Source organism: Mustela erminea, chromosome X, assembly GCF_009829155.1.
Source record: "Mustela erminea isolate mMusErm1 chromosome X, mMusErm1.Pri, whole genome shotgun sequence".
Classification (NCBI taxonomy): domain Eukaryota; kingdom Metazoa; phylum Chordata; class Mammalia; order Carnivora; family Mustelidae; genus Mustela; species Mustela erminea.
The window spans coordinates 42,541,324-42,649,476 of record NC_045635.1 but is presented as its reverse complement, the minus strand read 5'-3'; the positions used below and the strand labels follow the sequence as shown (position 1 = coordinate 42,649,476).

At 51.1% G+C, this 108,153-nt stretch overlaps 8 protein-coding genes across 26 annotated transcripts; 7 read left to right on the top strand and 1 right to left on the bottom strand.

Moving 5' to 3' along the window:
- Positions 1-7,470: 7,470 nt before the first annotated feature.
- Positions 7,471-30,768, top strand: GRIPAP1 (GRIP1 associated protein 1). Of its 2 annotated transcripts, XM_032330346.1 has the most exons (26): positions 7,471-7,576; positions 9,650-9,716; positions 9,835-9,896; positions 11,068-11,094; positions 11,870-11,977; positions 16,391-16,541; positions 17,368-17,552; positions 17,749-17,796; positions 18,483-18,514; positions 18,617-18,664; positions 18,809-18,908; positions 20,215-20,292; positions 20,496-20,588; positions 21,603-21,737; positions 22,518-22,613; positions 22,863-23,075; positions 23,206-23,319; positions 24,349-24,426; positions 24,526-24,621; positions 24,757-24,813; positions 24,901-25,000; positions 26,716-26,846; positions 28,406-28,528; positions 28,650-28,743; positions 29,477-29,631; positions 30,546-30,768. In XM_032330346.1, exons 1-26 carry the CDS (start codon positions 7,535-7,537, stop codon positions 30,636-30,638), a joined length of 2,526 nt encoding a protein of 841 aa, XP_032186237.1. In that variant the 5' UTR covers positions 7,471-7,534; the 3' UTR covers positions 30,639-30,768. The 2 variants fall into 2 exon arrangements, with proteins under 2 accessions (XP_032186237.1, XP_032186236.1); XM_032330345.1 differs by lacking the exons at positions 29,477-29,631; positions 30,546-30,768 and having other exon boundaries at positions 28,650-29,470.
- Positions 14,590-15,353, top strand: LOC116582684 (cytochrome c oxidase subunit 7A2, mitochondrial-like). Its single transcript, XM_032330351.1, has one exon. The coding sequence runs from the start codon at positions 14,963-14,965 to the stop codon at positions 15,212-15,214; it is 252 nt and encodes an 83-aa protein (XP_032186242.1). The 5' UTR covers positions 14,590-14,962; the 3' UTR covers positions 15,215-15,353.
- Positions 30,769-31,220: 452 nt separating the features above from the next.
- KCND1 (potassium voltage-gated channel subfamily D member 1) lies at positions 31,221-40,920 on the top strand. 4 transcript variants are annotated; one of them, XM_032330350.1, is made up of 8 exons: positions 32,688-32,903; positions 34,232-35,480; positions 37,182-37,344; positions 37,447-37,530; positions 37,620-37,718; positions 37,995-38,245; positions 39,387-39,608; positions 40,685-40,905. In XM_032330350.1, the coding sequence occupies exons 2-8, from the start codon at positions 34,360-34,362 to the stop codon at positions 40,707-40,709; spliced, it is 1,965 nt and encodes a 654-aa protein (XP_032186241.1). In that variant the 5' UTR covers positions 32,688-32,903; positions 34,232-34,359; the 3' UTR covers positions 40,710-40,905. The 4 variants fall into 4 exon arrangements, with proteins under 4 accessions (XP_032186238.1, XP_032186240.1, XP_032186239.1 ...); XM_032330347.1 differs by having other exon boundaries at positions 31,221-35,480; XM_032330349.1 differs by having other exon boundaries at positions 31,221-35,480; positions 39,387-39,615.
- Positions 40,921-43,705: 2,785 nt separating this feature from the next.
- OTUD5 (OTU deubiquitinase 5) lies at positions 43,706-72,256 on the top strand. 3 transcript variants are annotated; one of them, XM_032329419.1, is made up of 9 exons: positions 43,706-45,064; positions 54,770-54,860; positions 63,924-63,988; positions 64,075-64,231; positions 64,330-64,478; positions 68,793-68,996; positions 70,464-70,665; positions 70,757-70,870; positions 71,172-72,256. In XM_032329419.1, the coding sequence occupies exons 1-9, from the start codon at positions 44,471-44,473 to the stop codon at positions 71,294-71,296; spliced, it is 1,701 nt and encodes a 566-aa protein (XP_032185310.1). In that variant the 5' UTR covers positions 43,706-44,470; the 3' UTR covers positions 71,297-72,256. The 3 variants fall into 3 exon arrangements, with proteins under 3 accessions (XP_032185310.1, XP_032185309.1, XP_032185308.1); XM_032329418.1 differs by having other exon boundaries at positions 44,471-45,064; positions 54,767-54,860; positions 71,175-72,256; XM_032329417.1 differs by having other exon boundaries at positions 44,471-45,064; positions 54,767-54,860.
- A 2,915-nt stretch (positions 72,257-75,171) lies between these two features.
- On the top strand, positions 75,172-79,945 carry PIM2 (Pim-2 proto-oncogene, serine/threonine kinase). Of its 2 annotated transcripts, XM_032329425.1 has the most exons (6): positions 75,177-75,438; positions 75,572-75,681; positions 76,399-76,449; positions 78,559-78,931; positions 79,399-79,575; positions 79,671-79,945. In XM_032329425.1, exons 1-6 carry the CDS (start codon positions 75,378-75,380, stop codon positions 79,832-79,834), a joined length of 936 nt encoding a protein of 311 aa, XP_032185316.1. In that variant the 5' UTR covers positions 75,177-75,377; the 3' UTR covers positions 79,835-79,945. The 2 variants fall into 2 exon arrangements, with proteins under 2 accessions (XP_032185317.1, XP_032185316.1); XM_032329426.1 differs by lacking the exon at positions 79,399-79,575 and having other exon boundaries at positions 75,172-75,438.
- Positions 79,942-90,782, top strand: SLC35A2 (solute carrier family 35 member A2). Of its 5 annotated transcripts, none has more exons than XM_032329421.1 (5): positions 79,942-82,222; positions 83,792-83,944; positions 87,319-87,470; positions 88,387-89,117; positions 90,485-90,781. In XM_032329421.1, the coding sequence occupies exons 1-5, from the start codon at positions 82,132-82,134 to the stop codon at positions 90,510-90,512; spliced, it is 1,155 nt and encodes a 384-aa protein (XP_032185312.1). In that variant the 5' UTR covers positions 79,942-82,131; the 3' UTR covers positions 90,513-90,781. The 5 variants fall into 5 exon arrangements, with proteins under 5 accessions (XP_032185312.1, XP_032185315.1, XP_032185311.1 ...); XM_032329424.1 differs by having other exon boundaries at positions 83,762-83,944; positions 88,977-89,117; positions 90,485-90,780; XM_032329420.1 differs by having other exon boundaries at positions 83,762-83,944; positions 90,485-90,774.
- A 69-nt stretch (positions 90,783-90,851) lies between these two features.
- PQBP1 (polyglutamine binding protein 1) lies at positions 90,852-94,734 on the bottom strand. 3 transcript variants are annotated; one of them, XM_032329429.1, is made up of 7 exons: positions 94,576-94,734; positions 94,050-94,134; positions 92,411-92,522; positions 92,024-92,136; positions 91,560-91,823; positions 91,268-91,331; positions 90,852-91,081 (listed from the first exon to the last, which is right to left on the bottom strand). In XM_032329429.1, the coding sequence occupies exons 2-7, from the start codon at positions 94,114-94,116 to the stop codon at positions 90,925-90,927; spliced, it is 777 nt and encodes a 258-aa protein (XP_032185320.1). In that variant the 5' UTR covers positions 94,117-94,134; positions 94,576-94,734; the 3' UTR covers positions 90,852-90,924. The 3 variants fall into 3 exon arrangements, with proteins under 3 accessions (XP_032185320.1, XP_032185319.1, XP_032185318.1); XM_032329428.1 differs by having other exon boundaries at positions 94,587-94,734; XM_032329427.1 differs by lacking the exon at positions 94,576-94,734 and adding an exon at positions 94,283-94,551.
- Positions 94,735-94,817: 83 nt separating this feature from the next.
- Positions 94,818-98,592, top strand: TIMM17B (translocase of inner mitochondrial membrane 17B). 6 transcript variants are annotated; one of them, XM_032329431.1, is made up of 7 exons: positions 94,818-94,943; positions 95,806-95,905; positions 96,345-96,388; positions 96,924-96,987; positions 97,806-97,934; positions 98,023-98,133; positions 98,214-98,592. In XM_032329431.1, the coding sequence occupies exons 2-7, from the start codon at positions 95,809-95,811 to the stop codon at positions 98,300-98,302; spliced, it is 534 nt and encodes a 177-aa protein (XP_032185322.1). In that variant the 5' UTR covers positions 94,818-94,943; positions 95,806-95,808; the 3' UTR covers positions 98,303-98,592. The 6 variants fall into 6 exon arrangements, with proteins under 6 accessions (XP_032185322.1, XP_032185324.1, XP_032185321.1 ...); XM_032329430.1 differs by lacking the exon at positions 94,818-94,943 and adding an exon at positions 95,035-95,139; XM_032329432.1 differs by lacking the exon at positions 94,818-94,943 and adding an exon at positions 95,392-95,492.
- The last annotated feature ends 9,561 nt before the right edge of the window (positions 98,593-108,153 follow it).

The following is a 108,153-nucleotide window of genomic DNA, read 5'->3' as shown; positions in this document are numbered from 1 at the left end:
AAAGGCAGACGCTTAACCCACTGAACCACTCATATGCCCTGACATCCTTTACCGTAAAATAAAATCCTTTTTTTTTCCTGGTACAGGATTCAATGCAGAAATCACATGTAGCATTCAGTTGTCGTGTTCCTTTAATCTCTTTAAATCTGGATCACTTCCTCAGTTTTCCTTTGTTTTTCTTTTTATGACCTTGGTATTTATGAGGAGTACAAACTGTTATTTTGTAGAATGTCCCTCAATTGGCGTTTGCTTGATATTTTTTCATGATTAGATTCAGATTTGAATTTTTGGCAGAAACACCACAGAAGTGACGCATCTTTCTCAGTGCCTCACATCAGGAGGCAGGAAATACCAGTCTGTCCCCATATTCATGATGTTAATGTCCTCTTGGTGAAGGTAGTGTCCACCAGGTTTCTCCACAGTAAAGTTACCATTTTTCTAATTATAATTAAGAAGTAATTTGTTTAGGGGCACCTGGGTGGCTCAATTGGTTAAGGGTCTGCCTTCAGCTCATGTCATGATCCTAGGGTCCTGGGATCAAGTCTAGCATCGGGCTTCCTGCTCAATGTAGAGCCTGCTTTTCCCTCTGCCTGTGGCTCCCCGCGCTTGTGCTCTCGCTCTCTCTCTCTCGGACAAATAAATAAACAAAATCTTTCAAAATTTTTAAAAAAAACAAGTAATCTGGGATGCCTGGGTGGCTCAGTTGGTTGGACGACTGCCTTCGGCTCAGGTCATGATCCCGGAATCCCGGGATCAAGTCCCGCATCAGGCTCCCAGCTCCATGGAGAGTCTGCTTCTCCCTCTGACCTTCTCCTCGCTCATGCTCTCTCTCACTATCTCTCTCTCAAGTAAATAAATAAAATCTTTAAAAAAAAAACAAGTAATCTGTGGGGAGATCCTTTAATTCTATGTAAATATAGCATTCCTCATCATACTTTCACCCACTGGTTTTAGCACCCATTGATGATTTTTGCCTGAAACAATTACTACAGTGGTGTTTGCCATATAGTAATTTTTTAAATATTTTATTTATTTACTTGACAGAGATCACAAGAAGGCAGAGAGAGGAGGAAGCAGGCTCCCTGCCAAGCAAAGAGCCCCATATGGGGCTCGATCCCAGGACCCTGGGATCATGACCCAAGCCAAAGGCAGAGGCTTCAACCCACTGAGCCACCCAGGTGCCCCCACAGAGTAATTTTCTAATTTCATCATTTCTTCTACATTTAGTAGTTGACAACCCACTGTAAGGGAGTTTTCCCTTGTCCTCCATTCATTTATTTAAATTAGCTGGGACTTGTGGATTTTCTTTTAAGATTTTGTTTATTTATTTGAGAGAGAGAGAGAGAGGCAGAGATGGTGATGGAGATAGGGAGAGAGAGCGCAAGTGGGGAGGAGGGAGAAGCAGGCTCTCCACTGAGCAGGTAGCCCGAAGCAGAGCTCAATCCTATCCCAGGATCCTGGAATCATGATCTGAGCCGAAGGCAGATGCTTAACCTGACTCATAGATTCTTCTTAATTTTTAAAAGATTATTTATTTATTTATTCATTCATTCATTTATTTATTTATTGAGAGAGAGATGAGCAAGGGACAGAGGGAGAAGCAGGCTCCCCGCTGATCAGTGAGCCTGATGTGGGACTGGATCCCAGGACCCTGGGATCATGACCTCAGCCACCCAGGTGCCCCTCATGGATTCTTTATAAATTCAAATTCATTCAATGGATGGTCAAACAAGATGCTCCAGATTCACCTTGTACTTTCCTTGTCTCGGACCTGCAATCAACCATTTCAAAAAAGATCTCTGGTTCCTGTTAGTGGAAAATGATAATTAGACGAGAGAAATCAATTAGAGGTACACTGACTGGAGGAGAAGAAATAAAGATACCTTTATTTTCAGATGATATGGTTTTGTACCTGGCAAAACCTACAGAATTAATGATAAAACTGTAACAAAGTATTCAGCAAAGTGGAGGAAAGTAAAATTAACATAAAGAAGTCAATGGCCTTCATGGGGCACCTGAAGGGCTCCGCTGGTGGAACATATGACTCTTGATCTCAGGGTTGTGAGTTCGAGCCCCATGTTGGGTGTAGAGCTTTCTAAAAATACATGAACTTTCAAAAATAAATAAATAAAATAAAATCTTTTTAAAAAGACATCAATGGCCTTCATATATACAAATAATAACCAGTTAGAGGATATAATGATAGAGAAAACCCCACTTACAATAGCAGCAATGAAGATAATATACCTTAAGAGTGAATCTAACAAGAAATGCAACAAAAAAAAATCTATAGGAAGAAAACTTTAAACTGTGTTTGTCAAAACCCATAGATCTTTATAGCACACACAAAAATGAATCTTAATCTATGAAAATTAAAAAAAAAAATAAACCAGGAGGTCAGGGAATCCCAGGGTGGAATGCAGACTGTGACAACATTATCTAACTCTATTGCAAATAAAGGACATGACCTCACTGAAGGGGGCAGGAGAAGGCATGCTAACGTAAGTAACCTTGGAAAAGAGTCCTTTGACTGGAAACCCCAATGTTAAAGACAAAAGGAACCACAGAAAAATATTTAACTCAATTTTGTTAAAGTTATTTCCCACAGAGGTCCAAGTTAACAATTCTGATATTGCTAGACATGTTTATAGCAATTATATAATTACATAAATGGGTGGTGGATGGTTGGAGCCAGGTTTCTCATGTTTGGAGTGGGAACACATAAATAAGCAAGAAGAGATAGAATGAACTATGAGGTACTGGAATATCCGTATGAATTCATGTTTGTGTTAAAATACATACAGAGGGAGAGATACAGAAACCATTGTAGATATGTGTATGTGCATGAGTTAGTATACATACCTCTACTTACAGGTCAAAAGACAACTGACAGTCTGCGAGAAAATGCACGCAGTATCTTTAAACAGTAAAGCGTTCATATCCTCCATATACAAAGAAGTCTTGAAACTTGAGGGGGTAAGGTCAAAAAAGCCAATAAAAAAAGGGCAAAGGTTGTGAACAAACAATTCACACATTTAAAAAGTATATTGACATGGCCCTTCAATATGTAAAAAGTGTAATCTCACTCATAGTTGGAGAAACGCAAATTAAAACGACCCCAGGAGGATGGATTGACAGATTGTGAAATATCTATACTATGGGATTCTATTCATCAGTAAAAAGGGGAAAAGTACTGATATACACAGCAAGTTGGATGAATCTTTTTTTTTAAGATTTTATTTATTTATTTGACAGACAGAGATCACAAGTAAGCAGAGAGGCAGGCAGAGAGAGAGAGAAGGAAGCAGGGTCCCCGCTGAGCAGAGAGCCCGATGTGGGGCTCGATGCGGGGCTCGATTCCAGGACCCTGGGATCATCACCTGAGCAAAGGCAGAGGCTCAACCCACTGAGCCACCCAGGCACCCCAAGTTGGATGAATCTTAAAGGCATTATGATGAGTGAAAGGCACCAGATACATGAGTACATACTGTCTCATTCCATTTGTATAAAACTCTGAAAAAGACAAATATAATCTATAGTGACAAAAAGCAAATTAGTGGTTGCCTGAGGTATGGGGGCGATGTTGGGAAAGGGTGCGAAAGAACCTGTTGCGGGTGGTGAAAATGGTCTATATATTGATTGTGGTAGTCCTTACAACGTTATATACATTTGTCAAAACTCACTGAACTGTACCCTTAAGTATATATATTGTTAAACAAACAAACAACAGCTCCAAAATGGAGTTGCTTATGCACATCACCAAGCGAAGACTTAATTACAGTTTTGGCTCTCCCAGATATGAACTCTTACACCAGTCAATCAAGAATCACCCACTCATGGGGCACCTGGGTGGCTCAGTGGGTTAAGCCTCTGCCTTCAGCTCAGGTCATGATCTCAGGGTCCTGGGATCGAGGCCGCATCGGGCTCTCTGCTCAGCAGAGAGCCAGCTTCTCCTCTCCCTCTGCCTGCTTCTCTGCCTACTTGGGATCTCTCTCTCTCTCTCTGTCAAATAAATAAATAAAATCCTTAAAAAAAAAAAAAAAGGAAGCACCCACTCGGCACTAGTTTGGTGGTCTGACAAACTTCTGCCATCCCCTAAAGGAAAGTAACCTTGCAATAACCAACTTGGGCTTTCTGCTTGGAAAATTTCCTTATTCCTGCTCCCTTCTGGACATAAATGTCATTTTGTACAGCTTCTCAGGGCTCTTTTCCATCTGCTAGATTAGATACTGCCTAATTCAGATATGCTTTGCTCAAATAAACTCCTAAAATTTTTAATATGCCTACAGTTTATCTTTTAATTATATATATGGGGGGAGAGGGAGAGCATCTCAATAAATTCATGAAATTACAAATGGTAAAAAGCTCTGGCTGAAAATGCTTTCCCAAAGCAGGCAAATTATTTACCCCTATGAAAATGAGGACAAAAAAACCTTCAATAAGATATCATTTCTTACCTCTCAGATTGGAGAAAAAAATTTTTTAAAGGTTTTACTTATTTATTTGATGGAGAGAGAGAGAGAGAGAGAGAGAGAGAAGGAGCACACAAGCAGGGGGAGTAGGAGAGGGAGAAGCAGGCTCTCTACTGAGCAGGGAGCCCGATGTGGGGCTCGATCCCAGGACCTTGGGATCATTACCTGAGCTGAAGGCAGAGGCTTAGCCAACTGAGCCAGCCAGGTGCCCCTGGATCAGAGAAAATTTAAAAAAATGACTGCACAGTCTCTTGGAAAGGCTGTGGGAAGCAGGTTGTCAAATACATCACTAGTGGGCATGAAATGGGAACAGCCCTTTGGGGAAGAAATTTGGAGATACCCAACAAAACTACATCTGCACTTTTTGATGCAGCAATCCTATTTCTATGTATTGACCCTAAATATATGCCTCAGATAACAAAAAATTACATATACATACAAGGGCATTTTTTTGGCATTGTTTATAATTGCAAAGTATTGGAAACAACCTACGTGGGCAAACATAGGCGAGTGGTTAAATTACGATACATCTACAAAATGGGGTACCATGTAGCTGCAAGAGAGACAAGATATAGTGTCAAACGACAAATGCAAAGCACGCTACCCTTCATGCACGAAAAATAAGATAATATACATATATCTGTTCATTGAGCAAAAAGAAACACAGAATGGCTAAACAAGAAAGTAAGTAGACTGGTTACCTCCACAACGGTGGGGAGGGGCAAAATGGAATTCTAATAGAAACAAAGGAATCTGACGGTATTTCAAATGAATCACACAGCCTAATGGAAGGGGGCGAGGAGGAGGAGAACTAACCCAAGTAGTTCTTGAACACAGTATTTTGACTATCATCAGATTAAAGACAAAAGGAACTGCATCAAATAGTGAAGCTTCTTAAACCCAGTATTTTGACTATTAGACTGTTAGACTATTGGATTATTTGACTTTAGACTGCCATGAGCCTAAAGACGAGAGACTGTAAAACAACTATATTGACCTCTAGTTGGTAGGTTTGTTTTCTGCAGTCTAATGATTTAGCAATTCTGGTTACCTAATGGGTATTATATGATTGCACAAATAAGCAAATTTGTTGCGGATAATGAGAGTCCAGGTTTCTTTTCACTGAAGAAGGGATTTACAAATATGGAATGTGAGACAACTAGAATGAACCTTGTGTTGGTGGGTTGACATGTAAGGTATTAGTAATGAATTTATGTTTTCAAAATATAGGTACCTATAGCAAAATATGTAAATAGATATGTATGGCTAGATGGAGAACACATACATGTATTTCCTAGCTTTGTACACCGGGAGGGCCTAGAAACAATTACACCTCAATAGCAATACACACTTTGTCAACTGGCACTGAAAATAAGGTCAGACTGCACTCAGCCATCTAAAAAAAAAAAGAAATCTTACCAATTGCCACAACCTGGATGGAACTGGAGGGTATTATGTTAAGTGAAGTAAGTCAAAGAAAGACAATTATTATTTTATTTCACCCATACGTGGAATTTAAGAAACAAACCAGAGGACCACAGGGGAAGGGAGGGAAAAGTAAAATAAGGAAAAATCAGAGAGGTAGACAAACCATAAGAGATTCTTAACTCTAGGAAACAAGCTGAGGATTGCAGGAGGGGAGGTGGGTGGGGGGCTGGGGTAACTGGGGGATAGACATTAAGGAGGGCACTTGGTGTGATATGAACTGTTGAATCACTAAACTCTACCTCTGAAACTAATAATACACTACATGTTAATTAATTGAATTTAAATTTAAAAAAATAAGGTGAGTCTGGAGCATCTTATAATGCCAACAAGAAAGTGCAAAACAAAAACAAAAACAAAACGATGGGGGCATGCCAAGGGGACAGGGAAGTCAACTTGAAGGAGCTCCCGCTGGCCAAATCTGGGACAGTTTGAGCACCAAAGGAAATAATGATAGTGATTATAATTCATTGAACAAAGTAAGTCTGTACAGATATACATACATAAATGGGGGAGAAGAGAAAGCTCTTCCTTACTGTAGAATAGCAACTAATAAATACGAAAGGAATGTTGGTGTTAGAAAATCATCACTAAATACTGAAGCCAATGGTGCATAAATTTTGCATAGAAAGAATGATAAGGCAAAGGTGGTGAAACGTAAACAATGGACGAATCTGGGTAGGGGTACCTGGAATTTCCTTGTACCACTCTTGCTTTTGGGTACACTTAAAATGATATAAAAATTAAGTTACCGTCCCCCACCAAAGAAAGATAAAATAGAGTATGCTAGTATTGATAATGTCTCTAAACATGCTTTCTAATGTTGCTTCTTCCCAGATAAAAACTACCGCTTGGGTAGTGGGGTTTGTATAGGGAGCCAGAAAGCACAAGAGAGGCTTATAATGCATTTTACTACTTATTTGGATGTTCCTGGGGTTTCGCCATCCTGTTTTTGTTTTTGTTTTTGTTTTTTTTATACGAAGCTTTTTCTTTTGATTCACTGCGGTTCTTTCCTTTTGGGTATTTTACATTTATTTCTGGCTAAGCCCTTTACCTAACAGGATGCACGGCGTTTGTTAAGAAAATCAGCATCAAATCTTACCAAAAGAAAAAAAAAAAAAGCCAAGGGCTTCACCAGAGGCGGGATTTCCCTCTGGGGTCACTCGGAGGAGGGCGGGAACAATATTAGCGCGCAAAGCTTCCGCTTTCATTTCTGGGGTTATAAGTCAACCATTCTCATTAAAGGAGTACGGCGGAAGGGTGATTTTCTGTCGTCAAACCCTTCCCTAGCGACGAGTCCACCGATGACATAGGGATGCCACAGTGTCGCATCACAATGGGTGGTCTATGAGACCTCAAAAGCCAAATCAGACGACCTAGTTTGCGGTAAAACATTAAATTGCAGTTCACCTGACCTGTCAGTTTCACTCTCTTCTCTCCGTCTCCAAAATACTGAACTTCCGGGGTAGACTCCTCCCCCTCCATTCCTGGCCAGTGGTTTGATCCGATCGTAATACTGACAGGAGGGACGACCTGCATCTGCGCAGAAGGCTGTGGGGGGGGTGGGGGGGAGGAACATGGCGCAAGCTCTGTCTGAGGAGGAGTTTCAGCGGATGCAGGTGCCGCTCGCCGCGAAAAGACCACCGCGCTAGGCGACGGGGGGCGGGGTAGAGAGAGGTCGTGGCACCGGCTCTGAGAAGGGTTTGGTTATGGTGGACCTTGGGTCTAGGGGGTTGGTCTGGGGAAGGGAAACTGAGGCTCTGAGGGGCGAGACTGTTGGGTTCGGAGATACTGTTGGGTTCTGAGGGGTTGGCGTCTGTTAGCTTTGTGGGCGGAGGAGAGAGTCCTAGAGTGGGCGATACCTCACTCACACCTGGAGGGGACGAGACCTTTGGCCCGTGCGGGGGACACCATGGGTCGGTGATGATAACATTGGGTTTTGAGAGGAGATCCTGAGAGGGCGAAACCATTTTGTCTGGAGAGGAAGGAAACAGGCATTGGGTCATTTGCGTCATGGTGGGGGGAGCCCTTGAGAGGGCAGTACCATTCATTATCCTGTGGAAGGTGGAAATGTTTGTGGGAGATACCACTATGCCAGGGAATTGGGCAAAGACCCCACATGTTGTCATTGTTCTGGGGGTGGAGTTCCTGTGTGGGTGCTGGTAGTGGATCCTAAGAGGGGGCGCAACCTTTGGATCTAGGTTAGGGGTGATCCTATTAAGCCTGGGGTGAAGAGGACCCAGAATGGATAATACCATTAATTCCTATTGGAGAGAGGACCAAAAAAGGTTAAAGAGTGATAGCTTGGACCACACAGAGAGGAAATCACTGGACTTTGGAGAAGTACCCCAGTTGGGTACCCTGACCACTCGAATTCTTTTGTGGACAACTCTGAGTTGGGATGCAAGGCAAAAGTAGGCCCTTGTTGAGAGAGTTCCTTATTGGGGAAGACCATTGGATTTTGTGTTTGGGGAGACTCTGAAAGGGGGAAAGCCCTGAGTAGGATCCTGTGGGAGGAGAGGGGAACTCTGAGGGTAGGTGATCCATTGATACTTGAATGAGATAAACCAGTTGTTCCTGTGTGAGGGATGCCTAGGGTGAAAGGGTGAGATCCGGGAGGGTGAAAGGGGAAGTTACAACCTGTAACTGTGAGGGGAGATTCTAAGTGAGTAAGAGTAATCCAGTTGGCCTACCCAAGGTTTTGTGGAGGAGAAACCCTGAAGGATGTAGGGCCATTCCGTTGGATTGTGACTAGGGAGTTCTTGAGGGGTGTGGGGAACCCTTGAGTGAGGAAGATTGATTTAATTAGGCCATGAGTGAGGGGAAAACCATTTGGCTCTGACGGATAAGGCTTCTGTGTGGGTGCCAAGGGTGTACTAACTGGATCAAGACAGGGGAATACAGATCATTGGATCTGGTAGAGTAACAGGGGCAGGAAAGATTCTGTAGGGGCCAAGCCCTTTGACCTTAAGCAGACCACCAGGGGGTGAAGGCTGGTGCCATGGGAGGAGGGAAAGATCCTGGTGGCATAAGGGATAGTAAGTCTGGGAAGAACCGGCCTCACTGCCCTACAGGGCTGTTAGGAAGGGGTATGCTGTTTGGAGTGGCCCATACTTTATTTTCCCTTAATTCTTTAAAGGGGTTAATTCTAAAGAGCCTTGGGGGTGAGGACCCCAGGGAGCTCCCAACTTAGTGTAAGTTGGACAGGAGAATACCAGGCCCTCTTCCCTTGAAAAGAGGGAGGAGTACAGGCCCCTGCCCCCTATGCTCAGGGCCCTAGAAGTCTGGCCAGGCGGATAGGCAATACTCTCCTATGACAGAAAGATAGACCAGTGTTTAGTGTCTGATGAAGTCAGCCAGGATTAGTGGGGAGAACTTTATCCTGTGGGCATGGGGAGCCCTGGGATACGCATGAGCAAGAACTTGACTGCATCAGTGTTCTGTCTATGGCCTGAATGCAGAGGGATGGAAGAGTGAGGCTGGCTGTGGTTCTAAGTAGAGCTGGAGAAGGTGGGACAGGGGCTGAGGGGCTGGAGGCTCATTTAGGATGTAGCATGCATAGGTCTTAAGGAGTGACTAGAGAGGCATAGAGAGGGCAGTAAGGTCTGTGGGGCTTAGGGGATTAGCTCCCTCATGGTGAAATGAGGGGCACATTCCTAACCTAGTTGTTTCCTTTCTCTGCTTCCCCCAAGGCTCAGCTCCTGGAACTCCGGACAAATAATTACCAGCTTTCAGATGAATTACGCAAGAATGGCGTTGGTGAGCTAAGAGGGTCTCATTAGGTGGGGGTGGCTTTGAGGGACAGAGGCCTGACAGGAAGACCTTTCAACTTCCTGCCACTGACTGAGGCTGAGACTCCCTGCTTTCCCCACACCAGAGCTCACCAGTCTTCGACAGAAGGTCGCCTACCTGGATAAGGAGTTCAACAAAGCTCAGAAGGTACCTCCCTCCACCCACTCACCCACCCATGCTTCCCTGTAACCATCTGACTCATTCATCTATCCAGGGAGCACCTACAGGGAACCAAGCCGAACATCAGTCATTCAAAAAACTCTAATGGAAGTCTCTTTAGTTTGCTAATTTTGTCTAATCCTGCTTAGTTATTGATTAATATTAATTTGCTCTTTTTTGTAAAGATTTTATTTATTTATATATTTATTTGACTGAGACAGTGAGAGCAGGAACACAAGCACGGGGATAGGAGAGGGAGAAACAGGCTTCCCGCTGAGCAGGGAGCCTGATGTGGGGCTCGATCCCAGGACCCTGAGATCATGACCTGAGCCAAAGGCAGATGTTTAACCGACTGAGCCACCCAGGCGCCCCTTAATTTACTCTTAATGAATTTACGGTTTCAATTACTCAGTCTCATTCACTAACTTCTAACAAAATAGTCACATCCATAGGTGAATCTGCCTTGAATCTGCCTTCTGTCTTCCACTCACACTCCTGCCTTGTGCTCCCACTTTCCATCTGTGTCCTGGTCCTATTGGTAACGTAAGACTAGACCTACCTCTCAGATCATCTGAAGATGAAATAGTGTATAACCTGTTATGGCCCCTCAAGATATTCAAGGCCCTCTTTAGTCTTTTTCTTCCCTGCTCTTTCCCCACATGTAGCTCAATGTTATGTACTCCATAAATATTTGTTAGACGAAAGCATACGTAATGCAGAAAATCTGGCAATCAGGAAGCTGGGCTTCTCTTTGGTATGGTGCTGATTGCAGAACGTGGCAGTGCCCTCAGCTGCCCAACAAGGGAGCAGCAGTTTTCATGGTGCATGGGAGGGATCCACGTAGATATGTTTGGACCCATGTAGTAATGCAGCCACAATTTTTGAGCCTGGAAACCCAGCCCTTGAAGGGTTAAATACTAAGACTCATGAACACTCTCAAGAGCTAAGAGGAAGGCTTTTGAGCGGGGTGCCCTTCACTCACTCACTCCATCATTCCTGTGGACTACAAATTTCATGCAAGTTCTGTGATTGAAGATGCTCCCATCCCCCAACCCGTCATCATTATCTCCCCTTGACACTTGCCACAGTGTCTCCATAAACTAGTGAGGGAGTCCATCTCCATTCACCTTCTCTCTCTTCCTACCCCCCTTACCTTTAGGCACTGAGCAAGAGCAAGAAAGCTCAGGTAAGGGGACCCATGGTGAGTGAGTGTGTTTGGGAAACCGAGAGGTGATATTTCTGTATGCTGAGATCTCCTGGTATTGGCCTTTCTTTCTCTGTGTGTGCACTTGAATCTGTGACTGCCTCATTGTCATATGTTTGTATGTCTCTCTTTATTTTCCTGTGTTTGTCTCACTCTGGACCTCTCCATCATTCCTTCTCCCTCTCTGGCTGGCCTTGTCTCTGAGTCTCTCTCTTCCTGTCTTCCTGTTCCTCTCTGACTGTTGCTTCTCTCCCCAACCTTCCATTTTTCTCTCCCTTACCTGTGCCATCATTTCTCTTTTCTTCTTTCCCTTTCTCTCTCTATCTGACTCCTTGTTTCTTTCTCCCTCTCCTTTCCTTTGTCGCTTCCTCATTTCTTTCCCTGACCCCCTTTCTTGCTTCTGTTCTCCCTCCCATTGATCTCTCTGTGCCTATCTCTTTCTTCCTGCCTTTTCTTTTTTCTCTCTTCCTCTCCATCCCTCTCTCCTTCCCTATCTGTCTTCTTTTCCCCATCTCTCTACCTGTTCTCTCACCTATTCTATCTACCATTCTCTTTCCTCCCACTCTCTCCTCTCATCTCCCTCTCTCCCCTCCCCTGTCTGTCTCCTTCCCTGTATCTGATTTCACCTATGTCATTTTCTTTATCCTATGATTTCCCCCCACCTGCCCCTATCATTTTCTTCCTCTTTGTTTCTTTGCCGTACCTCTCTGTCCTTTTCTACCCTTGTTGGAGACCTGGCCCATATCTGCCACTGCAGGAAGTCGAAGGGCTACTGAGTGAAAATGAAATGCTGCAGGCAAAGCTGCACAGCCAGGAGGAGGACTTTCGTTTGCAGAACAGCACGCTTATGGCGGAGTTCAGCAAGGTACTGGTGCCGGGGACAGCTGAGCGGGATCCTATGGGTAGGGGCCTCCTGGACTGAAGCTGGAGGGCTGCTGAAGGTGGTTGGACAGAGGCTAGCCCTGGATCACTGTCCATGGTGCTGAAACAGATCCTGGATCTGAGCTGGGGGGCAGTGATTTGACAAATGGGGCCACTCCCTGTGCTGGGATTAAAAGTCTGCAAGCCCTGAGGACAGCTGGTTCCAGACCAAATCACTCCTTTTCTTAAAGCTTCCAGTCCCTTTGTATATATTTGGTAGCTGATGCTAGGGAGCTCCAGGTTACTAGAGGGTCTTAGTTTAAGTTCTTATGCTTAGCATGAAATAGAAAAATGTTTTAGCTGCATCCCTTTTCTCTTCCTTCCTCTTCATCTGACCTGATCCTGGAGTTCTACTTCTTCTAGATAATTCATCCCAGGTTGGATAATTCTATCTCCTCACAGATTTTAGTGTTCTGGCTGTTCCTAAACCTACTAGGGAGTTAGAGATATTAGCTTTTGTTTCCTTATCTATCTTCTGTGTCCATGGTCAGGAAGGCTCTAAGGGGGACACCTGGGTGGCTTACTTGGTTAAGCATCTGCTTTCAGCTCAGGTCATGATCCCAGGGTCCTGGGATCGGGTCCAACATCTGCCTCCTAGATCAGCAGGGAGCTTGCTCCTCCCCCTGCCTGCCGCTCCCCCTGCTTATGCTCTCTTTCTCTGGCAAATAAATAATCTTAAAAAAAAAAGAAGAGGTGTCTAAGGTTTTAGTGTGTTTTAAGGAACAAATTCTCATGGCAACAAAAATGATATTTCCAGGACTCCATGTGAGAATCTAGTTCTTAAGACCTTAAAAAACAAAATATGAAAACAATCTTTAAGCAGGTACAATGTCAGGAGAGATGATTTGGCAACTAATAGTTAAGAGCTGTAAGGCCTAGATTAAAATCTTAGCTCTACCTTTTGTTAACTGTAAACTTAAGCAAGTCACTTGACCTGTTTGCTTCTTGGTTCCCAGATGTTTAAATCAGAAATAATAATGACAGCACCTGTCTTGTAGGGATTTTTGTGAGGATTGAATGGACTTGTGTCTGTAAATGACTTATGACAGCCTTGTACATAGTATTGGTTATGTAGGTGTTAGCTACTTTTTAAAAAAAATTTATTTATTTATTTGAGAGAGAAAGAGGTAGAATGAGTGGGAGGAGGGGCAGAGGGAGAAGCAGACTCCCTGGAGAGCAGGGAGCCCAATATAGGACTTGATCCCAGGACCCCAGGATCATGACTGAGCCAAAAGCAGACACTTAACCGACTGAGCTACCCAAGTGCCCAAGGTGATGATGGCTAGTGATAATATCGTATTATTATTACTGACTGATTTTCCTGCTAAAATATTTTTTGACTATTTAAAAGTCTTAGAGCCATCCTGTGGCCTTGCTCTGCCTCAGCCCTTACTACCACTTACCTGCCCTATTCCCATAGCCTTTTTGCTTGTCTCTTCACTTCTAGTTTCTCCTACCAGCCCATGCCCTAGAGGTTCTCCTGACCTGCAGACGTTATCACATCACTCCTTTAAGTAGCAGCTCCGAGTGGGTCCTTGACCCTGACTGTTCAGAACCCCTGGTGCTCAAATAATAGCCAACCTCATTTCCTCACTTCTCACTGCTTCCTGCCTCCAGCCTCAGTGGTATCGTGGTCCCTTTAAGGTGAGGCAGGGGCAGGCATTCTTCCATCAATCCAACTTGTGTTTCTCAGCACCTGCCCTGGACCAGGTGTAGAATATCCTTCCCACTCCCCTCTCCCTCCCCCAGGAACTGGTAGTGCTCACAGACAGAGCTGGGTTTAAGGCCTGCCTCTCCCACTTACTTGCCAAGATACTTCAGCTCCATTTTTCCTCCAACAAATAGTTATTGAGCACCCCCAGCATGCTGTACATTCTGGAGATAGTTGGAAGCAGCACAACCTGGCCCCCACTCTTGGGTAGCCTACCTTCTGGATGTGGGATGGGGAGAAAGAGAATGTTTTCTTTTTTTTAAGATTTTATTTATTTATTTGACAGACAGAGATCACAAGTAGGCAGAGAGGCAGGCAGAGAGAGAAGGGTGGAAGCAGGTTCCCTGCTGAGCAGAGAACCAGATGTGGGGCTCGATCCCAGGACCCTGAGATTATGACCTGAGCCAAAGGCAGAGGCTTTAACCCACTGAGCCACTCAGGCGCCCCAGAAAGAGAATGTGTTTTTTAAAATGGTAATAGTGGCGCTTGGCTGGCTCAGTTGAAAGAGTGTGTGACTCTTTATCTCAGGGTTGTGAATTCAAACCCCGTGTTGGGTATAGAGTTTACTTAAAAATAAAATCTTAAATAAAATAAAAATTAAAAATAATACTAGTATAGGTAACTGACAGTTAGGTAGTGCTTACTGCATGTCCAGTCCTGTTCGATGTGCTTTATGTTATTCAGTCATTTATTCTTTTTTTTTTTTAAGATTTTATTTATTTTTCAGAGACACAGCAAGAGAGGGAACACAAGCAGGGGAGCAGCAGAGGGAGAGGGAGAAGCAGGCTCCCCGCTGAGCAGGGAGCCTGATGTGGGGCTCGATCCCAGGATCCTGGGAACATGACCTGAGCCAAAGGCAGACACTTAACAACTGAGCCACCGAGGCACCCCTCACTCATTTATTCTTAAAATGGGCCAATGATATATTATTAAGATCCCTACTAAGCAAATGAGGAAAACCAAGCCCCAGAGAGGTGAAGCCATTTGTCTCAAGGACACGTGGCTAAAAAATGGCAGAGTAGAAGTTCACATCCAAGCAGGCTAATTTCAGGATCTGTGCTTGTGACCCTGTGTTACGAAATAAAGTGTAATCATCAATCACAATTTAGAATCCAAACATCTGCCCAGTTTTAAGAAATTAAGAACATCCTAGGTCAGGTGGGGAGTTTTGTTCTTGGTGGTTGGTTGTCGAGGTGGGTGGGTATTAACTGAGCCAAGATGCTGTGGAATCTGCTGGCTCTTCATCAGACTGCCCAGAGGACCATAAGTACTGCTTCACACAGGCAGTTTGAAAATAAAGTTCCAGAGAAACAAAAGCTATTTCAGGAGGATAATGGAATTCCACTGCATCTAAAGGGTGGAGTAGCTGAAGCCCTCCTGTCTAGAGCTACTATGATGCTTACAGTTGGTGGAACAGCATATGCCATATATCAGCTAGCTATGGCTTCATTTCCCAAGAAGCAGGATTGACTTCAGTTTATCATCTCAGCAGGCAGTTGGTTCAGTTTCGTTCAGCTCTCTATGGACCAGTATCTGATAAATGAGTTCTTTGGGGATCAATATTTATTGACTTATACTAACTGCCACCAATAAAGCAGTCTTTACCATGGAAAAAAAAAGAACATACGAGGTCAATTTAATCACGATTAGTACTAGGTAAGAAAGAAATGAACAGCGCTGTGCTGGAGAGTTTCGGAATTTGTGTTGGGGGATACCACTTAAAGGGTGACATTTGAACAGAGCACTGAAGGTTGCAAAGGAGCCAGTCATGTGAAGAACTAGATGAAAGGAATAGTGTTCTAGGTAGAAAATATCCCAGGCAGGGGAATAAAAATTCTCTGTGAGCCTCAGTATTCTCATCTGAAAATGGGGACAAAGGATCTTTTTTTTTTAAAAAGATTTTATTTATTTATTTGACAGAGAAAGCACAAGCAGGGGAAGCAGCAGGCAAGGGGAGAGGGAGAAGCAGGCTCTCTCTGAGCAGGGAGTCCGATTCTGGGCTCTATCCCAGGACCCTGAGATCATGACCTGAGCCGAAGGCAGATGCTTGACTGACTGAACCACCCTGGTGCCCTGGGGACGAAGGATCTTGTCTGGACCCCTGTAGAACTCTTTTAGCCAGGAGTTGAGCAAGGGGCTGGCCTAGTTTTATTCGCTTTGCATGTTTCTCCAAGGACAAGGGCTGATGATGAGGAGCTGTGGCTAGTGCCGGCCTTGGACATGCCCGGGAAGCTGTCTGTGCCTAGGCTCCCAGACACAGACCCACCCTCACAGAAGGGGTCTGGCAGTCGGGCTATTTGTGATGCTGACAACCTGGACCAGCAGCTTCCAGATGGAGCCTGCCAGAGGTCTTGAATTATGACTGCAAGGTTGCGATTGGGCAAGCAGAAAATTGCCCTCAGTGGCCTCTGCCCTCTCTGACTTGGCCTCTTAACAGATGGGTGAATTCAAAGTCATTTGACATTTGTGCCTCCGTGTCCTTATCTGTGAAGTGGGGATAATGAGTTACGACGGCACCCTACCTAATGCAGGGGCATTATGGGAATTATGCCAACTGTAAAGTGCATCTGCCAAGCGCTAGGTATATTGCAGCCAATATTGTTCTGATTCTCTTCTTGTCTGCTCCCTCACTCCTCCCCTGTTCAGCTCTGCAGCCAGATGGAGCAGCTGGAACGGGAGAACCAGCAACTGAAGGATGGGGCTGCCAGGGCAGGCACTGCCCAGGCTGGGGGTCTTGTGGATGGCGAGCTGCTGAGACTGCAGGCGGAGAACACGGCCTTGCAGAAAAATGTGGCAGGTGCAAGCAGGCCCTCCTTGGGGATGTGGGGACCTTGGGGATTGAGTAGGGTGTTTTCCCGCTGGGGGAAGGGAAGAGGTTTCAGAATCAGGCTGGGCCTGGCTATGAACCAGCGTATAACTTTGGACAAGCCATTTCACCTCTGAGTCAAAGCTTCCTCATCTCCAGGGTGCTTGTGGGGATGTCCACCACGTGGGAGACAGAAGTAGAGCTAAGATGAGGTGGTATCTTTCTGGGTTGAGTTCAGTGCCTGGTACCTAGCGAATGTTACAGATTAGCAGATCGGACACCAGAAAGGAGCTCTTTGCTAAATGGAGAGAGTGAGTGAAGGAGCTTTCGGAAGACTCTGAGCCCAGATTGTCCGTGGTCTAGGAGGAAGGCTCAAAGGAAGCTTGGTAGAGTGTGGGAGGGTCCCAGTGTGGGGGTGTTTGGAGAGCAGCTGAGGCCTGCTGTGTGGTAGGTGCTGATTTGGTGATCAGGAGGGAGGCTTTGTAGCTTTGGTTGAGGATTAGTTGGTTACAGGATTCAGCTGTAAGTAGCAGGGGTGGAGGGTGGTGATCATCACCTTGGAGGGCTGTGGGTGGGTCCTGGGGGTTAGGGGGTAGAGGTTGGGGAAACTGGATGGGGTTTCAGTGGATGGGAGAGCTTAAAAGATTTGTGAGGAGTGTGGATGGACCTGAACCTTTGTTTTTGTAGGCACTTGGTCATTTGGGGCAGGGTCTCTTCTGCCTGAGGGATCCAAGGCCAACTCTTCCATCTGCTTGTGGCATGGCAGGGGTCTTCAGAGAATACTTCCTCCATCATCTGTTTCTGTTCTACCCCCCAGCCCTGCAGGAACGCTATGGGAAAGAGGCTGGGAGAGCCCAAGCTGCCAGTGAGGGCCAAGGGGACCCCCCAGGGGGCCCCGCCCCCACTGTCCCAGTCCCCATGCCACTGGCAGAAGTGGAGTTGAAATGGGAAATGGAGAAGGAAGAAAAGAGATTGCTCTGGGAGCAACTGCAAGGCTTGGAGGTGATTCTGTGTCTGTTGGGGCTGGGGTGCCAGGACACAGGCAGATGCCCTAGGTCTGCCTGCGGTCCCACGGAGATGTCTGTGATGTCACCAACTCGTGGGCGGACAGATTAGGGAGGCAGGAGGGCAGGGGAAGGCACAGGTCTAACCTCCCCCCTTGCTCATATTAACTCCCTCCCTCATCCTTCCCCTGCAGAGCTCAAAGCAGGCAGAAACATCCAGGCTGCAGGAGGAACTTGCTAAGGTGGGGCTGCTGAGCTTTCCCTGGACTTTGTCCCCCTACAACTCCCCACCTGCCATGCTTCTCCTGGCTGGGAAGAAGGACAAGAGTAACCCCCCCACCCCCGCAAAGCCTGAGTTTCCTCATCTGAAATGGAGAGACACACATTTATGTCTCACAGTTGCTTTCAGTATAGAATAGGGCTAATGGGGTTCCTCTGTCTCATGGATGGCCAGCCCCATCCCTCCCTTCTGAGTCCTCCCAGCTCTCCCTGTTCATCCGTCCATGCATACAAGCATTTATAGACTGCTGGCTTTTAACTTGGATACTGAAGATCAAGTGATGAAGCTGGCAGTCATGATCCTGCTTTCCAGGCCCTCTTGCTGTAGCCATTCTACGACACGGCTGTCAGTCCATATGTTGGGGGTGTAAATGCTGGCTTTTGGAGCCTAAGGGAACTGGGTGGAGATCCTGTTGTTGCTATTGACCACCCGGACAACCCAATTACTGAACCCTTCCGAGACTCCGTTTCCCCATTTATAAAACCAGTAATCCTCGCTTCTCAGGACTATTTCAAGGATTCCACAAGATAACATAAGTAACTTCCAGCTTCCGAAAAGGACTTAGTGAGAAGTGTCTATAAATACTAAATTTATTTTTGTCTTTACTAATATGTTATCAATTGTCTGCACCCCTGTCCCCCCAACCAGCTCTCTGAGAAACTGAAAAAGAAACAAGAAAGGTAAATTTTTTTTTCCTGAGGTGGGGGGAGGGGTTTGGGAGGACCAGCGGGTGTGGGGGACCAGCATGTGGAACTGACCCATGTATGTCTCTCTGGGTCCAGTTTCTGCCGTCTGCAGACAGAAAAGGAGACACTATTCAACGACAGCCGGTAACTAGCAGGGGTGGGCATATGGGCAGACAGTGGGGACAGTGCCCCCAGCAGGATTGCCTGAAGGCCACAGGGGCAGAGGTGGGAGATAGGGCCTCAGGCCATGGTCAACAGTCAGATCAGTGCCCCCCCATTACCCTCCAGGAATAAAATTGAGGAGTTACAGCAGAGGAAGGAAGCAGATCTCAAAGCCCAGTTGGCTCGCACTCAGAAGCTGCAGCAGGAACTCGAGGCTGCCAATCAGGTAAGCGGCTGGATTTGGGGGTGCTGGGGTAAAAGCCAGGGCTGGGGATCCAGGGAACCCTAAGGTCTGTGGAGACTAGTTGGGGAATCCAGTAGTTCCTGTGTTGGAAATATAGGGACTAGGAGCTAGGAAAATGGGAACTAGGGAGCCCCGAGAGCCTTAGGTGTTGGCCTATGAGTCTGCCTGAATCAGAGATCTCAGGGGGGCTAAGGACTTGGGGGGGTGTGCCAAAGTTCAGATGAATCAGAAACTCTGCGGGATTGGAGGCGGGAGTCTGGAGAAATCTGTGGTCACCAGGGACTGGGGCCAGGAGCTGGAATGAGCCAAAACTCCCTGGAGGTTGGGGACTTTGAGACCTGTAGGAGCTGGATAGATACAAGACTTTCAAAGGTAGACAGGTAGGCCTAGAGGCTGACTGTATTTGAGGCCCTCAGGGGCTGGGGGCTGGTTTGGAGGGCTGAGACAACAGGTAAGTGGGATTACTTGGGCTGAGTGGTCCTGAGACCTCTGGAAGCTGTGGATAAAAAAAGTTGGTAAGTCTAAGACATCCAGAGACTGAAACAAAATTTTTGGTGGGTCTCAGGGTCCCAAGGGTTAGGGGCTAGAGGACTTCTAAGCCTCCAGGCTTCCCCCTAGAACAGGTGAGTCTGAGATCCCACAGATTAAGGGACATGGTGGTTTGTGGTTCTAAGGTCCCTAAGAGCTGGGGACAGAAGTCTGGTTAAGGCTGGGTCTTTAGTTACCTGGGTCTGAAGATCCCTAGAAACTAGGACAGAAGTAGCTGGTTGGGGGGGAGTGGTCAGTCAGACCTCACCAGGAGGTGGAAACTAGGAGACTCTATGGGTTTGAGACCTCTAGTGTTTGGGGCTATGAGTTTGGGCAGACCCTGAGACTCTCAGGAGCTAGAGACACAGGGCTGGAGTGTGTCTAAAACCTCTGGGTGTTGGGGTCAGGAGTGATCTGGGTGAAGCTGTAGTTCCTGCGGGCTAAGTTTGTCCGAGAATCCTAGGGCATCTGAGCTAGAATCTGGGTGAGAGACCTCTTATGGAAGGGGGTGGGGTGAGATTGAACTCCCCCAAAGCCTAGATGTTCTTCTAAGATTCTTAGACCTGGGATATGGGATCTGAGGCCCCTGAGGGTAATTACTACAAATTTAGGTGAGCCTAAGTCTGATGGCTGGGTAGTCTGGGACCCTCACGTGCTGGGGATATGCTGTCAGGTGGCCAGAGAGGGGGGTCTGTGTGGTTATAAGCACATCAGGGGAGGCTGAGGTCTGGAATGGGCTCCCCTGACCTGGTCCCTACAGAGCTTGGCAGAACTGAGAGATCAGCGGCAGGGGGAGCGCCTGGAGCATGCAGCAGCTCTGCGAGCCCTACAGGATCAGGTACGTGCTACGGGGCAGCATCTGGGAGGTAGCGGGGGTGGGGCACCTCATGTTTTACACAAGCAGGGAAGGCCCCAGGGGTTCTGTTTCCCCCTGGTTCGTGGTACGTGTGCCCGTGGGTGTTTTCTTTCTTGGCCGTGGGTGGGTCCTGCCCCCCCACACCATTCTGGACCCACTCTCACCTGGTGTGGGGGTGGGGCCAGGTGTCCATCCAGAGTGCAGATGCACAGGAACAAGTGGAAGGACTTTTGGCTGAGAACAGCGCCTTGAGGACCAGCCTAGCTGCCCTGGAGCAGGTAGAGGATACCTGGGAGCCCTTGCTGGACCCTCTCCCGCTTCCTGTCTCCTCCTGCTTCTGATCCACATTAGGGCAGGGCCGTTTGGATCTCATGCCATTCTCCTGCCTCTGTTTCTGCTTAATCCTTTGCCCCTTCCTTCCTTCCTTCCTTCCTTCCTTCCTTCCTTCCTTCCTTTCCTTCCTTCCTTCCTTCCTTTTAGGGAGAGAGATTGAGAGTGAGAACTGGAGGAGCAGCAGGGAGTGGGTCAGGAGGCAGAGGCAAAGAGAGAGACAGAGAATCTTAAGCAGGCTCCATGCCCAGCCCGGAACCTGATGATTCGGGGCTCAGTCTCACAACCCTGAGATCATGACCTGAGCCAAAATCAAGAGTCAGATGCTTAATCCATTGAGCCACCCAGTCGCCCCTCTCAGCTTCTCTTTCTGATGGCTTCCACCCCTCTTCTCTCTGGCCACTCACCCCTGCTTCTCTTGCATTTTCTAGTTTCTCTCCTGTAAAGTATAAGAAGTGTACTAACCTTACATGTACATTTGATGAATCCTATCTGTCTGGCAGTCTGTCTCCATGTGACTACCACCCAGATCAAGATGTAGAGTGTTTTCAGCAGTCCCCAGAAGGCCCCTTTTACTCCTTCCCAATCGATACTTCCCCAGAAATAATCACTCCACCAACCTCTAGTGACATAGATTAGTTTTACTTGTTCTTTAACTTCATGTAGTGGAATCAGATGCCCACATTTGTGCCTGGCTTCTTTCCTGTGAGGCTCATCCATATGTAGCACTGGTCTGTTCTTTCATCTCTGTTTACTATTCTGCTGTGTGACTAGACTACTTTATCCTCCCCCCCCCCCCCCCCCCCCGTTGATCTCTTTTTCCCTGTGAAATTCTTTCTCTTTCCTCCTGGCTCTCTTCCTGCCTCCCTCCTTTTCTCCCCAGAACTAGTAGGATCAAACCTTGTGGCTGGCCCCTGGGGGGCCCTTTTCACTCTGCTTCCCCTCACCCCCATTCATCCCAGATCCAAACAGCAAAGACCCAAGAACTCAATACACTCCGGGATGAGAATGCCGGTCTGGCGGCTGATTTGCAGCAGCGGCAGACTGAGTACGAGGACCTCATGGGACAGAAGGATGACCTCAACTCCCAACTGCAGGTGACATCTCTGGCCTTGACCTGGCTTCTCCCAGTTCCCTCTTGTGGGCTCGGGGGAGCCCTCCATGAGGCGCAGGTCGGGGAAGACTGGAGTCGAGAGGATCTGGGTTCCGGTCTGGTCTCCTAACTCACTAGCACCTTGTGTCCTAGACTGTGTCGCTCTCCTTTGCTGACACTGAGCATCTTCAGTTAGACAGGATAGCCATTCTGAGCCCATGGTAGCAACTGGAATCATAGTGGCTTAAATCAGATAGAAGGCTAGTTCTCCCTCATGGAAGAGTCCAGGTGGGCTGTCTAGGGAGGGAACAATGGCTGCACCACGACCAGTGACACAGGTTCCTTCTACATCACCACCTTCAATGAAAGACTTCTGTCTTGGTAGCTGAGACACTTGCCCAGGCCCCCACTTCATCATGTTTGCTTTCCATGTGGAAGGAAGGAGGGAAGAGCGAAAGGGCCAGGATGCCCCTTTCCTTTATGAGTAAAACCTACCTCATGCTTACCACTTCCGCACATGGAAATTAATCATGCAAGGAGGCAGGGCAAAGTCAGCTCGACAGTCCGACTACAGAATCTATCGCTAGGGACCGGGGCAGGGCAGGGGGCAGAACACACAAAACAGATGCCATGAGCAGCGTCTGCCATGTTTCTCATCTAGCAATGGAGAGAACAATACCAACTTTACTGGGGTTAAGGGAAACCTGTCCACCAGAGGTGTCCTGGGCAACGATCATCTGCTGGGGGCTCTTTGTCAGACTCCTCTCTTTGGTCCCATCATTAGGAGTCACTGCGGGCCAATAGTCGGCTCCTGGAACAACTTCAAGAAATAGGGCAGGAGAAGGAGCAATTGACCCATGAGCTGCAGGAGGCTCGGAAGGTGGGCAGCTCTGCAAGGTGGAAAGGCTTGGCCCTGGTCTATGGGGAGGGAATGGGTGGTGCGGGCCAACGCCTGGGAACAACAAGGGATAGAAAGTGACCAGTGCCATGAGGATAGGTGAGTGACTTAGCTTGGTCTGTGGGAATGGGGAGGAGGCTGAATTGGGCTCTTTTGCTGGGTCTGGGGAGAGGGTGGGGGGCCCCAGCTAACGTGGAGGGAGGATGCTGACGGGCATCACCCTGCCTCCAGAGTGCCGAAAAGCGGAAGGCCATGCTGGACGAGCTGGCGATGGAGACACTGCAGGAGAAGTCCCAGCATAAGGAAGAGCTGGGCGCGGTCCGACTGAGGCATGAGAAGGAGGTGCTGGGGGTGCGTGCGCGCTACGAGCGCGAGCTCCGAGAGCTGCATGAAGACAAGAAGCGGCAGGAGGAGGAGCTCCGTGGGCAGATCCGTGAGGAGAAGGTGGGTGGGTGGATGGCAAGGTCCTTCTGTGTCTCAAAACTCAGGGAGCACAGCATCGCTGATGGGTTCGGGGGTGACACGGGGCCCCCCTCTTCTGCCCACCTTGCCCTGACAGTCTCCCCTCTCCCAGGCCCGAACTCGAGAACTGGAGAATCTCCAGCAGACCGTGGAAGAACTTCAAGCTCAGGTACATTCTATGGATGGAGCCAAGGGCTGGTTTGAACGACGCTTGAAGGAGGCCGAGGTGAGTTGGTGGCTGATGAGGCCCAGAGGACTGGGGGGGGGGGCGGTGCAGGGTGGGGGACACCCATGCCACACCAGGGGAGCGGGATTGGTCAAACCCCAGAACTTTCTGAAGTGCTCTGGACTTGTCTAGCCTCGCAGTCCCGCCGGCTCCATGGCAGCATTCCAGAGGGGATCAGGGGATGGCCACCAGGGAGGCAGAAGGCCACATGTGCAGATTTGAAAAGGCATCCCTTCCTTCCAAACCCGCTTCTGTTAGGAAATTACTGTAATATTCTGATTTTATGTGAACAAGGACTTTTACTGCCGTCGTGGGGGAGAACTCTTCATAAAACCCAAGGGGAGGGACGCCTGGGTGGTTCAGTTGGTTAAGCAGCTGCCTTCGGCTCAGGTCATGATCCCAGCATCCTGGGATCGAGTCCCACATCGGGCTCCTTGCTCCGCAGGGAGCCTGCTTCTCCCTCTGACTCTGCCTTCCACTCTGTCTGCCTGTGCTCGCTCTCACTCTCTCTCTCTGACAAATAAATAAATAAAATCTTTAAAAAAAAAAAAAACCCAAGGGGAAGTGGCGTGCAGTAGTGAGGCGCACGGGGGCTGGAGACGGCCGCTTGTGTGGGCTCAAGTCCTGGCTGAGCCGCTTGCTCCTTGTGGGCAGCTCACCTGGCCTGGGGCCTGTGTGCTTCATCAGTAGTTTAAAAAAAAAAAGGAATAATGATAGTACCGGCCACGTGGGTATTACGGGGAGATTATATAAACCGAGTTCATGGACGTGAAACCCTTACAACATTCTTGGTGCGCAGCAAGTGTCGTGTGTTTTGTGAAATCAAATCAAATGAGGCACGCATGTCGGTCTGTGGCGCAGACAGCATAGCCCTAGACGTGCCCAGTGTGTGACCCGCCTGAGGGCATGTGGTGTCCCCGCAGGAGTGGCTCCTGCCTGCCTGCAGACACTGGCCATCACACCCCTCACCGGCCACAGCGTCCCGGAGACGTGGCGGGGGCATGGCTGGACCCGACCCTTGTCTCATAGGAATCCCTGCAGCAGCAGCAGCAGGAGCAAGAGGAAACCCTCAAGCAGTGCCGGGAGCAGCATGCTGGCGAGCTGAAGGTGCCTGTGGCCCGCCGGCGTCCCTCTCTCCCGGGGCGGGCCCTGGAGGGAGGATGGAGGCTGCCCAGGCAGAAGCCTGAGCTGCCCCCTGGTTTGCAGAGCAAGGAGGAGGAGCTGCAGGGGGTGCGGGATCAGCTCCAGCAGGCCCAGGAGGAGAGGGACTGCCACCTGAAGACCATCAGCAACCTGAAACAGGTCCCTTGTCCCCCGTCCCCCCCAACACTGTCCCTGACACACCCTGGGCCTCAGCACAGAGACCTGGGGCAGGGAGGGAAGGCACCGCATCCAGCCTTTCTGGCTGTCACCAGCCGTGCTTTCTCCACCCCACAGGAGGTGAAGGACACAGTGGACGGGCAGCGGATCCTGGAGAAGAAGGGCAGTGCTGCGGTATGATGGGGAGATGGCCAGGCACAGGCCCCTGCTCATGGGACCACTGGGCCTCAGTCTGCCTCTTCCCTTCTCTCTTCCCTACAGCTCAAGGACCTCAAGCGGCAGCTGCACCTGGAGCGGAAAAGGGCTGATAAGCTGCAGGAGCGGCTGCAGGACATACTTACCAACAGCAAGAGCCGCTCAGGTGTGGACCGGGAGGGCAGGGAGCGCCGGGGTGCTTGGGGGGCAGGGTGCAGGGGAGGTCTCCAGGGCCAGGGCTACTTGCTGCACCTCGCTCCGCCAGGCTCTTCCGCGCTTGCTGTCCACCTTGAACCTGGTCATTCGGTCTATCTGTCTCTCCTCTGTTTCTCTTGCTCTCTGCGTTACCTCTTTCTGTCTCTCCTCTTGGTCTTTCTGTACCACTTTGTGCCATTTCTCGCTGTCTCCGTCTTTCTCTCCCTGCTTTCTCTCTCTCCTTGTTCTCCTGCTGCTTTTTTTCTTCTCTGTCCCTTTAACTCTCTCTCTCTCTCTCCTCTGTCTCTGTCTGGATCCCCACAACCCTCTCATACACATCCCCACACCTCACTTGGTATCTCTAAATCTCCTGTATCCATTCTCTCATTCTGTAAATGTGGACTGAGCCCACATGCTCATGTCCAGGGTCCTCGATAGGAAACCCCCCAAAGCTCTGTCCTCCGGGAGCCCGGGGTTGAGTGAGGGAGACAGACTTGCATTCAGACAGCAACACTGCGGCTTTCTCACTATGTGGCTTAAATCCATGTTCTTTCTGCCACTTTGGGCAGAAGATGCAACTGGAAACCTTGAGTTGCTTTGGACTTTTTTTTTTTTTTTAAGAAGGAGATGGCCTATAAATATGTTTAAATAAATAGATAGGATGCAGTGGTTAGGGCTCTGGTACATCTCCCATATCACAGGCTCAGAGAAAACTTGCTCCCTTTCCCCCCTGCAGCCACTGGCTCTTGCTGGAGACCCTTGGGGGGAGGGATGTCAGCCCCCATCCCTGATATGTAGAAGCAGCTGCAGGAGCAGAGGCCCAAGCTCAGTGGGCCTGCTTTAAGTGACATGGCAAAAATGGATCTATCTCTCACCCAATCTCTCTCTCCCTGAGGCATTCTGTCTCCTGAAGTAACCTTTTTTTTTAAGATTTTATTTATTTATTTGAGAGAGAGAACATGAGCAGGGGGAGGGGTAGAGGAAGAAGCAGACTGTCAGCTTAGCAGGGAGGCCAGTGCAGGGCTCGATCCCAGGATTCTGGGATCACGACCTGACCCGAAGGCAGATGTGTAACCGACTAAGCCACCCAGGCACCCATGACCTCTCTTTGTAGAGGGGTTTAGTTTCTGTTTTGCTACAGATTAACATATGAATCAAGCAGCTTCCAATGGTGGTGCCATACATTGTCCTTGTCCATTAGATGAAAGGAGGATTTAGGGTCGTGGTTACATGTCTGTCTCCATCTTTCCCCTGCCTTGTCTCAGCTGACTTGTATCCTTATGCCCCATCTCTGTTGGCCTCTCTGCTGTGGCTCACTGCCTGTTGGGTTTTCCCTCTGCGTGTGGGCGTTGCCCCATGCTCTCCCCAGCTGTGGGTCCCCTTTGTGCACACGCCAAGTCCAAGTGCGGATGTCCCTTTATGCCCGGACGTGTCCACACTGCCCACTTTGTCCTAGCCTCATCACCTTTTTTTCTCTTCTGGCGTGTGTGTTTGCCCGGAGAGTCAGCTCCTCTTTCCATTTCTGCCTCTCCCTGTCATACTCTCTGCCTCCACCTTTCCTGTGCCCGAGTGTTAACGTCGCCTCTTTTCCATCTCTGTCAAATCGATTTCTGCCTCTTCCTGCCAGTTGCTGCCCTTGGACCCTGGGGGATTGGAACTCAGGTTTCTCTTCCCTCTCTGCCCAAGGCCTCGAGGAGCTGGTTCTCTCAGAGATGAACTCGCCAAGCCGTACCCAGACTGGGGACAGCAGTAGCGTCTCCTCCTTTAGCTACCGGGAGATTTTGCGGGAGAAGGAAAGCTCAACTGTTCCAGCCAGGGTAAGAGGCAAAGAAGAGCCGACAGCCCCACTTCTCCCACCCCAATTCTGGGGCCCTCTCTTTGCCCTCCCCTGCAGCCATCTACCTTTGTTGGCCCAGCACACACATTTTCTTACCAACTTTTCTCTAAGCTCGCCAACTCGAATTCAGATTGCCAAATGTGGGATGGGCTAATTATTCTCTTATTCTCTGTTCCCTCAACTGTGAGCTAATTCCACCTTTCCCAGTGTCATAAAATATGTCACTCCTAGCAAGTACCTCACCCAGGTAGGAGGTCCTTTTTCCCAACTCATGATCATCACTCGTTACTGTTGTCTGTTGTGTCAGCTTCCTGGCTGGCTGCTTCTATTTGGAAATCATCTGTTATTATTCCATAAGTAGTATGTGGGCTGTGTAGAAAATTTTTAAAAACACACAGAAGCAAAGATTTTATTTTATTTATTTTTTTTTCTCAAAAATTTTATTTATTTATTTGACAGAGATCACAAGTAGGCAGAGAGGCAGGCAGAGAGAGAGGAGGAAGCAGGCTCCCTGCTGAGCAGAGGGCGGATGTGGGGCTCGATCCCAGGACCCTGGGATCATGACCTGAGCCGAAGGCAGAGGCTTTAACCCACTGAGCCACCCAGGCGCCCCAGCAAAGATTTTATTTTAAATCCAAAGCAACTACATCTTAACCATCCAGAGATCACCACTATAAACCCTTGGTTCACACCCTTCTAGATCTTGCTCTTTTAAAAAAACATATTTATTTTAGAGAGAAAGAGACCGAACAAATGGGGGTAGGAGCAGAGGGAGAGGGAGAGAGAGAGAATCTCAAGGAGACTCCATGCTGAGCTCTGAGCTCGATGGGGGGCTCGATCTCATGACCCTGAGATCATGTCCTGAGCTGAAACCAAGAATCAGATGCTTAACCGACTGAGCCACCCAGGCGTCCCTCTCTTTCTTAAACCTAAATGAGATTATAAAGAACCTGTTTTTGTCCAGCTGCTTTTTATCCTCCTGATCTTATAAATGTTCATCTAGTAGTTTGACCTTAATCAGATTTCCCTGGTTGGCCCCAAAATAGCGATTGCTGGTTTTATGAAAACCAGCGCTCAGTTTCAGATCACGTTGCATCTGGTTGCTTTCTGTCCTTTACATATCTTGACTCTCTTGAGTCTAGTGTGGTCTGTTGTTTTTTGGGTTCTTTTGTTTGTTTGTTTTCATGACACCAACCTGTAGAAGAAACCAGCCAGGTGACCCGCAGAAAGTGTCCCACCTTTTGGGTTCTCCTACTGGCTTCCTAGTGGTATCATTGAGCTTATTCCTCTGCCCTCTAGTTTTCCGGTCATCTGGAAATGAGCCCACGTTTGCTACGGACTCTCCCTTCATCCTCTCAATAAGGAGATGATGTGGTGGTTCCTGTATCCCCCTTTTGACCAAGGGAGATCCAGAGTCCCCGTGGGTGCTCCACTCCCACCGCCCCTGCCCCCACCCGATTCCCCCATTGCCCATGATCCTCTCTGGGACAGGTGACAGTGCTGAGCCTGGGCTGGCCTCTCCCCTCCTCTTCCCCGCAGTCCTTATCTAGCAGCCCTCAGGCCCAGCCTCCACGGCCAGCCGAGTTGTCCGATGAGGAAGTGGCTGAGCTCTTTCAGCGCCTGGCAGAGACGCAGCAGGAGAAATGGATGCTGGAGGAGAAGGTGCCTTCTGCCTCCTTGTCCTCACTTGGCACACCATTGGCTGGGAGGCTGGGGCAGGGGTGGGGGGTGGATGTGTGGCTGGGCCCCTTACAATGTGCGAACATTCTGGGCTGGCCCGCAGGTGAAGCACCTGGAGGTGAGCAGTGCCTCCATGGCGGAGGACCTTTGTCGGAAGAGCGCCATCATTGAGACCTATGTCATGGATAGCCGGATCGGTCAGTGCCTCCTCCCCGGCCTTACCCCCATCCAGTCTCTGACCTGCCGCCTCCTTCCCCACTGTCTCCTCTCCTCTCACGACTCAGCAAAGGTACTGACAAGATCACAGCTGCTGGAGGGGAGAGCAGGTCCCACTGCTCTTCCCTTCTGTCTGAGTCTTTGTCATCACTTCACTCTCCTTTCTCCAGTGTGGTTCTCTGTCCCCCTCTCTCCCTTCTCTCTCCCCATCTCTTCTGTCCGCTGTACCCTTCATCTCCTCTCACTGCTCCTACTGCCTGTCTGGACTGTGTCTGTTTTGGAAGTTTCTCGTCTACATATGTACCCCTTCAGGGATTCTTAGCTCTTCCTCTCCCACTTTCTAGCCTCTTTCCCCCCACCCCTCCCATCTTTGTTTCTTCTGCTTCTTTCTGTCACACCTTCTCCTAGCCCCATTTTTCCCTTTTTAGTCAGAAGAACATGGACTGACGCAGGCCGAGCACTGTGTGTCTGTGCTACACATGCAGTCAGAGGCCTCTTGCCAGCTCCCCAAGGTGGTTATTATCCCCATTTCTCAGGGCTGCACAGCCAGGAAGTGATGGCCAGGTTTCACACGGCCGAGCCTCCTCCCCCTATCTCACTCAGCTTCTCCCCACTACTTTTTGCCCCCTTCTCTGCTTCCCGCTTCTCTGCCCTCTCTCTTTCATCTCTCCTCTGGCTCCGCCGAGGGGGGTTTCTCAGCCTGGGCCCTTGCAGATGTGTCTGTGGCGGCAGGCCACACGGACCGCAGTGGGCTGGGCAGCGTCCTGAGAGACCTCGTGAAGCCAGGTGACGAGAACCTTCGGGAAATGAACAAGAAGCTCCAGAACATGCTGGAGGAGCAGCTCACCAAGAACATGCACTTGCACAAGGCGAGTGTGGCCTCCCCATCTGTTTGCGTAGCTGCCTGCCTCCCATGCCACACAGCTGGCCCCCGTCCCATCCCCCTGTCCACCCCCCACCCCCACCCCGTCATCTGCAGGTGCCCAGACCCCACCCCACCCCCACCCCATTCACTGACCATCCTCACGTCCCCACCCTCTCGTCGGTCCGCTCACCTACCCTTCCTTGCGCCTGTTACTCTCCCCTCTGTCCTTGCATCCTCCTGCTCATCTGTTCCTGCACACTTCATCCAGCTTGCCCCTCAACCCGCCCTACTTGCCCATCTACTCACCTGCCCCGTGTCTTTCCTCCCATTTCCTGACATACCTCCTCTCTCTCACATTTACTCCTCAGTCACCCCTTGTCTTACCTTTTACCCACCTGCCTAGTGACCCGCCCACCTACCTGTTGTCCTCCATCCATCCTCTGAACCGTCCCTTAGCCCACCGGTTTGCCTACCATGGATCACCCCATACATCTTCTTGCCCATCCTGTCCCCCCAGATATTTCCCCCATTTCTGAGGGAGTCAGAAAGGATGCCGACCCAGCCCCTGCTCTGAGAAGGGAGCTCACCATTTAGTAGAAAAGCCAGTGGCAAGGGAAAGGTGGTTTCCTCCAGCTGTACCACACCAGTGGGTGATCTGTGATTTGCTCCCATATCCATATCCCTGGGTCCCCCTCCCCGGGGAGGCTCCCTACCCCCGCCCACCACCACCCCTGACACACACATCTTTTCCAAGCCCAGCCCACTGCTGGGGCTCTGAGTCTCTCCAAATACCTTCCCGTGCCAGGCTAGACATAGAAGGGCTTTGATTAATGAGGTGGGAAGGAGGACATCCCAGGTTTGCTGAGGGAGCTTCCCCGGCTCTTTACCCTGGCCCCTGATGGCTCATTTGTTTCTTAGGACATCGAAGTTCTCTCCCAGGAGATTGTGCGGCTCAGCAAGGAGTGCGTGGTGTCCCCTGACCCAGACCTAGAACCAGGAGAAGCCAGCTAAAGACCTGCAGGCTGCAGCCGCTCCCTCCCCTCCCCCCTCCCAGAACAACTTGCCCTTGGGCTCTGGTGGGAAAATGGGGCCAAAATCAAATAGGCTGGGAGACTGCACATTAAAGGGGCTGGAGGCCTGATGGTTGGTGTTAGTGACCCTGTTTTAGGGCAGAAGCCCTTGGGGAGTGGGGATCCTGAAGGGAGGGGCAGGGATTTCTCATCTTTCTTGGCCCTGGCTCCCAGAGGCCTTTGCCTTCACCTCTGCATGAGTTCTCCCTCTCTAGAGACCAACTCTTTTTTATTTTATTTTATTTTTTAATTTATGTCTGGAAGCCTGGCTACTCTGCATTTGGGATCGGGGATGTTTGGGTGGGGCGCGGTCCTTGTTCAGCGTTCTAGCAACGTGTGTGTGTGTGTGTGTGTGTGTGTGTGTGTGTGTGTGTGTGTGTAAAGGCTGCAGCCAAAATACCATCTGGCCAGACGGGCCCACCCACTGACTGTCTACTCTCATTCTTTCCAACCGGGAGGGATGTGCTGGGGATGGGGAGGTCACACCATTGGAATGGGGAGGGAAGTCTGTGGCTTCAGTCCTACTCTCCTTCCCCACCCTCCCCCAACTGTTGCCCAGTTACCGTGGGCTTGCCCCTCCACCAGAGTGACCCAGAAACATCTACCAGAGATGTTATGTGGGTGGGTGTGACGGGGGCGTGGGTGTGGGTGTGGGTGAGAGTGGGCTGATGAGAGGATAGGTAAGTGGTTAGATGGACCGGTGGATAAGTAAGTGGAAGGTTGCATGGATCAATGACGGGGGAGGTTGGGAAATACATGGGCAGAGGGATGAATAGGTGATCAGATGAATAAATGGGTAGATGGATAGATCGGGGATGTAAGTGGACAGATGGATGGCCAGGAGAATGGATGGATGGGTGAGGAAGGGTGAAGAGTAGGTAAGTGATGGGCAGGGCTATGGATGGACAGGTGGATGGGTGCCGGAGGTACTTAAGGATAGGGTGGCAAATAGGGGGATGGGGTGAACATGCAAATGGGTGAGCAAGTGGTTGGATGAAGGGAAGGGTAGAGCACTGGCTTGTGTGGGTGGGACAATGGATGGGGAGCTGCATGGTGGACAGGTGGAGGGATGGAGAAACGGACGGATCAGGAGCGTGATTAGTGAGCAAACTGAGGCTTACGCGGGTGGGTAGATTGGTTGAAAGGGGAAAGTTGGTCCCCCCCTTAGTGCTCGCACCACACCTTTATTAAAAATGGAGCTTCCCCTGTACACAGTGCCCAGTGCTGCTCTTCTCACATCACTCCCTTTAATGCTCCCCACCACACTATCAAGTTGGGGTAACTCCATCAGACAGCCGAGGATACAACCCAAGGCACTTGCTAAAGGACACAGCAAGTCAGTAGCAAAGCTGGGGTTCGAACTCCTCCGTGGGCCAAGGCACTCGGTACCCAGTGTTCTGTGCCACCGGGGAGTCCTCTAGAGGAGGAGGTATGAACTAAGGCTGCTGAATGCGGAAGGATGAGGCAGGCTGCCCCTCAGAGTGGGGACCCCCTGGGAGAGAACATGGTATGCCTGTCCCCAACCTGGGTTGCCCCCATCCACACCCCCCCTTACCCCTTATTTCACGTCTGAAACCAGGATGGTGCTCCAGTCCCACAACAACAGTCTTGATAGGAGCTGGGCTCTAAACCGTGCACCCACCCCCCGGAACATCTTTGGGGACCTGGCCATCTAGAGAAATGCCCCCCCCATCCGTCCCTCCATCCACCCTCTTCTCCAGCCCTTCTCCAGCATGGGGGCAGGGAGGGGACACAGCGCTGCATCATTCCACATGGCACTGGGCACTGGGGCCATTAACCGGACGACTCCCCATCGATCGGATCTGCTAAGTGCTGCTGATTCAGACGGGTGGGGGTGGGGGCCCCTGGGGGCAGAGGGGGTAGAAGCTGGGCAGGAAGGAGGTGGGGAGAACTGGCAGAGCTCCCTGCCACCCCCATTTTCCAGATGACGCGACTGAGGCCCAACCAGCTTTGTAGGAGGCGGAGTCTCCCCAGGGTCCCTCTCAGGCTGTCCTAGGGGAGGGGGCTCTGGGAGCCACGAGGCCCCTCCCTGCCTCTCTCTGTAGCTCCCGGCAAGCTCAGAGGGGCGGGGAGAGAGAGCCAGAGAAGGAGGAGAACTCAGGCAGCTCTGCAGAAGGGGGCAGGAGCTCCGGTGTTTGGTACCCCCAGCCCCAACGCTGTGGCCGCTGCTGCAGCGGGGACACAGGTGAGGACGGCCATTTGGGGAGGGGGAGGGGGCCACCCACAGCGCTGTCCTTGTCCTTCCCTGCTCCAGCCCCCACTCCCTAGCCCATCCTGGGATAGTCCCCAGGGCTTCTGCTGGACCTCGTCCTTCCAGGGACCCAGCCCCCTCCCCCTGCCTGTCTGCGCTGCCTTCTCCTCTCCCGGGCCTGGCTGTGGCTGCTTCTCCTCTTCTGCCGCCGCTGCTTCCACTGCCCAGCACACACCGCCAGCCCCTCGGGGTGTGGTTTCCCCAGACCAGCCCCTAACGGTGGGACACAGCTTCGCCCCGGCCTCCCCCATCCGCACACCGCCCCCCCCGCAAGGCCAGCCAACCTCCTCCTCCCCTGAGACACACCCAGCTCCCTTTAACATCCCACCCCACCCTCCGACCCATTTTGGGGGGACCCCCTCCTCTTATCTTAGTCTTTATCCAGCCTCTGGGTGCTCTGGGGTTGTGCCCAACTTCCAGCTGAGCCCCAAGGTGTTTCCTCAGGCCCCTTTCCTCCCCCCAGGAACTCCTGAGAGGGTGGACCAGACTTTCTCAGCAGCACCATATACCCCTCGCTCCCAGACACCTCTCAGGCTCTGAAAAATAACCTAGCCCTATATCTAACCATTCAGATGCCCTACTCCCTTCTCCAGTCCCTCTAGGGGGCCCCACCTGGCCTGCCTTCCCCAGAACTCCTGTAGAGTGTAGACACCCCCCCTCAGGCTATTCTTGGCTGCTCTAGGCACTCCCAAGACACCTCGCAGCCTCTTTACAACCTTCTGGTTCTATAGCCACCTCTTCCGTGCACGAACCCCTTTCCTGGATCCATGAGGAAGCTCCAGTTCCCTAATCTTTTCCCCAGAAGTCTTGAGGGTACAGACGACCCACCTCAGTTTTCTTGGCCCCTCTAGAACCCCCCCACACCTGGACACTCTTAGCCTATTTTAAACACCTCTGGTCCCATTTTCATCTCTCTGGATGCCCCAGTCCCTTCTCCACACCCACTAAGGGGTCCCCAGCCCCATCTTCCCTCAGACCTCTTGAGAGTGTGGGCAACTCTCCCCTGTTTCTTGCCCCCTAGACACCCCATACATCTCCCAGGCACATGCTGACCCCTCCAGAGCCCTCTCAGTCGCTCTAAACACTCCCTAGGCTACTTCTTGGCCCCTCCAGGAGCCCTTTTTCTGCTCCTTTCCATGTCTCCTGGCTCCTCCTCGGTTGGTCCCTCAAGACATTCCCCAAGTCCCCCCTGGATCCTCTAAATGCCCCCCAAGGCCCTACCCGTCTCTCTAGTTCCTCCTGGTTCCTCTCGGCCTCTGTAGACACCCCCAGTTTGCTTGTGCGAGTGGCCCAGGGCCTCTCCAAGCCCCCAGCATCCTGGAGACAGCCACACTGTCCTAAAGGCCACCCTCCCCCGCCCCGAGTCTCCGTGGGCCTGGGGCGCGGCAGGATGGCGGCCGGCGTGGCCACGTGGCTGCCCTTCGCGAGGGCCGCTGCGGTGGGCTGGTTGCCCCTGGCCCAGCAGCCCCTGCCCCCTGCGCCCGGGGTGAAGGCGTCTCGAGGGGATGAGGTTCTGGTGGTGAACGTGAGCGGCCGGCGCTTCGAGACTTGGAAGAACACTCTGGACCGCTACCCAGACACCCTGCTAGGCAGTTCGGAGAAGGAATTCTTCTATGACGCGGACTCGGGCGAGTACTTCTTCGATCGCGACCCCGACATGTTCCGGCACGTCCTGAACTTCTACCGCACGGGCCGCCTGCACTGCCCGCGGCAGGAGTGCATCCAGGCCTTCGACGAAGAGCTGGCTTTTTACGGTCTGGTGCCGGAGCTCGTGGGCGACTGCTGCCTCGAAGAGTACCGGGACCGCAAGAAAGAGAACGCCGAACGCCTGGCGGAGGACGAGGAGGCCGAGCAGGCGGGCGATGGCCCTGCCCTGCCTGCCGGCAGCTCCTTGCGGCAGCGGCTCTGGCGGGCCTTCGAGAACCCGCACACGAGCACGGCGGCCCTCGTCTTCTACTACGTGACGGGCTTCTTCATCGCCGTGTCGGTCATTGCCAACGTGGTGGAGACCATCCCGTGCCGCGGCCCCGCGCGGCGGCCCCCGAGGGAGCAGCCCTGTGGCGACCGCTTCCCCCTGGCCTTTTTCTGCATGGACACGGCCTGCGTGCTCATATTCACGGGAGAGTACCTCCTGCGGCTCTTCGCTGCCCCCAGCCGGTGCCGCTTCCTGCGGAGTGTGATGAGCCTTATCGACGTGGTGGCCATCCTGCCCTACTACATCGGGCTTTTCGTGCCCAAGAACGAGGATGTCTCGGGCGCCTTTGTCACCCTGCGTGTATTCCGGGTGTTCCGCATCTTCAAGTTCTCCAGGCACTCGCAGGGCTTGCGGATTCTGGGCTACACACTCAAGAGCTGTGCCTCTGAGCTGGGCTTTCTCCTCTTTTCCCTTACCATGGCCATCATCATCTTCGCCACGGTCATGTTTTATGCTGAGAAGGGCACAAACAAGACCAACTTCACTAGCATCCCTGCGGCCTTCTGGTATACCATTGTCACCATGACCACCCTCGGGTGAGTGCAGACCCGGTGTTGGCAGCTGCCCGATCAGTTACACTCACCTTTCTCTGTAAGATCTCTTTTTTCTCGATTTGCGCTTCTGCCTGCTCTTCTCTGAAAACAAAGGGAGTTGGACTAATCTCCAAATCCCTTGCAGGTCTGACAATGCCTTCACTGTCCTGGTCAGGAGACTTGGGTTCCAAGGATTGTCTTAGCTGCACTCTTTCTGTTGACCTTGTTCTCTTTGGGCCTGTTTCCCCCACTGTGGCAAATGAGAAATGTTGATCCCTTCGTCATCTAGAGGGGATTCTGTGACCTCACGGTTGTGAAAGTTCTCTGAAAGTTTCTGGTGTAGGATACCTAGGTACTGGCGTTCCACCACCTCCTTTTTCCCACCTTGAGGACCCATGTCTCTCAAACCTCCAGAATCATCTGCCGTATGGGGTCCTACCTCTGTGACATTGTGATTCCTTGATGTTCTCCAGGTCGAGGTATTTTCAGCATTATTTTTTTAGTGTCAATCCTTGAGAGGGAACAAGTTGGGATAAAGGCATCAGACAGAATCACCAAACTCATGTTGTTCTTAAAGACATTGTTTAGGGCACATACCATGCTCCTTCTCTAAATTTCCATTGCTGAAATTAGGTGTACAGTTGCTTGGGATCTTTTGAATGCGTGAAGTGGGCTCGCTGGGGCTTTAGCAGAGCTACAGAGAAATGGCTTTTGGGTTTCTAAGGAGTAGAAATTAATTCTGGTTGGAGGTTCAGAATTGGATTGACATACAAATACTGAGCCCTGAGAGTGGGTTGGAACTGGGTTCTTGAGTGCCTTTTACCCTAATGAGTCCTCACAGCAACCCTGAGAGGGTGGACAGCTGCCTGTGTCTCATAGTTGAGGACACAGTCTGAGATGACACATCACAGACCAGAAACGGCCAAGTTGGAGAGACTTTTAAATGAGTCAAAGAAATAAGGAACGGCCATCCTTGGGGGGAGGGGGACAAGGACTGAGAGAAGGCCTAGAGGCTGGGACTGCAGAGGGGAGGAGATCTCACTGGTCCCGTGTTCAGAACAAAAGTATGCTGGGCGATCTCGAGCAAGTCAGCTGTGGAACCTCCCTAAGCTTGGGTCACCCCCACCCCAACCCCGTGACACAAGTGGGTAAGATTGGCATTGCTCCATCCCCAGGGAAGAGGAGATGGCATGGAGAAAAGGGAGGAGAGAGTTTCAAGGCTCCCCCTATTTTTTCATGGGAGGAGAGTTTCAAGGCTTCTTCTGGGGTTATAAGAAGGGGTCCTACCTAGAGAAGCTAAGACAGATGGAAGCAAAACCAACAGAGCACTGCTCCCAGGACTCAGAGCCCCTCAGCTGGCTTGTGGTGCTTGGACTTTCTCCTCAGGAGACTATATTTACTGCCTCTGCCTTCCTCCTTCTCTCCTCTGTTTGGTATTAATAGATTTCCAGCTGACTCAGATGCTCGGTGTGCAACTCAGATGGGGGCAGCAGATGGTAGGGGCCGAGGGCCAATTTCTCCCTTGACCCCCACCGGTGGCCAGAGAGGTCTTTCCCCACATTTTGCAGAGTGGGAAACTGAGGCTCAGAGAGTTTCAGTGCCTGGCCAGGGTCGCAGAATGTGTTGGGCTGGATGGGATGGTGTGGGAGACTGAGGGGTGTGTGGGCACTCTTCTTAACCTCGGCTTCCCTTCCCTGGCCCCAGCTATGGAGACATGGTGCCCAGCACCATTGCTGGCAAGATTTTCGGATCCATCTGCTCCCTCAGCGGTGTCCTGGTCATTGCACTGCCTGTGCCGGTCATCGTGTCCAACTTCAGCCGCATCTACCACCAGAACCAGCGTGCTGACAAGCGCCGAGCACAGCAGGTAACAGCCTCTTCCCTCAGAGTACCTCCTGCTCCCCGTGCCCCAAGCCAGTCTGCTCTTGCATCTACCCACCTGACCCTTTGTCTCCTCCCTTCTCTGTAGAAGGTGCGCTTGGCAAGGATCCGGTTGGCAAAGAGTGGTACCACCAATGCCTTCCTACAGTACAAGCAGAACGGAGGCCTTGAGGTGGGGAGGGGCCTGCCTTGGGGTTGGGGGGGGAGCAGTGGTGGGAGGAGGAAGGTTCTGACCTTGTCCCTCTGCTCCATCCACCCCAGGACAGCAGCAGTGGGGAGGAACAGGCGTTGTGTGTCCGGAACCGTTCTGCTTTCGAGCAACAACATCACCACCTCCTGCACTGTCTAGAGAAGACAACGGTGAGGCCTAAAGGCAGGGTGGGGGGGCGACAGAAGGAGGGGCCTTCCTCTGCAGCCCAACCAGTACCCTCCCTGGGATGGGAGGCTCACTACTGATTGTGGAAATCCCACAGGGCTTCCTGGAAGAGGCCCCAGTACAGCTGAGCCTTGAAGGGTGGGCAGAGGAAGGGAAGCAAGAGGTACTTCCAGTAAGGAGGGAGAGGCCTCAGCCAAGGCCGAGGGCTGGGGTTAGTTCCTGTGTGCTGCCTCATGACCGTGCCTCCCTTCCGCCCACAGTGCCATGAGTTCACAGATGAGCTAACCTTCAGCGAGGCTCTGGGTGCTGTCTCACTGGGGGGCCGCACCAGCCGCAGCACCTCCGTGTCCTCCCAGGCAGTGGGGCCTGGCAGCCTGCTGTCCTCCTGCTGTCCCCGCAGGGCAAAGCGCCGTGCCATTCGCCTTGCCAACTCCACGGCCTCAGTCAGTCGTGGCAGCATGCAGGAGCTGGACACATTGGCAGGGCTGCGGAGAAGCCCTGCCCCTCAGAGGTAAGCACCCCCACCTGCTGGCTACTCCTGGGGGAAGCTCAGAGCTGAGACTGGGTGGCAGGGTGTGCGGGGGATGGCGGTCTGAGATGTCTTGACTTCTGGCCCAGCAAGCCAAGCTCAAGCCCGGACTCCTCTATGCGGGGAGCTTGGGCTTCCCTTGCCTGGAACTTGTTCTTTGTTGGTTCTTTCAGCAAACATTTATTGAGCACCTACTATATGCCAGGCACACTTTCAGGCACTTTGGAGCTCACTGTAGGAGTTTACAAGTGAGTTCATTTCAGACAGCAAAGTGAACAGACAGAGCTCCTTGACATTCTGGAATTTATATTCTAGTGGGATGAGACCGTTAATAAACAAGCACGTACACAATGAGGTGTGTTAAGTACCAAGAAGAAAAATAAACTGGGGATGGGGAACAGGGTGTAGAACGAGGTATGGAGAAGCTTTGCTGAGGTGACACCAGAAGAAGATGAGGGAGGGAGCAAACAGCCTGTGCAAAGGCCCTGAGGCAAGAATGGGTCTGCGTGTTAGAGACACAGCCAAGAAGCTCCTGTGAGAAGAGTGGAGTGAGTGAGGGGGAGAATTGTGGGAAGCCAAATCAGAAAGGAACAGGACCAGGTCATGTTAACTCTTACACTGATCGTTATGAGGGTCTGGCATCGTAAGGAGTAACCATGATGGAGAACATTTTGGTATGTATGCTCCTTATGTATGTATGCTCCGGGCACTATGTGGAACACTCTGTAGCACTTTTTATCTCATTTAATCTCCACAGTGACCCTATGAGGTAAGAAATACTGGTATTTCCATGAGTGCTCATTATGTTCTGGGCTGAGCACTTTATAGCACTTCTTATCTCATTTAATCTCCGCAAGGACCCTGCGAGGTAGGCAACTGTTATTCCCATGCTACAGATGAAAGAGAGAAGAGGGATTTAGAGGGGCCAAGGTAAAACTGGGATTTCAACCCAGGACCACCTGACCCCAGAGCCCTCACTGGGCACTGCCATAATGGGGGATGGAGGCGAAGCATTTAGAACAGAGCCAGAGACCCAACAGGCACTCAGTACATGTCACGATTGCTGTAGCAAGTATTAAGAGCACCTTTTAAGAAGCTTCCACCTCCCCACCCTTATGCACAGCCGCTCAAGCCTCAATGCCAAGCCCCACGACAGCCTCGACCTGAACTGCGACAGCCGGGACTTCGTGGCTGCCATCATCAGTATCCCTACCCCTCCTGCCAACACCCCAGATGAGAGCCAACCTTCCTCCCCTGGTGGTGGCGGTGGGGCCAGCAGCAACCTCAGGAACTCCAGCCTGGGCACCCCTTGCCTCCTCCCGGAGACTGTCAAGATCTCTTCCCTGTGAGCGGTGGGTCCGCCCGTCCAGAGGGCCCTCTCGATTCTTGGGGACTCCTTTCCAAAGCCATATTTTGGGGAGGCAGGGAGGGACAGGCCTGGGGACCCCTTCTGCCCCTCCTCCCCCCACTGAGAACTATGCAATGGAGTTTGATGGAACAGCTCACCTAATGGGGAAGCAGCCAGGGAAGGGGAAACTTTCCCCACCCCCGATAGTTTGTCCTGGGGGGTGCTGAAGTGCTGGGCTTCCTCAGGCCCCCCGGCCTCCTTGCTCCAGCACACTGGGGCTGGCCTCTCTCCCCTCGCTGGTCTCCTGCATGCTTCTCCTGTTGGGCCTCTGGGGCTCCCACCTGACATCTCAGCTCTGGCCTGAGAAGGAGAGATGAGGTTCCCTCTTCTCTCTGGCTGGGCTGTGGAGGTTTGGGGGTTCAGAGAAGAGAACCTTCACCTTGGAGCTGGCCTCTAGGAGTTTTCCCCACCTTCCACTGAGCCCAACAGCTCCCTGATTCTGAAGCTTGGAATGCAACCACAGGCTTCCTGGGCTGTGGCCTCAGCAGTTACCTGCCACCCCCCGCCTTGGCTCAGGGGTCAGGCTACCTCTCCCAATATACACAGATAGCACAAACACCACTCCCCTTTCCTGGCTGCTGGAAATGGGTCCCTGCAACCCCGTCCTGTGCTGGGCCCCCAGCAAACTCTAGCAATAGCAGCTGCTGCCGTGATGTTTTGCAAAGGCTCTGCCCAGGCTGCTGCAGTATTTACATCTGCCCTAACCAGGGGGGGCCACCTCCAACCCCTCCGCCCCCTTCTCCCCTGGTTTGCTTCCTTCTTGGGTTGGGCTGGAGTCTGGACTGGCTGAGATAAGAGCCTAGCAGCCAGTGAGAGCTGGGCTGTGTTTGGAGATCATAGATGATTCCAAGTTCTTGGGCAGGAGTCCAGAAGTGTCGGGGCTGGGGCCTGGGTTGTTCCTAAACTCTGAGAGTTGTAGGGGGCAGGAGGAACTTCTTGATCTCTTCCTCCTCCTCCCCCGCAAAGCCTTTTCACATATTCCTCTCTCTTTTCCCTCTTGGGTCACCTTCCAGAACTCTGTGTCTGCTCTCAGGCTGAAATCTGGCATCATCTCAGGTTCCCTGTCCCCAGCACTGTCCCCGTGGAGCTGGTGGCTGACAAAGATGTAGTTTCCATCAGTCAATAAAACCTGAGAGGAGAGATGAGGATGAATACCTCCTGGCTCTGTGAATTTGGAGGCTGGGTCGGGCTGGGGGGGGGGTGTGTGTGGAATGTTCACTGGTTTCAATTCCTTTCAACCGGAGAAGGGCAGGTTGCGGTCCAGGTTCTGGGAGGTCAGTCATTGGTGACATGTTCTGGAAGATGGGGATCTAGGAGGAATTAAAGAGGGTGGTTTGAAGAGCTGAATCTACAGCCAGTGAGGCAGGCCAGGAAGCCCTGAGATATGGCCCTAGGACTCATCTGCTCCAGCTCTCTTACTCACAGATGGGGAAACTGAGACCTAGAGCAGCACACATTTGGTCAGAGGAGACTTAAACCCCAGGCTTCCTGGAAGCCAATGGCTCTGAACTGATTAATTAAAAGCATCTCTCAGGGGCGCCTGGCTGGCTCAGTGAGTAGAATATGCAGCTCTTGATCTCAGGTTCCTAAATTCAAGCCCCACATCAGGCCTAGAGCTTACTTAAAAAAAAAAAAGAAGAAGAACTCAGTATTTTAAAAGAAGAAGAAGAAAGAAAGCATCTCTCAAGTTTGGCAGCTCACCCTTCCTTGTGGACATCCCCTGCACTGTCTCTGCTGGGCTACTGGATACACTTGGCTAGTGTGTGACTGAGCTTTGTGGAGCACCAAGAAGACAGACCTTGGATTGGGGTTGACCTGGGTTCCAAGCCCCAGGTGAGAGAGTCACTTCAACCTTCTCTTGCCTCAGGTTGCTAATCTGTAAAATAATAACCATTTATTCACCAAATATTTATTAACTGCATACCACGTGCTAGCCCTAGGGATACAAAGATGGGCAACGTAGACATCGTCTATGATCGACAGAGGTGAGCATGGAGGGCAGACAATTAAGCAATTACAGTCTAGTGTTGTGGAACTAAGATTGATGGGATTGCAGAAGCATGCAGATGGCAGGAGGACCTAATCCAGCCAACACCCAAAGAATGAGGTGGATTTAGCCAGGGAAAAGGATAAAAGTTTCAGGCAGACAGGAAAGCATGTGCAATGACCTGGAGGTTAGGGGGTAAGCTCAGGGCATTCGGAGAACTGAAATTAGTTTGGTTCAGCTGGGGAGGAGAGTGTGAGGCTGTGGTAAGAGTAGGGATGTGGAGATAGGCCAGATCACAAAAAAGCCTTTGAAGCTATGATACAGATTTTGGACTTTATCCTAAGTGTAACGGGGACTTCTGAAGGCTTGTAGACAGAAAAAGTCATCATGAGGTTTGCATTTCAGAAGGATTGCTCTGCCTGTGGACAGTGGATTCTAGAGAAACAGTCCTGGCGGGAGGAAGGGTGGTGAGGAGGCTCTTGCGGTAGTCCACTTGGTGGGTGATGGTGGCTTGGATCATGTAGTGGTGGTAAGAGTTGGAGAGTTTGAGAGGTTTGAGAGGTGGAATTGACAGGACTTGGGATTGACAGGCATGTGGGAGTTGAGGAAGAGGGAGCAGACGAGGTTGACTCCTGGTTTCTGGCTTGGGCAAAGGCTGAGTGGGGGGCACTCACTGTCAAAAGGAACATCAAAGCTGTTAGCACAGAGTACCAGGCGCAGAGAAAGTACTTCATGAAGATTAGCTACAATGATTATCCTAAATTCAATTTTAGACATGTAATGATGGACAAATATCTAGTAGGAAATAGAGGTCAAGTGAGAGGATCATGAGAAGATTGAATATGGTAACATGCCTAGGCATTTGGCATAGTGCCCTGAACACAGTAGGCCCAGGAAACTTGAGTCCTGTCTCATGAAGTCTTCAGAGCAGAAAACACAACATGTCATTTGTAACTGACACCCTTCAAGGAAGAACTTCAACCAAGGTCAGCATCTGAAGGAACAAGGTTAGATGGCACTCAGAAGAGCTTACTAATCATCTTTCAGTCAACATGTACCGCTTGACTCCCAAGACCAGCGGCAAGCTCTCACCTCTCAAAACAACTTCTTGGTTCATAAACCCATCTGAACGCCATAACTATTCCCTGAGGCAGTCTGGGCAGGCATTATCTTTACTATTTTCCATGGGTAACCTCAAATTTAAGACACTTAAGTGAATCGCCCAAGTTCATACAATTACTAACAGTCCATCAGGGTCTGGAACTGAGGTCTTCCTGACTCCAAACCCTGGGATCCTTTTCCTTGCACTACCATTCAAACTAACTTATTGAGCACTTACTATGTGCCAGGCACAGCACATAGAGATTAATTAATACCCTTTGCAGGCATTAATCGCTGATCCTTAAATCATAATTATCATATTCTCATGTTACAGAGGATTAGAAATTGCAGATAGGGGCGCCTGGTGATTAGTCCTAAGAGCATGGGACTCGATCTCGGGGGTTGTGACTTCAAGCTCCACGCTGGGTACAACAATTACTAGAAAAATAAATAAAATCTTTTGAAAAATTGCGGATGGGGTGGATGTTAAATGACTTGCCAAAGAGCCCTCAGATAGGAGAGGCAGAGCTATGATTAGCTTGTAACTCTCCAGCTGTTCAGTACCAGGGATTTTTACCAACCCCCTTGCAAAGCACTAACTGGTGACAGCGCTGGTTCATAAACTTTTGCTCAATCCAGGTAAACTCAGCTGCTGAGGGGGGTACGGGGCGTCGGAAAGACGTGTTGCGCTTGCGCACTAGCCTCAGGGGCGGGGAGGTCAACGCGAGGGCGAGAGCACTGCGGAGCCAAAGAAGGCGTGTCTGCTTCCCAAACACCCAAGGTCCCCACGGTGCACTTCTGCCCCAGGGTTGGCCGGCCCAAAGTGAGTGACAGCTTCTCTTAACCAGTCACCGCAGAACTCGGCCTGTTACCAGGGTGAAGTGACGCCCGCCTCCCCACCAGACGTGGATTTGCAGGTGGGTGGGACCGGAACTGACGCTTCAGGGGAGGGCTATGCTCTGGGAGTGTTGATATTTTCCAGTCAGTCCGGCTGACTGCGGCCAAGTTGGAAGTCTGGCGGGGAGGCGCTTTTAAAATTGTCGTGCACGGGGCCGGCTACGCTGTCCTGTACTAGTACCCCGCCCACGAGTCAGAACCTCGGGGAGAGAAGAACGCGACGGGGCGGACGAGAATAAAGGCAAGGAACGAGAGCGCCGACTTTGACTGAAATCTGAGACAGAGAGCACGGGAGGGCGATCGCTCGCATCTGATTGGTCCGTGGGCGTCATCGAGGACCCACGCAGCTGCTTCGATTGGTTGGTACCCGCGATTGTTGTGGCGGCGGTGAAGATTTTGCCCACGTACTTCCGAACGAGAGGCGGGGCCGTGTCCTGGCGCGCTTGCGCAGCGCCCAGGGGCCCCACCCGGTAGTTCAAGAACCTGCGAGGGGGCGGGGCGAAGAGGTGCTTGTTTTGGTCCTGTTTCTTTTGAAGCAGCAGGCCGGAAGGAGCGAGTGTAGCAATAAACTTGTTGGACTTGGAGAGAAGACTACGACAAACCCGCTGCGGTGCCTTCATCTAGGACTTAACATCCGGGTTCTCCTGCCGCGTGACCCGCGCGCCACCGACCGTTCTCGAACCCGTGCTACAATCTCTTTATCCGGGTCCCGCCGATCCCGTCGTGCTTCGCGCACCACAGTAGCCCCCTCATCCGGGTTCTCTCCCAGCGTGCCCCGCGCCGGGTTTGCTGGGGGGTACTTGGCGGTGCCGCCATGACTATTCTCCCCAAAAAGAAGCCGCCGCCTCCCGACGCCGACCCCGCCAACGAACCGCCGCCGCCCGGGCCGCTGCCCCCGGCGCCGCGCCGCGGCGGGGGTGTGGGCGTGGGCGGCGGCGGCACGGGTGTGGGGGGTGGCGACCGCGACCGTGACTCGGGCGTCGTGGGGGCCCGTCCTCGGGCCTCGCCACCGCCTCAGGGCCCGCTACCGGGGCCCCCGGGAGCGCTTCACCGCTGGGCGCTGGCCGTGCCGCCTGGCGCCGTGGCGGGTCCGCGGCCACAGCAGGCCTCTCCTCCTCCTTGCGGGGGCCCTGTTGGTCCCGGTGGCGGCCCAGGTGACGCGCTGGGTGCAGCCGCGGCGGGTGTGGGCGCGGCGGGCGTGGTGGTGGGCGTGGGCGGAGCCGTAGGCGTTGGCAGTTGCTGCTCGGGGCCGGGCCATAGCAAGCGGCGGCGTCAAGCCCCCGGGGTCGGAGCGGTTGGAGGGGGCAGTCCAGAGCGTGAGGAGGTCGGCGCGGGTTATAACAGTGAAGACGAATATGAGGCGGCTGCAGCTCGCATCGAGGCTATGGACCCCGCAACCGTTGAGCAGGTATGGGCTGGGGTAACAGGTGAGTGGGTATGGCGGGTGGGATCCCCAGCCTGGGTAGGGACTCCGGAAGCCTGTTTGAGACCGTCCCGAGGGACCTACGTCTTCTCCCGGATTCTGGCATTCTCTGGTGGTGGGGGCCCGAGGCACACTCTTCCCCACCCCCCACCAAGGACTTGGGGGTTTAGAGTCCCCAAATAAGATGGCGGACTTAAGGATTGAGTCTGTGGTCTCTTCTGGGACCGACCTAGAGCCATCATTCGGGCCGTGAGACCTCATCATGTAGGACCATTAGGTGGGATTGCCTCCTGAGAGGGGAGTCTTAGGACTCCAAGGGACCTTGGTTTGTGTTCTGTGCCTTGAGATTTCCTTTTCTCTGGGATAAGGGCCTAAGACTCCTCCTCCAGGGAGCACAGGTAAGGTGGAGACCTCAGGGGAATTTCGAGCGTTCCCGAGTTACCTAAATCCTTTTCAGGGGTCTGATACCATCTGTACAGGACAACCACCCCACCCCCACCCACCCAGTTCCTTCTCAGGGACACAGCCCAGGACCACCCAGCAGTGGAGTCTGAGACTTTCTTAAGGGTGTTAAGCCTGCCTTCAAGGGCCCGAGACTCCCTCTTCTGGAATCAAGAGCCTGATACATAATGTGTGTATATATTTATATATATCCTATTTAGAGAAAGGGATCTTCTGAATTTTTCTCCAGGGAGATAAGATTTCTTTCAGGGAGAAAAGATTCTCTTCCCTTTGAGGACGAGAGCCAAAACTGACACTCAGGGACCAGAAACTACTAAGGTCCATGAGATTCGTCCCTTTTCTAAGTGACAAGGGTCTGTGCTTTCTTTCAGTGGTCAGAGACTTCGTTGGGGCCAAAGAGTCTGAATTTGAATTTCTCTGTAGGAGCTTAAGCTTCTTTTAAGTGATAGGCCTTTAGCTCTTCTCTCCCCCAACCTCCCCAGCCTGAACCTTTCTTCAAGAAAATAAGCCTCACAGTTTTGGGCACTTGAGCCCAAGGTCCCCTCTTTGTGGACAGGGGCTTACATAGACAGGATCTGAAGACTCTTCTGGAAAAGGGATACCCCCCACATAGAGGTCCCAGGCAAGATGAAGTTAAGAGGTCCTTTCTCATCAGGGATTGGTATCTGAGTGTTCGCCATGGTGGGGTCTCAGACACCTCCCAATACACACAAACACAGGGATATGAGAAGGACAGAAACACACCTTGGGTACATGACAGGCCCTTATCTCCCTCCAACAGGGATCCGAGCACCCCCTATCTCAAGATCCTGAGCTTCTGCTTTTTTCTAAGATTATATTTATTTATTTGAGAGAGCATGAGCTGGGGTGGGGGGTGGCAGAGGAGCAGAGGGTGAGAGAAGTAGACTCTGCTGAACAGGGAGCCTGATGTGGGCCTCATGTCAGGATTCCAGGAAAACAACCTGAGCCTAAGGCAGATGCTTGACTGAGCCACCCAGGTGCCTTGGGCTTGAGTTTCTTGTCAGGGATGTAAGATCCCTGCTTTGGGAACTGTAGCCTACTACCACTCTTCAGGGAACGTGGGCAGGATGGAGTCCCAGAGATGGAGCCTGTGCCCTCCCCATGGATCTAAGTCTGCCTTCAGGGCCTGAGACCCATTGCGCAGGACACTTGAGCTTGCCCTCAAGGATGAGACCCATGCATACCTTAGTGACTGGTGTGTCTTTTAGAAATGAGATCTGGACTTCCTTCTCAAGGAATTTAAGGTACTCCTCAGGAACAGAAAGACTTCTTCCATCTTGGGCTCCAAGTCCCTAGGAAATAGGGTCTTGGGTCTCCCCGTAAGTTTAAACTTTCTCTTTGGTGTGTGAGACAATTCAACCCACCTTAGAATCTGAGACCTGAGTCTGCCCTGAGAGTTCTAATTGTCACCTCACTTCAGGTAGCATATATATACCCCAGTTGGACCTTTTACGGACATAAGATTCTTTTCCTTGGGGACTTGAGCCTCAGACCACTCGTGAACTAAATCCTGAGAACCACCCACTACCCTTGGGACATGGGTAGGATGGGATTCTGAGGAAGAGTCTGAGCCTCTTAAGCTTCTCAGGGACAAGAGATCATCTTAGGGAGGGGCTTGAGGTCCCCCTTGGGTATGAGACTCTCCACCACCCTGCAACCAGGCAATCCTTTCTCACCAGTGAGATAGACATGAGGTCTTCTCCACTGTGTCCTGAGGCCTCCCCCATTGAACAGAAAGACCTAGGTGCTCTTCATATTCACAAGAACCCCTTACCTGAGCTCCCTGAGGCCAGGACTAGGGTCTCCCTACTTTCTAGGAGAAGGTTGCCAGGTACTGGGGATGTGGTAGCTGAGGCCTCCCCAGAAGAACTAGGAGATACTCTGAGTCTCTCCCTGACCCAGCTCTGTTTGCTTCTCATTTCCAGGATCATGGAAATGTTTTGAGCTTCCTGAATTGCTTTCATCAAGCTTTGTTCTCACTAGAGACATCCCCACTCCAGGGAAATTCTCTACCCATAATTTTCTTCCCCTTGGTTCAGATAAATCTTTTTGTACTTTGCAGGGGCCTTGTCTTGAGCACCCTGTCGTTTCTCCCTTTCTACCCTTGAGTACTACAGGTAGAATCAATTTTCTGGGCCCACAGGGTCAGGGCCAGGAATTGTTTCTCTTCCTGGTTGGCGGGAGTCTGCCTTTTCTCCACAGAAGTGGGAGTGCTATGTCCCTGGCCCCAAGGGCTTAAGGGAAGAAAGCTGTGTGCTGCCACGGTGACTAGAAAGACCTCTCCTTACACCCCTTTCACATCACCTAGGCTCCCTCCTTCATACTTGTTTCCATAAGAACATGGAAATGAAGGTCTGTGGCTGCATGATGTCTTCCCAATGACAGAGAAAAGGCTTTACCTGTCCTCACACTTCTTGGGACAAAAGGAGAATAAGATACTTCTCTCTGTCTCACCTCCTCCAACTTGGGACTTTTGGGGGGATGAGAAGAGGGAAGATTCTTCCTGCTGCTCCAGTCTTGGTCCTGAACTGTCACCTAGGGCATTTGTAGCCTTGGAGGCCCATTAGATCTCCTGGGAAAGAATGGAGTTGTTGAGAGGAAGCGCAGATGGTGAATCCGAGTTCTGACTACTCAGACTTCCTGTTCAGTCAGATGCTGTGACTACTGTAGGACTTTAGGAGCCCTTTTGGCACCCTGGGGTCCTGGTGCTGGGGAGGTGGTAGTATCAAGGGTTTCCTTTTCCAGGCATGGCTGCGTTACAGAATCAACCCTGTGAAAAGTGTGGCTTGTACGTCTCCTGAGCTTGAGGACCTCACAGAGCATTTTCAGCGGGGGATGTGCATGCTCCAGTGGCGGGAGAAGCTGGACCTGGCACTGTAGCCAGGGTACCTGGTACCAGGGTACCAGGGTTCCTTCTCTGGCTCTGCTGGAGCTTTGCTGGATGAACCAGAATAGCTAGGGCTATATTCTCCAGGTCTCCCGTTTCCTCATTGGTCTGGTAAGGAGCTGGTGAAGTGTTGTCTAGCTTTGGGATTTTAGGGAACTCAGGCCAAAGCCCTCTGGACCTGGAGGTGACAGAACAGTGGGTGTCTTCTTAGGAAAATCTGGATTCCTCTCTCTCTCTTTCTCTCCCTTACCCCTTTCTTCCCTGCCTGCCATCCAAGCTTAGTGGGCAGGACAGGTGACTGTTGAGTGTGAGGCTCAGGGTTGGCAGACTGATTTTTATGTCCAGCTGTGTTATGGTGAATAAGCTTGGGGGTTGCCTGTCAGGGGGCCTACTGAATGGTGTGGAGGTAGTGTGGAAGAAATTTGGGCTTTGGAGCTGGGTGGGCCTGAGTTTAAACCCCAGGATCTCCTGCTTGGCTGTTTTATGCTTTAGGCAAACATTCAGCTTCTTTTTCTCCAAAAGGCCACCCATGCCCAGGGTTATTGAGTGTATGAATACCAGACCTGGCCCACCTCAGAGTGTGGCTAATTCTTTCCTTGCATTTGCCCCAGGATCTTCTGGTTCTTCCTGGAATCCTTTTAGCAGCTGAGCTTTGGCATCTAGGAACCTGCTGATTCGTTGGGCAGGGAGACAGTCTTACAGCAGGAAGTAGTACCCAGCCTGTCAGGGTTTGAGTCCTATATCTTCAGGCACTTCCCCTATCTGGGCCTCAGTTTCTCCAGTCTTAAAATGGATGATAGGAGGGAGCTTGGACTCCTTTCTCAGAAGCTAGTTGTCATCTCTTCTTAATTCCCTGCTCCACATTCCTCTTACCCATTTTCAAAGTGGTGAGGCTCTTTGGCTTGTTGGGGGTATGCTGCAAAGTTTCAAGCACTGTTTGGTTTTTTCTCTCCTGCTAGTGCTATAGGCCCTTGGATTTGTTTAATTTTAATGGCTTTCTTGAGGTATCATTCACACACCATAGAAGTCACCAGTAGCTTCTAGTGTATTCACAGAGTTGTGCACCTACCACCATGATCAATTTTAGAACATTTTTTATCACTTGCCAAGCAACCCTGCACCGTCACTATCCTCTAGTCCCGTCATCCCCTCCAGCCCTCAGCAGCTACTAATCTACTTTTCGTCTTGATTGATTTGTCTATTCTGAGAGGTTCGTATTAAATGGAATTGTGCAATCTGCAGTTCTTTGTATCTGGCTTCACTTGGCATATTCTTTAACAGCCTCCCATGTTGTAACATGTGTCAGTACGTAGTTTCTTGTTGTTGCAGAATAATAGTATCTTCATTTTTTAACCCACCTCCTCTCCCCTTTCCCCCTCAGTGGCCCAGCAGTAGGTTCGGGGGCCTTGCTCTTTTCCCATTTCTTTGCCCTGGAGAGCTTGTGTTGCTCCTTAGCAGTGCGCCTGTTTTTCATTGGGTTGCCTGTGTTTTGCCCATGGAGCTGAGCCAGTGTTCCTGGGAGTTTTGGGGGGGGGTGGTCTTGGCATCAAGCTTGCTGGGGCAGAGCTGTGAAGGCCAGAATATTAAACACCTCTTGGCCCTGGGCTCTGAGAAGACATCTGCCCGAGAGCTGCTACTACTGCTGCCATCTTCCCCTGCCCCCTCCCCTTTCAGTGGCAGCTCATTCATTGATAGGCAGGGTCAGTAGCTTCCCAGAATCGGGGGGGAAATTCCAGGCCCCTGCTGCCTTCATTCTCATCCTCTCCCTGGGGGGATGCTACAGAGGTGGATTCTGTGGGACTGGAACCACGCCATATTGCCTCATGGCTCCCACCAGGGAGGGCTTCAAGGGGGGTTTGTGTTCGTTTCCTGTGGCTGCTGTGACAAATTACCACAAACTGAGTGGTCTAGAACAACAGAAATTTATTCTCTCTCAGTGCTGGAAGCCAGAAGTCCAAAATCAGTTTCAGTAGGCCAAAGTCAAGGTGTTGCGGGGCTGCACTTGCTGCAGGGGCTCTAGGGAGAATCCGGTACTCTTTCAGCTTCTGTAGGCTGCTGACTTTCCTTGGCTTGTGGCTGCATCACTCCATCTTCTGCCTGTTTTCACACCATCTTCCCTGGTCATGTGTAGTCTCCTCTTCTGTGTCAGGACTTCACCTGCTGTTCTAAGGATGCTTGTGATTGCATTTAGGTCCTCCTCAGATACTCCCGAGATAATTTCCCCATCTCAAGATCCTTAATTTAAATCACACAGCTGAAGACCCTTGTTCCTTACTAAGTAGCATTTGCAGGTTCCAGGAATTAGGGCCTGATTTCTTTGGGTGGTCGTCATTAGGCCTCCTACAGGAGTGTTCTTGTTTCCCTCCAAGGGAGAAGAGAACCTATTAAGTACTTTCCTACTGGGCAAAGTCCTGTAACATTTGAGTCTTTCCAGTTACCCTATTATTGGGAAGCTTGTTATCCCATTTCACAGATTGGAAAACTGTGGAGTTTTCAGAGTGGTTCATCACATGACTGATAATTGGTGGAGCTGCTTTGGAATGTAAGTCAGTTGGGTCCCACAGTCTGCTTCAACTTCTCTTGGGCCTTTGGACCAGTAGGTTGCAGAGTCTTGGATCTGGGATCCCCTGATGTCAGAGAGCTTTGCCCAGCTCCCTTGTGGAGGCTTAGGAATGTTGAGGGACTCACCCATAGGCCCAGCAGTGGGCTCGTAAGATTCGTGGTCTGGACTTGACTTTCTCAGGCCAAAGTATTGATGCAGCTTAAACTTACCAATGGAAGGGTTAGTCCCCATCCCTCTCTCCCTCCAGGCTTTTCTTCCTGGATCACTTTCCTAAACAATTCTCAAGTCGGCCCCTTTCCCAGAGGCTCCTGTCCAGCCAGGGGAAGGAGGAGTCTAAGCTAGAGGCTTCTGGGACTCTAAACTCTTCCTGGAGCCCAGGACCATGGCCTCCCCACTTTATCTCCCCAAGGGGAGAGGCAGGGTTTCAGCCAGACCCAAAGCCCTTAAGGCTGCTGGTGCCAAAGCCAGTGGGAGGATCATGGTTTGGCCTCTAGATCTAGGCCCAGATTGCCCCAGGACCAAAGCCTTACTTGCGTAAAGGGTATGCTTGGCCTTCTTCATTTTTAAGGACAAACTGGGACTTTCCCAGGATCGGTTGCCAGGTATGTCTCCATGTTGTGGCTCGTGAGGGCCTCCCCTATTGCCTCTATAGTAGGCTCTGCTGGTGCCCAAACCCCAGCTCTTTTTGCCTTTGTCAAATGAGGATAATGCTCACTGCCACCTGGGCTGTGGTAAGAACAATTAAATGAAGTCACCTTTTGCATCAGGCATCTGGCATGGGGCAGGCATTTGGCTAATATGAGTTCATCTTTCTTCCTGGCCCCACCCTTCTTGCCTGCATAGTCCTACCCAGGACTTTAGTTGTGCCCAACTCACTGCTGAGCCTCGGGCATCCCTGGTGCTTTGTGGTAGAAGTGATTTTTTAAAAATTTATTTATTTAGGTAATGTCTACACCCACCGCGGGGCTTGAACTCACCACCCCAAGATCAAGAGTCCCATACTTCTCTGAGCCAGCCAGGTGCCCCCAGAAGTGATTTCTTGTTAACTTACAATTAACAAGCATTTCTGGAGGTCTTCATGTTTTAATCCTTCTGTCGGGTGGCACCTCTCCTCTGGGGCCTGCCTTCATGATTGGTTAGGACCCTTCCTGTGTGTTTCATAGCACCGTGTTCAGCTCTTTCACTGCCCTGCTTACACTTGTGTATTGGCATTCCCTGTTTCTCCATCCCCCCGCCCAGCAGTTTGTGAGCTTATGGAGGGTAGAAACCAAGTCAGATTCATTTCTCTGTCCTTGCTGCCAGGTTTACTACAGTCAGGGTCTGATTTGGCAGCTACTTACTGGTAGGTTGACCCTTGTTGGAGGAGTAAGTAGGATCCCCCTCTTCTCTCTGATCCCCTTCCCCCTCAATCTCCTTTTCCCCTGCACTCGAGGGCAGGAGGTTACTATGTGCCCTTCTTTGGAACTTCTCTTTCTGCCCAGTATGGGCCTGTAGTCATAGTTGCGCTTCCCTGCTGGTGATCCCAGCTGGGGCAGGTACCATGGTGTTGGGAGATGGCTGTCCCTGCAGGGCAGGGATGCATTGGGGGAAACTGGCTGAAGTGCGCTAGTCCACAGCCTCTGGGGTGGGAGAGGAACATGCTGGAGAGTTCTACACAAACAAGAGTCCATGCTGTCCATGGAAGCCCATTAAGGGCTTCCAAGTGCCTTTGTCATCTCTGGCAAGCCAGCCACACCTCCCTAATGGTGGGGCTGCTGGGCATTCCCTCATCACCCCCCTCTTCACCCCCTTCTGTCCAGCCACTCCCATGGGACTTGCTGAGAGCCTCTCAGTTGTATGTGGTCTCTGTGCCAGTCAGTCTTGCCCATTCTGTGGCCGAGGACCTGTTAATTTACCAAGCCTTTTCAGGCCCTGAATCTCCTTTGAGCTTCTTGACAGCTCTGTCAGGTAGATCATGTATCTTGTCATTTGATAGGAAACTGAGGCTTGGAGAGTTCTGGTAGTCCATCTGAAGTCACACAGCAAGTGAATGACAGGGCTGGGTATTGAAAAACACTGTTTTGGTATTGGAATGCAGAGCCTCCGAACCTTGTACTTCTACTCTGCTGGGACTTTTGCACACCTGAGCTGGGGAAATGTGGCCTGCAGAGAAGTGATCCCCTCTGTCTAGTCAGAGTTAGCCCAGATCCTCCAAATCCCTGGGCAGGTTGTGTCCCAAAGGAACAAGTTTGGGATTCCTGGTCCTTAGCCTAGATGCTCTTGAAGGCTGGCTTCTTGTGGCCAGCAGAGGGCGTGAAAGGCCTGGGAAAGGTCTGCTGCTTCTGGTTTTGTTTTGAAATAGAAAACATGTTTTCAGTGACAAGTCGATATAGTTTCTTTTAATCGACTTAATTTTTTAGAGCAGTTTGAGGTTCGCAGCAAACCTGAACAAGAGTTGCCATATTGAACAGGGAGTTCCCACAAACCCCCTCCGCTCACACGTGCATAGTCTCCCCCATTATTAACACCCCCCGACCAGAGTGGTGCATTTGTTCCAGTCAGTGACCATGTAGGACACATCATAATCACCCAGAGCCCACAGTTCACAGTAGGGTTCGGTCTTGGCATTGTACGTTCTGTGGGTTTGGACAAATGTATAAGGACCCATAACCACCGTTAAGGTACCATACAGAGTAGTTTCACTGGCCTAAATGTCCTCTTTTCTGCTTATTCGTCTCTCCATTATTTTTTTAAGTCTGAAGGTACGTGTTTGTACGGGCTCACTCAAACTGGAGCTTTGGGGTCAGATGTGCTTTGGAATTTAGGGAAATTTCAGAGTTTAGAAAAATCACCTGGTATGTATACTATGTGTTATGTGACACCTCTGGTGGGGTCAGTGGTAGTACCTCATAACCAAACTGCTGACTGTTTCTGCGTGGAAGTGTTTGAACATTCACCTCCAAGTGGGAGAATAGGTTCTCGCTGGCTCAGGTCAGGTTAGGATGGCAGATGAGTTAGAGGAAGACTTTGGTTTTCAAAGCTTTTTGAGTTTTGGAGTTTTGGACAAGGGATTGCATGCTTCTCATGAGAAAGGTGAGATAAAAATCACCTGTAATACCAGCTTTTAGGGATATTTTGTTGTATGGTCTTTGCAACTTCCATGTGTTTGTATGCGCATAGATACATATGTGAAATATGTCCAGTTATAAGTGAGATCATACAGTGTATGCATTTTTCCTTATGCGATACATCTTGACATTCCCTAGCTATATGTAGGGCTTGGGATCTAGGCTGTAACCAGTTACTCCCTCCTCAACATCTTCCCTACCTTAAGTGGTTAGAGGGTCCCCAGGTGAACTGGTGAAACTCCTTGAGATAGAGCAAGGTCCATTCCCACCCACCCCCTACCTCCCACCCCCACCTCCCCACCCCACCCCACCTCATACCACCCTGCCTCCAGGTACTTGCCAGGTCTGGGCCGCTGGCTTCCTGTAGGGGCCCACTGTTGGATTCCCAACATGGTCAGCAGGGACAGTCAGAAAATAGATGAGACCCTTCTGGAATCCAGTCTTCTGCTTACACAGTGACTAGTTCCCTAAAAGAAAGGGTCTCCTCCTCCTCCTCCACGTGCATGGAGTGTCATTCAGGGCTGTGGACTTGACCCTGCCCAGTGTCCTCTCAGCCAGTTAGCTGGGCCCTTCAGGAATTGGAGGGCAGGGCCCTAAGGTAGGGGTACAGGCCTTTCCTGTTGTTGACCCCCACCTTTTCCCTCCAGCAGGAGCACTGGTTTGAAAAGGCCCTGAGAGACAAGAAGGGCTTCATCATCAAGCAGATGAAGGAGGACGGCGCCTGTCTCTTCCGGGCTGTAGGTGAGTCTGTGTCTCAGCCTTCAAGGGCCTAGGGCTGCCCCTGAGCTGTTTCTAGTGTTCAGGAGTAACCCCTGAGACAGGGTTGGGGCTTGAGTGTACTGGTGTTTCAGGGACTCCAGACCCCAGCTTCAAGTCAGCATCTGGCCTCTATCCTTTGGTCATGAGGTAGTGCGGAGCTGTGAAAGTGATAATAATAACAATAATGGTGATAAAAATAATGTTACTTAGGGACAGATTGCATTGTCAGACACTAAAGGAAACACTTTTTTATTCTTTTCCAAGCTAGGTAGGTGTAGGGACTACTGTGGCTTCCATTTGTCAGAAGAGGAAAGCAGCTTAGAGCAGGAAAGTGACTTGCCCAGTCAGAGAGTAGAGTTGGGAGTCCCTGGGTTGGGTTAGTCCACGCCCCATGTTCTTAAACACAGCACACTGCTGTCACCCTGAGGTCATAGAATTTTTTTTTAAACTTACAGAAAAGTAGAATAGTGAATGCTCATGTACCCATCATTCATCTTCAAAGTAGTCATCAACACATGGCCAGCCTTGTTTCATCACTACCCTGCCCACTCATTTTCACTGTCCTGAAACAAGTATTTTTAAAGCAAAACCCTAATGTTGAATCATTTCATTTGTAAGTATTCATGTATGTTTCTCTGACAGATAAGGATTTTTTCTTTCCTAACATAATCCAAGTGTCATTGTCCTACCTAACAACATTCATAATTCCTTAATAACATTTAGTATCCAATCTGAGTGACATCTTTGAGGTCGCTCTGCCTCTGAATCTGTGACCCAGCAGGCAGCCCTAAAGCCTTGTGCTAGTGTCCAGGGGAATTTGTGCATGTGATCTGACCCTTCCATAGCGTCTGTACTATCTACTAAGGAAAAGGGCCCTCTTATAGGAACCTTGAAGTAGGAGTCAGAAGCCTTGTCTTCTAGTTCGGTCTGTGATTCAAAAATTCCCCATTTTCCCATCTGTTAAATGGTATTGATTCTGAAGGGCTCCTTGAGTCCTTACAGGGTCTGCTATTCTCTCACTGTGTAGCTAGCCCCATGTCTACTGGTGGCCTGGACCAACTCCACTTCTGACTGTGCCACTGATTCTTGGTCTGAACTTGGGCAGGCAGCTGTTCTGAGCCTGTTTCTGAGGCCATAACAGAAGGCCAAAGATCCTGAGTTGTAATGGTTACATGAGATCACTTACAGTAAATGCCTTTGGTGCCTGACACCTGGTAGACCCGCAGGGAACAGTAGCATTGGTGAAGCCTGAATTCTGTTTTCAGTGGCGTCTAAGAGCCACAAATGTTTGTTGAGTGTAGAAAAAGTTTAGGTGGATTGATTGCTTACCTCTCTCCATTCTACCAAATGGAAGAAGCTCAGGCAGTGGACTCTGCTGGGCTGGAAAATCCCACCCTTTCTAGCCCTGTGGCTCAAGCTTGTGTTCTTCCTGGGATGTTTTCTAGAGAAAGAGCTGGTTATGGGGCATCTTGGACCAAAGGAAGGCAAAGAAAGAATAGTTCAGGGTCTGTTAGGTGCTGCCCTGTGCTGAAGCCTCCGTCTAGATGTGGGGCAAACGGGGCTACTGGTAGAGTGAGTGTAAGAGAATGCAGCTGGGCACCTTGGTCCCAGGTGACCTTTGAGGCAGATGTTGGGGCCGGTAAGGATCTGGCTTGTGTGGTAACCCATATTAACAGCAACGTTTCATGTGTGTCCATCTGGATGACCTCTCCAGACACCCTCTGACAACTCCCCCCTCAACAAGGGCCTTCCAGTAAAGAGCCTGAGCTTACAAGAAGAGCTGACCGCAGCAGGTTGAAGGCCTTTCCCTATCAGTACTATGGCTACCCATTTCCCCCAACTGGGCTGCCCTTGGCTTTTCTCTGTAAAACCTCAGAAGCCCCATGGCCACTCCCTGGAAGTACGTGGCCCCTGGGTCTCTAGGCCTAATCTGGAGGCTTCCCTGGGGCAGAGTGCACAGGAAATGTACCTGGGAAGGGGACTCTGTCCTTGGGCTTTCTGCTGACCCTCTGCTTCCAGCCTAGCTTGTGTAGTTACCCTGAACTCTGGTGAGAAGGCCTACAGGTTCTAGTTCCTGCCACGCATTGCATGGTGGAAGGAACACAGACTGAAGCCTGGAGTTGGAGGGGGGATTGCACACATAGAGGCCACAATGTTGTTCCTTGACCCTGACTGTTTGCTGGCATTCAGCTGGGTGCTTCAGATTCATCTGCAAAATTGGAATCGTTATCCCGTAAGACAAGTGAGAAGATTGAAACTCAGGGAAGAGAAATGACATGCTTAGGGTCATTAGTGGCAGAGCTGGCATGGGGTCCCAGAGGTATCCAAAGGACATGTTCTTTCTATGACCTTGGTAAAGCCCTAGCTTTTCAGCTTAGCTGTGGACTGGCTGAGTGACCTCAGGTATATTCCTTGACCTTGCTGGGCCTTATTTTCTCTAAGAGCCTATAGTCCTCTACTGTTGGGAATCCTGAGGCAGGTGGCTTTGGGTGTCCCTCGTGGGAACCAGTATTCACTGCTCTCTCTCACAATGGCATGTTGGGGACTTGTGAGCATCAATGAAGGAGTGGAAGTAGGAGCCTGAGTTTCTAGGTATCCTGTGGCCCACCCTGCCCCTGCTAGGCTCAGATAACCTCTTCCTGGAAACATGAGTCTGCCTCTCTCCTGCCCCATAGGACTTTGACTCAGCAAAAATCTCTGGCCCTGGCCTCTTTGTGCAAAGTGGAGGCCACACATGCATCTGCATGGGCCATGAAGAAGCAGCTGGGGCTGTACGTGTTAGAATGATGGCCCAGAAACATTAGCCTGGACCATCAGTGTTAGGAGGGATGGATCTTTGATTAATTTTGAATTTTTTATAAGTGGGGAAACTGAGGCCTTACGAGAAAGCAAGGACCCTGTTGTTTAGATCACATGGGCAGTATCAGCATAGGTGTCTGAGGTTGAACTAGTCCAGAAGGAGAAGATTCCCATGGACTCCCATGTACACCAGTTTCCGTTGGGCTCTTTCTGCCTTGCTTCCTCAGTTTCCCCATCCTTTTTTTTTTTTTTTTTTAAAGATTTTATTTATTTATTTGACAGAGAGAAATTACAAGTATACTGAGAGGCAGGCAGAGAGAGAGAGAGAAGGAAGCAGGCTCCCTGCTGAGCAGAGAGCCCGATGCGGGACTCGATCCCAGGACCCTGAGATCATGACCCGAGCCGAAGGCAGCGGCTTAACCCACTGAGCCACCCAGGCGCCCTAGTTTCCCCATCCTTGCTGTGGAAATCCTTGAGTAGAAGAGCGGGCATCTCAGAGACCAGGCTTTCAAAGAGGACAGAGTTCTGTCTTCCCACAGTGAGGGTGTCTTCCCCCACTGAGGGTGTGCCATCTGGGGCCAGGGTCCAGGTGCATACCGCAGCTGCTTGACAGGCAGGGGAGGCCTTTTTCCTGGCTCATCTCCTCAGTGGGGCCAGGATTCCCACTGGGCCAGGAGGCAAGTGGGGAACAGATCAGGTTCCTGTCTCTCCCTGCTGCTGTGTGTACACACATTTGTGTGGTTTGTTTTTAGATTCCCTGCAGACGCCAGACTTCCTTTTCTGTCCTCAGCAGAACTTGCTGTGGCTCTTCTCGCAGGCAGGCAGCAGCGACCTGGCAGGGAGGCCATTCCCAGGTGCCTCTAAAGCAAATGGTAGGGCCCTGTACTTAATTAAGCTCCAGGTAGCCCAGGCTTTCCTGTCTTGCATCTCCACATAACTCTTTGGCAAATAGTGACTATTTTAGGGCGCCTGAGGAGGAAGGATTACGGAGGTTCGAGGGACCTTCCCCCAGGCAGTAGGGGAAGGAGGTTGAGGCAAGTCTGTTAGAGCTGTTGACTGTTCCTCCCTCCCATTAACCCCTGGCAAAGGGTAGGAAGGAGGTGAGGGTCCTTGGTTTATACTGCTTTGCCTCTCATCCAACCTTTAGTCTTGGTTAACAGTAAGGGCAGTTACTTGTCGAATGCAGTAGGTCTCTGTAGTGGTGAAGGTGGGATGGGTATTTGGCCTCAGGGAACATCTTTTTTTCTTTTTAAGATTTTATTTATTTTTTTGACAGACAGAGATCACAAGTAGGCAGAAAGAGAGGAGGAAGCAGGCTCCCTGCAGAACAGAGAGCCCGATGCAAGGCTTGATCCCAGGACCCTGGGATCATGACCCAAGCTGAAGGCAGAGGCTTTAACCCACTGAGCCACCCAGGCACCCACATCTTTTTTTTTTTTTAAGATGTTATTTATTGGATGTGAGGGCGATCTGGCTGCGACGTCTGTCACCCCACTGATCACCAGGGTTGATTCGGCTGATCTGGTTGGCTAGGCGGGTGTCCCCTTCCTCCCTCACCTGTTCCATGTGCGTCCATCCCGAAGCTGCATGCTCGGTTGAAGAGGACGAGCCTCCACAATAGAGAAGAGGATGACCTTCCCGATAGAGGAGAGGACCATTCCTCGGTCAGGGGTGTACGAGTAGCTGCGCTCCCCTGCTAGAACCTCCAAACAAGCTCTCAAGGTCCAATTGTAGGAGAACGTAGGGTAGTCAAGCTTCCAAGACTCCAAACACATCCAAATGAGGCACTGCACATGGCAGTCTGCCTTTCTTTAAAAAGAAAAAAAAAAGATGATATTTGTCAGAGAGCATGTGCCCACGAGGTGGGGGAGTGGCAGGCGGAGGGAGAAGCCGGCTCCCTGCTGGGTAGGGAACCCCATGTGGGACTCGATCCCAGGACCCTGGGATCATGACCTGAACCAAAGGTAGACGCTTAACAGACTGAGCCATCTGGACATCCCTCAACAGGACAGTTTTTTCATTTTTAAAGATTTTATTTATTTATTCATTTGTTTGTTAGCGCACATGCGCACACAGAAGCAGGATGTGTGGCAGGCAAAGGGAGAAGCAAGCTTCCCACTGAGCAAGGAGCACCATGTGGAACTCAGTCCCAGGACCCTGGGATCATGACCTGGAGCGAAGGCAGCCGTTTAATGGACTAAGCCACCCAGGCATTCCCCTTAGGGAACACACATGTGCGTTTCTCTGCTCGTGTCTCAGCGTGTTCAGAGAAAGGACAGACATAGGGTGTGAGGGGGGAGGTAAGGTCTATGCTGACCTCTCTGTAATTTCTGCCCACTCCTAGGCCTTTCCAGGGTTCCAGCTGATTGCTGCTTATGCTGGTAGGGAAACTGAGGCAGACAGAATCAGGCCTTGCCCTAGGTGGGCGATAGCTGGATTGGGGGTAGTGGTAACATCATCTGGAGCATCAGTGTTTAAAGTTACAGGGTAGTCCTTGGGAGCCTGGCCTTCACCCTTCCTTGGGCCAGCTCTACCACATTTCTGTACCTCATTTATCCCTCCTGTGTAAAGCAGGGCTTTGTGGGGTGAAGATGAAATAAGTTGGAATGTGAAAAGGCCTTGGTGGAACCAGTTGCGGTATTGTTCTGAGGATTTCTGAGCCCTCTTTGGGTTGTGGACAGAGGTCAGGTAGTGGGGGACCCCTTCAGCTGGACTCTGGGAGGGGAGAGCAGGTGCAGATTGCCCACAAGTGCAGCGTCAGCAAGAAGAGGAGTTTCAGTTTCTATCAAAACAAGTGCTCTGAATTCCCCTACCTCTGCAGGTCCATTGAGCCCCTTCCCCCACTTTGGCCCCCACTGGGAAGTCCAGCCCAGCCCCTAATCCCATATGCCAAACTTCTAGGAGGAGGAGGGCTTTCTGGAGGACAGAGGTGGGGCTAGCAGAGTCAGACAAGCATTGCCTCAATGAGGAGGACTTACTGTGTTTAAGCCCTGCCCTGGATTGTTATTCCACCTTATTATCATTGAAAAGATCCTCTCTCCCCCACTGGGAGGTATTATTGCTCGCTTCCCTTGGTGTTCACAAAGGCACATTTTCTTCCACATTGATGATCCCTAAACTAGCTTATATCTATAATCATGAGGTGGGTCATGCTGTCCACCCCCAACAAAGGCTGTGATTTAAATATATGTACAGGGCGCCTGGGTGGCTCAGTGGGTTAAGTCGCTGCCTTCGGCTCAGGTCATGATCTCGGGGTCCTGGGATCGAGTCCCGCATCAGGCTCTCTGCTCAGCAGGAGCCTGCTTCCTCCTCTCTCTCTCTCTGCCTGCCTCTCTGCCTACTCGTGATCTCTCTCTGTCAAATAAATAAAATCTTTTAAAAAAAAAATAAATAAATATATGTACAGCACCATCTGCCAGTGCATCTAAGGATCGAGGAGAGAAGGGGGTACTTGAGAGGTAGGTAGGTACATAGAGAAAGTCATTTAAGGACCCTGTTTTGTGATACCTATGTTATTGATTTGATGTTAATTGGGTTGCTGAAGATTTGCACTATGGACACAGAAGGTAGGCCTGTAGACCTTTGGATTCAGTAAAGGTAGACAGCCAGCCCTGCCTGGGTGAGGAGGGACAGCCTAGACGCCTTGTTTGGGGCTTTCCTGTGGCTGAGGAAGTGCGACAGAAATGAGGAAAAGCTTAATAAGTGGTTCCAGTGACACTCTGAGTAACTTGGGGATGATTAGCTATCTGAGAGAGTCATTGTCCACTCATGCACAAGCAGGAGCCCCTAGGTTCAGTTCTTAAACACCTAGTGTATCGTAGGCATTTAGTAAACCCTATCCCTCATCTAAACAGCCCCCTGTGAAAGACAGAGTAGTTACTCTCCCCACTTCACGGATGAAGTCACTGTGGCCCAGAGAGCTTGAAGGACTTGTCCAGTGCCACACAGCTAGGAGGCAGCAGAGGCTTTCTGCTAGGCAAGAGCCAATGGCAGGGGAATGAGGGGGCCTTTACGAGCTTCCCTCAGCTCCCTTCCCTGTTCCAGTCTCTGCTTTCCTCCATTTCTTGGATCTGGCATCCTGCTCAGGTAGATCCATCTCCCAGGAAATGACTGTTGGTCCTTCTGGAGGAACATCTCAGCCTTCTCCTCCAGTTTGGCAGGCCAGCCCCTATTTAACCCCTTTGCCGCCATCTCAGTTCCTGTTTACTGCAGCTGCTGGCCACACTGCATCCTCAGCACCCCAAGCTTATTCTACATAAATAGCTCTCTGCAGCCACAGTGGGCTCTGTGGTCCTGGCTTCTAAGAAAGGTGGCAGCAGGGGGCCCCCAGCCTCTGCGCAGGGCACGTGACTTGCTGGAAGTGCTGCTGTGGAGGGGGAGGGGATTGTGGCCGCAGAACCCACATCCTTGTTTACATCGGTGAAGGGGCTACCCCTTCCCGCCTTCACAGCTCCCCTCCCCCTCAGGTCTCTGCACCTCCAAGAGGAGGTGAGACAGGCATGGGGCCCATTTTCTATCTCAGAACTGCCCTTTTCTCCTTATCTCACAGAATCCTCCAGGGAGGGAAGGGGAGGGCAGTGAAGGCATTCTTCTGGCAATTCTTCAGAGGTAGACTGGCTGTCATGGAAGACCTTTGCAGTGTTGGTGCTGGACCTGTCCCTGCCCTGATGCCCCAGGGAGAGCCCATCAGAGCAACAGTCATTTGGGGAGACAAAGGGAAATTCCCTCTTCATCTTAGAATGGACATCAGGCGTGCCTTGTCTTCAGGCCCACTTTAATTTCCCAGGGGAAGACTCTGGCTCCCTTAGCCTGTCCATCCACTCAGCAAGCTGGTCCCGATTTCCTGTACTGTATCAGGCCCTGAGCTGGGGGGACTTGGGTGTGACTTGGTCTTGGCCTTCAGTGGGAGTCAGAGTGGTCAGGCAGGGGAAGTTTGCACACACCTTTGATAAATCTGGTGATAGAAGTGCTCTGGAGAGTAGGGAGAGCTGGGGAACTGTATAAAGAATATTTGGGTGTTTGACAAGTAGGCAGCCAAGGAGGATGGAAAGAATGCCCTGAAGAAAAGAGGAAATGGCATGTGTGAAGATCCTCAAGTAAGGGAGGGGGGAACCTGTTTTTTTTTTTTTTTTAAGATTTTATTTATTTATTTATTTGAGAGAGAGAGAGAGAGAGAGCGCGTGTGCATGAGTGGAGAAAGGTCACTGGGCCCTGCCGAGCAGGGAGCCCGGTGTGGGACTTGATCCCAGGACTGCAGGATCATGACCTGAGCTAAAGGCAGTTGCTTAACCAGCTGAGCCACCCAGGCGTCCCGGGAGCCTAGTTCTTATTTTGACTGAAGCCCTTTGACACCTAGACCACCTGGGCCACAGGCAGGCTGCCTTTCCCCATTTAAGCTTAAGTTACGTTCATATTTGTATCTCTTCCTAGATTAGGTGCTTCTTGCAGACAGGGCTGGATTTTACTGGCCTCTGTCCCCTTCACAGTACCCCACATTTGAGGCCCCACTCTTGGTAGGGGACTCTGATTTACTGAGTCTGTCCCAAGCCTAGTGCTGGTCACCTTAGACCCATGATTTCGTTGATCCTACAAGAGGCCTGCCAGGGAGTTAGTTACCTGCTTGTTCCTGTTTTGCACGTGAAGCCTGTGAGGCTCAGGACACTTGGGTTGTTTACCTCTGGTCGTTTAGCTCACTGGTACCTGGCAGAACTGGGCTTGGAGCCCAGTATTTATGTTTTTTTTCTTTTATTTATTTATTTATTTTTAACCTACAAAGGCCATGCTGGCTCCCGAGAGTCAGGAAAATTGTATTCTAGAGTTGAATCTGTCAGACTGACTTGCTGGGTGACTTGGTGAAGCCACAGACTGTCTCTCAGCCTTAGCTTCCTCACATGAAGAGTGAAGGGGGAGTGTGGAATTGCTGGTGCTCGAGGCCACTTACGGGACTTAAAATGTTTGTTGACTTGTCTGAGTGTCCAGGCAAGCCCTGGACAAACTTGTCTGCCTGAGAGGCCTGTCGTTGCATTCCTCTCACCCATACTCTCCTGTTCTTAGAGACTGTCCCTGCCTGCCTCTTTTTTCCATGATCCCATTCCAGCCCACAAAGCCAAGCACACTCCAGGCCACAGCATAGGAAAAGGAGTTTTCTGGCCCCCAGCCCTCCACCCCCAAGGATATTCCAGGACTTTGAACTCTTGTCTGGTGACAGCTCTTGACCCCCACCTCTCCTTTCTTCTGTCCCCACAGCTGACCAGGTGTATGGAGACCAAGACATGCATGAGGTTGTGCGAAAGCATTGCATGGACTATCTGGTGAGACCTCGCGGAGGCCTCGGGGTGGGGGCAGAGTTGGGGCATCCCCTCCCCGCACAGACCTGACCCTCCGATCTATTCTGCAGATGAAGAATGCTGACTACTTCTCCAACTATGTCACAGAGGACTTCACCACCTACATCAACAGGAAGCGGAAAAACAACTGCCATGGCAACCACATTGAGATGCAGGCCATGGCAGAGATGTACAACCGGCCCGTGGAGGTGTACCAGTACAGCACAGGTACATATGTGGTGGGTAGGTGAGCGGCTGACTGCTCCTGGTCCGAGCCCACCCAGCCCAGCCCACTGTGGATGCTCCTTCCTTCTCTTTCCCTGCAGAACCCATCAACACATTCCATGGGATCCATCAAAACGAGGATGAACCCATCCGCGTCAGCTACCATCGGAATATCCACTACAATTCAGTGGTGAATCCCAACAAGGCCACCATTGGTGTGGGGCTAGGCCTGCCATCATTCAAACCCGGGGTAAGTGGGTCCCCATGCCCAGGATGGCTGCTAGATTGGCCAGAAACCTCTTTTGAGGTCTCAGTTCTGCCCTAGCCTACAAAAATGACATGCCCCCTGAGTTGCCCCTGAGCTCTCACCTCTGTAAAACTAGGAAGTTACACAGAGTGATCTCTCAGGGCTCGTTTGGTACTCTCCATTTGTGTGTCTGAGCTGGCTTACCCATCTTTCATGCCTGTTGAGGGTTGGCATTTTGGGATATGGAGGCACATCTGGGCACTGTGAACCTGGGCTTGGTCTGGGTATCTCGGCACTTGCATGGAGCATCTGAAATGCAGCAGTTCTAGACAGCAGTGGTCATAGAGACTTAAAGTGCAGGCCTGGCCCAACTCCTTACTGGCTGTTGGACCTCGGGCAGATTATACAAGTAACGTGGTCTGGCCACTCAGCTGATACAGAACGTGCCTGACACTGGGCCTGATGCCTAGTAGGTGCTCACAAGGTGGCAGTACCTTTTCCAGCACATGCCGACAGGTTCTCATTCTCTCTCATAAACAGTCATCTTCTGGGGATTTTGCTGTCTTCTGTTCAGGTTTCACTTCCTACAAACAAAGTGCCCCTGCCTCATTTTAGGAAATGCACACCCTAACACCAACACACCCTCCAACATAGTTTTTTTTTTTTTTTTTTTTAATTTTGTTTGGTTATTTTTTTAAGATTTTATTTATTTATTTGACAGAGAGATCACAAGTAGGCAGTTGTGCCTGCCTAAGTAATTGGGCCAGGCCTGCACTTCAAGTCTCTATGACCACTGCTGTCTAGAACTGCAGGCGGGTGGGCGGGGGAAGCAGGCTCCCCACTAAGCAGAGAGTCTGATGCGGAGCTCCATCCCAGGACCCTGAGATCATGACTTGAGCCGAAGGCAGAGGCTTAACCCACTGAGCCACCCAGGTGCCCCTTAATTTTGTTTTTTAAGTAAACTTTTTTTAATTTATAACAGAACAGTTTTAGATTTACAGAATTATTGAGTTTAGATTATTTCCGTATTCCCCACTGTTATGAACATCAGCATAGAACATTTGTCACAATTAATAAACCAGTATTGATATATTAACTGAAGGCCATGACCTCAGTCATTCCTTAATGATCTTATCTGTTCCAGAATCCCATCCAGGACACCTTACTACATTTAGTTTTCATGTCTCATGACTCCTCTTCATTCTGAGAGTTTCTCTGAATTTCCTTGTTTTTATCTTTGATCTGTTTACAGATTCTAGTTTTGCCTGTTCTAGAATGTCATGGAATTGGAGTCATAACAGTGTGTGGGTTTTTCTCAGAGTGACTTCTTTCACATAACAACACATATTTAGATTTTACATTCACCCATGACTTTTTGTGGTCTGATCACTCGATTCTTTTTTTTTTTTAAGGTTTTAAGATTTTTTTAAGTTCTGTTTTTTATTTTTTAAAGATTTTATTTGTTTGAGAAATAGAGTGAGAGATACCATGAGAGGGGAGAGGGTCAGAGGGAGAAAGAAGCAGACTCCCTGCTGAGCAGGGATGTGGGACTCGATCCTGGGACTCCAGGATCATGACCCAAGCCAAAGGCAGTTGCTACCCAGGCACCCAAGATTTTTTTTAAGATTTATGTATTTAAGAGAGCGTACTATTGGAGGGGCGGAGGGAGAGGGAGTGGGAGCAAGAATCTCAAGCGGACTCTGTGCTGAGCATACAGCCCAACCTGGGGTTCGATCTCTCAGCTCTGAGATCATGATCTAAGCCAAAATCAAGAGTCGGAAGCTTAACCAACTGTGCCACCCAGGTACCCCACTCACTTCTTTCTTTTTTTTTAAGATCATATTTATTCATTTGACAGAGAGCAAGCGCAAGCGTGGGGAGGGGCAGAGGGAGAGGGCAAAGCAGGCCCCCCACTGAGCAGGGAGCCCAGTGTGGGGCTTGATCCCAGGACCTTGGGATCATGGCCTGAGCTGAAAGCAGATTGCTTAACTGACTGAGCCACCCAGGCACCCCAGCGCTACTCATTTTTCTTTCTTTTTAATTAAAAAACCTGTGAATGCCTTAAGGATTTTTTGTTTGTTTGTAGACTTAATTATTTAGAATGGTTTTAAATTTACAAAAAAAAAAATTGAGAAGGTAGAGTTCCCATGTGTCCTCCTCCCCCTTGCACAGTTTCATTTTTATTAACATTCGATGACTGTGATACACTTGTTACAATATATGAACCAATAATGATACATTATTATTAACTGAAGTCATCCTGTCCCTTTAGGCTCTCTTGTCTGTGATGGTTTCTCACACTTTGCTGTTTTTGATGACCTTGACAGTATTGAGGAGTACTGGTCAGGTATATTGTAGGATGTTTCTCTTTTGAAATTTGTCCGAAGTTTTTCTCATGATTAGACTGGGGTTATGGGTTTTAGGGAGGAAGATCACAGTGGTAATGTACCAGTCTCTTCACATCATATCAGCGGTATATACTGAGACTATGATTTATGACTGTTAATGTTGACCTTGACCCCTGGCAGAAGTAGTGTTTGCCAGATTTTCTCCATTGTAAAATTACCCTCTCCCCCCATTCCTTTTTCCCTACTGTTCTGTTTGGAAGAAGTAATTATATGCACAGCCCACACTGTAGAAGCAGTGGTTATGCTCCATCTTCTTGAGGGTAGAGTATCTACATAAATGATGTAGAATTCATCTGCAAGGGAGATTTGTCTCTTGTCCCCCATTTATTTATATCACTATGGACTCAAGGGTATTTCTTTTATATTTTGAGTTACAATCCAGTACTATATTTATTTTGATGCTCACATTGTTCCAGTTTTGGCTGTCAGGAGTGCTCTCAGTTGGTTCCTGCATCGTGTTGACATATCCCCATCATTGTAGTGGTGGGTTGTTTTTTCTTGTTTGGTTTGGTTTTGTTTTGGTTTGTTTATTGTGTTTCATTTTGCAGCACTTTCTTACTTTCTGACACTATGAGGTGCTCCCAGTTCATCTTGTATATTTCTTGCCGCAGTCCTAGAACCAGCCATTTTTCCAAAGACCTCGGGTTCCTTTTATTGGAATATGTTATTAGAAACCAAGATCTGGGTGCTGACTGAGCTCCTTACTACTGGGGTGTCCTTGCTTCTAGGCCCTTTCAGCTGACAGAGCAAGGAGATAGATCTGTGTATACTAACCCGTGTATACATTTATCTAGAAATATTTCTTATGTAACCATCCATATCTCTGAAGCTACAGTTCTTAACTGATATCTCCAACTGATAAGGTACCTCATCAGTTTTAATTTGCAATTTTCTGATGGCAAATGGTGTTGAGCATCTTCTCATGTGCTTATTTGCCATCTGTATATCTTCTCTGAGGAAATTGTGTGTTTATAGACTTTTTGCCCATTTCTAAATTGGCTTGTTCTAACATAGAGTTTTACATGCTTTCTGGACTATTACACATAGGTAAAAAATTACATTTTCCATCATAATGCACACATTGGGTGTAGTGTATGTATTTACACTAAAATAATATTAGCGTTTCACTGAGCAATACTTAATGCCTAGAATATGCTCTGGTATTTTTTTAATTTTTTTAAAGATTTTTATTTATTTATTTATTTGACATACAGAGATCACAAGTAGGCAGAGAGATAGGCAGAGAGAGGGGAGGGAGAGAAGCAGGCTCCCCGCTGAGCAGAGAGCCCAATGTGGGGCTCGATCCCAGGACCCTGGGATCATGACCTGAGCCAAAGGCAGAGGCTTTAACCCACTGAGCCACCCAGGTGCCCCTACTTCATTTTTTTAAATGCTGGTGTGTCTCCGCATCTGACAAAAAGCACTCTCCTACAATGTCCCACAATTCATAACACCCTTTCCCATGATAATACCATCCCCTTGTCCCCTTAAATGTCCAAATACTCCCTTCACCCTGTGCACACTCAGCTAACTTCTCAGGTGATCTTTTCTCCTTGTCCCATCTGGGCATAGGTGAGGAAGGTCTCAACATTATGAAATGAGTCATCGCTGGGTGAGGCATCTTTAAATTCCAGCATCTGGCTGCCCCAGACACAGTACTTCACTCAAGGTGTCTTGGGGTTGGGAGCAGGGCTTCTGAGTATAGGAGTTTGGAATAACAAGTCCCACTACCGAAGTCAGCCTTCCCCCAATTCTTGATGAAAAGGTGTCCTGCTTGGGGGTCCTTGTAAGAGTACCTGCCTTCTGTCTCCTCTATTCTGGGCCTATAGGCCTACAATCCTGAGCCGGTCTGGCTCCTGGCCAGAGTTCAGAGTGTCACCCCACATCCCTGTTCCTCCCTGCCTTGCAGTTTGCAGAGCAGTCCCTGATGAAGAATGCCATAAAAACATCAGAGGAGTCATGGATTGAACAGCAAATGCTGGAAGACAAGAAGCGGGCCACAGACTGGGAGGCCACAAATGAGGCCATTGAGGAGCAGGTGGCTCGAGAATCTTACCTGCAGTGGCTGCGGGATCAGGAGAAACAGGCCCGCCAGGTCCGCGGCCCCAGCCAGGTGAGTCCTGGGCTCAAGTGAGGTCTGGCCAGGAACCCCTTACTTCACATGTTCTGCTCCTGTACAGACAGAAGAAATTAAGCAGTTTTGACATCTGGAAGAGAAGGAAGCTCTCAGCTCATACTGTACCACGTCTTGGCCTTAGTCTTGGCATTGTGCCTTAGAACTCTCAACACCTTTGCAGAACAAGCTCTTAAGGAGTGAGGGAGGCCAGCCACTCGTGGTGACGTGTGGGATTGATGGATAGTTCCAGAGAGATAAGCTTTTGTTGAATGTCCTTATATGTCAGGCTCTGTGCTGAAGATGTAAAATTAGGTCTGGCCTATTCCACTCTCAGTGATCCCCTGTCTACTGAGGCAGACAGATATATCAGTGAGGCCCATGACTCTGGCTGGGAGACCACTGGACATGGGGTTTCTGGTCAGTCTTCGCACAGGAAGATTGGATTTTTAGGGCAGGGATGGATGGGGCAGAGCAGCCAGGCATTTGAAGAATCATAAGGAGTATAGAGTGGTTGTAGATGTTGGCAAGAGTTGAGTAATTTCTACAACAACTATTAATTGCAGGTCTGTGCCAGGCACTGTTCTCAGTGTGTGAGGGTACATTGATGAGCTGGGCAAGCCCAGATCCCTGTCCTTGCGGTGCTTACATTTTTGCAGAGTCAAAAAAAAGAAACAGTGAACATAATGAATAGATGAGTTGAGAGGTAGGATAGTTGAAACACGTAGAGCAGAGTGAAGGGAATGAATAGGGCTGAGAGGGAGCTGAGAGTTCATAGGATAAGAGAGTATGATCAGGGTAGGCCTTAGAGCAGTTGAGATGTGAGCAAAAGCTTGCAGGAGGTGAGGTAGTTAGCTAAGTGCATGGGCCAAGCCAGGCGGAAGGCCAGCCAGAGCAAAGCCCTGAGGGAGAGTGCATCCCTGGTGTGATCTGGGAGTGGCCCGGAGGCCAGTGTGGCTGAGCAGAATGCAGTATTCAGAGGGGGGTGGTGCCGGATCCAGAAGGGGCTTGTGGGCTGCGCTAAGAACTTTGGCTTTTACTGTGGCTGAGGCAGAAGCCTTTGGGAGGGTGGTGAGCAGGAGGGACAGGATCCCTGTGATTGCTGAGTGCAGCATGGAGTCTAGGGAGTTAGGGGGAAAAGCAGGGGACCGGTGAGGTGGAAGCTACTAGAGAAGTCCCAGTGGTGGCAGCTGGCAGTGCTGGCTTGGGAGGAATGAGGAAAGGGCATAGAGTCTGAATGTGTTTTGAAGGTAGAGGTACAGGTTTCTTGCCAGATTGGCTATAATGATGTGAGGGGGGCATTAAGGAGCTGGCCTTCATCCTGCAGTCTGCTGTGTGACTAGGAATGATGGTGGCCTATGTAGAAACTATCATAGCCAGGATGTCAGGAGCGAGCCAGCCCTTTGGGATGAGGCAGAGGCGGCTCACGCCTGACGTTGGTCCTTACCTCCTCCTCCTGCACTGCAGCCCCGGAAAGCCAGCGCCACATGCAGTTCTGCCACAGCAGCAGCCTCCAGTGGCCTGGAGGAGTGGACCAGCCGGTCCCCGCGGCAGCGGAGTTCAGCCTCTTCGCCCGAGCACCCTGAGCTGCACGCCGAGCTGGGCATCAAGCCCCCTTCCCCAGGCACTGTCTTAGCTCTTGCCAAACCTCCTTCACCCTGTGCACCAGGTCAGTGACTTGGTGACAGGGAAGCATGCTGGGGTTAGGAGGTGCTGCCTAGGTTGTGGGCACCCTGCCTCTGACTGTCCCTCTGCCCCAGGTACAAGCAGCCAGTTCTCAGCAGGGGCCGACCGGGCTACTTCCCCCCTCGTGTCCCTCTACCCTGCTCTGGAGTGCCGGGCCCTCATTCAGCAGATGTCCCCCTCTGCCTTTGGTAAGCCTCCTCTATCTAGGGGCCATGGGCCAGCTGGGAGTTGGGGAGAGATGGAAGAAGCAGCAAGTCCTGAGAGGGGGGCTTCTAGAGCCTCTGGCCCTCTCCACAGGAAGAGGGAGTTTTTCAAGCCCAAGCGATGTGTCCAGAGGAGATTTGCATGGGATTTCATAGGCCCAGAGGAGCCCTCTCTGTAGAGAAAGAGGGGCCTGGACGGGATCTCTCCAGAGCTGGGATCAGCAAAGGCTGAGGAGAAGGTGCGCTGTGAGTGCCCCATCATCCTTTTCCTCTTCGTCTTGCCCAGCAGGTCTGAACGACTGGGATGATGATGAGATCCTAGCATCGGTGCTGGCAGTATCCCAACAGGAATACCTAGACAGTATGAAGAAAAACAAAGTGCACAGAGATCCACCCCCAGACAAGAGTTGATGGAGACCCAGAGACTGGAGACCATCTCCCAACCCCCACCACTCCTGCCCTCCGGTGCCGCCCCACCTTCTTTGGCTTTCTTCCCTCTTGCCTTCTTCCCTTTTCCCCCTCTTGCTCCTCCCCACTTCCCTCTGGCTGGCCCACCCCTGCGCCCCCTCTCATCGCTGCCACCACCACCATCACCCGTCTCTTCGCCAGCTGACGTGCCCTGTTGCCCCCTGCACAGCACCATCCCTGCATTCCACAGGGGACTTGGGCAAGGGTGCCGAAGGTAGGCGAGAGGCACACAGACAAACCAACTGGCAGCCAGGCAGCCCCCGAGGAGAGACATTCAGACAGAGGAAAGTATCCTTGCCCCCCATTCCTTCCAAGATCAGAAATACTTGTCACCCCACCTCCACAATGATACCGGGGAGGTGGGAGGAAGAAGTGGGAATTCCCCTTCCCAGTACCCCAAGAATGTCTGAGCCTTCAATGTTGAATTTTTTTCTTTATTAAAATGTACTTTTATCTTATAAACTCAACCAATCCAAAATGATGTAGACAATAGCATTGGCTCTGTGAAGGCGGCATCTCTCTGGTTTGGGAGCAGGCAGGCCACGGGGCACAGAGGGGGCGCAAAGATGTGGTTGCCATCTCTAGCCTTCAGCTCTGTGGAGGTGGGCAGGGTCTAGAGTACAAGCTGGGGCAGGGGCAGGGGCAGGTGTCCCGTGGGCTTTGGACAATGAGACTCTGGCCTCGCAGCATTCCTACTGCTTCCACACCACTGCCACCGCCACCGGTCTCTGGAATCTTGGGGTGGGGGCACCTTTGAGGATCGAGGCTGCTGCCGCCCAGGATTTGAGTGTGGGGAGTGGGAACAGCCTCAGCAGATGGGGCACCCGTGCTCTGCAGGTGTTGACAAGATCCACCATCTGTAATGTCCTTGGCACAATAAAACCAAATGTCAGTTTCCCCTGAGCGCCTCTGTTCTGTGTGGGGCTTGGGGTGGGTGGGCCTCCGGGCAGAGGCAGTGATGGCATAGGCCTTGGCTTGACCTCTGAGGGCTGCATGCTCTCCAGTAGGGTATGTCTGTGGGCCCGGTTTGTTCATATTTGATTCATTCTTACTAAACCAACTTCTGGACCTGTTCCCACCAAGAAAGCTCCATCTTACTTGCACACGTAGCCTGCCCACCCTGTGTTCTGGGGTGTGGTGGGAGCAGAGAACTAGGAGCTTGAGGGCTGGAACTGAACTTGCAGCTTTTCTGCTTGCCCTCCTTCCCTATGTATGTTTGCTCTTTCCTTGTGCTCCTTGATGCGGAAATGCTTTGGAAAGGCACACAATGCTTTGTATCAACATAAGTTCAGTGAAATCAACTGGAGGGGCCTCCCTGGTGTAACTAAGGGATGGTTAAACGCTTTCTTTTTCATGTTCCCAGTCCTCTGACACCCATGCCCCTGCCTTTCCTTGGGGTAAAGCCAAGGCAGAGAAGGATGGCTGACCCCCAAGTCTTGTCAAGAGTGTGTTTTGCTGTGCCTCACTAGCGGGGCCCCTGTGGAAGGATGCATGTCCAGCTCTGCCACCAAAGGCATGGCTGGCTGGGTGGCCATCTTGTGGGGTGCCTGTGGAATCCACATTGGTCAAGCATGCACAGTTGGAGAGTTGGTTGGGAGCCCACCCTCGTTTTTTATAGTTTTGTGATCTTGGTCAAATCACAGGCTGTTTCAGGGGTCCCACCATCTGTATGGTAGGAGTGATTAATGTCTACTACCTCCTGCTCTCTCTGGTTGTGAGCATTGAGAGAGAATGCACATGGTCAGCATATAATAATGTCTGATGACATGGTGCCTGGCATGTTCTGAGAGCCCAGAGGTTAGCAAATAGTATTTATTTACCTCATTTTGAAGTTTTTACACCATTTACCCCCCTGCCTACCTCTTGCCACCCTGTCCAATTTCACGGGCTTCTGCCTGGAATTTGCCCTTCCCCATCCTGAGCCCCCAACCTTGTCCTTCATGATAGGTAGAGTGTCACCTTCTGAGAAGCCCTGTGTGACCTCATCCATATTCTCACCTCTATCCACAGATACATCTTTACTCCTTCCCCCAATAACTCTGTGATTCACTTCCTGGGCAAGGGCTGTGATGCCTGACTTAATTTGTGTTATCTCTAATATCTGCACCCTTACTGGGACCTGGTAGGCTTACAGTAGCCCCCTAATAAATACTGGATGAATGAGGGAGAGTACATGTGTGTGTCTGCTTTTTGGGTGGGTGCGTGTGTCTCTGCGTGTGTGCACGCGTTTGGTGAGTTCAAGTCTTCACATGCACCTTGCAATGTCTAGTGTGTTTGATGAGGGCTTGTTTCCAGGTGTGTCAGATGGTGACTGAGGTGGGACTCTATCTCTGACAGTTTATGTCTGTTTCTGAGACAAGTGCATGTCTGCGTGGGTCTGTGACAGCGCATCTGCAGTTTCTTTCTGATGGGGTGGATGTCCGTTTGTATTCCTGTGACAGATTCTGGGTAGCTATTTCTGGACAGTTTCAGTGACAACACTGCATGTTTGCTGGTGTGTGTCTATCCACGTCTGTTTTTGTGACGCTATGTGGCTCTGTCGCATAAGTATTTATGTCTGCCTTTGGAGCAGTACTTGTGTGTCTGGAGCATCTGCGTGTCTTCCTGTGACAGACTCAAGGTCTCTCATTTCTGGGACAGTACAAGTCTTCCCCTGACGGTGCATGTCTGATGATGCCAGTATCTTTGTGACAAGTTCTGTGTCTGACAAGACATTTCTGTGTCATTGTCACATGGCAGCGTCGGTCCATGTGAATCTCTGGAGTGCCTGTCTTTCCTTAAGTGTTTCACCAGGTGTCATTCCAGGACATAACTGGCAGCATGCCTGCCTGATGGTGGATGACAGGCTCTGTGACAGTAGATGTCTGCATGTGTGTCTAGAACAAGTTTACATGAATGCGTCTTACTATCGGTTTTGTGTATATCACATGGTATTTTTGCGTGTCTTGAATGCATCTCTTTCTCCGGCGTGAGGATAGACTCTTTTACCCAAATTTGTTTTTCCCAAATTTGTGACTGAGGGTATTTTACCACCTGTCTGAGTTCTTTCCGTCCCTGTATCTACCATCATTCTGGCTCGCTAGCACCCCACCCCCACCGGAGCTCCACTTCCCTCTGCCATTCCAAATTCTAGATGTGCTGACTGGGCTTGCGGCCAGACCTAGCCAGGTCTGTCCAGGTTAAGGGCTCCAAAACACCCCACAGCCCTCTGCCTCGGGGCATGGGAATGCTGTCTTTGACCAGCGCGTCTCCCGCGGTAGTCAGGGGGGTTTACCCATCCCTGGAAGCTGGAAAGGTTCTTCCAGGATTCTTGGCTTCAGTTTTGGGGCAGAGTTCCTCTAGCCGCCTTGAGGGCTCTGGTCCTGGGTGAGGAGCACTCTTTGGAGACAAGGTCCTGGGTAGCCACAGGCCCAGATTCTTAGAAGCCCGGCGTGGCATTAACTCCGCGCTAATCTCGAAGCAGTGGCTGCAAACCAACTTCCTAGGAAAGGAGGCGGTGCAGTTATTTTTTTTAAGTTTATATCTATATATACACATACACACACATATATAAAAACAACCCTGAGCAACAACCAAAACAAATGCGGTTGCTGCAAAGGGATTCCCAGAACCGGTTTCCTCTTTGCGCGCGCCCCCCCACATTTGCATGCAGGCCCGGCCCCCGCGGAAGATCCGGGCACGCATTTGCATAAGGGGGTACTTGAAACGTTGAGGGTGGTATGCAAATTAGGGCTGGCTCCTATTGGCTGGGGTACAGCAGGTGCCGCGTCCGGATTGATCAAAGCCAAGTGGGCGGGGCTGTCGCCCGGGGCGACTCTCTCGGGAGGCGCGTGCCCCGGCTCAGTAGCGTTGGGGCTGGCGTGCGCGTCGAATCTTAACGTTGCGCTGTTTTGCGGGCGCTTTTGGGCCATCAGCTTCTTTGCCTTCCACCCTGGCGCCCCCAAGTCCTGGCTCCCCAGCCTCGCTACCCCGGGCATCCACGCCCTGCGGGCTCAGCGGGCTCAATCTGCGCAGCACCACCTCCATGTTGACTAAGCCTCTGCAAGGGCTCCCCGTGGCCCCCGTGACCCCCACGTCGCCGCCAGGTGAGCGAGGCTCCCCTACCGCGACTAGGCCGGGTGGGCTGAAGTGGTTGAGGGCGGTGCGGGGGGAGGGGGAAAGGGTCGCGGCAGGGCTCAGCACGCAGCCACCCTGACTTCCTCGCCTCCGCCTGCGTAGGAGGCAAGGATCGCGAAGCGTTCGAGGCCGAGTACCGACTCGGCCCCCTCCTTGGTAAGGGGGGCTTTGGTACCGTCTTCGCAGGACATCGCGTCACAGACCGACTCCAGGTATCAACCACGAGGGTCTTGGGTGGGTCAGGGGTGGTGTGCGTGCGTGCGTGCGTGCGTGCGTGTGTGGTGTGTGTGTGGCGGGTGGGAGTCCCGAGGCTGGGATGCTCATTGACCATGTGTGCGTGGTAGGGTCATGAGGACCAGGATCCGGGTTGGTGGGGGTGCCCGAGCGCGCGCACGTGCGCGCGCTTGTTTGTGTGTGTGGCGATCCAGGTGGGTATGTGGGGGAGAGGGGGTTTCAGGGCAGGGATGCTGGAGGTCCAGGGAGTGAGACTGAGGACTGGGGGGTCATGAGGACTCTAGGCCCTGGGATCCAGGGGATGTGTATCTGTGTGGGAAGGTAGAGATACCCAGAGCTGAGATTTGAGGGATTTCGAGGGCAGATGTCCAGTGTGGAGTCCTTAGGACGAGGAACCCAGTACAAAATTGGAGGGTCTTGGAGCTGGATGGTAAGATTGAGGGCTTGGGGTATTAGGAAATTAAGAGCCCAGGATCTGGAGTGAGGGGTCCTGAAGCCTGAGAAGAGAGAACCCAGGGCCAAGGATCATGGGAGAGATAAACTCGGTTCTGGGGACTTGGAGAGCAGGGGAGAAGCTCCAGCTCGTTTTGGGTTGTGGTGTAGCGAGGTTGGTACCCGAAAGACTAGACTGAGGGTCAAGATTGGGGGTTCAAAGGGTCATCTGGTGGCCCCCTCACCTCAGCCCCCCTCTCCAGGTGGCCATCAAAGTGATCCCCCGGAATCGCGTGCTGGGCTGGTCCCCCTTGGTGAGTATCTCTGGAGTCACTGACCTGGCAACGCCATCTCTGAAGATGGGACTCAGCAACCCCTTGCCTTTCTAGGGCTTGTATGATTCCCTGGGCCCTGTAACGGTGAAGAGAATACTCCTACCAGCCTGTGTTTACTCCCCTCTGGTGACATCCACACCTCCATATAGTTCTGATTCACCCCAGCTCGCTTTGGGTCCTGGATTCTCCCCCCTCCAACCTTCCTTTCTCCTCCCTCCAAACACAGGCTCAGGGGCTGCCCGCAGGGCATGCTGGTGGGGAAAGAGGGGCATAGGTCACTGGTTGCCATGGTGACCGTGGCTGCTTCTCTTGGGCCGTTAGAACGCTAACGGACAACAGGGCGGGTCTGGGCAAGTTGTAAAGGTGGGAGCGCCCCCTGGCGGACTCTGGGGGAGACTGCGCCTGCGCAGGTTGTGGGACCCAGAGGGAGAAGGTGCGCCTGCGCGGCAGCGAAAGTTTCATCACCGTGAGAAAACCTGTCTGCGGCTGTGCTAGTCAGCGTACTGGCCGGGAGAGGGCCCCACCTCAGGCAGGAAAGCTGATTCTGGCTGTCCGTATGCCCTCACCGGGCTTCTGGCATAGGGCGGCTTTTGTGTCCTAGCACTTATGCCTTTTATTGAGCACTGACTGTGTGTCTCAGATTTTGCTTCATCATCAAAGTTTACTGTGTTCCCAGTCCCACTAAGTACTTGTGTTCAACACAGCTCTAGATGTTCAGTGACAGTGACAAAACATCACATGATAGTATTATTGAGTTCTTACTTTGTTCCTTTGCAATTAATCACTTTTACCTACTTAACAAATGTATATTGAGGACCTACTATATGCCAGGCACAATTTTAGGCATTTGACAAAATATTACATTTACTGAGAGCTTATTTTTTGCAGGGTTCTTTTCTACTAATTGCTTTTACCTATTTAATAAATATGTATTAAACCCTACCCTGTTCCTTACCAGGCACTGTTATAGTCAGTGAACAAAACAGACAAACCATTATACAATAATAGTATTTTTGTGAGCTAACTCTGTGCCAGACTGTGCTATAAAGTGCTTTCAACTATTTAACAAACATCTATTGAGCACCCACTGTATGTAAGGCACTGTTCTAATCTCTTCTCAGATGCCAGTGAACAAAAGATAGACTATTACATAATAGTTTTCATCAGTTGCTTCTTCAGCAGAAAGCCTTTTTTATTTTTTATTTTTTTAAAAGATTTTATTAATTTATTTGACAGTCAGAGATCACACGTAGGCAGGGAGAGAGGAGGAAGCAGGCTCCTTGCTGAGCAGAGAACCCGATGTGGGGCTCGATCCCAGGACCCTGGGATCATGACCTGAGCTGAAGGCAGAGGCTTTAACCCACTGAGCCACCCAGGTGTCCAGAAAGCCTTTTTTAAAAAATATATTTTATTTGTTCATTTCAGAGAGAGCATGCATGCATGTGCACACCAGAGTGGGGAGAGGGGCAAAGGGAGAGGGCGAGAGCATTTCAAGCCGACTCCCACTGGGCTGAGCATGGAGTCCGATGTGGAACTTGATCCCATGATCCATGAGATCACGACCTGAGCTAAGCTCAACCGACTGAGCCACCCAGGTGCCCCAAGAAGGGCTTTTTTAAAAAAATGACTTTCGGGGCGCCTGGGTGGCTCAGTGGGTTAAGCTGCTGCCTTCGGCTCAGGTCATGATCTCAGGGTCCTGGGATCGAGTCCCGCATCGGGCTCTCTGCTCAGCGGGGAGTCTGCTTCCCTCCCTCTCTCTCTCTCTGCCTGCCTCTCTGTCTACTTGTGATTTCTCTCTGTCAAATAAGTAAATAAAATCTTTAAAAAAATGACTTTCATTTACTGAAACATTTACTCAGTTCCTATAATGTGCCAGATGTGCATGGGCTTTTGGCTCAAATGACCTTTCTAGTGGCTGTGTTTGAGCCCTTAACACAGGGAAACTGAGGCTCAGGGAGGGAAGTGGGCTGCTGAAGGACACACAGTCTGGAGGCTGAGGGGGTATGATTTAAGTTCAGGCAAGAAGTCAGCCTCAGAGCTACTGGCTTGACGTCTGTTGTTCTCTTTTCTCTCCCCTTCCCCCCACAGTCAGACTCAGCCACATGCCCACTGGAAGTGGCATTGCTATGGAAGGTGGGTGCAGGCGGTGGGCACCCTGGCGTGATCCGCCTGCTTGACTGGTTTGAGACACCAGAAGGCTTCATGCTTGTCCTCGAACGGCCGTTGCCTGCCCAGGATCTCTTTGACTACATCACAGAGCAGGGCCCATTAGGTGAGGGCCGAAGCCGCTGCCTGTTTGCCCAGGTAGTGGCAGCTGTTCGCCACTGCCACGCCCGTGGAGTTGTCCATCGTGACATCAAGGATGAGAACATCCTGATGGATCTCCGCCGGGGCTGTGCCAAACTCATTGATTTTGGCTCCGGTGCCCTGCTTCACGATGAACCCTATACTGATTTTGATGGTAAGTCTTCACTAAATCTTAATGGGGGGGGATTAATCTTTTATCTTTATGGTCCCTTGATCTTTGACCTCTAGTGCTGGGGTACCCCATGCTCCTTGATCTATATCGCACCTTTATAACATTCTTGAGTTTTAATATTGGGGGCTCTCAAGCCTTGTCCTCTCCTAAAGTCCATCTTCTGACAGTGCCCAGACCTGGTGAGGGATTGTGTTATTATACTGAATGTTCCTTTTCTGTCTGGTAAAGGGATCCTACTGTTACTTTTAAGGGCTTTTATTCTGTTGAGGCCACTCTGCTGTTAACTTAATTGTTCTTTTCCTGATGATGATTCTCTGCTGTTATATTTAAAGAACTCTTCCGGTTAGGGGACCCTGCTCCCATAGTGTGTTCTCTTAATTCTAGTGAGGGGACCATACTTTCGGCGGGGGCATTATCGGGGAGTCGTCTAATCTCTGGCTTGTTTGCAGGGACAAGGGTGTACAGCCCCCCAGAGTGGATCTCTCGTCACCAGTATCACGCACTCCCAGCCACTGTCTGGTCACTGGGTATCCTCCTCTATGACATGGTGTGTGGGGACATTCCCTTCGAGAGGGACCAGGAGATTCTGGAGGCTGAGCTCCACTTCCCTGCCCATGTGTCCCCAGGTGAGGCCTTCACCAGTCCTAGCTCAGTGGATTCCATCCTTCCCAGGGCCTAGTGTCCCCAACTGACCACTAATCTGTATGTTTCTGATCCACAGACTGCTGTGCCCTGATCCGCCGGTGCCTGGCCCCCAAACCCTCTGCCCGACCCTCACTGGAAGAGATACTGCTGGACCCCTGGATGCAGACTCCAGCTGAGGATGCACCCCTCAATGCCCCCAAGGCGGGGCCCACCCCTTTGGCCTGGTCCCTGCTGCCCTAGTCCTAGCCAGGCCCCCGCTAGTTGGAATAGCCGTCCCATGGCATGCCACAGGGATAGATGGACATCTGTTGACCTGGTTATACAGGTCATTAAAAATCCAGTGTTGTTAGGGTCAGATTGGGGATCAGGGGTCAGGAGACATAAACCAAGTCTGCCCTCTCCCCATCCCAATTCTGCTAAGGAGCCTTCCTCCCAGAACTTATGGTCTCTTATTCTGGAGGGCGGGGGGAACTTCCTTATTTCTCATTTTGCTAAGGGTGTTTATTTGGTTGAGGTTCCTTCCATTCTGAGCGCCAGGACTCTTATTCTGATGAGTTGTAACCCCTACACTGGCACCTCCTGCTGCCACCACACACACTTAGTTCAAATGCTCTCACTTGGGCAAGGGTGCTTTCCTTCCAATGTCCCAGCAGCTCTTATTTTAGCAAAAGGACCCTTTCCCTAGCCCAGGGTCCTACATTCAGTCAAGCTGCTTGCCTACCTCAGCCCAGGGTTGCTGATTCTGGGGGAGGTAATGCCCTATTGTTATCCCAGGACTTTTTTTAATTATTTTTATTATTATTACTATTTTATTTTATTTTTTATTTTTTTATTTTTTATTTTTTATTTTTTTTGGTGAGGGGCCCTACTCTGTTATCCCAAGTGCTCTTATTCTGGTGAGGAGAACCCTACTTCCATGATTTGGGAAATGGGAGATGGACACCACCAGAGTCCGCTAGGATGGGGTGGATGGTTTTTCGGGGGATGGGGTGGGGGAAGTCAAGTCTAGTTGTTTGTTCTCCTGGGCCACCCCCTCCATCTTATTTGGATTCTTGCTGCCTCCTTTCTGAGCCAGGATTGTCCAGTTGCTGAAATGTAAATACTTATGTATTGGTGGGAGGGGAGCTCCAACTATGTCCTCCTCTTCCTTCTCCCCTTGCCTGGATTATTTAAAAAAGCCATGTGTGGAAACCCACTATTTAATAAATGTTACAGAATCAAGTGACTGGCCATTTGTAGATGAAGCAAGGAAGCTCACTATTTGATAAATGTTCTAGACTCAGAAGCGACTGGCTATTTGTAGATACAGTGAGGCAATTATGAAGCATGTACTGTATACTGAGTCAAGAGGGAGGTGGGCTGGATCGCTCCTCTGCTCTTGGGAGGGCTTCGCCCTGTGGTACTGTCCTAAGGCTGTTTATGGGTTGGTCTAAGCAGGACAACAAAGAAAAACTTGATTTCCCACATTCCAGCTCTTAGGTAGTTCCAGGATGTGCAGAAGGGCTCTGCTGGATTTACTGTAGACCCTGAAGATGTTTGGGATATGTCCCCAGTCAAAGAGGGCTTGCTCGGCCAGAGAAAACTGCCTCTCCCCAATGCCGGGGGAGGAAATAAAGCCCTTCTCCCATGGGAGAAAAGGCCTTTCAGGTCACCCGTGAGGGAGGGGCCAGGCACTGACAGAAACTTTCCCAGCCCTTCCATGTTTCCTGATAACATCCGGGGTGTAAGTACCCGTTTTGCCCCTACCTTTTTTCACCTCTCCCTTGCTCTCTTATTCATCCCTCCTCTCATTCTTCACCTCGACGTCCCCGCCCTAACCTTAGCTATACCCTCTCTTGCTCCGCTTTCAAAAGCTAACCTGAAAGCCTCACCTGGTGGCTTACCTGTCCCCTTCGCATTCCTTTTCTTCCTCAACAAGGGCTCACTTATCCTCCCTACTCTCAGTCTCCCCTCTCCAACACCTCGCTTGTGTGGCCTCAACCGCCCTGCTCTGTTTGCCCGCCTGACCCTCACCTGTCCCGCGCCGTCGGTCTAAATTTCCTCCCAGCCGCCTGCGTACTCTCCAGGGGGCGGGGCCTCGCCGGGAGGTGGGCTAAAGAGGAACTTCAGTCCAACCGGGAAGGTACCCAGGAGTTTTGGTGCGGAAGGGGCGGGGTCATCTGTAGAAGCTGCCAATGAAGAGCTGAGATACAAGAGGCTCAGCCGAGCCAATGAGACAAGGACACACGATGGGCGGGTGATCTAGAAAGCGAGATCAATGAAGTCGAGGGCGGGTCTAGTAACGGGAATGAGCCAATGAGGCTCTGTAGAGACAGCTAGAGACTGAGTCGGCCTTGTATTGGGTCTGCCCATCCCGACGGAATCTGGAAATCCCGAGGCCGCGGTCTTAGGTTCACTGTCCCGGAGCGGACGAGAAAAACCACAGCTCTGGCCAGCCCCTCACTCGCCCCGCCCCTACCCTGGAGGCCCGGAAGCGGAAGTGACGGATACGGAAGTGCCCTGCTGTTGCCGAGGGGACGGGCCAGGCAGATGCCAACATGGCAGCGGTTGGGTCTGGCGGTTCTACCGCGGCTGCTGGGCCAGGGGCGGTCTCCGCGGAGGCGTTGGAGCCTGGAACCGCGAGTGCGGGTGAGACAGGCCGTGGCCGAGCAGGCGGTGGCCAGGCGAGGGTCGGGATCGCTGGGGGGTCAGGAAGGTTCCTCACTCAAGCGAGAGGGAGCATCCCGTATGGACCCACCTATGTATGTGTGGTGGGGGGTGGAGGAGGAAGGACGGAACAGTCCACTGTGAGTGTGTTGGAAGGCGGGGAAGAGACCATTCTGAGGGTAATGGGGGGGTCCCTTCCGCATATGGAGAGTGGAGATCTTTCTGAGTCTGGGGGGGTTACTGCCTTTGGGGGAGGCTAAGACCACTGAGACCATTTTGAGTTTGTGTGTGGGGGTCCGTCCTTAGAGAAGGGAGAGAGCATTCTGAGAGTGGGAAAGTTCTTCCTTATAGAATAAAGAGGCTGTTCTGTGGGTGGTGGTTTCTTCCTTATAAAGGGATAGGGGTTATTGTGAATTAGGGTGGGGCGGGTCCTTCCATACCCGATTTAGAGGGTCCGTTTTGAAGATTGGGATGTCCGTTATAAGGAGATAAGATGTTCTGGTGGGTCCCTTCCTAATGCTGGTAGAGTTCATTGTATATTGGAGTGAGAGGGTTCTTTCTTACATGGCAGAGAAAAGACATTCTGAGGGTGTGGGGAGAGTTCATTGTGAGTGTAAGTAGAACAAGGAATGATTCCTTGGCTGGAGGTAGGGAAGGTGCAGTGGTGGGAAGATGACTGGGCCATGTGGAGTATAGGGAAATACCTCCTTGTGTCCTCGAGGGAATCACACCATTCTTGGTACAGTAACCATTTATTATATGGGGTCCAGTCCTAGGGGCTGTGGAGGAATTATTTCTTAAATTTGTGAAACCATTCTGTGTCAGAGGGACTCTGGTGGTCATAGAAGGTAGGAGTTGGAAAGACCATTCTCAGTGTGAGGGGATGGAATAATATCTTAGATGGGAGGAAGACCGTTCTTTAGGGGGTGGACATGCCTTATATAGTGGTCTCATTCCCTGTATTGAGATATCATTCTTTACATAGGACGACCCCTCATTAAATAGAAGCATCATTTCATATAAATCTGTGGTTTGCTCACCCACATAATGGAATCCCTGTAGCTCGCTCAGAGATCAGAACAACATAGGGATCTGCTGAGGTATTTCACATAAATTCTTTACGCCAGCTATAGGTAGACAGTTAGCACTCAATAAATGTTGAGAATGTGTTTGGTAGTCCGTCTTGGGGTGGAGTTGCTTCTCACACAGAGGAGGGAGGGAGGGGGCCCAGTGTGTTCAGCACCTGCTCCAGCCATTTCCTGATACCTCAGCAAGGATTCCAGGTATGGGCTGGATGGGGCGAGGCCCACTTCCTCCTTTGTGGCTCTTCCTGCCTGTTGAGGCAGCAGAAGTAGATGGGAGTCAGACCCTCCTTGGGTCAGGATAGGGAGGCAGAGAGAGGAAGTGGCAGTGGCTAGGAGGATCCTGGTTGAGAAAGGAGTGAGGGGGAAGGTGGTGGTGTGGCTGTGTCCTAGCAGCTTCTGACCCCTTCTTCCCCCTTGCTCATTGAATTTCCCACAGCTCACCGGCGCCTCAAATACATATCCCTAGCTGTGCTGGTGGTCCAGAATGCCTCCCTCATCCTCAGCATCCGCTACGCCCGCACACTGCCTGGGGACCGCTTCTTTGCCACCACTGCTGTGGTCATGGCCGAAGTGCTCAAAGGTCTCACCTGCCTGCTGCTGCTCTTCGCACAGAAGAGGGGTATGAGCCAGCAAGGGGGGCGGTGGTGCTGCACTGGGGTCAGTGGTGGGACTTTGTGTGTGTGTGTGTACACCCATGCCCACATGGAGGGTTTGCTGGGGTAATATCACTGTATCCCTGTATCTGAAACCGCCTGGGGAGTGTGTAAGTGCAGCTAATCTGCCTTGTCTCTCCATCCCTACTTTTATACCCCTGATGCCCGGGAAGTTGGTCTGTGTGGACTGTAGGAGTGAAACGGTCTGTACCCATAAGGGGTAGCAGGCGACCCTTACAGGGTGATTCACTTATTTCCCTTTAACTTTGCATTACGGATCATTTTAAACATATACAAACTTGGAGAGAATAATAAAATAAAATGTCCATGTACCCATCACCCAGAGTCATCAGTTGTCCACTCATGGCCCCTCTGCCATTAAACAGCATCAGTGATTACCCACTCGCTGTCCATCTCCCTGTCTGCCTACCTACCCACTCCCTGCCTTACCTTACTACAGTGTGTCCCACACGAAGTATGTAGTATTTTGAAGTACATTCCCACCCCTACCTTACTGTCTTGAATAAATATTTTGGTGCATTAAAAATAACTGCAGTATCTAAAAATCATACATCAAAAAATGAACCATAAAAGAATCAAATACCCAGTCAAGTGTTCACACACTTAAAATGGCTTCTCAAATATCATAACAATTTTTAAGAATTTGTCTCAGTCAGGTTTATGTAAGGTCAGTGTCTTGCACTTGGTTGGTGTCTTCTAGGTCTGTTAACCTCAGGGTTCTCCTCCAGCTCTGTGATGGACAGTTAATTTCTTGAAGAGAGCAGGTGGTTTGTCTTAGAGACTTTGGACAGCCTGCAGTTTGCTGCCGGCCTCCTAGTGGTATTTAACATATTCCTCTACCTTTTCTGTACTTCCTAGAAATTGGATTTCTATACCAATTTAAACATCTCCCTAAAAGCCTGCTTTAAAACGTTGTCAGTTGTTTCTCTACAAAGGCCGTGCCAGGGCGCCTGGGGGTGCTCAGTCAGTTAAGCGTCAGACTCTTGATTTCAGCTCAGGTCATGATTGCAGGGTCTTGAGATTGAGCCCCACATTGGGCTCTGCACTTAGCAATGGGGAATCTGCTTGAGATTTTCTCCCTTTTCCTCTGCCTCTCCTCCCGCTCATGGGCACGCACGCCCTAATAAGTAAATAAATCTTTACAAAAATAATTAAAGGCCTTGCCTGTGTAAAGGATACAGATGTCTGTTCCAGCTCTGCTGTCAGTGTTTACGATGAAGAAAGCATTCTTGCCCGCTCACTAGCTCCAGGGCCCTGTGAGGCAGCAGTTTGGGAACCCATCTGTTCTCTGTCCTTTCTTTCCTTTTTTTTTTTTTTTTTTTTTTTTAAAGTGGACGTGTAGCTGACATACACAGTTAACCATTGAACAACACAGGTTTGAGCTGTGCAGGCGAATTTAGATGCAGGTTTTTGTCTAATAAATACAGTACGGAAAATGTATTTTCCTTATGATTTTCTTTTCTTTGGCTTACTTTAATGTAAGAATACCATATATGATACATATAACATACAAAATGTTCTATGTTCTCCATAAGGCTTCCAGCCAGCAGTAGACTATTAGGAGTTAAGCTTGGGGGTTGGAGGTATCAACAATTTATGTGGATTTTTAACTGTCTGGGGGGTTGATGCCCCAGCTCCTGTGCTGGTCACTGGTTAACTGTAATGTTTTCTTAGTTTCAGATGTACAACATACTGATTCAACAATTCTCTACATTACACAGTGCTCGCCATGATAAGTGCACTAACCATCTGTCACCAGACTGAGTTATTACCTTATTATTGGCTATATTCCCTGTGCTGTACTTTTCATCGTGACTTATTTATTTTTATAACTGGAACTTTGTACCTCGTAACCCTCTTCACCTATTTCGCCCATTTCCCGCTCCCCTGCCCGCCCCCAGCAACTGCCAGTTCTCTAGGAGTGTGTGATTCTGTGTCTGTTTTTGTGGTCGTTTTGTTTTGTTTTGTTAGATTCTACGAGGTGGTGAAATCATTTGTCTTTCTTGGTCTGACTTCCTTCACTTAGCATCATGCCCTCAAGGTCCATCATCTGCTCCCCTCCCCCACCTTCTATTCTGTTCTCAGTTGATTCCGAGACACTTCCAAGTGCTCATGCGGCAGCCCCTGTTCCGACTGCGTCCTGCGCTCAGGGGGGCTGATACTTGGGATGGGGAGAAGCAAAGAGCTACAGATTTAAAACCACAGGCCTCCGCCTCAGATCTACAATTTCAGCCCCTCGCCCCATGTTGTTGTTGTTGTTTTTTCTCTTGAATCAGTTTTGTGGTAAAACCTGGCCTGACCCCACATGGGGCTGTTTGTGTATCTGTGTTTTTAATTTTTCTCATTTGGTGTGAATGTTTACACAAGTCGCCACAGAAATATGAACACGTGTGATTATGGTGTGCAGCCTCCTGTATGTGAGGGCTGTGTTACATGTTACGTGCCAGATTGCCCATGCTACTTGTCTGACGCCTGGAAAATGTCCAACGCCCAAACCCCTGGGCCCCAAGAGTTGGGGTTAAGGGGTTTGAGATGGGTAATTACTCCCGGGATGAAGGCCAGGCAGGGCCACGAGCCAGTGTAAGTTCCCTGTGATAGCCCCGTGCACTGGCTTTCCCCTGCGATAGCCTGGTGCAGTAGGTGGGGTTTTCACAGAGGAGCAACATGCAGCTGAGCCTGAAAAGGTAAACTGTAGAGCTTTGCAGAGGCCTGACTCTCCAGGAGGGTCCTCTCTCTCGTGCATCGGTGGGAGCAGGCCCCAGCCAGCCTTGGCTGCTTCTTAGTCCCATTGCCATTGTTGCCTGTGGCCCAGGTGGCCCAGTCCTTGGGTGTCAGGTGGGCAGAGCAGGAGATGGCTCCTACCCTCAGGCAGCTGTCAGGCCAGTAAGGAGCTAGGATAAGGGTCATAGTTGAGTCTCCAACTTCCCCTCTGGTTGGCAGTCTGCCTTCCCACTCCTAAGGCTTCTCCTTCACAAGCTAGTTCCTACTGACAATTTCACTGGCTAGACAGGTATTGAGTGCTTGCCCTGAGTGGGCCTCCTGTCTGGGGAGCTAGGCTGTACACTGAGTGAGGACAGCCTGCGAGCCTCAGCTGTGCACAGTCCAGGATGGTGGTTTTGTATCCTATGAAACTGCTGGCCATGAGGGCCTGCTGGAGGGTGGGGGGTGCTGCACTGTGGGGAAACTGAGAGCACAGACCTCATTCGAGCCCTCAGGAAGTCAGAGTATGGTAGGGAGACACAGGGCCCAGCCCAATCCTGGCCCGCAGAGGATCTGCAGTGCTCAGGAGGGCTGTCCTCCCCCTCCCCGTGCACCCCAGGTAACGTGAAGCACCTCGCGCTCTTCCTCCACGAGGCTGTCCTGGTGCGGTATGTGGACACACTGAAGCTTGCGGTGCCCTCTCTCATCTATACCTTGCAGAATAACCTCCAATATGTTGCCATCTCCAACCTGCCAGCTGCCACTTTCCAGGTGAGCTGCATGCCCATTGTGGCCTCGGAGGAGCCAGCTGGGGTCGGGGAGTTAGGAGGCCGACAAGGGGAGGGCTGCAGAGAGCTGGGACTGTGTCGCCTTGGCTCTCCCTCATTCTCAGTTCTTCATCTGTGAGAACTGGGAATGGGGACGGGAATGCCTCCTCACCAGGTTGCTGGAGCGGCTAAAAGAAATAATATCTGGGAAGAGCCCTTGGTTGGCAGTAGGTGGGCTTTCGGCTGTTTCCAAGGAGGCCTTGGAAAATGGTTGAAGAGCCTGGATTCTGGGGCCCAAATCCCACCTCATGTACTACTTCCCAGCTGTGTGATCTTGGGCAAGTCACTGACATCTCTGTGCCCTAGTTTTCTCATCTTCCCATCAGACATTACAGTAGCGCCCACCTCATCTGGGAGAGCACTGAACGAATAGATTCATATGCAGTGCCTAGAGGCACAGTAGCACACAGCGGGCACTGTGTCAATGTTTGCCGATGTTATCATTGTGGCTGATTGGCTTGCATCAGCACCTAGTTATCAGCCCTCGCCCCGACCCTACCCTCATCAAAGAGCCTGTCACTTGTTCACTCACCTGCCGCTTGAGCTGGTTCGCAAACAACAGCTGTACTCTACAGATGGTGATGTCGGGGCCGAGACAGGGCAAGTGCCTTGTTCCTCATCACACAGCCAGAAAATGGGGTTGGGGTGCAGACTTGGGTATGGCCCGGGACTTCCTTGTGGAGCTGTGGACTTTCCGGGAAGCATGGCTCAGGGCTGTTTAGCGCCCTGCCAGTCAGCTCCCAAGGACTGGGTGTCTTCCTGTTCACCTGCCCTGCCCTATCCCTGCACTGGGCACATTGTGGGATGGGGGTGGGGTGGGGAACAGCCCTTAGCACCTCCTGCATGCATGCTACACACAGGTGACGTACCAGCTGAAGATCCTGACCACGGCGCTGTTCTCCGTGCTCATGCTGAACCGCAGCCTTTCGCGGCTGCAGTGGGCTTCCCTGCTGCTCCTCTTCACTGGTGTTGCCATTGTCCAGGCACAACAAGCTGGTGGTGGGGGCCCTCGGCCACTGGACCAGAACCCTGGGGCAGGCCTGGTGGCCGTCGTGGCCTCTTGTCTGTCCTCGGGCTTCGCGGGCGTCTACTTCGAGAAGATCCTCAAGGGCAGCTCGGGCTCTGTGTGGCTGCGCAACTTGCAGCTGGGCCTCTTCGGCACAGCGCTAGGCCTGGTGGGGCTCTGGTGGGCCGAGGGCACTGCTGTGGCCCGCCGCGGCTTCTTCTTTGGCTACACGCCGGCCGTGTGGGGCGTGGTACTCAACCAGGCCTTTGGCGGGCTGCTGGTGGCTGTTGTCGTCAAGTACGCCGACAACATCCTCAAGGGCTTTGCCACCTCCCTATCCATCGTGCTGTCCACGGTTGCCTCCATCCGCCTCTTCGGCTTCCACGTGGACCCGCTGTTTGCCCTGGGCGCCGGGCTGGTCATCGGTGCTGTCTACCTCTACAGTCTGCCCCGAGGTGCAGCCAAAGCCACAGCCTCCGCCTCCACCTCCGGGCCCTGCACGCACCAGCAGCCTCCGGGGCAGCCGCCACCACCCAAGCTGTCTTCCCACCGCGGAGACCTCAGCACGGAGCCCTTTCTGCCGAAGTCAGTGCTGGTGAAGTGAGGGCTGGTGGCGGTGGGGGGTGACAGGGAGGGGGACTGGGTGGAGGGTGTTGGGCATCTGCAGGGACCTGAGCTGCCACTGGGTCTGGCTCCTCTGGGACTGGAAGAGTGTTTTCTCCCAGGTCATGGAGACTTCTGGAGGGGCATGGGATGGGGTGGGGCATCACACAAACCCTTCCTCGCAGACTGGGCCCCCCTCCACTGGAGGAGGCTTTGAGAGCTGCCTCCTCTGCCCCAGCCAACCCCTTTCAGGGACTGGGTTGGCAGTGTTGTCATTCAAGGCCTTTCTTTGCCTGCCTGCCCTCAGCTGGAGGTGTCCTGTCCCATGCCTGGGAGAGCCCCTCCTAGCAACCCCTCCACCTCTGTAAGGACAAATCGGACAAAAATGTTACAGCTCTTTTAGTGATGGATGCCTACCTGTGGGGTTCAGCTTCCTGTAGCTTGAGGCCTTCTTGCCTCCCTCACAGCCGCAGTGGATCATGTTAGCAGTTCAGTTCTTTTTTGTACGTGGCCTTGGGGCAGCTTCCCTAACGGGAGACCCTTCAAAATGGGCCTCTTGTGGGCACCCTGGAGAGAGGAAGGGGCCGGAGCTGACACGTGTTGCATCAGCCCATTCCTGGGGAGGGTACAGTGCAGTAGGGGCCGTTTGTTTTTTTAATGGTCTGGAAACTTGTGGTTTAATCAGATAATTAATGATCCAGGGTGCGGGGAAGGGGAAAAGGTCCTTGGAGTGGCTGAATCTCACTGAAATCTAAGACACTGTCAGATGCCAGATGCAGGGTTCTTTTCCAAGACATCCTAAAAGGGAAGCTAAAGCTGCCGACCACACCTCTGATAATGCACTGGCTCTATGAGGCACCCTTGCTCTGTGACAGGGTGAGGGGGTCTTAAAATCGCTGAAATGTGGAACCTGCCCCCTGCACTCCCTTAAGCTTATTAACCCCTTAACTGTCTCCCAGGATGTGCGTGCGCGCGCATGCGTGTGTGTGTGCGCACACGCACGCGTGCACACACACACACACGGGGGAGATGCCTGGGCTATCTTTGCTCTATGTAAATAGGGTCGTTGGATCTTTATTTTTGATTAATTTGTTCTGATTTTTTTGGCTTGTTTTCTAAGAAACTGTAATGAACAAATGTCAGGAGACCCAATGCCAAATAAAGATGTTGTATTTATTTAGTCCACGTGTAGCTTTCTGACCCAGGGGACTCACTCTGTCTGCATAGGCTCTGTTACTAACCCCCGGACTACCAGCTCCACCACTGCCACCCTTGCTTGCTCAGGGCACTCGCCTGCCAGCCCACACCAGCTGTCTGTGTTTCTCTCTCCCTCCCCATTCCCACCACAGGTTGCTCACCAAGGTGAAGGGTTCGTAGCCGCTGGGATGGAAGACGCTGGCCTGGCCTCCTTCTCCCCTCTTGCCCTGGCCCAGCCAGGACCAAACTCTGATCAGTATTAGGGGTGGGGGGAGGTAGACACTGAACCCCAACCTGGTCCCCCCCACCCCCACCCCCACGCAGGGGGAGGGACACAACTGAACTCTGGTAATGAGGGCATGGACAGGATCCACCTCGGCCTCCAAGCCCCCCGTCGCCCTCATATCCTTGCCACTCCCGCACTATCTTAGGTGAGTTTTTGCAAATAAAATGTGTTTCACATCTTGCCGGCCTTGGGTTGGGAAGCCTCAAGAGTGCGTGGGAAGGAAACACTCAGGCCTCATGGGCACGATCCATCGAAAAGCTTTTATTAAAAACCCTGGAGGACAGTGGGGTGGCATTGTGGGGAGGTTCAGTCTTGTTGCTTGGTTCGGGAGGCCTCGGCGTTGGCCCGGAGCACAGCCCCCGGGGATGGGTAGGGGCGCTGCTGGAAGAGGGGCCCCGCCGCTGTCGTGTCTGCGCCCGTCTTGGCCTCATTCCGCTTGGGGAGTCCTGTTGACCATGTGCCCCTGGTAGGGAGGGGGTTAGGAAACAGGGGTCAGGAGTTGGGAATATGGGATGCAGTAGGCACTCCCCACCCCACCCCCAACTCCAACAACTGACAAATCGGGGAAGGAGACAGGGAAAAAGGAATGGTCATCAGTGCAAGGGACTCCTGAGGGAAAGAGAAGGGCTTGTGAGGGCTTTTCCTTTACCGGGGTGCATCTGAGTATGAGCTGGGGTCCATGGGGTCTAACTCTTCATCCTTCCGGCTTGCCGCTGAGGAAACAGGTAGCAGAGTGAGGTTTTCAGTAGAGACACAAGGAGCCCCTGATCACCAACCTCCCCCATCCCAGGGAGAAATGGGGTGCATGGCTGCCGTGGCCCACAGCACCCCATCCCAGGCACCAGGCTCAGGCACTCGAATGAGCAAAGGGAGGGCCTCTCTTCCATGACTCGTCCGTGGTGCCTCATCTGCCTCGGGCCCGGCCCTGCTGTTGAGCTTACCCTTCTTGCTCTTGGGGTAGGGTGCCAGCTCCTCCCTGCGATGATGGCGCCGTTCTTTGCTCTCTTCCCGCTCTGATTTGTCATACCCACGATCCCGATCCCGATCCCTGTCCCGCTCTCTCTCTCTGTCCACTTTGTCATAACCACGTTCCCGTTCTCTGTCCGACTTCTCGTGGCCCCGGTCTGACTTCTCGTGGCCCCGGTCCGACTTCTCGTGGCCCCGGTCTGACTTCTCATGGCCCCGATCCACCTTCTCCTCAGCATCTGGGAACACAAAAGCCTTGAAGTGATCTTTCTCCTCCAATCTCTGGCCCCAGCAGCCTCTGCCTTCAGTAAATGCCCCCCCTCTTGCCTGGGGTTTGGTCTGCCTGTCTCACCTGCCCCTCTCCAGTCCACTGTCATTTACCTGACCCCTCCCTGAGAACTGCAGGACCACGGAGGCACCCTTAGGTCTGCCAACTCACCTGCATTACTTGCCCTGAGCTTCTTGGCGGATTTGGTAACGACGGAGTTGGGGTCATGTGGGGAGAGCCAGGACACGAGATCTGTGTCCACATTCCAGTAGTAAGGGAGCCCGCTGTGGGGCAGTGGGAGGGAAGCAGGGGAGCGAGAGAGGGAGGGGGAGAGAGGAGGAGAGAAGGAAGGAAGGAGGGAGTGGAGGAGTGTCAGCACAGGGGTCTTATAGCCTCAACTCCTACCCATCTCTTGTAACTGCCCCACGTCAGGACCCCAGAGGGAGGACCCCCAGACCTCTGTGTTTCCCATTTACCCCAAGGCCAGGGACAGCACAGGAAAGGTGATGTCAGATGTCACTTCCCCCACCCACCCCTACCCCAGTTCCCCAGGCTCACCAGGAAGGGTCAAACACCTTGTACCAGCTCGGTGGCAGGCCCTCCAACCGGGTGGCCTCATAGTCTACAGGGTCGTCATCATAGTCCTCAGCAATGATCTCTTCCTCTGGCTCTGGCAGAATAGCGGGGTGGAGGAAAGCAATAAGGACTAGAGGGATTCTCATCTTAGAGCCAGAGCCTGGAAAGACCCTCAAATTCACATGGACCGTGTGTGTGTGTGGGCATGCACGCGTGCGCACCAGGTCTCACCTTCTGTGGCAAATATCACATTCCAAATCCAAGTGTCTGAAGATCAGGGGATTTGCCAAAAAATGTACCTAAATCTCTTCTGTTTCTGGGTTCAGGTAAAATCTGGGATTTGATGCTGTCACCCACACCTATCTGATTTCAGAATTTAGACAAGGATTCCTCATACAAACGTATCCTCCAGTTCCTGAGTTCAGGAAGCATGGGACACCATGCTATCCAAATCTATTTGGATAAAATGAGTTTGAACAGTAACAGATTGTTCTGAAAATATGTCCAAATATGCTCAGCTCCCAAAGCCTGGCAAATATTGGGTTTCTGATCTTGTATATTGAGCAGCAAGTCTGAATGGCAGAGGATATATCCAAACACTGCTCTGGGTCCATTCAGTTCCTAGGCTTGACATATAACAGGCCTACAGCAGCTGTCACTTACTATTGGCAAAATAAAAGAGGTGAATGTTGTTAGCTTGGTACTTGACCCTCAGTAGGCCTAGCACAGATTTCAGCTGTGGCTGGAACAATGAAATGTACATGTCAGCAGCAGTATACTGCCTTGCACACAATAGACCCAAAGTAGGTGTAAGCTATAATCACCAGTATCGTTAGTAAGATGTATATTCCATCAGCACAGGGCCTCGTACTCAACAGGCTTACAATAACGGTCAGTGATTATTATCGGTATTATTAACCGCAAGATCTATGCGTGGCACAGTTGCTTGTAAAAGATGGCCTTTACCAGTAAGGTGAAAATAAGATGTACTTCCCAGTGCTTACCACACTGTACCCAAAACAGATGCCAAAAAAAAACCCCTCAAAAACAAAAAAACACCACACCAGATGCCAGCTTTTACTATTACTGACAATGAGGTGGAAATCAGCACAAGCAGCCCAGGAGGCATAAATGATAGATCCTATCATTATTTTCTACTGTTAGCCATAATGCATATGCCAAGCACTTGGGCCCAAAATACATGTCAGCTACGGATACGGTGAACAATACGTTACAGATCACCAGCATAGTGCCTGGCACCACTGTAGGTCTAAAATAAGGTAATCATTAGGGTAAAGAACAAAGTATCTGCATCCTGCTAGGGTCTACTAGGATACTTTGTAATACCTTCCACGGATTGCTTGTTGGATTGCACGAGGCACACAACAGAACCCCAAAAAGGCCTTCTGCTGTCAATATTAAGCACTAAACATGCATTCCCCACCCCCACCCCCGCCCGCGCTAGGAATGAATGTCAGGAAGCCATATTGTTAACAATGCCCGCCCCCCGACTGCTTGGTGCGCAATAGGGTCTATGCTAGGTATGAAGTGGCAGTTATGAACAACAAAGTGCCTGTCAAGCCTGCCACATGGTAGGCCCATCTGCTTTTAGCTCGCTTACCGGGCTCCAGATGTTTGAGGATGCCTCTCTTGGCCAAGCGGGTCTGCAGCGCAACAGGCAGCGGCATAGTGTACAGCAGACAGACCTAGGGACGGACGGATGGAAAGACACACGCACACACACGCACACACACACACACACAAACCGCCAGCTCAAATGAGGATTCAAATCCCGATCCTAAAATCAAGCGCCTCCTCCCAGCGTATACTCCGTCTGGACCCCCACCTACCTACCTGCACGAATAGCTGGCCGGACGGAACCGACGCACTAAGAGGTGGGAAGATAGGTGCACTGCACCCAAACTCCCACCGACCCCCGCCTCGAGGCTGGATGTTCCAGGACCCAGTTCCCCTCCCAGGCCCAGGCTCCACCCACCGCCTAAGGGGCCAAGCTCAGTTCCACCCCCCTGCGTCCCAGGAATGGGCTCACCCAACGTCCCCCACAGACTCCTGGGTGGGAGGAACCAAAGCTCCGGGACGGGGGAGCAGAGCGCAGCACCTCCTCCTATTGCAAAAGATGCACCCACCCCAACATTACCAATACAATCCCGTGAGTACTGGAAGGTTGTCAGATGGGCCGGCTTTCTCTTGTAGCTGCTAGGATCACCAGAACCACGTGAATGCCTTCTCTGAAAGCACAGAATGAGGACCGCCCTCCCCAAAGCTTGAAAGAACTGGGCGACAGTCAGGCTGCAGTACGGATGACGCAACCCGGGTGGCCAATGAGAGCGCGGCCCTGGCCTGACGAGCGCGAAGCGACCCAATCGCTGGGCTAGAATAGGTGGAGGGCTCAGGCGCCTGTGCGCGATTGCCGTGGGGGCGTGGCCCGCCGGGGTTTAGTCAGGACTGCGCGGCCGGACGCCGGCGCCATGGAGGAATACGCGCGGGAGCCTTGGTACGGCGGTGGGCACAGGCCCCGGGACTGTTGCTGCGGCGCCACGGCCAGCTGTGGGTGGCGGGCGGGAGAGGCGCCGGCCACACCGCGCCACGTCCTAGACTCGGGACATTCTTAGACATTTGTGGTCTCCTTCCGCTTCGTTCCTCCCACTCGGGTGCCGTTAAGAGGGGCCGCCGCCATGTGCCTGGAGAAGGTGCGGTGCAGGACCAACCACTCCCAAGTTTCCCCTGACTTCGTTTGTCTCCCCAGTCTTTCTTAACGGAAAGAGCCATGCTGGTCGAATCCATTCCAGCCCGGGGGTGGTGACGGTTGTCGAGCGGAAATCCCCAGAGTTACCTTGCGTGGCTTTACCCTGGTAGCTTCAGCCAGTGGGGGCGGGGCCCGGGTGAGCCTATGGTGAACGAGCTGGGTCCTCCCCCTCCCCGTACCGTGTGCTCTTGGTTTTTCCCAGTTGGGGCGGGTTAAAAAGGCGGGAAGAGGGCGGGATTTGGTCGGATGTGTTCACAGTTGGAGACGGGGGTCTGACCCCGCCCTGCTTTAATAACGGTATTAGCGAAAGAACACTTTCACATCGCTGATCCAAACGTGCCAACCCCGCCTGTGTCAGTTCATTTACTGTTCGGTAGTAGGGAAACAGTTGGCTGATTCCTCGGTTGGCCACGAGGGGAGGGGCGGACAGGGCCAAGACTAATGTTTTTCCCCTTGAGTACCATTTGCCGAAATGAGGGGGAAAATAATATTATCTGAAGTGCTGCTTCCCATTCGAGTGACTTGGCTTCTCCCAGTGGGAAAGAGTCCATGCAATATGGCAGGGGGAAGAGGGGCTCCCTTAATCCCACCTTCCTCTTCCGGCCTGCAGCCCATGGCGAATCGTGGACGATTGCGGTGGAGCCTTCACTATGGGTGTTATCGGCGGTGGAGTCTTCCAGGCCATCAAGGGCTTCCGCAATGCCCCTGTCGTGAGTCGTGGGCTTCCCTGGGTGGGGCGGGGCGGGGGGGACCTGCCCTGCCCACCCCACCCAGGATACTGCGTGGAAAACCGCTTGGAGCTGCCATGACTTACTCATTCTGGTTCCTGCTAGCTTATTATGTGCCAGGCCTGGCTCCAGGATCTGTGGTTTGGGGAGAAATGGCAAACATGGCCCTGTGTCCCTCGCCCCCAGCACCCAACTGGGTTTTCTCTGTGAAAATGCTGTGCTTTCAAAACGATCCTCATCAAATCCTAAATGTATGTGCAAGGCTGGAGAGACTTTCCCCAGAGGCAGATTACCTGGATACAGGGAAGTGCCAGGAGTTTAACTGGCAGAAGGACAGGCTTAAAGTTAAGAAAATGCTTTTAATGTAACCTAATCAATGTTCTTTTCTCTCTCTCTCTCTCTCTGCCCACCCTCTTCCAAGATCTTATAAAACGTCATGGCTTTAAATGCCATCCATTTGCCAAGGTCTCTGAAATTTATCTGTCTACTCCCGTCCCTCCCCTCAACTCCTGGAACTCTTCCTGGATCTTTGCCCAGATTTCCTGTTCTCATCCTCAAGGTCTCAGCACAAACACCCCCTCCTTTAGAGTCCTTTCCTGACCCTTCAGCCGTTATCATTTCTCTTGATCCCATTTCCTCTAGGGTTTGTATTGCTTTGTGAGGCTATCTTGTTGGTCTGTACCTCTGCCAGGCATTTGTCTCTCCCGTTGTAATGTGAGCTCGGAGAGGGCAGGGGCTAGGTCTGTCTCATTATCTCTCCATTACAGCATGGTGCCTGGCACTTAGGTGCTAGGGATCATTGAATGAATGAGAACCTCTTAATCCACAGCTGAGAACACCCATGTTAGGGTGCTCATCAGCCTCCAAGTTCCTGGTCCCTGCTCCGTGTCTCTACTCCTGATACCCCTGATCCATCTCGTTCCCTCCCTTAAAAGCTACAAACCCTGAGTGCCAGGGGCCTAATCCCTGTTCTGACTCCCCGCCTCCTCACTTTTCCCAGGGAATTCGGCACCGAATGAGAGGCAGTGTTAACGCTGTGAGGATCCGAGCCCCCCAGATTGGAGGTAAGAGGCTTGGAGAGACCTAGGAGATGGGATGCAGAGTTGGCAGTGGTCGTTCCTGTGGTTCTAGACTGAAGATTGGGGTCCACATTTCCAGCCCCAATTTTGCCTGTGACTTCAGGACAGTGATGTTTCCCCATAATTGAATACAGAGGGGCAGGAGTATGGATTCCAAGAGTTTAAATCCAGACCCCAGATCTTTCCTGATGGCATGACTTTGGGTTCATGGATTCACCTCTCTGAACCTCATCGGTAATACGGGAATGGTGACAGCAGTAACCACTTAAATTGTTTTGTAAGATAGATCATGAACATTTATGTCATTTACAGAGGACTTGTTAAGTGCTGGCTGCTTAGTTAAGTCCTTTAACCATGTTAATGAATTTAAGACTTCAGAAGTCAAATTAACATATCAGTACCTAGAACAGGTCCTGGCGCACAGCAGGGCCTCAATAAACACTTCAACTATCACAGCGTTAACCAGCTTTCATAGCCTCTTTTGGACTCCCTTAAACCAAGATTGGAAGTCCAGTTTGGAGTGATGCTTAGAAATATCAGAGTTGCTCTGTGAAAAGCCACACAGAAGAGAAATCTGTTTGTAAACACTTGTCAAACCCCTACAAAGGTGAGGGGAATGCCGGTGGTTATCAGAGATCGCTTGACAAAGGGGCGCACAGGGAGTATCCCCTAGGAGTTTACTGTCTGCCTTTGTGTCTGGGTTTTTCTCCCCATCCCTTGCCAGAACCGTCAGGCCTTGGAAGCCCCCAGACCCAGCGCTGTGGATTTTGGGGCATTCTGATTCAGCCTCTGTCTCCCTACAGGTAGCTTCGCGGTGTGGGGGGGGCTGTTCTCCACCATCGACTGTGGCCTGGTGCGCCTGCGGGGCAAAGAAGACCCCTGGAACTCCATCACCAGCGGAGCACTGACCGGGGCTGTGCTGGCAGCCCGCAGTGAGTGCCCTAGCCCCCGGCCCCCCGGCCCCTTCCGCCTTGTTCTGCCTGCCCTCACCTCTCTCTCCCTGTCTCTTCCCTCTCCCAGGTGGCCCACTGGCCATGGTGGGCTCGGCCATGATGGGGGGCATCCTCTTGGCCCTCATAGAGGGTGTTGGTATCCTCCTTACTCGCTACACAGCTCAGCAGTTTCGCAACGGTGAGTACCCAGCAGACACTGGTCAGGGAGAGGTGCGAAATGCATCGCCTCTCACCCTTAACTGATTCTTTCCTCTGCAGCACCCCCGTTCCTGGAGGACCCCAGCCAGCTGCCCCCTAAGGAGGGTACCCCAGCCCCAGGCTATCCCAGCTATCAGCAGTACCACTGAGGAAGTGACCGCCTGTCACCACCACCATGGGAGCTCCTCCTCCGTTCCCTCCCCGATGATCTACCTCGAAGGGAGGGCTGGCTCCCAGTAGGCCCTGGGACCCTCCAGAGAGGGCCTCTACTGTGCTCCCTTGTCCCAGGGTGGGGGGTGGGGCACCCCAGCTGCCCTGAAGGATGGGTCCCCTTCTCTATCAGGGCACCCCAACCCCGAATTCACATGTAACAAGTTCTCACCCCAGCCCCCTTTTCCTGGCGCCCTGATGAGTATTTAAAGCCTGTTTTGAAATGCCTGTGTTTGTACTCCTTGAGCCGCGCGGGAGCCCCTTGTTATGACAAGGGGCAGGGCCCTCTTCGGGGACTCAGAAGCCCTAGGTATTGTAGTCTGCAGAGAGTAAGTGTTTGTGGGATGAATGAGCAGGAGGAGGAATGAATCGAGAAATGAACAGGTGCATGAATAAGGGGGTGTGGGGACCAAGTGATGAATCATAGGCAGACGGGAACAGGCTTGGGAAAGAAGTGAGTGAACAGAAGAATTACTGGGGTGGCGAAGGGTGTAGTTTGCACCTTGCACCCCGACCCCTCCCTCCCATGCCCCCATTGCCAAGGCTGGGAAATCTGACTGCAGTGAAGTCTGGCTTTCTGAATCTCAGTCACCCCATTTGTGAGTGTGATCTCCCTCTCTGTGGCCTCGCCATGGACCTGGGGTGGAAGTGCGGGTCAGAAAGATCCAGCTTTCTTGAGGAAGGTGCCCTCTGTCAGTCTCCCCCTTCTGTACCCCTGAGCTACTCCTTGATGATGCTCAACACTGCGATTTTCTTAAGAGCAACGATAAAATAACCAGAAAGGAGTTTTCATATTGGGGTGGGGGCGTTACAGGAAAGAGATTTTTCTGGAGGGACATTGGCCCCAAACACTGTCTCTTCCACACAAACCCCTACACATGTGGGACCAACACTGTCACCACTGGGGTGCATCACGGGGGACCTAAGAACAGTTTCTTTTAGTGCAAGTCATTACAAAGAGGTGGAGATGTCCTTGGACAAAATTGCTTCCTGGGGGTAAAAGTACAGAAGCCCAGACCTCCCAACAACCTGGATGCCTCTGTAGGAGCTGAAGTGTCACAGGGCCAGCTTGTGTGCCTTGGTGCCAGCCTGCCAGCAGCCACCAGACAAGACTCCAGGGAAGCACGGTCGGGGTGGGGGGCTGCCGGCGCTGTGCGCACTGCCCTTACAGGGCCCCCACCTGGCCTTGAGCTCTGAGCTCTAGGGGCGTCAGTTTCGGGCCCAGGGTCTTCCAGGTGGTCATGCCTTCTGGTCTGCTAATGTGGCAAGATCTCTTCTTCACCACCAGGCCCCCTTCTCTGGGCTCCCCCCGCCCATATTTTGGACCCCATATCGCTCCTATCAAACACTGCCCCGCCAGCTCTTCCAGCCTTTCCCATTGGCTATGTCACTCAGCTGTGGTCCCCACAGACCTGAATCCGCAGGCCCCGGCCCCCTCTTGTCTTTCCTCCCTGTCCTCTAAGGATCCTGCAAGCGCCTACCTCTTCTATGTCTCAGCTCTGGCTCCTCTTTGTGTCATGTGCCTACTGCATCTGCCTGGTCCCTTCCAAATGGGTGGGGCTCCTACAGGTCCCTTTCTGCTACCCCTGCCTGGTCCTCCCCAGCCTCTAGCCCGAACCTCAGCTCAGGCCCCATGCCCTCTGCTCCTTAAGGTTCCGCCCCTGTAGGTGCACCTAAACCTACGGCCCCTCTGCCTCTGGGGCCGGTCACTGTCAACGGTCCCCGGGAGGCTGGGATGCGAGGGGGCCTTAGCACAGTTTATGGCATCCTTCAGGCCCTTCTGCTCTGGCTCCTCCTCAGGCCGCTGGCATGGGGGCGGGTGTGTGTGTGTGCATGTGAATACCAGGGTACCAGCTCAGCAACGTAGGCTTGTGGCTTCGTGGGGATGGGGGCGGGGTGCCAAGCATCTAGGAGTCCCTGGTCTCCTAGCTGGGCCTGGAGTGTCTGGAGTCACCCAGGTCCCCAGAGCTAGAACCAGGGCAGCGGAGGAGCAGTCAGGTCGGGTCTGGGCCTGCACACAACTTTTTGCCAGAGAAGGAAACGTGGGGTCGACCCCAGGCAGTTTCATCGGGAGGGACTATGGAGACTGGGAGAAGGCAGGAGTGAGACCAACACGGAGAGAAACAAGCCAAGAGACGTAGCCGAGAAGAGCTGGAGACGTAGGAAGAGCTGGAGGCAGAGACATACAAGTGATCTTGAAAAGAGAAACAAGAAGCTGTGCGAGAGTCAGAAATGCAGGTGGTCGGGGGGACATGGGGGGCTCAGTCGGTTAAGCCTCTGCTTTCAGCTCAGGTCGTGATCTCAGGGTCCTGGGATTGAGCCTCCCGTGGGGCTCTCGGCTCAGCATGGACTGGGCTTCTCCCTCTCCCTCTGCCCTTCCCCCCACCACTAGTACTTGCTTGCTTTCTCCTGCTCTCTCTCATAGATAGGTAAATAAATCATTTTAAAAAGGAAAGGAAAATGCAGGTGGGGACGTGGGAAGACCCTCAGCGTCAGATGGAGGTAAATGCAGGGAAGAAGGCCAGCCAGCATAGTAGGTGTGAGCTGGGCTAAAGGGCCCCATGGACAGAGGGCTAGCAGGCCTTCCTTTACTGTCTGGCTGAGGGGCCTCAGAGAAGCAGAGAAGAGCCTGACCCTGCCTCCTTTATCCCTCTGGCTCGCTCTCTCACTCTCATTTCTGGTTTCATCCCATCTGCCTCCCACAAGGATTTCATGCCTCTCCCTGGGGTTCTTCCTTCCCCTCTTCTTCCTGGCTTCCCCCATCCCCTGAGCAACAAGTTGGCCTCCATCTGTCTTGATCTGTCTCTCAGCCCTCCTTCCCCATTTCTCTACTTCAGTCCGCCTGGCTGGTGGCTTGCACACTCCCCATGGCCCCTGGCTTTGTTATCTGTTAATGTCATGGGGCAGGTGGCTGGAGGAAGTATCTGGGGGGCAAGGAAGGTTAGTGAGATGGAGAGAATCCGGGAAGTACACCGGGGTCCAGCCCTGACAGCAGGGTGAGGAGTCACTGCCTCAGGCAGAGACCCTGAGATGCTGGGGAGAGAGACATGGGGAGATTAAGACACAGAATAGAAAGAATTGGGACAGAGCCCACAAGAGGGACCAAGACAAAGGGAAGCCAAACTTTAAGGAGATATCAAAGGAGAGATAGATGCAGAGAAAGCAGTATCAAAAAAAAAAAAAAAAAGGTAGGACAAGTGAAAGGACAGGAAAAGCGAAAATGTGAGAGGGGGAGATAGACACAAAAGATTGGGAGAGTGAGCCAGCCGGTGGGGACAAGGGAGAGAAAGGAGCAGAGAGTCAGAACAAAACAAAGACGTGAGAGAGACAGGAGAGTGGGACACACAGTCTCTGAACCCTGCATCTGGGGCTGCTGGCCTGGCTGTTCTTTCTTTTTTATGTAAAGTTTTATTTATTTATTTATTTGGCGGGGAGAGAGTGAGGGAGCACAAGCAGGGGAGGGGCAAAAAGGGAGAGGAAGAGGCAGACTGCTTGATGAGCAGGGAGCCTGACGTGGGACTCTATCCCAGGACCCAGGACTCTATCCCAGGACCCAGGACCTGAGCTGAAGGCAGCCACTTAACGGACTGAGCCACCCAGACACCCCTGTCTGAGTGTTCTTATTTCCTTTGTTTTCTTAGTGGCAGCTGGAGAACAGGGCCTGGCTGGGCGGGGCAGCTCTGCCAGCCCCAGCACTCCAGGTCATCAAAGTGGGTGGGAGGAGGGCAGCATCCCCTGGGGATACACTTTTTTTTTTTTAAGATTCTGTTTATTTATTCAACAGAGAGAGAGAGAGCACTGGTAGGCAGAGAGGCAGGCGGAAGCAGGCTCCCTGCTGAGCAGAGAATCTGATGGGGGGCTTGATCCCAGGACCCTGAGATCATGACCTGAGCTGAAGGCAGAGGCCTAACTCACTGAGTCACCCAGGCACCCCCGGATACACTGTTGGACAGCAATGCTGTGCTGTTGTCTTGGGTGGCGTCAAAGAGCTCATTTGGGGCCAACCCCCACAGCTGGCCAATGGGAGTCATCTCCGGGAAATATGCAGTATCCTCAGAATGCCCACAAGCACAGAAGAGGAACAATGCGCCAATGATCCCTTCTGGGGGTCAAAGGAACCTTCCTTTTGTCACCTTCCTTATACATAAGGGAAATGGAAGGCACCAAGAGGTATGGCTGTGCTGCCTGAAAGTGGCAAAGCGGACATTTGTACCCGTATGTATAGTGCTTAGAGTTGGAGACCTGTGTTGCACCATAATGTCCAACACATCATCGATCAGCACCACAGGTGCCCTTTGAAGCTTTTCACAGGCCAGCAGAACAATATCTGAGCCCCCATTGTTAAGGTAATAACTAAGGACTCAAGGAATGACTTGATGGAGAGCAGGCTGGCAGCAATCCTGGGCCTTCACCCAGGTGTCTTCTGAGAAGGTCCTGCCCGTTCAGTTTCAGAACGTTCATCAGAGCTTGTGCTTTTCTGTATGTACATCTCATGGAAGAGTTAAATACGAGCTAGAGCCGCATGGATCAACATGGGTCATTTTCGAGCCTGCAGCATGACACAGAAGAAGGAAAGCCAAAGACTGCTGTGTAGAGTACAATATTTGCAGTAAACACATGGGAACAATATGTACAGTTCATGGGTCCCTGATGAGCTAATGAAAGAATAAAAAAGCGCAAGGGAACGATCAATAAGAAACTCGGTGTTGCGTTCACGTCAGAGGTCAAAGGCAGGATAGAATGGACCAGAGGTGCGCCTAGGTGGCTGAGTTGACCATCTGCCTTCAGTTTTGGTTATAATCCCGGGGTCCTGAGATTGAGTCCCTGTGTTGGGCTCCCTGCTCAGCGGGGAGTCCGTATCTCCCTTTCCCTCTGCCCCTCCTCCTGCTAGTGCTCCCTTATGTATTCTCTCTCTCAAATAAATTTAAAAATAAGTTAAAAAAAAAAAAAGAACAGAGTAGAGGAAGCTAACCTAGTAGGTTTCAGCTGGAGCTAAAATATTTTTTCTTTTTTTTTAAGATTTTATTTATTTTATTTATTTATGAGAGAGAGAGAGCATGCACACACAGTTGGTGGGCAGGGGCAGAGGGAGAGGAAGAAGCAGGCTCCCCTCCAAGCAGGGAGCCCAAAGTGGGGCTCGATCCCAGGACCCCGGGATCATGACCTAAGCCAAAGGCAGTCACCTAACTGACCGAGCTACCCTGGTGCCCTGAAATATTTTGTTTCTTAAAGGAAAAAAATTGGGAGCAAATGACAAAATGTTGAGAGTTCACAGGTGTCCATTATATTACTATCTTCTGCAGATTGTTGTCCATTTGAAGATATTTCATAATTTAGGGGATGAAAAAAGAATCCTACTTGCATTAAATTGAATATATAGATTAATTTGGGGATCCCCAGTGTTGATTCTTCATGCCTGGAACACAACATCTCTTTCCATTCATTTGGGCCCCTTTTTCTTTTCTTCTGTAAATCGATAGAGCTCATACTTTTCTTGTTCAAGGTATTCGCAGGAAGTTGTATTTTCTTACCATGACGAACAATGTCCTTTTCTACTACATTTAAAAATTTTTAAGTGTCGGGGCGCCTGGGTGGCTCGGTGGGTTAAGGCCTCTGCTTTCGGCTCGGGTCGTGATCTCAGGGTCCTGGGATCGAGCCCCGCGTTGGGCGCTCTGCTCGGTGGGGAGCCTGCATCCCTCTCTCTCTCTCTCTCTCTCTCTGCCTTCCTCTCTGCCTGCTTGTGATCTCTGTCAAATATATAAATAAAAAAAATCTTAAAAAAAAAAATTTTTTTTTTTTAAAGATTTATTTATTTGTCAGAGAGAGAGCGAGCGAGAGCGAGCACAGGCAGACACAATGGAAGGCAGAGTCAGAGGGAGAAGCAGGCTCCCTGCGGGGCAAGGAGCCCGATGTGGGACTCGATCCCAGGACGCCGGGATCATGACCTGAGCCGAAGGCAGCTGCTCAACCAACTGAGCCACCCAGGCGTCCCTTAAAAAAAAATTTTAAGTGTCTGTAAAGGAAGGACATTCAGTTTCACATTTGGTCTTGTTTCTGGCCACCTTGCTCACCTTTCTTATTAGGTCTAAAAGTGTTTCAGATGATTTTCTTGGATTTTTAAAAAAAGATTTATTTAGGGGCACCTGGGTGGCTCAGTGGGTTAGGCCTCTGCCTTCGGCTCAGGTCATGGTCTGGGGGTCCTGGGATCGAGCCCCGCATCAGGCTCTCTGCTCGGTGGGAGCCTGTTTCCTCCCCTCTCTCTGACTACCTCTCTGCCTACTTGTGATCTCTGTCAAATACATAAATGAAATCATTTAAAAAATTAAAAATAAATAAAAATAAATTTTTAAAGATTTATTTATTAATTTTAGAGACAGAGCACAAGTCGGAAGGACCAAGTGGTGGGGAGAGAGAGAAAATCTCAAGCAGACTCCCCGCTGAGCGCCAAGCCCAACTCCGGGTTCAATCTTATGATCCTGAGATCACAAACTGAGCAGAAACCAAGAGTTGGATGTTCAACCAACTGAGCCACCCGTGCACCCCAGTTCTCTTGGATCTTTTAAGCAAATAATGTCCTCGGACTTCAGCCAAAGACTACCAGAACACCCTAGTGATTCCACAAAGTTGGGTGTATTAGCTCATTGCAACAAGGGGGAATACACACAGTGGAGAATCCTTGGGCATCTCAGTTAAGGAAAGACCTTACAAGATTTGGGTCTGTGTCAGATGTGTTTGTGTCAAAATGGCTGCACCGTGGCTGTTTAAGGTTCTGAGCAGGGTACATACACAGGTAGTACCAAAAACAAGATGATGATTAGTCTCATAATAAGTTCATAATAAGTCTTCATAAGGGGTGCCTGGGTGGCTCAGTTGGTTAAGTGGCTGCCTTCAGCTCAGGTCATGATCCCAGCGTCCTGGGATTGAGTCCCACATTGGGCTCCTTGCTCCGCGGGGAGCCTGCTTCTCCTTCTGCCTCTGCCTGCCACTCTGCCTGCCTGTACTCTCTCTATCTCTCTGACAAATAAATAATTAAAATCTTTAAAAAAAAAAAGTCTTCATAATAATTAGTCTTCATAGGGGCGCCTGGGAGGCTCAGTGGGTTAAAGCCTCTGCCTTCAGCTCGGGTCATGATCTCAGGGTCCTGGGATCAAGCCTCGCATCGGGCTCTCTGCTCAGCAGGGAACCTGCTTCGCACCCCTCTCTCTCTCTGCCTGCCTCTGCCTGCCTCTGCCTGCTTGTGATCTCTGTCAAGTAAATAAATAAAATCTTAAAAAAAAATAATTAATCTTCATAATAAACCTCGGAGACCGGGGCCTAAATGACCGGGCCACACTCAGGCCATGGAACCATGTCCCAAAGTCTAACCAGTCTTTAGAGAGCCAGGCGGCTTTTTCTTTTAGTCTCATAAGAAAGTGCTCTACTTCACCTGTAGTATTTCTGTAAGTGCCACAAAGAGTGTTCCCTGAGCATCATCTCCCCATTTCCCTTCCCCTTCACTGGCTGAAAAGAAATCCGAGGTTATGAAATGGCTTGTGACAGCTCTAGCTAATGAATTTACATTTAAGCTGGTTAGTTGCGCTTCTAGAATAGAAGTTGTGTCATGTGTGGCATCTGCTAAGGTCAGAGATGAGTTTGCTACCAGTTTTTCCACAACTGTTTTCCCTACCATGGAAAACAGCAGCTGCCATGAAGAAGGAACCAGCTATTTAATTTTTTTTAAGATTTTATTCACCCACTTGACAGAGATCACCAGTAGGCAGAGAGGCAGGCAGAGAGGAGGAAGCAGGCTCCCTGCCGAGCACAGAGCCCGATGCAGGGCTCGAGCCCAGGACCCTGGGATCATGACCTGAGCTGAAGGCAGAGGCTTTAACCCATTGAGCCACCCAGGCACCCCTATTTATTTTTTTTTAAAGATTTTATTTATTTATTTGACAGAGAGAGAGAGGGAGGGCAAGCACAAGTAGGGGGAGCTGCAGGCAGAGGGAGAAGCAGAGTCCCCGCAGAGCAAGGAGCCCAATGCAGGACTTGATCCCAGGACCCTGGGATCATGACCTGAAGGGAAGGCAGACGCTTAACCAACTGAGGTACCCGGGCATCCTGAGCCAGCTGTTTCTGTAGCAGTTCCAAGGAGTGTATGCTTGCCTCATTGTTGATCTCTGGAGAGCCTCAGGGAAACGTCCACAGGAGGGCGGTAGTTTTAAACAGCTCGGTGTCTGGAGCAATTATTCTGAATACACAGGATAAGGCAGTGCTGCAGTAGGCTGGTGTAAGTGGGTCCTCTGCATTGAGAGTATATATATCATTTATTACAGCAGGGAAAAGGCTATTTGTATCCCTCTGAAGGGGAAGATGTCTTGAGCAGAGTTAAACAATAACAGTGAAACGGGCCAGAATGTTTTAAGAACAAAAATGCCCCAACCCCCATTTCTCATGGTTCTAGGGCTTTGGCTGCTAGGGTCGTACTGAGCTCAGCAGAAGCATTCTGTGAGGCCAGTGTCCAGTTTTTACAAAATCAAGGTTTGATTTTTTTGAGGGCAATGTTAGTACCAGAAGGGACCTATAAAAAAGAAAGCTACCTTTGGAGGTATTTGGAAGAACAGCTATGAAATTTTTGTCAGGTGGATGAGTGTGTGTGCTTGAAAGAAAGAGAGAGAGAGAGAATAAACAAATTCAGAATAGTAGCCATTGTCTGAGAAAACACCCAAGAGGGTTTTATTTTTCCTTAAGTGACAGAGGGAGATCATAGGAGGTCAAAAGTAACAGGGTGGAAGTAAGGGAGATCTGGGGAGGGGGCTGGGGGCCTGGGGTAATTGGGGGATGGGCATTAAGGAGGGCACTTGATGGAATGAGCGCGGGGTGTGATATGAACTGATGACTCACTAAATTCTACCTCTGAAACTAATAATACACTATATGCTAATTGAATCTAATTTAAATTTTAAAAGGAGATAATTTGAAAGATATTTTACTTGGTTACTAGAGGGTGTTAAGATATAGTAATAGTCGGGATTCATAGTGGAATGGGGCGCCTGGGTAGCTCAATCAGTTAAGCGTCTGCCTTCCACTTGGGTCGTGATCTCTGTGACCTGGGATTGAAACCATCAGACTCCCTGCCCGGTGGCAAGTCTGCTTCTCCCTCTCCCTCTGTGATCTCTCTCGCTCTCACTCTGTCTCAAATAAATAAATAAAAATCTTTTAAAAAATGCATAGTGGGATAAAAAGAATAAAAGGGTGCTATAGAATCAGAAAATTAGTCTTGTCATCTTGGGGAGAAGCTCCACACCTCTGCAGTCATCGGCTTCCAGAGAATTCCTAAGAATCCTGTTTGATGCCTATTAATGTCTTTTTCAAGAAGTTCAAGGGCAGTTTTCCCTTTGATCATGCAGGCTGTGTTTGGGTGGATATTTTGAAATTTGTTTATTTTTTAAGTAATCACTACACCCAACATGGAGCTCGAATTCAGGAGATTGAGTTGCTCGCTCCTCCTACTGAGCCAGTTGGGCACCCGTAGGTGGATACTTCGTAAATGCAGCTCAAACCTCTTAGGGAGACATCTGGTGGCATCTTAGGAGTCTCTGGCAGTATGAAGTCGCATTGACCTGTAATAGGGTAGAATCTTGTATTGAAAGTGAAATTACAAAACACATGGGGTGGTCTGTTATTAACTCAGAAGTAACTAACCAGAGGTGGTCCCCGGAGGGTTTATATCTTGCTGTTATCAAGGCTAGTGGCAATACTTTAGTCTCTGAAAGTTTGAGGGGTTCTCAGAAGTGTTTTGACTTTTTTTAAA

Coding starts and splice junctions, on each gene's coding strand:
- GRIPAP1 (XM_032330345.1), top strand. CDS start 7,535: ATGGCGCAAGCTCTGTCTGAGGAGGAGTTTCAGCGGATGCAG. Junction 11,978..16,390: donor TTATGGCGGAGTTCAGCAAG/GTACTGGTGCCG, acceptor TCCCCTGTTCAG/CTCTGCAGCCAGATGGAGCA. Junction 24,814..24,900: donor AGAAGAAGGGCAGTGCTGCG/GTATGATGGGGA, acceptor TCTTCCCTACAG/CTCAAGGACCTCAAGCGGCA.
- PIM2 (XM_032329425.1), top strand. CDS start 75,378: ATGTTGACTAAGCCTCTGCAAGGGCTCCCCGTGGCCCCCGTGACCCCC. Junction 75,682..76,398: donor GCGTCACAGACCGACTCCAG/GTATCAACCACG, acceptor CCCCCTCTCCAG/GTGGCCATCAAAGTGATCCC. Junction 76,450..78,558: donor TGCTGGGCTGGTCCCCCTTG/GTGAGTATCTCT, acceptor TTCCCCCCACAG/TCAGACTCAGCCACATGCCC.
- LOC116582684 (XM_032330351.1), top strand. CDS start 14,963: ATGCTGTGGAATCTGCTGGCTCTTCATCAGACTGCCCAGAGGACCATA.
- TIMM17B (XM_032329430.1), top strand. Junction 95,906..96,344: donor GCTTCCGCAATGCCCCTGTC/GTGAGTCGTGGG, acceptor CCCTCTTCCAAG/ATCTTATAAAACGTCATGGC. Junction 97,935..98,022: donor GGCTGTGCTGGCAGCCCGCA/GTGAGTGCCCTA, acceptor TCCCTCTCCCAG/GTGGCCCACTGGCCATGGTG.
- KCND1 (XM_032330347.1), top strand. CDS start 34,360: ATGGCGGCCGGCGTGGCCACGTGGCTGCCCTTCGCGAGGGCCGCTGCG. Junction 37,345..37,446: donor ACAAGCGCCGAGCACAGCAG/GTAACAGCCTCT, acceptor CCTTCTCTGTAG/AAGGTGCGCTTGGCAAGGAT. Junction 37,531..37,619: donor AGCAGAACGGAGGCCTTGAG/GTGGGGAGGGGC, acceptor CATCCACCCCAG/GACAGCAGCAGTGGGGAGGA.
- OTUD5 (XM_032329417.1), top strand. CDS start 44,471: ATGACTATTCTCCCCAAAAAGAAGCCGCCGCCTCCCGACGCCGACCCC. Junction 64,479..68,792: donor TGCCATCATTCAAACCCGGG/GTAAGTGGGTCC, acceptor CCTGCCTTGCAG/TTTGCAGAGCAGTCCCTGAT. Junction 68,997..70,463: donor AGGTCCGCGGCCCCAGCCAG/GTGAGTCCTGGG, acceptor CCTGCACTGCAG/CCCCGGAAAGCCAGCGCCAC.
- SLC35A2 (XM_032329420.1), top strand. CDS start 82,132: ATGGCAGCGGTTGGGTCTGGCGGTTCTACCGCGGCTGCTGGGCCAGGG. Junction 82,223..83,761: donor GCCTGGAACCGCGAGTGCGG/GTGAGACAGGCC, acceptor AATTTCCCACAG/CTCACCGGCGCCTCAAATAC. Junction 83,945..87,318: donor GCTCTTCGCACAGAAGAGGG/GTATGAGCCAGC, acceptor CGTGCACCCCAG/GTAACGTGAAGCACCTCGCG.
- PQBP1 (XM_032329429.1), bottom strand. CDS start 94,116: ATGCCGCTGCCTGTTGCGCTGCAGACCCGCTTGGCCAAGAGAGGCATC. Junction 92,523..94,049: donor CCTCAAACATCTGGAGCCCG/GTAAGCGAGCTA, acceptor CTATTCTGCCAG/AGCCAGAGGAAGAGATCATT. Junction 91,082..91,267: donor TCATACTCAGATGCACCCCG/GTAAAGGAAAAG, acceptor CCTCCCTACCAG/GGGCACATGGTCAACAGGAC.